Source organism: Maylandia zebra, linkage group LG16 (genome assembly GCF_041146795.1).
Source record: "Maylandia zebra isolate NMK-2024a linkage group LG16, Mzebra_GT3a, whole genome shotgun sequence".
NCBI classification, from domain to species: domain Eukaryota; kingdom Metazoa; phylum Chordata; class Actinopteri; order Cichliformes; family Cichlidae; genus Maylandia; species Maylandia zebra.
Genome location: NC_135182.1, coordinates 11,481,943 through 11,597,683, shown reverse-complemented (window position 1 = coordinate 11,597,683; position 115,741 = coordinate 11,481,943). Strand labels below are relative to the sequence as shown.

Sequence of the window (115,741 nt, the reverse complement as noted above, 5' to 3'; positions counted from 1 at the left end):
GAAGTCACTTGGATGAGTGACGAAACATTTCTCCCACTGAAAACGCTACGTCCAGATGAACAGAATCAACTTTTGGAGATTTACTTACCTGGATTATTGAGCATGCATCAAGACGCTCAGGATGTCAGGTTAAAACAGTCGTTCGTGTCTTTGTAACGTAAACGCTGACCCTCCTCTCAGAGCCTACGCTCTATCTGCTATTCCCGAACAGAGATACACAAGTTTCTCCATGACTGCAGCTGCCAGTCAAAGCTGTTATGATGACATTACACCCCAATTTAACATCGCCACGGTAGGAATTAGAATCAAACTTATCTGTCAGGGTCCTGGGTCTGAGCGACCCAGGATCCCTGAACAGTTATGAATTATATTATTATTATTATTATTATATGTATATTTGGTGTTGCTGCCCTTCTCCTTGTTTGCGTGTGTATGTATTTGTGTTTCGGTGGGCGCCTTCAGGCCTGGTGGGTGTGGCCCTGCTGACGGTCTGGCCACACCCGAAGCCACACACCTGCTGCTGATCAGGCCTCGTCAGGGGAGCTACTTAGGAGAGTCTTGGAGCTCCCACCGACGTGGGATCATTCCATGAGACTCCACGTTAGTCATCCAGTTGAACTGAGTTAGTGTGTATGCCCGCGGTTATATGTGTCCTGACGGCTGCGTCTATAGGGCTTTGGAGTTGACGTCACGCCGCAGTGCATTGTGGGATCATGGCACCATGTCAGAAGGCCACAAATCAAACACACTGTGTTGGAAGCGGGACTGCTAGAACCTTGCTTAAAATCAACGCAAAAGACAAAGGGCTGTATCGCGACCGATTGTGCCCAGACGCCAAGAGATGATACTTGGAAAAAAATAGCGTGCATCGGTAATGTGGACCCGTATGAAATAAGGCAGTGGAGTGGAAACCCAGACAGCCTACCGCCGTTGTCCTATCCCGATATCTTCGCTTACCCTGTCTGTGGAGTCAGCGCATACACGGCGAATCATTTTCGGAATTATAAATTCCTGGAGACACACATCTAGTTCTAGTTGGGTACAAGATTTGGCCGTTTTTAAGCCTCCACGTTGTGAGTACGTTGACCATATGACCAAGATACAGCCAGGTTGCCAGCTGTGCGTTGCCATGTAAATAGTTTGCATTTCATGTGTATGTACTTGCTAAGTACAGGTGAACAGATCTTGAATAAAAAAAATAAACATAATTTTCTTTTCTGTTTCATATTTCATATGCTGGTTTGCCTGCAATAATGTCAAATATTAAGCTACTCCGTCAACATGACGTGATTCTATAGCATCACACATTACGATGTTTTATCTAATTATCTATGACCTCAGCGCATTCGAAATACACTAAAAGCCTATTAAGAGAGATATGAATTTATTTAGAACTCACCGGAAGGAAAATGCTGCGAGCAAACCAACAAAAAATTGGGGATGGCAGAGAACTCGATATCCGCTCATCTGACCGCTGCAATCCAAGCCTGACATCTTCATTTAGTAATATCGGATACATGAAATCCCTCCCGTTGCCTCCAGGAGAGGAAACGATTAAAAGTGAGCCCATTTTCCAGCTTCTTGCCTTCCCTATCGTGTGATCTAACGTTGCAACCGACAACACAGCACGTACGAACCATAGCTGACGCTTCCGTGTACTTTCTTTGGCCTACTGTCATGGCGGGAGGGGGCGTGGCCCAGCTCCCGTGATATCACGCTCCAAAGCCCTATTGTGTCCCCAGGAGAAGTGTGGAGCGCCAGACAGCAGCCAGCACGAGGGGTGCTGAGACACGGGAGCAGAGAGCACTGAGACACGGACTATTCACAGAGAGACACGACACGGGAGTCAGGGAAAGAGCACGGGGGATTTATTGTTGTTTTGTACCATACACTGTAAATAAACGCACTGTTTGTACATAGAGCACCGCGCCTGGGTCCTCCTTCCCCACACCTCCCACGGTTTGCCATGCTAAACCGTGACAAAATCAGTGTGATGAGAACTACTGATAACAAAAGAAAGAGTCTTTGGAAAAAATTTATCTGAGGAGAATTAATTTATTTTAGTCCCATCCGCTAACATGGAGGAGGCGGGGTTTATGACCTATACCACAGCCAGACACCAGGGGGCGATAGAGACGTTTTGGCTTCATTTTTGGGGAGCTGTCGAGTTTTCTACAGTCTTTTGTCGTGTCCAAATTCATGGGCTGCATCCTCCTGAGGCCGCATTTGTAGACCGATTACGTCACAGCGACGCGCCGAAGGCTGTCCAAATTCGTAGACTCCTCCGAATGCAGCCGACAAATGCGTCCTCCTTTTCCCCGAATTTGAAGGATGGGTCGGGTGTGTCCTTCGTGGCCTACCATATCCCAGAATTCATAGCGCGGCCCAGCCAAACTCCAGTTTCCAACAATGGCGGTCGCTACTAAGTTTTAAAATTACTCATACTAATCTTTCTGGGTCACAAAATAAACTTTTAACATATTTTCAGGCGAGAAAGTAGTTGTGTAAACATCAAATATCTGCTCGGTTTATCTAGATATCGCATATTTGCAAAAGTGCTTCGACGTTTTCGGAGGCGTCTGCTACCCACCAGCTCGACAGCTAGCCGGGAGCTCGAGGGTTACTGATGCGGCCGAGAACGGCACAACTCCCGGCACATCATTTTCAGATCACCGCGGAGTTTCGCTGCTCGGGTTAAACGTAATATATAAGTCACTTAGACAACCTAAAAATGTTATTGTTGGGCTTTTTTCAGTGTTTTGTTTGTTCGTGAGTAAATCGGTTTGGCTGAGATTAAAGTTAGTAGATTAGATTAGATAAAATAAAACTTTACTAACCCCCCGGGTGGGTTCCTCCTTGGTTTTTACACAGCTGACTAAACGTCAAACAGAAAACTGATTAAACAGAAGTATGAGACAGTCGAGAATTTACGCCAGTGTCCCGTTATATTTTAGATAGCAAGGAGCAGACGGCTGAGTTTATTAAACTCCACCGAGACAGCGGTGACGCTAATCAGAAGGCTAGACCGTCCAATTTCACGGCCGTTTACTTCCGGCCTACCCGACCTTCTGAGGACCCGGCCCACGTAGACCGCGAAGGCCGGGTCCTGAGGAGGATGCAGCCCATGAATTTGGACACGACCTTTGATGTAAACATGTAGTAATCTCTCTTTCAATGCTTTTCCTGCTGGCTTGAAATAAAATATCTCCCTCTGCTGGTACTGCAGCTTACTGCAACTTCTGCATGCGTCTCTTTCACACACAAAGTGTGAAATGGACACGGTGACCTGGTTGTGGAACATAAAAAAAAGAATAGAATCATAAATGAAACTTAAGTAAATACTGTTAGCACTTTCTTCCATCTCGTCTGGCTTTTATAACAGCCTGAACTCTTTGGGCTATGCTAATTAAAAACGATATTCTCCATCATGCCGGTTCCAACTTTCTGAAATAGAGGTCACAGGAAGGATGCAGTTTTATCATGGATCATTTCCTCCAATTCCAACATAAATGTTCATTTGGACTGAGATCTAGACTGTTTGTGGGCCATTTCATTGAGGCCTTTCCCGAGAAAAGCTTTAGAACTGATGTCTGGCAAAATGCATTATCATCCTAAAAAATGAATGCATCTCCAGTGAGCCTAAATTCTGTCAGTGGGATGACAAAAGTGTCCAAAATCTGTAAGCTGTGCACTTACAGTTGAGGTAATGGCTCCCCTGGGCTTTTCCCTGACATGCAAACCCATATCACAAATGAGTGGGTGAATTCATTCTTTTCTTCCAGTAGTCATGCCTGTTCCACGTGTCACTGGAATGGCACCACACAAAGGTTCCAGCATCATCTCCTTAGCTAATACAGATTTATCAGTGAACATCACTTTGCACCAGTCATCCACAATCCACCACTGCTTCTCTCTGCACCCTTTAACCTTGTTTTCTTCTGTTTAGCTATCAATGCTGGGTTTTCTTGGCTTTTATGGACATAAATCCACCTTCTTCACTTCTGTCACACTGACTGCTGACAGTTATTTTTCATTTATTTTGTTGTGCATTTTTCAGATATCAAAGGCATATTGCAGTGTCCTATCTACTGGTATATTATTATTTTCTTAATCTTCCTGCTTTATTTGTATTTGCACACTCCATGTTGGGTTTACGGCTTAAATTCGTTCTTTAATCTTTTCCACTGTATTAACCGACAGCTCTCTTGCCATGCTTCCTTTCAATCAGCCAGGTGCAATAGCTCTGCAAAATTTCACTTTTTAACTGCAGACTAATTTGCATATTCAGATTTATGTAGGTATTTGTTTTAAAAAGATAATTCCATATTTTTTCATTTACTCGATCTGGGAAAAAATGTCTTTAATCTGAATAATTTTTCTTTTTTATCAAGCAAGAATGTCCAGCTATGTAACATAAAATGGTTTGGGGTCATATCTGTGGTTTGTTTATTTACCACAAAGTAAAAAAGGCTGAATGAACATCCTCCAAGTGTCTAATGTCCCTGGTCCCCATATTTTCCTTTCCTTCCTCCTTTCTTCCTCTCTCCTTTGTTTCTCCTTCTCCCGCTCATTCCTTTGCTGTGAATGTGTGTGAGTGAGCAGGTCTTACTGTCTCTGTGAGGTCCTCCTGGAATCATGTCGTCTTTCCAGTTCTCAATAGATCTCTGTCTGCTGCACCTGCTCTCCTTAAGCTCATTACCCATCTGTGTATATAAGGAAGCCTTCCGCTCTGCACCCGATTATCAGAGGCGTCAATAAGTACACACATTCTGTACTTAAGTAGAAGTATAGATACTAGTGATGTCTGTATTCTACTAGTCTGCAGTTTACTAGTCTAGTAAAAGTTACAGTACTGATTCAACTTCTTTACTCAAGGAAAAGTTAAAAAAAAAAAAATACAGGCTCTGTACTCAAAGTAAGAAAGTAAAAAGCAGCTCTTTGGAATCTGGTTTCTACCAGATATTTAGGGCAAAGCTAACTGGACCTCTTGCTATATTAATGTAATAATAAAATAAAATCAGTAGATGGGAATACAAACTTTATTTTCGTCTAATTTTTAATCCTACTTGTACTGCCAACATTGCAGAGGTTGACTTTTCGTCTAAACAGAGGGATTCAGCAGGTGGTGGGACCCTAAATTCGGTTTTATTGGCTCAATGTGAGGAAAAGAATCACAACTCAGTAATTTCTAATCAGAGCTTCAGTAGATTTTCCATATGTACAGGCTGTGATCAGCTGATCTGGGCTACTGCTGCTCTCTGTGGATGTACACGGCTGAATTCAATAAGATGTCAGCAGATGTTTCATAACGTGTCCTGGCTGATTTCCATCCTCTATACTGACAGTACACATAGAGCTGGGCGTGATTTTTTTCATATCACGATATGTTTTTTTCATTTCAGGCGATAACGATATCTATCACGATATAAGCCAAATAACTATATTTGTAAGATTTAAATGTGCCGTTGCTCACAAGTAAAATGTGAAATAATCAGCAGCTTGTTTTTATTTAAATATTTATTTCCCATAATAAGTTCAACAGGGTAGATGTACTTAAGGAACATGAGACTTTTTCAGATAAATAAAGGCAAATATTGCAAACTACACAAAAGGCAGCCGCTAAAGCGTTTAAGTTTCAAAATAGAACAAATGAAACAGACTAAATTGTCAATTCCACTTAGAAACAAAATATTAATTCTAAAAATAAATCTTAGTTTGTTTTACAGAAGAACAGACAAAACTGACTAACTTTTGTCAATATCAAATAAACTGAGAACTAAAAGGAAATTCTCAATCTCTCCTTGTTGTATAGCTGAGCTTTTCAAACAGTTTTAACAGTTACTTTAGTCTGACAAAAGCCGAATGACGAATTAGCACTTCCAGTCAGAGATTGAGCATGCACCGGTTTATTGTATTTCCAGACTTGCTTTCGGCACAATTTACAGTGCGCACTACTCTGTTTTTTGTCAGACTTGATAAGCGAAATACCTTCACACTACGGAACTTCTATGGCTCTTCCGTTCGACAGTCTCTCCGGCATTGGAACCATCATCTGTTTTCTCTTTGGTAACCTGGTCACCCAAGCTCTCGGTTGATTTTTCTCTAGTCAGCACACTCGTTTCCTCCATTACCCGGGCGGCACGGTGGCTGGCTGCTTCCCAAACAAATACACATGTGAGGCTTGGCTCTTGTGCTGTACGTAACAAGTCACGTGACGTGACGTGTGCGCTGTGATTGGTTCGGCTCTGCGCTACTTTATTTGGATTGGCTGTTCTTTTTTTTTTTAAGAGGACAAGAGCGGTGAGGTCTATCGCAATAGTTTAATTTTTCTATCGAGAAAAAGTTATTTCGCAATACATATCGTTATCGTTATATCGCCCAGCTCTAAGTACACGGTTTGTCCTGTCTGCAGAATCACAATACTTTATTAATCCCTAATAAATATAAATGACTGACATTTGACTCTAACCTGTGAACTTTGTCATTTGCTATTTTACTACAGGGCATGTGCAGAAAGGATGTAACTATTGCAGAGTTTACAGTGTGTTAGATGGAGGAGTTGTGCAGGGAGATGGCCACAGACAGGAATGACTTCCTGTGTCGTTCAATGGTGCTTTTTAATAATCTCAGTCTATCACTGAACGTGCTCCTGTGACTTCTTCACCTGTGACTTCTTCACGCCAGCATGCCATGGAGTGGGTGGGAGGTATTATCCAACATTGTCCGTACCTTGGACGACATCCACCTCCCAGACACCACCCTAAGGGAGTCCAGCTCCATCTTCCACATTACTGGCCTTGCAGATCAGTTTATTGAGTCTGTTGGCATCAACGACCCTCAACCTGTTACCCCAGCATGCAGCAGCAAAGAGGATAGCACTGACCACAACAGACTCACAGAAAATCCTGAGCATTGTCAGATGTTGAAGGACCTCAGTTGCCTCAGAAAGTAGAGACAACTCTGGCCCTTCCTGTAAAGTGCAGTGGTGTTTTTAACCCAGTCCAGTTTATTATCTACATATAATCCGAGGTATTTATGGTCCTCCACAAAATCCACATTGACCCCCTGGGTTGAAACAGGGGTCAAAGTTTTCCTGGTGTTCCTAAAGTCCACAATCCAAACTTTGTTCTGTGCCACGTTGAGCTTCAGATGATTCTGCTCGCACTACATGATTTTCAGACTTTAAATAAGTTTGTTTTGCAGCAGGTTTCATGATATGAAAAAAAAAAAAACATAATGTCACGTGTACAGACCTGATATCTGGTTTCAAACATGAGGACTTACATGTAAGCTTTAAATATACAGTTTATCCAACCCCACTGAGCGGTCCTTTAAATCTAACCTCTCTTCTTCCTCTCCTGTCCTGTCTTTCTCCATGTCACGGCTGCCGAGGCGAGCCGTGTGGATTTAGAAGGAGGACCCAAGATGCAGGCAGTGGATGAGATACCGGTGGTTTTATTTACAGAGGTGTAGTGGCAAACAAACAGTGGGGCATAACAAACAACTAAAGAAACCTAAACTGGGAGAACTAAAAATAACAGACCTGGGAGCATATGACAACGGATGATGAATAGCAGAGAGACGCAGACGAGGAACACAGGGTAACAGACTGACACGGAGGAACACAGACTGACACGGAGGGTAACAGACTGACACGGAGGAACACAGACGAACCGGCAACAGGCAGGAGAACACACAGGGCTTAAATACACACACCAGTAATCAGGGGATGAGAGACAGGAGGGCAACACAGCTGGGAGGAATCTGGGCTGACGGGACAGGGGAAACGTAAACTGATCACACTCACATATGACACGGACCTTCACAATAAAACAGGAAACTCAGATACATGGAACCAGACAAGACATTGAACTAAACAGACAGATTCACAAACAGATGGGGAGACACCATAGACAGACAGATACAGACGCAGACTCAGAGGAAGATCGAAAATAACACAGAACTTAAACAATCATCTAGAAAATGATAACAAACTAAAAGCGCTGGGTCACCGACCCAGGACCATGACAGTACCCCCCCCTCAAGGGCTGGCACCAGACAGCCCAGCAGAAACGAAAAAACGGACCAAAATAAAACAGAAAACAACCCGACCAGGGCGGGCGGAGGGGGCCCAGGACGGAGGGACAGAGTCCAAAAAGGCCCAGATGGTCAAGTTCAGGAGGCAGACCATGCGAATGGCAACGGGGTAGGTCCGGATGCCGGCCACGCAGTAGGCAGTGGCGTGGAAACAGTTCTGGGGGCCGACCGTGTGGACGGCAACGGCGGCGTGGAAACAGTTCTGGGGGCCGACCGTGCGGAGGGCAACGGCGGCGTGGAAACAGTTCTGGGGGCCGACCGTGCGGACGGCAACGGCGGCGTGGAAACAAGTCCGGAGGCCGGCCACGCGGAAGGCAGTGGCGGCGTTCAGGAGGGCGTCCACGGTGGCGGAGATGCCCAACAAGCGGCCTGGCAGATGACCGACGATGTGGAGGTGGTAGTAGGGGACCTGAAGGCTGCGTGGCCCCTGCAGCCCCAGGCGAAGCGGAGGCTGGACCAGACGGGGCGGAAGCGGAGGCTGGACCAGACGAAGCTGATGAGGACGCTGAAGCGGAAGCTGGACCAGATGAAGCTGAAGCAGAAGGGGAGGCCGGACCAGGCGAAGCGGCTGATGAGGAAGCTGAAGCGGAGGCCGGACCAGGCGATGCTGAAGCGGAGGCCGGACCAGGCGATGCTGAAGCAGGAACCGGACCAGGCGATGCTGAAGCAGGAACCGGACCAGGCGAGGCCGAAGACTCTGAGGCCGCAGCAAGCGAGGATGATGAAGCTGCAGCAGGCGAGGGTGATGAAGCTGCAGCAGGCGAGGGTGATGAAGCTGCAGCTGGCGAGGGTGATGAAGCTGCAGCAGGCGAGGGTGATGAAGCTGCAGCAGGCGAGGGTGATGAAGCTGCAGCTGGCGATGAGACTGCAGCTGGCGATGAGACTGCAGCTGGCGATGAGACTGCAGCTGATGGCTGGACGGGCTCCTCGGGCCCCCCAGCTGACGAGGCAGATGGCTGGACGGGCTCCTCAGGCCCCCCAGCAAAAACAGTCTCAGAACCAGTGGGCACTGGAGCCCCTGGCACACACAGAACAGAACCAGCAGGTGCGGAGACATCTGGCAGGAACGCAACAGAACCAGCAGGCACACGGGCCTCTGGCAGGAACGCAACAGAACCAGCAGGCACACGGGCCTCTGGCAAACACATAGCGGCCTGCAGCTGCGCAGAGCATTGACCCTGCTCAGGCTGGCAGACCAATAATACTGTCCTGTCCACTGCTGGGTGCAGTCCTCAGCTGGCTTCTTAAACAATGGCGTGTCCAGCGGGGTGGCCTGGGGGGGCACAGGCCACCCCAGGTGCCACCCCAAAGGCAAAACAATAAAATTCAATCAAATATCAAATGTCCGATTATGTTTTCACGGTGACGCTCAGATATCCGAGTGTAAGTGAATGCAGCATCGCTTCTGCGCTATGCGCATCACGTTAGCAAAGGTAGGAGAGCCAAGCGCGAAAGATGGCACTGCAGGAAACAATTTTTCGGTGAAAGAAAATGAGGACAGAATAAATGTCCCGGTAAGTAATATCAAGTTTGTTGAGTTTAGTAAACTTCGGTGAAATTAGAATACCAAGGAAAAAATTACACTTAAAGAATTATTGCAGCTGTGGAATATTTCAGACAGTATGCTACTGAGGGCAGCTAACAAGAGTTATGAGTTATAAGATATAATCTAAGTCGTAACATTGCTGTATGGAGCTGCAAATTTGGTTGCAGGTTAACATAGCTGGACTGGCCATCGGGCATATCCCCAGTGACTTATTTTTTATGTAATGGCATGAACAATGAGAGGTGGTGGATTATCCAGATGCAGGTCGATGTGTAGAAATAACTCCGTTGTTTGGTGGTGGCTATGACGGGGCTTCCACAGAGGCAGCAGGTGGATGAGGGAAGGGGAGGCAGGAGGAGAGACCCGAAGCAGCCACCAGTCCGAGTGTCAGGTGAACTTAACTTCAGGTAAGAAGTTATGACCTGGGCCCTGTTTCAGGAAGCCGGTTTAGAAAACTCAGAGTGAAAAACGATACGCAGGGTTGAGTAACCCCGAACTGTCCAACTCGGAATATTCGGTTTCAGAAAGGCTGATAACAATTAGTTCAGTCAACGCGGAGTTGCTTTAACCCCAAGTGAAGCGCGCGCACGAGGATACATAAAGCCCTGATAAGCGGAGCACAGATTAAGCGAGTCACCATGGAGACGGAGGGAAAGAAGGCGCGGTCAATGTATTTCACAGCGCTTGAGGCCGAAATTCTGATGGCAGCATATGCCGATAACATGCAAATTCCGCGGAAAAAAGTAACACAGCCACAGCTGCAAAAGAAAGGGAGCATGCATGGCAAAACATAGCCGACAGAGTCAATGCGTGAGTGTTAATATAAACATTGATCTAGGGATTTCCACCCATTTAACACGTTATTTTATCATATGTTATTTTATTTGTTATTTTATACATTTTATTTTGTGATGTGATGTGAGCGCAGGTGCAACCCAACAGGCCCCAAACGTTCCTGGCAGCAAGTAAAAATGAAATATAAAAATATAGTCCAAACAGGTAAGGTGTAATTGTATTATGAGCCATAGTGCTTGGTCTGTTTGTCCGATGTAAATCAATTGCAGTTAGAGGCTACATTAATTTTCTTTCTGTAAGCACTTATTGAAATTATCTGAGCACATTACAAGTACATATTTGCTTACTCTGTATGCTCAAATGTGACCCGTTATAGCCAACAGAAAAAAAGCGGAGGCCTGAAAAACAGGTGGGGGTCCTCCACCACCACCACTCACAGAGGCTGAGCAGTTGGCCCTCAGCCAAAACAGTGGGCGCCCTGTGGCCGAAGGCATCTCTGCGGGGACATCCTCTGAGTCAATAACCCCGCAAGACACAAGTGCCTACATAGGGGGTGAATTCAAAATAATACATGATGTGCATACATCCTTTCTTCACAGTCACCTTCGCAGTGCTGCTCATTCATTTGATAAACTCTTTACCATAATGGATTATTTTGTAGTGAAGTTATTTTCCTACTGATTTTGCCTTCCCTCAGTCTTGGTTGTCTTTGAGAGCATAATGACAATGAAGTGTAAGGTGATTGGTATGTTTGTTAATTGCCATTTGGTCCCTTGTAAGTTATAAGTGACCTGTGTAAACCTCATATTCTATCAGTTGATGGTGGTGGTGTACTGCATCTGGTGCAGCCTCCTGTTGAGCCAGACCAACATGCAGTTGTGAGTAATACTCCACAGATTATATGAGTTTACAGTAGAACAGCAATGTTGTTTATTTCTTTACTACAGGAAAATAATGAAGAAACATTGACAGCTGTTACAGAGGAGGAAGCAACAGAGACACTTTATGAGGTTTACATCTTTTAATACTTTGTGTACAGGAAATACAGGCGACCAATAAAGCCAGTTGAACAAAAAAATCTGTTTATTCTTCTTTCAACATGTTGAGGTGATGGGTCAAAAGAAATGATTGTGACATATGGTGTCTCTGACTGCGCTTCCATCTTGTATGTCCGTGGGAGGGTCAGGATGTTCATGGTTTGGATCACTGCTGATGTTTGGTTCAGAAGGACAGTGTTCTCCTCTAATTGTGGCAATGTTGTGAAGAATCACACATGCCACAATAATGTCACATGCCCTTTCTGGGGTGACCCTGAGTCTTTGCAGGCACTGGAACCGGGCCTTAAGCATTCCGATAGTCATTTCAATTCTGGCTCTTGTCCTGCAATTAGCCAGATTATATCGCTGCTGTGGGCCCGGTTCAGGGTCAGAGTAAGGGGTAAGCAAATAGGGTAAACATGGATACCCCCTATCACCAAGCAAGTAGCCAGTGAACTCTCCTAAGACAGAAGGATACACTTCAGTTCAAATGTCCCTGAAGCAATTGGTCTTTATATATTTTAAAGTATTCTCAACTCACCATGTCCAAATTTTGTGCTCAGTGTACATTCACGGAATATTTGTGAGTCATGGACAGAGCCTGGCCACTTGGCTTCCACATTTGTGATAATGTTGGCAGCATCACATATGATCTTCACAGTGCAGAGAACACAAATTAGCATCCATTACTATAATGAAATAATTTGTTAGTTTGAAATGCTACAGGGAACTATGTACCTGTACATTAATGCTGTGGAAAGACTTCCTGTTCACATAGTCTCCTTCATTTACTGAAGGAGCAATGATTGGAATGTGAGTGCCATCTATACAGCCAATCACGCCTGGGAACCCTGAAAATAAATGTAAAATTTAAGTAGTAGTCCAAGTATCACCACACCATAAATTAAGTTTTGGTCATCCTGATACCTGCAATTTTGTGGCATCCCTCTTTGATAAATCTTGTGGGTCTGTGACCGGGGAACACCACAGACGAGTACAGGAGACGTTTCAGTGCAACTGTAACATTCCTGACTGCCCGACAGACGGTAGCCTTGGAAACGTGCTCAGCGTCACCAATATTATACAGAAAGCTCCCGTTTGCAAAAAACCGAAGTGCGATACAAATAATATGTAATGAACTGAGAGCATGTCCGCGATGTGTCACATGCGTAATATATGGCCTGAGGATGTTATTCAAATAAATTATAGATTGTGCTGAAAAACGGTAACGTTCGCACAGAAAATCATCAGGAAATGATAAAATGTCCAAACGCGCTCTGATCACTCTCTCCCGGCGGAGAGCTCTGCGGAGAATTTGGGCTTCACGATCTACTGGCTCTTCAAGGAAGGGGCACGCCATGTCTGACACTTCCTACTGTCAGGTTTCCGACAAAGAGGCGGAGACAGTCAGGGTTAGTTGTAGTAAACCTGCTAGGGGGCAGGTTAGCTTCACGGAGTGTGTCGTCATAGTGACTCACTCAGGCTGCAGCTGAACTCGCTTTGTGAAACCGAAAACCCAGAGTTTTCGTTAACTCAGGGTATACTTACTCAGTTTTTCCACTAAACCGGCTTCCTGAAACAGGGCCCTGCAGTCTATCTGGGTCAGATATAAACCAAGTTTAGGTGGAGTTTATTTTCATGTTGCTGACTTTTTACTGTCAGTTACAATAACTCATACTGCGTGCTAGCTAGCATGACGGAGTTTCTATACAGCTGGGTGGGTGCTATGATGTTACTGATAGTGAACTTTATTTTATTCATAAGGTTAGTAGAGTTGCCAACGGCTCCTTAAAAAAATGGAATGGTCCCTCATTCAGAGAAAATATTACACGTTTCGTATTGAGCTGAGAAGAGACGCAGTTTGTCCCGAACTTTAGCTAGAATGGAAAAAGACACAAAGCTGGATTTATTCTGTCTTTATGCTGCACAGCTGCCTCTTCTTCTCTCATTCTCTCCCCCTCCCTCTCCTGTTGCTACTTCAATCATGAAACTGATCAATGATCAGCTGATCGGCTTTTCTCTCTTGTTTATTTATCGCCCACTTTGCGCCAGAAAGAGGAAACCAGCAGATATTGCGCTAAACAACAGCAGCACGTTTAAGCTTGATCAGCTGTTGTTAGAATTTATTTAATATTAATTTCTAGTATCAGCTGATGTTTGCTGGAGCCACAGCTGTAAAGCTGCTGGTCATGATGTCGGTTTGGATATGTGGTGAGAGGAAAACATGAAGCTGAAACCAGGAGATGTCCTTACTGAATCATCAGAGCTGAACAGTGATGGAGAAACAGGTTTACCTTTTAGGTGACATGAATGAGTTGAAGTTATGAACTGTTTGTGAGAGACAAATAACACCAGGATCCTTTTTTATGTAGCTGACAGCTGGTAACTGTGCAGGGGCGGGTCTAGCAAAGTTTTGCCAGGGGGCCAGGTAGGGCATTAACAGGGAAAGGTGGGCACAAAGAAATACTTTTCTTTCTTATTCTCATTTAAAATACCTAGTTTTTATTAAATAATTATCTAAATCTTACAACCAAAGTTTTTATCTGACGTAAAATGTATAGAAATCATACATATACCAACAAGACTGTATATCACTGTCACAACAGCATTTGTTTTCATTCAAAGGCTTTACTACCTGGTGGGTCGGTCTGTAGTGAAAATGCCCGATTTTTTTGTCCCAGTCCAGCCCTGCAGGTTAATACTGGCAGTGTCACCATGCCAGCTGACTGTATTTTATCATCAGCCAGTGTTGTTCTTTATCAATATTACCAAAGTTTACCATAAGGCAGCATAGAAAGTATTTACTTGCTTTCAGGTTTTATTCAAATGTTAGTCTTTTCATTTGTTTCCCCACTTTTTTCCTGTTTCAAAATCAAACACCAGTTTGTGAGAAGATTGTCTTCTTTTTTTTAAACAGGCAGATAAAGTTTTGCATTGGCATTGGCTAATTTGTCAATTGTTTGTTACAAATGTTTGTATTTTAATTTTCAAAAATGTTTTTGCCCAAGACATATGTGCACTATATGTCAGTAAAAATACTATGCAAATATTGCTGTCCTTGAATGCTGAGTAAACACTGACAAAGCACTGATTGTATCTCTTGTACTTTATCAACGCAGTATCTAAAAACTTTGCACCGTAGTGGTTAAAATCTCATTCTAATAAGAGTTAAAAGTGCATTTGGTTATTAGGTTTATAGGATTATTGAATTATGGTTAAGGGTTGGTAGAATTTTTTCTTTTTAAACATTATCTGCCAATTAAATCTGCCACCCTTCTCCAAATCTGTGCCCCTACCTGGCCCCCCCAACAAAAATTTTCTAGACACGCCACTGTTCTTAAACTCCAGGGGTCCAGAGTCTGATGGGGGCTGAAACCCAGCCTCTGGGGAGGCCCTGGAGTGCATCTCAGTCTCAGAACTGGCCAGCCTTTGAGGAATGGCGACATTGTTCTTGGGTTTGTCTCTCTGCTTAGAGTACGGAGTTGTTGAACTGTCCGTTATGGGTTGGACTGACATGGCTTGCTGTACAGGAGGAGTAGGTGAAGGTGATGGCTGAACAGGTGGTGGAGCAACTGACACAGGATGCAGGGCTGGTGACTGCTGAACAGGAGGCTGAACTGAGGATAAAGCTAATGATTCTTCTGCTAACCGGGCTACTGACTGGGCCATGGATTGTAACAGGGTTTGTAATAAGTCTGGCTGTGACTAATCGAGCTATGGATTGTGAGGCTGAATGTGGCGGAGGTGGCGACTGGGCTTCTGGCCGGGCGGCTAACTGGGCTTCTGGCCGGGCGGCTAACTGGGCTTCTGGCGATAAACAGTTTTTGTCCTGTGCCGTACAGAACATCACCCCTGAGTAAACGGTCCCACAGTTCAGACCAATAATACTGTCCTGTCCACTCACCACAGCTGGCTGCTCGGAAATCCCCAGGTCCGACTGTGGCGAGGAGCGTCGGCAGCGTGAGCGCCGTTTCCCCCTCGAAGGCTGGGTTGATGGGCCGGGCAGAACATCCTCTGTCGGACTGGGCAGTGAAGCATGAGCTGCAGGGTGGGTGGTAGCAGCCGGGGGGTGAAGACGGAGTCCATTCAGAATGAAATTCTGTGCGAGCGGGTGAAGTGAGCTGAGCAGCCAGGGGAGACCAGAAACCAAGCGCTGTAGCCGATTAGCCACGGCTTGGCGAAATTCTCTCCCCTCGTGCTCCAGCCACGCGTTGATTAATTTGTCCACGGAGTAAACAATGTCCTCCCGGAGCTCCTTGGGCGGGTTGAATGCTGCTGGGTCCATAGTGGCCGGTTCGTACTGTCACGGCTGCCGAGGCGAGCCGTATGGATTTAGAAGGAGGACCCAAGATGCAGGCAGTGGATGAGATACCGGTGGTTTTATTTACAGAGGTGTAGTGGCAAACAAACAGTGGGGCATAACAAACAACTAAAGAAACCTAAACTGGGAGAACTAAAAAATAACAGCCCTGGGAGCATATGACAACGGATGATGAATAGCAGCGACGCAGACAAGGAACACAGGGTAACAGACTGACACGGAGGAACACAGACAAACCAGCAACAGGCAGGAGAACACACAGGGCTTAAATACACACACCAGTAATCAGGGGATGAGAGACAGGAGGGCAACACAGCTGGGAGGAATCTGGGCTGACGGGACAGGGGAAACGTAAACTGATCACACTCACATATGACACGGACCTTCACAATAAAACAGGAAACTCAGATACATGGAACCAGACAAGACATTGAACTAAACAGACAGATTCACAAACAGATGGGGAGACACCATAGACAGACAGATACAGATGCAGACTCAGAGGCAGATCGAAAATAACACAGAACTTAAACAATCATCTAGAAAATGATAACAAACTAAAAGCGCTGGGTCACCGACCCAGGACCATGACACTCCATCTCTGAGTGAAGTTAGCTCTCTGAACCTTGAGCTAGCAACACACTCTGCAACAAACTGAACACAAACAGTTTGTGTGTTGCTGATGTTTGTTGAACTCATAGAAATGCTGCATTTGAAATGACCTGAAACAACATGTTATTCCCTTTAACATGTTGTTTCAGGTCACTTCAAAGCATAAATGCTCACTCGTCTTCTGTACAGCTAGCTAGATGCTGAAGTAGCCTAACCATACATACCTGCAGTCGTTCCAGTGTTGCAGAGACGAGGAATAATAGCTCCCACTTAAACCAAAAGTAATTAAAGTAAGTAAGTAAAAGAAAATTTAAGGAGTAGAAAGTTCAGATACTTGTTTGAAATGTAGGAACTAAAAGTAAAAAGTAGTCAGAAAAAAACTACTCAAGTAAATGAGTGTTTGTACTTTGTTACTTCCCACCTCTGCTGATTAAACAGCTTTGTTAGTGGTAGCACTGATAGTTCCTTTCTTTATTTTAGTTCATGTTTTCTCTTTTGTCACAGCTCTGAAACACCGATGGAAGCCATCACTGTCTGCCTGTTCCATCATCAGCCCAGCTGCCCTTGCTCTGTGAGCCCCATCACCAAACCCTTCACACTTTCTGTAGATAAACCTGTTAAACGTGTCCCAACTCCAAGTTCACTTCTGAGTCAACCAAACTTCTTCTGATCATGGCAATTATTTCTCAGAATGTTAAGGTGATAGTAGGCTAAATGTCAGTCTTTCTGTGACTGGTAAAATTCAGGTTTTCACCCACGTCTACAAGATTTCTGGCTCGGTTAGTGGTCATTCATTTTAGAGTAAACCTGGGAACTGAACTTTAAGCATTCTCTCTGATTCTCAAAAATAACTACTTCAGTTTTATTTAGTAGGAAAAACAGGCCAAAATACAAGGTACACAAAATAGCAGACAAAAGTTAATGACATGCAATAGTGACATGTAAATTCACAAGTTAAAGAAGACTCCAGCAGCTTGACCTTATAGCAGGATAACCACAAGGTTCAGGGTCACCTGATCCAGCCCTAACTATAAAGTTTACTGCCTATTCTTAAAAGTAAAGACAGTGTCTGTCTCCCGAAACCAGGGTGGATCTAGATGAGAGGGGTCTAAAACTTGAAGGCACTGCCTCCCATTATAATGCTAAATACTACAGGAAACACAAGTAAGCTGGCAGTGTGATGGCGAAGCTCTCTACTGGGACTAACGACAAGGTCTTTTAGATCATTTGGGATTAAATTCAATGTTGGATTTAAGAGGGCAGCTAATATGAAGAGAAGCTGAAGGCTTTCATGGGCCTTTTAGAACAACTTGGTAATATCCAGTCTAGACATAACAAATGTATGAACTCATTTTTCAGCATCACGCTGAGACCGAATGTTTTTCTTTAAACAATAATGCACAGACAACAGGAAGCTGTCCTGGACGTCTGCTCATTGTGCAGCCTGTCAGAAGTTAGTAAGGTAATACTTTACACCACCACCAACTGCTTTTATTTACACAAACAGCACTTCCATTCTGAGCATCCCTGTCCATCTGAGGAGATGTTGCTGCACACCTTACACACAAAATTTTCCTTGCTCTGCGTTGTGTTGTACCCTCATACTTGGCTGTGTGTTCTGTCTGCCTGTTAAGCCTTGTCATGATTCCCAGTCTAGTTAGTTTTCTGTTCTTTTTGGCGTCCACCAAATAAAGCTGTTCTGAGTTTAGTTTTGCCATCTTGAGTCCTGCACTTGGGTCCTCCGTTCCTGCCTGCTGCACACAGACCATGACAATATATGATGCATGATGTCTTATGATCTGTCACTTTGTGTTTGATGGCAGGAGTTAGGGCAGGGATTACAAAGGAATAAAAAAGTAGTGTGAAACTAAAGAAATAAAATAAAGAAAACATTTTCTTAAATGATGGTGAGAAGTAAAGTTTATCAAGAATACAGAGAGGCTGTACACCTGCCTCTTCTTCTTCTTCTGAAAAGTTAGGAAGTAAAATAATCAGATAAATATGTAAATAAACAAATAAATATAGCTGAAAAAGCCCACAGAAATACAGAAGTCCACTGGTCTCTAAAATAAGCTAAAGCAACACATGATCAGCAGTTTAAAATGCATATGTGTGTTTTTAACACTAGATGGCGCCATCAACCCAACCATCAGCTCTGAGCGACTCAGCCTCTTCATCTTTAGGGCAATGATACAAAATTCAATTATTTGTACCTTGACAGTATACTTTGTGGCATCTGTTGCTTTACTGTAAATCTCAAGAAACCCTGTTTAAAAAAAAGATTGCAATGAGTTATACGCTAAATATATTTTCATTTTAAGTCTGATAGAATTAAAAAATTTCAAATTAAATGTTTAAAAAAGGCAGCGAAAAGAATTAAAGATACATAGATATGGGGCAGGGGATGCCTCTGAATCTGGAACTGAGTACTTTTACATTAGTACTTTAAGTGCATTTTGATGCTATACCTGTACTGTATCACTGAAGTAAAGAAGCCCGTTTCATAAAATTGTTATTCTATACAAAACCATATTACTAATAAGCCACATAGCATTCATTTGTGTGCTGTTTTTTCACTACATAAAAATAATGTCTGTAGTAATTATGGGATTATTAGGAGGAAGACATTAATGCCATAAACGTTTAATGTACTGCCGTATAAACTGTCTCCTTCCTTCCTGTATTCCAGTCTGTGTTTAGTGGAGGAGGACCCCGGGTTTCCTTCTCAGCACATCCTGACTGGGTGGAGCTCCTGGATGACAGTGGTTTTCCTGCTTGAGGCTCAGACAGGCCTAAACTATTCAGAGTTATTTTAGAAGTTTCATCCCAAATCCCTGTGGGTTTGGTCATCATGTGTCTGGCAGGGTTTTTTCTGTGCTCACATTATTTTCATGTCATTCTGGTACATTTCCCTTTAACGGAGAGGCTGAGGTGGTAGTCATTTGCAAGCTGTTTGTTTTAATTTTGAACATAAAGCCAGGTAACACTGAACTTGACCCCTAATTGAGTCAAGCATTCTAATTAATCAGTATTATGCAGCTCTATGTATGCAGTGCATTGGGTAAAAATGAAAAAAAAAAAAAAAACCCACATGGAGCAAGCGTGACCCAAAAATAAGATCACACAGACAGTTGGAGGACAATTATAACAAACATATTTTTACACACAGTTTATAAATGTCAAATATCTGTGTATATTTGTGATTTCTGCAGCTGTCTTCCTTTCCTCTCATAATGCCCTTCATCCATCAAGCTGCTTCCTTCCTTTGTCTCCTTCCTTTCGTTCCTTCAGACCAAACAATAGTTAACATGAGTGAAAACATCATTAATGAAGCAAAAACAGGCACGATATCAATTCAACCTCCTAGGACCCTGTGTCCACATATGTGGACATCACATTTTGGGTTATTTAGACTAAAATACTCAATTTTGCTCTACATGGGCCTGATATCCACTTACGAGGACATTATACTGCTACTGTTCTATGAAAATTTTAATATCCTCATATGTGGCTCTTATTTTTCTTAAAAACAAAAATATGGTAAAAAAAAAAATCTGGTAATTCTTTGTTTTTACATTCATCGGGCCCCAATATGCCCAAATATCAAAGAGAAATTAAAAATGCATGCTGTGGAAGAGTTCGGGGCTTAGTAGGTTAAATTACACCATAATTATTTTATATATTAATAGGTGCCTGCTAATATAATCTTACTGTGGTCTGTAGTCACTTTAATAAACGTTTTATAGAAAACTAAGATTTCCAAATTATGTCAGTTTGTATTATGGCTGTCTCAAAAAAAAGCATCTCCTACACTGCACAGCCTTTCCACAGTGTCTACTCTTTCATATACATATGGTGAAAACTCTCTTCTAGAGTCCTCTGCATTGATTGTTGCCAATGATACACTTAAGGAGGTACCCGAAATGTAAAACACCTACTTGAGACACAGATAAAAAAATAACACTTTATTCATGTGTTAGAAGATCATATTGCATGGGGTGGTGGGGGTTGGAGAGTTAACTTAGGAACAGAGTTGGGGTCCCAGACTCAGGAGATATAAGTTGGGGTTTTTCTTACAGCTGCGCCAGAGCTCTGAGGAAGTGGCACTAATATGAAAACTATTACCAAGCTTTTAACACAGACTAAAAGGCCAGCTGTCTCACAGTCTGTCTGGCAACAGTTTAGGGTTTCAGTGCACCAAACTCTCAATAATCAGTCAACATTAACAGAGGAAACATCGAGTGAGGGAAATACTCCACATCACCTGCTCTTCACTAATGTATCCAAGACACTGTGTAGTTCCCAGAGCCACACGCACAATCACTGAACAGTTTGTCGCACCTCCGCCTCCCTGTCCCGCTGTCAGCCATCTGCCCATCTGCTTTCACTGACATAGCTGCCAGTGCGTAATTTAATCAGAGCCCTTTTTACCAGCATGCTCGTGTCACACTGTATGGATTCACACTCTTTAAGCTATCTGGAACTGAGAGGCTGACTGCTGTCGCTTCATCTTTGGGTGCTAATTAAAAACATCTGGAGCAGAGCTGGAGGGCAGCAGAACATGTGGCATCAAACCGCAAGACTGAGCCAGTGACCCCTGCACACACCTTCACAATGCTGACCTTAGACCTCTGTCACTCTGTGATTTCCACTGAAGACTATTAGGAGTCAGAACAGCAGGCTGATGCACAGGAGGCGCCCTCATTAGTGACGGAACGACACACATGACATTTTTCCAAAGAACTGCTCCTTAATAATGTGTTCGACAGTTTAAGCTGGGTCACACGTCTCCAACACCTGAATTTCTCTCTGGTTTCCGCTCTACTTGTTATTATTTTTATGACGACAAAAACTTCTAACTCAGACTCTCTTTAGTTATTTTGCTGTCGTTTCATTATTTAGAAAGGATGAGTGTCTTTGAGTACTAAAAGTTACCCAACAATTCTTTTTTTAAGTATCTTTAGTCAATATCTCCGAGTCAGAATAACTATCATAAGGGGCTCAAAATGCTGTAAACATGCTTTCATCGTTATGGCCAAAGGAGGGAGGAAAAACATGTTTCAGTGTAACATTTGTCACTGCAGTGCAACAAGTTATTGTACTGAAGTCAGTAATCACTTTATGGTTACAATTATCTTGTTGCTTGCATCACAAAGGTTGTTGAGTTGTCTACACACCAGCATCGAATGTGTCCTTTTCTTCCTGCTCAGTTGTGCTACAGTCAGCTGATTGTGGTTTGTGTGCAGTGAGGAGGACAGTGGTGGAGCGGTATCTAACTTTTGAGAAGCAGAGATTTGCAGATTTTTATATCAGCAAAGGACAAAGTGCAACGGTAAAGTGCAAAATGCATCAAAGTATTATACTGCTAACACAACATCGACTGTTTGCAAACATCTGCTGAGGGACGAGGAGTCAGGCTTGTAGCATTGTAGACTTCATTTCTACCTTTACATGTCTCTACGGTGGAATCACCGTGGGGACACTGAAGTCTCTTTGGACTGGCTTTAAACCACTTTTTGCTTTATGTTAGCAGCATTGTGTTCAAACTTAAACAATAAAAGAAAGAGTGTATGCGTTGGCGTGGAAGACTGTAATGGTATGTGACTGCACACTTCAGGTTATGTTAGTGAGTAAAACAATCGTGACGTAATGAGTAGTGTAATAAATTACTTTCTTCGGAGAGTAAGAAAGTAATGCATTGCGTGACTTTTAAGAAAAGTAAAGTGTAATGCTTTATATTTTCGACTACGGACCCCAACAGTGAAAACGACAACAAACAGAAAGAAAACCTTCAATAAAAACGTGCAGAACAACACAGAGAGACACATAATGGCCTCCATGAAGCAAACAGACCAAAGTAAACTAAAAAGAGGCTTTAACACCCGCACAGTCTTTGAAAGCAACACAACAGCAAAACAGAAAACACAAGAAAGCAGGAAACATACCCTTTTAGTCATGGTCGTCGGTTCTTGGGTGCTTGGGTCTAGGTTTTTGTTCTGTTTGGTTCTGAGAAGTAATTGGTTCATTTAGTTTTCTCATAATAGTATAGCATATAATAGTAATATTTTGCATTTCCTTGTGCTTTTAAGTTTTGATATTTACTAATGTTATGATCTCAGACGACACATGAGCAACAAGTATAAGTTTTTATGGCAGCTTTTATATTGATACTTTTTATAATTTAAATATTTTATTGTTTTTTTTATTCACCAAAAATGGCGACGGTATGAAAGTGAACCACTTAATAAAGCAAAGCAGTAGTGTTTGTAGAATCCTCAAACCCCAGCGTGCATTCAAATGTAATTGAAATGAGCCGTTTCCTGTTTTTCTTATTTTATTTTGAAATCTTAGCGGAAGTTGTGTTCTTGGTGCCTTTTTGCTAACTTGTTTGTAGAGGGAAACTTTTCTCCAAGGTTCGCGCTCCTCCTCTTCACGCTCCTGACGTGCAGCCACTTCAGCGGCGTACTCTTTAAGCCGCTTTACGAAGTCATCTCTCGGGCTTTTTTCACTTCTTTTCTTAAAACCACCGAGCAAAAGCCTTTCCTGCTATTTTTCAGTGGAAATTCAAAATAAATTCCAAGGAATCAACAGCGTGGACCGAGGCGGGATGGGGCGGTCCAGTTGAAGTTGCGAGCTAAAGACAGGCTGAGTCTCCTCCGGTGCTCCCACCACAGTAACGCCAGTCCCCGCCTTGGAGGCCATGGGCTGCGGCTTGCGAAAACTAGAAGACCCGGAGGATAGCAGCCCCGGGAAAATCTACTCCACCTTGAAGAGACCGCAGGTGGAGACCAAAACAGACACCGTGTACGAGTATGTACTGCTAGACTTCAGCTTGGAAGGTAGGCGTGTGGCATATTTAATCCATCAATCGATTAGCTGACAGAAAATGTCTTGTTTGAAGATGTCCCATCAGTGTTTTAGAGCTGCACATATTTCTTATAACGATGATATTCATCCTCTGTTGCTTCACACTCTGAATACAAACTACAGCAAAGATAAACGGACTGACAGAAAATGACCCACTAACAGTTTCTGATAGTCCGTCGCTTTTTGTGTTGCAACATCATATTCATGAGCACATAGCAGGTTTTCTTTGTCTTATCAGAAATCTATTTGCGTAATCTTATTGTTTATACTGATATTGGAACATGTTTACTGTTTTATACAGCAAATGATTCATGAGAAAAATTTTACATTTAACTTTTAACATTTTCCAAGTGCTTCAAAGTTAAAACGATTAGTTGATTAATCAATTGATTGACAGCAAATGGATGGCAACAGTTTTGGTGGATTCTTAACCTGATGCTCAGAACAAATGAAGCAACTTAAAAACAAACAAAAATATCATTGTATTATTATTGTTTTTTATTATTATTATTATTATTAGTAGTAGTAGTAGTAGTAGTAGTATTAGTGTCTGCTCGGTGATTGACTTTTCCTCCTGTCACCATGTCACAGGCTGGACAGGGCAGAGTCATGTGACAAGATACAATGGGGAAGTATTAACAGAATTTAAAACCAATAACAGCAATCAACACGGGCAGATTATATCGGTTAGAGGATCTGAAGAGGTTAATTTTTAGCTAATCTCCCAGCCTTACAATCAAGTATGCTGTGAGATGTTCTGAGGCAGTGATTTGATTATTCAAAATGTTGATTGAACATTTTTGGTCAGCTGTTGTAGCTGTAGGCTTGTTGTCAGTTTTTCAAATTAAAAGGACTAAACATTTGGCTGTTTTTTGTATTCTCCTCTGTTTTATAAATGTATAAAGTGCATATTTTTGGGGCTGGTGCTTAGATAAGACAAGTCCACCTAATTCAGTTGCAGTTGCATCTCTAGTTTGCTTCTGGTACCTCTTACACTGGCCTCAAAGTAAACCATTGTTGCTAATTTTAATGGACCCTTCAGCTGAACAAATAGTTCAGGTTCTTTCCCATTTCCTCTTAACAAAAGCCTGAAAGTGTTCCTTTTTCTAATTCAAGCATTCCTCTTGTTTATTTGGCCCTAAAATAACCATAAATAGCAAACGTTATGATACTGTAGTTTGTTATTCCCCGGGGAAAAGTGTAATAAAAGCACCTTACAGCCAGACAGGAAGCATCTGATGTCCAGATCACTGTTTTAGAAAAAAAGGAAATGACCTGTTAGTTTACTTTCAAGTGTTTAGCATACATGTAATGAGTTAGCATCTAACTCTTGGTTTCTCCTGGTAACAGGGCTGTTTGCCTAGCCTATCATGAAATAGGTCACCAAAGGTTTTTTGTTTTTGTGCCCTCCTCCCTGCCTTTGCTAGTCACTTGTTACCTCAGCAAACACACGGACACACAGATTGACGTACCTTCTTATGCAGTTAAATGCAGCATCCTTCCAGAGTAAACAACACCACCTGCTCTGATGTGGAGTTTCATTTGAACATATGCGAAGGTTGCTGTTTTTCAAGGCTAATCCCTTCATCTGGTCTCCCGACTGGCTGTTTTCACTGTGACCTATTTGGAAGGAAATGGTGATTAAGTTCTGAATGGGAGCTGAGCACGTTAACGTCAGGCCAGCACAATGATGAATTGGGGGAGAAGTACTGCGGCCAAAGTTAGAGGAGGTCAGGGGAGCAAAGTGCTCCTGTTGTGCTGTCTGCAAGAAGGTAGCAGTAGAAGCTACCATTGTCTGAGCTGTCATTATTGACTGATAAAGCTGCAGATTTCTCTGCACTATTATAGTTACTATTATAATCTTTGTTATTTTTGTAGTAGTAGTAACAGTAGTAGTTTTGGTGAAATGTATTATAAAATTAGTGGCTAAGTATAGGATTTTTTTTGTTTTGTTTTTTGCTAATATGCCACCTTAATGTTTCATTAAGATTTTAACTCCTGCCTTAGATAGTGACAGTTAACCATAATATCTGAACACAGCCTTAAACATCTGCAGCAGTGATATTGATCCGTATAACACTGATTGAACATTTGTTCATCAGAATCATTACTTTTACTTTAACCCTTTAAGACCTACCATAGAACCAAGTCTGCCAGAGCTTATATTATATTTTTACATGCTGTGGAGCCATTTTTGGGATCATTTCAAGTTGCTATACATCAATACAACCATTATAGCCCGAATTTTAATAATATGCATGCATTAAGTGCATAGTAATCACATAAATTGCAAAAAAGTGCAATAAACTACAAAAAAATTTAAAATCGTTTTTGTTTTTTTAACATATATTTCTAGTTAGAGAAATTTAAGAGGCTTATCCCTCAAAACTGTAAATACAAAAAAGTTGCACAAACTAGTTTCCCACCACAGGAAATTTATTTTAAGTGTCTTCATAGTTTTATTTTTGAAATATACCAATTTTCATATACTGCAGGAAAAACGAAAATAAATATTATACTGCAAATTTGCAAAATAACAGCATATGCATCAAAATAAACTATTTCCAGCTGTGCAATATGAGTCCTAAGCATCCCAGAAACGACACAGAAAGTCATAAAGTCAAACATAACTCTTAAAAACACAAGTATAGGCTCATGAGGCCCCGATGGTAAAAAAAAAACTACCGTACATTTCCGCAAAATGACATCACTTCCGGTTTCGGGCAGGTAATGGCGGACATGCGATAGTTCACGCTGATGGACGTAGGAAGTGTTATGAACAGCTGATCGGATCGGCAAAGCGTGTTTCTGGAATATTATGTTTTTGTTGCTGCAAGTGCTTTTTATGCAGTTTTTGCAAAGCTATATGTGGAAGGAAACTGTGACCTAGGACAAGCTGATGGCATAAGATGTAAGTACAACTCCTCCGGTTTCATATGCAAAAAAAATTATTGCGCTAGCTTACGTGGCTGCAGTACTACCGGGATTTAAAAATAGTTACGCAAAATGGAGCGTGTCCGCTCTGACCGGCTTTAAAGGGTTAACTGCACTTTACTAATAATACACAGTCTGACTTGTAGTGAGGTGTTTTCGTAGCATGTTATTGGTACTTGTATTTAAGGAATGGTTCTAAAAAGTAGTTCAGATGGTGATTAACTTTATTAGTATACTTTAGATACTACATAACATATGGGTGAATAAAAGTAACAGGTTCGTTGGATTGTTCTATATGTTCTGTGGAATCTTTAATGTTGCCATGGGAATTTTTCTTGTTGACAGCTCTGTGTATGACCCACCAGCAGTGGGTTCATGACCCACTGTGGAAAATTATTTTAAATATTCTGGTTCTCTGAGCCAGTCATGAGCGGGCAGTCATGGGTTTTGCCCTCAGACACACTTATAAATACAGTATTTTAGACAGAGTGTGTGTGAGTCATAGATCTACTTTAGACAAACTCTGGTTCACACGAGTTACAACAATAATGAGCTTTGTGAGGAGTCCTTGCTTCACAGTGGATTCATTTCTGTAACACAAAATTAATTTGTGCTCAGCAGCAAAGTGATGGATCACACCAGGGCTAGTGGGCTTAAATGACAATAAGAGTATTAATAAACAATCTGAAGTTATCCTGTAAATCTCGGTCACTTATATCTCTATCAAACCTCGACACGAGGCTCAGAAGCGCTGCATGTTTATGACTGTTTGTCTGAAGGGGGCTTCTTTTCTTTTGTGAGTTAAGTGTGAGAATAGCACATTAATGTTCAGGCTTCCTGTATTCTTGGATCCGTGTCATGGAATCTCACTTGAAATGTGCAAATATCTCTTGCTGAGTGTGAAGCTCCATAATTGGCACAGCTAAAGATAAACTGGAATGATTCCAGTCTGTGAAGGTCTAGTACAGACTGTTAATCTCCCCATTTTATGATTTTGTGTATTAAAAAAAAAGGGGGGGGGGGGGGGGGTGTGGGGGGTCTGTAGTGGTTTAGTCAGTTGGATTTTTTCTTGCCAAATGAGCCACGAAAATGATCCTCAAAAAGCCAATCTGTGCCACCAAATGTGCACCACATTTACTGGCTGGTGATCAGATTTCAGTTGGATTGTTTTTAAGGACAGATTTTATGTAGGTTTAATGTTTGAGAGCATGACTAACATTCCTGATGAGCACCTGGCCTGCAGATGTCTTACAGCCACCAGAGGTCAGGTTGAACTGTATGCCTGTGCATATTTATTTATGAAACACATCAAATCAAATCACTTCTATTGTCACATCACATGTGCTGGTACACTGGGACAGCACATGTGAGTGAAATTCTTGTGTGCAAGCTTCACAAGCAACAGAGGTGTGCAAAATACAATAAGAATCTGAGAATTATGAGGATAAATATATGTACAAATATAAGAATGTATGCGCTTTACTGAATATGTATACCAAATATGTATATATATATACGTGTGTGTGTGTGTGTGTGTGTGTGTGTGTGTGTGTGTGTGTGTGTGTGTGTGTGTGTGTGTGTGTGCATATATATAAAATAAAATACACAATATACAGAGGTAAGCAGTTGAATCGCTGGGTATCTTTATGTTTGTTTAATATTTAGGTAGATTTTTGTTAGTACCTCTAAAAATTGTGTTGTTTGTCCAGTATTATGCCAAATGTTGGGAAATGTAATATGCAAACATAGGAAACATCCCACAGTGAAGTGCACTAGTGAGATTGTGGGGCAGTGAGCAAGTCGGCTCTCATCCAGTTATAAAAATATTTAAATGTAACATTTCTCATTTTGCCCAGAATACTGTTTATTCATTTAATTAGTTTGTCAGTAATTTGGCTCATCCTGAATAAGGATGAGTTACACTGGACATTGGTGTCTCACTGGCAAACAGGAAGTGACACATTACAAAGCTGTATGGTGGAGGCGGGTAGTTGGGTCCTTACTATGTAAAATCACCTTGACACAGCTGTTGTCCTGAACTGGTGCTATATAAGTAAAACTGAACTGACTCAACAGTACTCTGAACAACCCAAATGTCACATTTTGGGTTTAAGAGCTTTGCTCGTTGTTGTTAGCTCAGCCTCACTGCTTTCTCACTGAACAGAGCAGAGAGGGTGAGTGTGGTGCCTGTGCTGGGAAAACAAGACCTCATTGTTAAAGGGTCCTGTCCTTGGCTCAGAGGGCCTTTTTGAGGGAAACAAAATCCACTAAATATGTATGAAAATCTTTAGATTATTATTTTTTTAAGTAGGATCACAACTGGATTTCATAAATTCAATTCAATTTAATTTATATAGCGCCAAATCACAACAAAAGTCGCCTCAAGGCGCTTCATAGATACAGAGAAAAACCCAACAATCATATGACCCCCTATGAGCAAGCACTTTGGCGACAGTGGGAAGGAAAAACTCCCTTTTAACAGGAAGAAACCTCCGGCAGAACCAGGCTCAGGGAGGGGCGGGGCCATCTGCTGCGACCGGTTGGGGTGAGAGAAGGAAGACAGGATAAAAGACATGCTGTGGACGAGAGACAGAGGTTAATAACAGATATGATTCAATGCAGAGAGGTCTATTAATACATAGTGAGTGAGAAAGGTGACTGGAAAGGAAAAACTCAATGCATCATGGGAATCCCCCGGCAGCCTACGTCTATTGCAGCATAACTAAGGGAGGATTCAGGGTCACCTGGTCCAGCCCTAACTATATGCTTTAGCAAAAAGGAAAGTTTTAAGCCTGATCTTAAAAGTAGAGATAGTGTCTGTCTCCTGAATCCAAACTGGAAGCTGGTTCCACAGAAGAGGGCCTGAAAACTGAAGGCTCTGCCTCCCATTCTACTTTTAAATACTCTAGGAACAACAAGTAGGCCTGCAGAGCGAGAGCGAAGTGCTCTAATAGGGTGATATGGTACTACAAGGTCATTAAGATAAGATGGGGCCTGATTATTTAACACCTTGTATGTGAGGAGCAGGATTTTGAATTCAATTCTGGACTTAACAGGAAGCCAATGAAGGGAAGCCAAAACAGGAGAAATATGCTCTCTCTTTCTAGTCCCTGTCAGTACTCTTGCTGCAGCATTTTGGATTAGTTGAAGGCTTTTCAGTGAGTTTTTTGGACATCCTGATAATAATGAATTACAGTAGTCCAGCCTGGAAGTAATAAATGCATGAACTAGTTTTTCAGCGTCACTCTGAGACAGGATATTTCTAATTTTAGAGATGTTGCGCAAATGGAAGAAAGCAGTCTTACATATTTGTTTAATATGTGCGTTGAAGGACATGTCCTGGTCAAAAATGACTCCAAGTTTCCTCACAGCGTTACTGGAGGCCAAGGTAATGCCATCCAGATTAAGAATCTGCTTAGATACCATATTTCTAAGATTTTCAGGGCCGAGTACAATAACCTCAGTTTTATCTGAATTAAGAAGCAGAAAGTTAGCGGCCATCCAGGTCTTTATGTCTTTAAGACATTCCTGCAGTTTAACTAATTGGTGTGTGTTAAATAAATAAATGAAATTCTACCCCTTGTTCAAGGACATCATCACCTCTCCTTGAAGCAGTGAAGCATTTCTGGGACACGTAGTGGCGATCACACACTCACACACCCATCATGTATCTCCCAGTGCTCCCAGTCAGCTTGGCCTGATTCCACTTTGAGAGGAGACTGGACTTGGGGCCTGGAGCCCGAGGCAGTACATCAATGGCTAATGCTTCCTGAGGTTATCACTAGCGGAGGGATATATATATATATATCTCATATATGGTATGCATATTCTGTTTCTGTAGGGGAAAGAAAGCATGTCGAGCTGAGTCTTTGTAGTTATTGATCTTTTCATAGCAAACTGCTCACAGTGCATCTTACATCCGAACAGCGCTGAGCATCCTGATCATGTTATGCCAACAAACTTGCAGCATCTCCCGTCTGTTTTTGGTAGCTTTCACACTAAAATGCAGAATTTCCATCTGTAAATGAAACTTTCTACAAACGTTTTAAATGATGGCTAAATCATCTCTAAATGATTCCTCTTTGTTTAGGCATGTGTTTACACTTTGTCCATGGGTCATCTTTCCTTTGCACTGTTTACCTCAGCTGTAGAGATTCTGCGAATCAAGAAGGTGCACAGAAAAATAATAATAATTAAAAATAATAATAATTACAAAATTTATATATAGCTCTTTATTTTAAAAAAATCAACATATTCTTAAGACCTGAGAGCTTGTTTACGACTTCCTGAATGAAGAGAAAATTATTAGTCTTCCAGAAACAGAGCGTCATTAAGCTTAACTCAGCCTGTCACATAAAGTGATGGATGATGTAGCCTGTTGTAATAGTGGACTTAAATGGGCTCATATCAGCTACACGGTAAACGTCCCAACAGATTGCTGGTGTTACCTTGATTGATTGATTGATTGATTGAATCTTTATTTTGAACATGTTGAAAAAGTATAAAAAAAAATAGAATTAAAAGAGACAAATGAACAAAGCAAACAAAAGGAAAACGAGCAACCACAACTCCAAATAACGTCCATGTTCAAAAAGGAGCAGGAAGAAGCATAAGCTTATTTAATCCCACCCCTTTTCCACTATCTAGTATCAATAGACTACAGAAATACCTTCGCTTTTTGAAGCAGTTTTCCGCGCAGTTTGTTTTCTTATGTTTGTTTGTCTCATATAAAAATGCCAGGTAGCTTTATAGGTTCCTGTGTAGCATGCTCCTTCAAACTCCTGTTTGTTCTTGTAACAAGTGAGTTACTCCTGTACAGGCTAGAAGCAGTGTTGACAGAAGAATAGCCTTGTCCTGTATTTCCCTGCTCATGGACTAGCTTTGTGCAACAACTGAACAGGACTGAGGGAAATCAGGGAGTAGATGGTGATGTAAGGTGACGTGAGGACCACATCAATAAACTGGAGGATGGTTGGAGTGATGTTTATTCATGACTGACGGTGATTTCAATCGCCTTCCTCTGAGAGAGGATTGGGTTGTGAAGTGGTTTGACTGACCTCAGCCTTAGATGACTGTCCCAGTTGTGATGAGGCGTTTACTGTTTCTGCCTGCCAGGTCTATTTATTATCTCCAGAGGGTAGCGCAGTTGTCTGTAATCTCAGTCTAATCCTAGTATTTAAAGGTCCACGACAGATCCTTTCAGATTAAAGTTTGTTTTAGGTATTAAATTTGAAGGAGATTTCAAGGACACTGAAAGGTAATGCAGACCTAAAAATGTAACCATGAATGACATGAATAATCTGAAATGATACATATTGAAAGTACATGTGTTGTTGGTGTTTTTTGTTTTTGTTTGTTTGGGGGGGTTGATGTTAGGAAAGCTAACATTAGCATTGAGCACGTTAACAGCCAACAGTCAGCAGTCATGCTTACTGGTCAACTGAGAAACAGAAAGCTGCTTTTCTAGTATTCAGATCTGCCCCTGACTCAAAAAGCTGGAGATGATGACAGGAAACCATCTGTGGGCCTCATTTTATTACATGATGTGTTTGAAGCAGTGGACTGGTCTCTCCAGCGGGAGACATTACATGGTGTAGGAAGCTGACATCAAATGCTCAGCAGTTTGGAGGTATTTGTTTCCTATAATTGATGAAGCGAGTTAACAACTAAAGAGCTCATTCAAGCTGTTTTGGCTTTTCCTCATTTTTATCCAGATCTGATTTTAGGCAAACAGTGATCATGTCAGGACTTGTGCAGCACCCACTGATTTCAGACACGCCCTGGATCGCTTTTTTTCTGGTATGAGGTCTGCTGCAGGAGACTGCAGACACACACACACACACACACACACACACACACACACACACACACACACACACTGTTTGTACCATAATCACAGCTTAGAGGTTTGCATTCACCTCTTGATCCTGCTGATCAGTTACTGTTCCTCACCAGCAGCATTCGTATTTGAAGCAGATGAGCTGATAGTGGCTTTGAAAACTAAAATGTGTCAATTAATATTGTTTGCGTTAATAATTAATTAATAAACATGTAGCGATAGAGACTTCTGTGCATGTGTGTTTTACTATTACTGTTTTGTAATAGCATCCTTTTTTGGGGCCGACATTTCTACACAGATTAATTGTGAGACTACGCTGGTATTAAAAAAAAAAAAAAAAAAAAAGATACGTTAAAGATAATGACTCTATCTACGATCCATTTAAAAGAGGGAATCACCAGACAAGCCAAGATACCATTTGACAATACTTTGCTCACAATATGATATTGTTGTGATTTTTAGTATCTTTCAATAACACGTGCAATTTATCATCTTTAAAAAAAAAAAAAAGGTTAATAATGTCCTGAAAGTTAAACTGTCAGTATCAGTTTTATTCAATAATAAGTTATGACATTTCTTTTTCTTTTTTTTTCTATTTCTTTTTTTTGGGGGGTTCAAAGTGAGATCAATCAATCACACCAACATTGTTACTAAAACCTGCCATAACTTGGAGTCAGTCTGCTATCAGTCTGCAACTGGATGGGGTCAAGTTAACATGCAATCTGTTTTTGGAAATACATCAATTAACTGTGATAAATCATTAAAAATCACACAGCAGTCGTCTGTCTACAAAGAAATTCATGTTAAACTATTATTCAAGTCCAAACCTTCAACAATCTCTCTGAGCGACTGCAGTTAACCTAAAGGTTGCTCTCCTTTCTTCACTTGTGTGAAGTCATGAGGTAGTTTTGTCAGCTAAGTGTGCCCAGTGTTGGCTGGGCTCAGCTCATGATGAGCCCTGAGCATGAGGTGACCCTCTCGTTTGTAGTGCCCCAGAGTATTTTAAGTATTTTGGTATCCCTATTTGCCATATTGTGATGCTATGCTGGGTCTTTTTTATTCCCTCCAACCCTGTTTAATAGAGGACAATAACTTCACATAAGAATAAAGTTCAAAACATACTAGTCCCTGTTCTCCCTGTGTGGTATTTATGTGCCAAAAGCATTAATGTGGTGGTCCTCGGTGTCATTCACTGTCTCCTCTGGGAGTGTCTCAGTCAGACAGACTCCCCACTGACATGGACATCAGACAACGGTCTGAGAAAGAAACTTCATCCACGGGGTGGACGACTCACCGCAGAGGCAGCTGATTTTGTTGAATTGTTGCATACCATTAAATGGGCATTTTAATAAAGGAACAAACTCTTTGTTAATCCCCATCACACGCACACAGTCTTCAAGTGACCTTAATTTGTTGCTTTTACAGTATTATAGATTTCTCTAAAATTAATGCAGAAAGTGTAACTTGCTTTGGCTCTGTAATTCCAGAACCTTAGATTTTCTCCCTGCTGATCGTTTTTATTCCTCGACTACAAACGATACAAGGACTTGAAAAAACAGACGTGTTGAGGTTCGTAGTGTGGATGTCGCTCTTCATTTATTTGCTCCTCGTTGCTAGGCAGCTTTCCCTTTTTCACACCTTCACACATGGGTTTGTGAAATCCGTCTTGTAACCCGCTCCCCCCTCCATCTCCCTTTGGCTTTACCTCCCTTTCTCTCAGCTCTGTCACCCCTCTGTGTGCCCTCCTGTTATTCAACTCCTCTTGAACGGCTTCTACATTTTTACCACGTCCTTTCTAAGCTTCCCTTCTTCATCCCCTCCACCACCTCCTCCTTTTTCTCCCATACCCCACTGAACAGAGGCCTCAGTGTGCGGGTCCATGGGCCAAGTGGCAGCAGAATGGGAGGGGGTGTGAGGATTGAAACGGGGGAGGAGACGAGCAAAAGGCTGTCACAAAAGCCTTGTTTAGAGGTGTATTTGGATGCTAACGCAGACGTCCTGGGAGCACTGAACTCCAGTTGTGGTGGTCTGTTTTTCTGATGTGGCCACTCTATATCACAGGCCTCATTTCATGATACAGTAGCTGCGTCATTAGCCTAAACAAACTATGTAAACCACTATGTTCCGCTACACAAGCTAACATAAGATGTGACATGATCCTAAACAAGCTAAAATTAGCTTAAACAAGACACATTCCTAGCTTAAAATAAAGGCACTAATATAAAGTACTACATTATGTTAAACAAGATAACATTAGCTGCTATGTTAGCCTAAACAATTTAACAGCATGTAAAACAAGTTAATTTTAGCTGATATACTAGCCTAATCCTTTGAACATTAGCTGCTACATTAGCCTAAAGAACCGAAGATAAATTGCTACCTTTAAATAAAAGCATTAACAAAAGCTGCTACAATTTCATATTTGTCTAAAAAAACAAACAAACCACGAGCTAATAAAAACAGTAGTATAGGAAGATAACTGGTGTAGGAGTCATTTTTCTTGTGCCCCTATCTTTATCACCACTAGGGGGTTGTATTTCATTTTATGCACTTGTTATGACAGGCAGGTATGAGGTTATGTAGGGTCAAGGTTAATTCTGTTCAGGTCTTGCTGATGAGACGGGACAAACGGTTTTCTGCTGTGCTCAGTCTGGTTAAATATTGTCTTTGTTTAAATGGAAAGATAAACGGGCATTGCAAAGGAAATAAATAGGGCTGGGTATCGTCACTGATTTCTAGAATCAATTCGATTCCGATCACAAGGTCCCGAATCGATTCGATCCACGATTCAATTCGATTAGATTCGATTCAATTTGATTTAAATCTGGAGAATTTTGCCTCAGACAGTCAGAAATATTATAATTCAGATCAGTACATTAACATATTTTTCTATCTATAAAAAGGAAGCTGACACTCGCAAGACTTTATCAAAGGTGTGAGCGTCACAGCAGATGCCTTTGTGTCAAAGTAGCTGAAGATAAAACACAGAAAAACATGAAGGTGGTTTTCCTGGCCTGGGATTTTATAAAAATATTCTGCAGTACATCAAAAACGAAAGAAAACCATTAATCAACATATGAACATTACCTCTGACGTTACAGCTGTTTTATTAGAGACACAGCTGAGCGTTTTGCATTTTGCATAATTTTAAAAAGTTGACATTTGTTCAGAAGCCTGTTGAACGGCAGAAATTAGGTTTTCTTTTCAGAAGTAAGAAAAAGGAAAAAAAAAAACAGCGGCCGACAGCGCTGTAAACAACGGTAGACTTGTGCGTAACAAGCAAGCGAATAATGTAGAAAACAGATTTTTAGACGGGAAACTGTTCTTGAAGTACAGAGAGAGAGAGAGCTGTGCATGAAGTGTGGTGGAAGCAAAACAGCAAAAGTCGGAGGGAATCCATGACGATGTTTATGTGAAGCGTAGTTTGGATCTTCTTTTGCTGCTGGTTCGGTCAATATTGTTTGGAGAGAGATCAAACTAACAGCTTTAGAATCAGCGCAAAAAGGGCGTAAACACAAAGCGCGGACCTGCCGACAGATCAGAATCAGCGAGCTGTCGGCATTCAGCCCCGACCGTGTCGTGCCATCGGGTGAGAGAAAGGCGACATCTCACTGATTCTGATCCATCGGCGGGTCCACGCTTTGTGTTTACGTCTTTGTGCAGAATCCGTGTTTCTGCTCTCATTTACTGTTTTAGCTGTTTGCTGGTTGTTGAACTGTTGTGAGGTTTAACCTGAGATTCTGGCGTTTCGGGCAAAATAAATTTATATTAAAAAATCGATTCAGGATTTTAATGAATCAATATCACGTTATCCAAGCCAGAATCGATTTTAATTGATAAATCAATTATCAAAACCCACCCCTAGAAATAAATGACTGAATATAAATATCGTGAATATAAATGAAAACAAAGATTTGGCACGGTGAACTGTGACTGAGTGCACGTAAAAGCAACGCCTACTAACAAACAAGTAGCAACCAGTAGCATCAAAATATAGGATTTACTTGCTACAACAGCGATATTTAACTTTTATCATGTACGTCTGATTTTTTTCTTTCTTTTTTTTTATATTTTAAAGTTCAAAAAGTTTTTCAAAAAAAAAAAAGTTCATAAATTCCAGGAAAACTACCACTTTTTATGGGACTTTCTCTGTGTTGAGGTACTTGGATTCACTTCATTTCATGACTGCTGTCCTGTGCACAAGTTCTCTTTAGAGCTGCATCACTGTTTTCCAGCAGCTGCAACATGTGTTAAATTTAAATTCACCTCAAGCATTGAAAGCGGGGTTTAAGCCCACAGGAATGCCTGTAAACTGTTGCAGCAGTCGCCCGACCCTGGTGTTTACTGGTTTTATTGAGGTTCTGGTGGTCTTCATTCTCATGAAGGGAGCCAGCCAGACAGCTCATTCAGAGGCTGCAGTGATGTCAGCTGCATGCTGGTCTCCCAGGTCTCTTGGGTGTTTGTTCACGAGAATGTGGGGTGAATGCTTTTTTTGCCATCTTTTACACACACACACACACACACACACACAGTCTTGTTTTCATCGCTTCACAGGCTGCTGTACAGTCTTTCACTCTGTTCCCTAAATTTAAGTCTTATCCAGAGTTTGTCCCAGTAAGGGAGACGGGAATTCCCCACATTGTTTGTGTAAACTTGTATCTCGCAAGATTAGTAATACTGTTACACACAAGATGAGTTGACATCAGGAGACTGTAACCACATTAATCTTCTACCTAAACATCAGTACCCACCCACAACATGAGTTGTACACAGAATAATGAGAAGAACACACAAAGCTGTGTTGATGCTGACATGCCCTAACCCTCAGTCAAGCTCAATTAGTGGAAGTTTTGTCAGAACAAACAATGAATCTCCACAATGTGACTGTATAAACAGGAGTAAGGCTCTGAAGGCTCTTGCTCTTTATCATTTGTGTCCTTTTTCTTTCCTTGTTTTTAATCATCCTTTGTCCAAAATGTGCAAATTGTTCTTTAAAGTCTTGGAATGGTGTGTGTGTGTGTGTGTGTGTGTGTGTGTGTGTGTGTGTGTGTGTGTGTGTGTGTGTGTGTGCGCGCACAAACGGCGTGTAGCCAAACCCCTCTGAACAGTTGCTCTTTGTGGACACAGGAAGTATGGTGATAGCCGCATGGATTTCCAGCCAGGACTTTAGGAAAAATGGCACAAGACTCCGCCATTCACAAACTCTCCAGCTCTCTCTGCTCACTTCACACCTCTGATGGCTCACAAATGGATAAAATGAAAACAGAAAGGATCTCTTCCCCTTAAGGCTTTAGAGTCGTAAGGGGAAAGCTGTTTATTTGATGGTAGATCATGGAAGGTGATTGATGGAGCCGGTGGTCACATGTCATTTTCAGACGTCATAAAAGTTGGATTGATTTATGAATAATCAATAAATGGTTTGTGTGTCAAAGTCTTCGGATGTGTCATTCAACTCTGAGCGCAGGTTTGAAAACTGAGCAGATGATGTCTGTGTGTGCAGGTAGCCGTCCGACAGTCCAGTATGTGTCCTCGCTGTCTGAGTTGCCTCAGGCCCTACAGCCATACTACACCCAAGGCTACCTCTTGGCTGCACTTCACCCCATCATCCTGTCTGTGGGTCGGACTCGCTCGCTTCCCTTCAGCCTGCTCTACCGCGCCATCCTGGCCCGTCCTAGACCCAGGTACGCCAGTCCTAGTCCAACGTCATCAAATTTATCTTAAAACTGGCCTATTATTGATTTTTTTTTTTCTTGTATGTCATGGTCAAAGAAAGCTTTTGCCATGATGTTGTCTAGTAGGTATATGAAAGATAAATGAAGTCAGCTGCATATTTAATGCAGATTGCTGATAGGAGGTCTGACTTGCGTGCTAGCAGAGAGAGGAGACGGTGTTTTGGTTTGACTACTGTTCAGTTTCTGTTGGCTAAAATTCACCTGACAACAGGGATCTCTCAGCAGCCAATGAGGATGGAGTATGTCTGATCTCTCAAGCCTACTGGGCTCTGCTGAGGGACCCAAGGGGGCGACAAAACCACCACAAAGAGATATAAAACCCACTGCCAGGAAGGTCAAAACCACAATACCCACACAACAGTCGCAAAGGGACCCAGAATCACCATACACAGCTGAAACAACCGCAAACAGAATAAACATGACTTGACTACAAAGAGAAATAAAACCTCCAAGACTAAACACGACTACCATTCGGAAAAAAACTACAAAGAAACTAAACATGAAACCGAGAAACATAAAACAGCCACCAAGGAAGCCAAACTAACCAGAAGAGTCTAAAAATGATTACCAGCAACACAAAACAACCACGAACAGACTAAATACCAGGAGACTAAAATCAACCACAGAGGAAATAAACATGATTATTAGCAACATGACGGTAAAGTTGCACAAATCAACCAATACGAGGCACGAACATTTTCACACTTTTCTCTCTTGTTTAAACACTCTCAAAGTTCAAACCTTCGTAGAAAAATAAGTCCAGTATTATAGAATGAAACCAAAGATCAAACCCTGTTTTCAGGTCCACAACATGGGAATAGAGCAGCTGCCAGAGAATTCAACATTAATGAATCAATGGTACGGAAGTGGAGGAAGCAAGTAGAATGGTAACTTCTACCTTCCTTTGGCATGTCCAGAAGTCCCAGTTTATGTGCAATGGTTAGCATCTTCTTCTGCCTTTTAGGTGCTACCGCAGGAGCCTTTGACGGTGCAAAACGCTTCATCGACATTGTTGTTTGTTGGAGAGAAAACTTAAAAAGTGCAGCACTTCAGAGTCACACTGTAGCGATCTAAGATTTATGTAAATTTGACAAGCTGAACGCATTCTGTACTGTACAGGAGACACAGCACGAGGTTAATTGACAATGGTCTACAGCTGATCGGGACACAGAACACAATGTGCTGTAAAACAAAACAAAACAAAAAACAAAATGCAAAATTGCACCAAAAAAATCTGCGAATCAGTGAGGCCGCAAAAGGTGAACCACATTATAGCGAGGGACCACTGTATTGCCGTGTTTTCCGCACTATAAGACACACTTAAAATCCTTTAATTTTGTCAAAAATTGACAGTGCGCCTTATAATCCGGTGCACCTATGTATGAATTCTGGTTGTGCTTACTGACCTCGAACCGATTTTATGTGGTACACGACGCTCAAAAATCTGTCAAAAATGTTTTAGTCCGTTACTGAAGTTGGGCTAGCTGGTATATAAGGATGTGCTACGTGATCGTAGCGACAAAGCTATGTTAGCATAACATTAGCACAGTGAAGCTGGAGGATGAACGCTAACTTTTTTCCACTCGAGAACAACTGAGATAATCCATCCACAATACGAGGTTAGTCATTAATATACTGCAACAACATGGGAATAGAGCAGCTGGAGAGAATTCAACATTAATGAATCAATGGTACGGAAGTGGAGGAAGCAAGAAGAATGAGTTGAGTAAAGTTTGACTTATCTGACTGCTTTGTTTCACTTAATGTGCCTTATGGTCCGAAAAATACATAGGTTTGTGGAGCGTTGTGTTGTTTTTTTCTGTTAGTTGTGTGGGGGGATTTTTTCCTGCAGACTGTGGTGTTATGCTCGTATCGAGTCGCTGTCTCCTCATACTGATGAGAACAAAGTGAAACGTTTACCTTCATGTTGAAACGGTGCTACAACGGTCTGTGCGTACTCTTATCACTACAGTAGCAGCAGCCTGCTGAGCATGTAAATGATTTATTTGTTTGTGTCTGCAGCTCTGTGACAGCTGGACTCTGCTGAACAAGTCTCCCTGGGGTCTAACACTTATCTTTGTTATGTGATTTCAGTAAGCAGACAGCATCCATGTATCACAGCGTGCCGGTGCTGAGGGTGGAGGAGTGGCCTTTACCTGGAGACTCGCTGACGGCTGACACTGTCAGAGCACTCATCGATAGGGTCAGCCATCTTTACCGGTGCATTAGTCAGATCAAAGTATCAAAGAAGGGATTTTTAGTATATATGTTACGATCAAGACATCCTCAATGGATTCAAGATAAATGAGTGGTCAATGTATGATAAAAGCAATAAATAAATACTTTTAATGGCTGAAAAATGTTTGAAAGCAATGTTGGAAAATGCATTCACCTCATCTAAACTTCTTAATCTGTATTTATCTTTGCTGTAGGTGAACAGCAGTGCACGGGGAGGGGTTCGATTCATTGGCTCCGTCCTCCAGCAGGTGAGTGGGATCACCAATGGCCGGGTGCACAGTCCAAAGAGGGCCTGTCGCTCGCCTCCACGTACACCTCCTGAAACACTGCCTGGAGACAGAGAGCTGGATGACAACACCTACAGTCCCGGTAAGACAAGATATTCATGTGGGGACTTTCTGACTGGTTGTGTGACCTCAGGTTCACATCCATGGTGACAATAATGGTGTTATGTGTTAGACTGTCAAATGGTCGAGAAGATTTCACCCTTGAACCTTGTATTTTATGTTATTTTTTTAAGAAAAATGGTAAAATGAGTCATACTTTTGCTCCTTCTCCTTCCAGATTTGAGGTTGCTGGTCTTCTTCCACTCATGGGCTCCTGGCTGTGCTCCTCTGGACTCTCTGGGATGTCAGTACCACCAGGGGGCACTCTCCATGCGTGTTTCCAGGAAAGGCCACGTGGTCAGTGCTCTGGAGGCTGATTGGTTGGAGCTGACTGCCGCCTACTATCGCAAAGGCTGGTCTCTGGTAGACTCCTTTGTTTACTGGGACACACCTAAAGGTTGGTCTGATGGTGGATGTTAAACAAGCACGGAGCGGTGCATGTATGTTTGTCCTCTGCAGGCTTGAGCACTTAAAAACATTAGTCATGATTCCAAAACTAAAAGACTGAAGAAACCTCAGCTGTCCGGTGACAACAGGTATTGTTCAAACAGTTTGAAAATGGTCTAAAACCCATTCAGATTCAGAACCAACACCAACTTTCAAAGTCATTGCAAAATCTCATCCAGACCAAAGCCAAGTTTGAAACAAGCCAAAAGTCAGGTTCAAAACCAAGTTTCAAACCATTCTACTATGCCCCAAACTAGGGCTGGGCGATATACCGAGTTTTTAAAAAATATCGATATATTTTCATACAAGATATAAGATGTGACAATATCCTTGATATAGTCTATGTTACGTTATAATTATACTTGTGGAGCCACAAGTTTGCCTCTCTTTCGTCCACTTTTGTCTCTACGCAACGTTACTCGGCCTCGCCTCTCCTTCACTGAATACAACTCCCCCTCGCCCATAGCTTCACCTGCAGGCAGCGACCAGATGGACACGGCAAATCTCCGTTAGCGAGTTGTGGGGCTGGACGGCGTCAACGTGTTAGCGAGCTAACCACGCTAACGACATGCAGCCCACAGGGGCTGCACGGCCTAAAATCCTTTCATTTTCTCAAAAATCGACAGCGCACCTTATGTATGAATTCTGGTTGTGCTTACTGACCGCGAACCGATTTTAGGTGACGGCAATCTGTCAAAAATGTTTTACGACTTTGGTAAGCTACGGAGCTGCAGCGCTTGATGGATTGTCGGAGCATTGCGGCTACTGTAGTCTGGAGCCTCGCGGAGTGATACGTACTGTGCTTCGACGTAATATTACCGTATTGTGTGTGTATAAGGGCCATAAATGGCACATGTTCGGAGACATGGTTACAAAGAGGATTTCAAACTCAAGGCTGTCAGTCATGCAGTAGAAGTTGGGAACAGAGCAGCTGTGAAATCTGTCTTTGTTATTATGCTCAGCGTCTGTTAGTTTACATTTTGACTGCACAATTATGAGCTTTTTGTTATGCACAAAAACAACATCGTTTTCTTTTATTTATGGAGCATGATTGTTTAATAAATGCTGATAATTTATTTTTGAGTAATTTCTTCATGTAAATCTATGCTGTATGTAAATAAAAATGCCTGTGTGACATCTGGGACACAGTGTGACTAAGAACTCTTTTTGTTCTTAACTTATGGCTTTAAAAAAATATCGAGATATATATCTTATATCGCCACCCAGCTAAAAAATATCGAGATATGAATTTTGGGTCAAATCGCCCAGCCCTACCCCAAACCAGAGCCACAGCTAGAAGCCAATCCAAGTCTAAACCAAGTCAAAGATTAGGTATAAAAACATTCCACATCCTTGTCCAAAACAAGTGTAGCAATTTGTTTAACATCACAGCCCAATACAAGTTATAAGATGGTCCAAAACCAAGTTCAGACCCAATCTTAAACTTTACACAGCTTTGTGTATGTATACACAATACACACACACGTGTGTGTGTGTGTGTTGTGTACTTATTGTTGTGATTGACATTGCTGTGCTTGAGAGTCACCATCTAACGTAACTTGTATGTGTCTGCGCGTTTGCATGGCCAATAAACACGATTGTGATTCTAACGTCCAGCCCAACAACACTGTAAAATGGGCCCAAAGTCAGAACCTGTTCCAAATGTTTAACTAGTCTGACGTCAGCTTGAAATCCACAAATGAAACCAGAGTTGTCAAAAAAATGTTAAAAAGACTAAAACAAGTTTGAAATGTGTCACACTGATCTAAAGCCACCTGTGTCACGTTGTAAGTGGACTGATTCTTGTATAGAGCTTTTCTGCTCTCCCAGAGTACTCAAAGCTTTCTGTACAACATGCCACAGGCATCCATTCTTCTATGCTTTTAAGTGCTTACTAACCACATTCACACACATTCATACTCCGATGGATGCATCGGAGAGCAACTTGGGGTTATGCAGACTAGGAAGAGCACAGGATCGAACCACCAACCTTCCGATCAGTAGATGACTTGCTCTACCCCCCGTTGTCCAAAACGCTGGAACAACGAGCCTCCCAATAACCTTGAATAAGTCCAAGTGAAGCTGCAGAGCTGTGCTCTGCAGATGAACAGGAAGCGAGGTCGCCAAAGTCGGGAAGACTGCTCCAAATATAGATGCAGTGGGAGAAAGGAGCCAAAACAGGAAGTGACTTTTTTGTGTTTATGTCAGTCTTTGGTTTTTGGGTTTTTTATGAGATAGAAATGGATCGCATATGTTTTTCATGTGTTTCATTTTGGCCACAGTTTATTTTGTGCAAACTCGAGTCATACTTTCTAGTCTTTTATGAATTTATTTTAAGTCGTTTTACTGCGTGCATAGAATCAGATAACTTGGGTTTGTTATCCTTCTTCCTAATGAATCGGGGAGCATTAGGCAGCTCGCTGATGGTGCAGGGTGATGGAGAGGTTTGTACAGACGGACTACAACACGAACCCTCCGCGCTGCTGTCCTCTCACACATGAACACGTGGGAACTCTCAACCTATTTCTAATAACTGGGTCATTATCAACCCAGCGACGCTCTCATTTCCCCAGCAGCTGAAACTTGGCTAGCTGCAGCGGTGTGAATCATGTATGTGCTGCCAGACAAGGTCAAGAATCTGGTAAATGTTTGATTGTTGTTCTGTACGTTTTCATAGCAGCATTTAGTTGTTTGCTCTTTTTAGCTGTGAAACTGCACAGTTAGACCACTTGATTCACAAAGCTGACTTGCGTAATGTCATCCAGCGCCCTCTGAGCAGTTTGAGTTCCACAACTGTGACTTTATCAATAAGAACCATGCCACACAAAAATATGAAGATGAATTTTTCTGTTTTCACCACAAAAACGTGACCGTGTGTCTTCCAAACAGACGTTTGTGTCACTGCCACTGTTTGTGTGTTTCAGGCGAGCCGGTGCCTCGATCGCTGGAGGGATTGTTCGTGTACGAGGAGAGAAGCACGTCTCCTCCTGCCAATGACACAATTGTTGTCGAGCAGTGGACCGTCATCGAGGTCAGTGAGATTTTTGGAGAGATGTTTGTGGAACAGAGATGTTTTATCCACTCTTTAAGAGCAAGCTTAGGTTAAACTGTGAGGCTTAAACAAGACAAAAAAAAGTTCTTTTTGAACATTAGTAGCTTTTAACACAGTTTGAGATAAAAAATGACCCGTATGTGTACGTGTGGTTAACATTGTGAGCACCTGGGACAGAATTAGAAAGTCAAATAGACGGTTTGAAGAGTTTGAAGCTGGTCGGCTGGTGAGGCATCTGGTTTTTTTTATACCTTCATACCTCCTCACATTATACACCATATGACAGTATTTATCTAATCAATAGAAATCATTGTAGTGATGGATTGGCTGACTCGATAATTCCACGTTGTTACTTTTGCTGTCTGTCTTTACAAATATTCGTTTGGTAAACTTATAATGCCATTAATGCACAACTCACCGTGTAGTTACACCAGGGATCGGTTAAGAGCAAAGCACAGAGCCACAAAACATATTTAGGCATGAAAGTGAAGAAAAAGCATCACAGCAAATCCGGTCTGGAAACTGAAATCAACTTTTGTTAAATTCTGTAGTTTCTTCCACTGATTTCATTTTTATTCCATAGGTTAGTAACTGGTTAAATAAAATAGTTTCAGGAGCCACAGGTTTGAGACCTTTGCTGTGCTTATTGGTTGAGGACCCTGACATGACACCTTAGAGCAGAGCTGAGGTCCAGTGTGAAGTGTTATACACTTAGGATGTGACTAGAGGCAAAGAATTGTGCAGCTTCTTCCATGTTTGTTGGCTCTAAAATACTCCCAAACACTCTTTGTTTACTAAGCACAATCCAGTCGTTCTTTCACAGCTCTCTGAGCTCAGCTGTCCACTTTATCAGTGTCTCCATGGAGAGAGAAAACCCCCACAGCATTTCTAAACAATATCATTGCCAGCTTTTCATTCCTCAGTATAGACCAATCATCATAACTACATCGCATTTCCAAGGAACTCCTGAGAGACCAGATCCTGGCCCCCTAAAGCAGGTGTGCTTTGGAGCAACCGGCTCTCAAAGGCTCCCCTTAATGACCTGCTCTAAAATAATCAAATGTTAACATGGAATCAAGCCAGAAGTGGTGTTTACTGAGACTCACGGCTGGCTCTTAGCCAGAGAGGTTGCTTTTTCTGAGCCCTTCTGTTATATCTGGACACGTTGCTCTCCTGCAGGACTCCAATGTGAAAACAGATTACGGGCCACTCCTCCACACTCTGGCTGAGTTTGGCTGGCTGCTCACGTGCGTGCTGCCCACACCCATCATCCGGCACGACAGGTAGAAGAAGATGCTTTGAAGATGTTTTCTCTCCTGAAACATGTTTTTCAGTTTCATTTCTGACCATGCTCCCGTTGATGTGTGCAGTGACGGGAATCTGGCCACAAAGCATGTTGTATTCCTCCAGAGGCCGGTCAGAGGTGAGACAGCCGGACAGCCGAGGAACCAGGTGAGACCTTTTCCACATTCGCTGTGGCCAAGAAACATGATGAGGCAGCTGAACGTTAAGCAAATGTTTAAATGGTCTTTAATCTGCATCTGGCATCAGCGTTCTCTGTTGGATAGACCTACAAAAGCCTTGTGCAGCAGTGAAAGAGGCGAGCTGGTGAACACGTTGGGATGTTAAGCAACTTCAGTTGCTAATAAGTCTCTCAGGTGCAGGTGGAGACCCGAAACAGAGCTAGAATAGACATCACTGCACTCAGCGATGTCAGTGTTGTGCTCCTGCTTTCCCAAAGTCAGTTTGGTTTACAGTGTGTGTGAGGAGGTTGTGAATTCAGACGCCAGCAGGGATGCAAATTTCCCTTTAATTTCCTTACCCATGCCAACATTTCATAATTCCACCTCTCAGCGTAGCTTCCTCACATTAAGCTGAAGAGTTTTTTCTTTGGGATTTTCAAGAAAGCACTTCTAAACATGCTAGTTTTCTTTAGAAAGTATACATTGCTTTTATTTAATGTTGTGACTGGAGAACAGCAGCAGTGTTTAGTGGAAGTAAAGAGCTGACCTGTATTACCAGCATCACCCCGATGAAGATGAATGAAAAATGGCTCTGTTGGATAAGCAGGAATATCCTCTGTGTGGCTAAAGTCCCCCCTGGTGGAGAAAGTCGGTACTACTCGGAGTTCACTGCAGTAGTACTGCAAACTCGTAGGAGGGCAGAAAAACAAAACAGCAGTTACCTGCAAACTATTCCAGGTGTAGTTTTCATGAAGCTGCTTTATTTATTCCAGTCGCCAGTCTGCAGAGCCGCCCTCAAGAAAATCTGTCTTTAGATTTTTATTTTAAATCGTAGTCCATCTGTGTCATTTCATGGTCTGTTATGGGTTCTGACTGGTGTCCCTCTCTGTCTCCAGTCTGTGTCCAGTCACTCTGTGAGTCGGGCAGCCAGCAGCCCCGACCCTCCAGACACCCTTGCTCTGCCTGCGGGAGGCATCGGGGGATTCCCAGTGTTCGGAGGAGGGTACCCCAGCTCCCTATCCCACATGGAGGAAGGTGGCTTTGAGCAGGACGAGGGGAAAGCTGAGGTCACCTGTATGTAAGCAGGTGGAAGTACCCAAGCAAAGAGATATGAACTGTGGAAGGTTCAGACTATTCACCATCTGACAGAGACTTTAATGTAGAGGAGCTCTGCACTTTGAAAATGTTGTTAACGAAGCCATAACGAGAAAACGGTTGGACTTAGATGTGCAGAGTGATGCACGCCTAATAACAGGTGCTCCCAGTATTATAAAGCACAGGAAATATGTTAATGTTATTGTGAGAACTTGAAGGAGCGGGGCTCTGCTTTCTGCTTACAGTCTGGAGTTATGCTCCTTCACAGCTCAGAAACATACTGAAGCAGGAAGAAATCTAGTTTAGTTTATAGTTATTTAGAAAGAGTACAAAAAGTGATGTGGAACTATAACTAAACATAATAGGAAAAAGTCACAGGCAGTTTGGGTTAAAAGGGCCTACTTGTTCTTACTTCAGCCCTCTAAAATCCATGTTTCCTGAGAAAGTTCATGAATGTCAGCTTTAGATTTATATATCAGTGAGACAACATCCTTCAGTCAAGTAATCAGTTGTCAGTAATAAATGTATTCCAGAAACTGTGGAAGGAAAAAGAAAGTAGCACATTCCAGACTTTGACATATGACCAGTGACCTCAGCTTGAAGTGTGTGGATGTAGCTGCTCGGTGCGGCTGCCATCGTCCTGTGTGATCACTGTGTGGTGTCAGTGGCTCTATTAGGTTTAATATCGTACACGATGGAGCTCGATCAGTAAAAATTTGACTTGTTCTTTCATAACTGGTTTAAAGCCCCAGCTGTGTGCGCTTTCTGCTGGCGTGTGTGTATAACTGACTTTCAGTCAGAAAAGCAGCAGAAGTTCAGCGTCTGGACTCGGAGTTCTTTTCTCTCTTTGCTAATGTGCTGCTCATAAAAATCGACGAGGAAGACTCCTGGAGCCTCGAGGAAGATGCCGGGGTGGTGGAGGTGTTGCGCTAAAACGTGGCGATGCAGGGCAGCAGCTCTGACGTGTGAAAGGAGGAGATGGGAGCATTTGGAGTTTAAAGGTGAACTGGAAGTGTCTGTCAGGTGTGTGACGTGAGGAGAGTGAGGGATGTTGGTGTGCGTGACACAGGGCAACTGGAGCACCACTTCAGTGTGTAGCTCTTACGCTGTGATGAAGGCTCTGTGCTGAAAACATACCAGGTATAAATGGTGGGCGTGGCTTCTTTGTCTGAAAAGTGAAGCAGACACACAAGTGCCTTAAACCTGCACTCTTTCTAATGGCCACCAGGGGGTGATACCAAAGGTTGCAGGTCCTATACAAGTCTATGAGGAAACAGCCCCCTGCTTGGACCTCTATAAACACCAGTTCAGTGACGTATTTTGGATCATACTGATGAAAACGCTCCGCTTTGTAAAGTTTGGTCACTCCAAGTGTCAGAGAGGACGACTCATACAGTCGGTGAGCACATGGTCTGAGTCAGAGCTACACCCACAGCTCATTACATCCAAGTTCTGATGATGAGATCATCACACAGTTTACATGTTTTGGAATACATTTATCTGATATTTAGCTCTCCACTGAAGTTTTGTTTCTATTGTCACATATGATGTTTCACAATTGTTTTGTAGTTTCACCAGGTAACCACACAAAAAGAGAAAAGTCACTGAACTACTTGAGCCACCGTACGGATATGTAGTTAACCTATATGCCTCCCCAGTACATGATGAAAGCGAGGTGCCTGAAACAGTATATTTGTATAGAAAAGCCTATTTCTCTGAGATGTTACAGCTTTTTCAGCTATTACTCTGGAAGTCATTCATACAGCTCATCGTGTTTAAAAGTATTATTTTTCCTCCTTCATTTTAAAGGTACTGCTAATATTCCTGCTGCTTTCCAGACATTCAGTGTTACACACATCCTAAATGGATGGAGGGCTCTTTTTCTGCTGTTGTGCATGTGTGTGTATAAGTATATTAGATGATAAGTGTATTTGTCTCATTTATATAAAACATTTCTAAAGCTGAGCTTTGAAATAGAAGCGATCGATGTCGTTTGCAGTCTGTGATGCACAAATACAAGAAATGTGAGTTAAATGCCACAAACATGAATTTCTAACAGGTGCCATGTTGTGTGAATAGTATCAAAATGTTTTTTAAAAAAAGACCCTGGAAACTAATTTTTCGAAGGGAGATTTGAGATTTCAGGATGAGGGAGAGCTTCCATGCCAATTCCTGATTAAACTATTGTTTGTTCTGGGATTTTATAAAGGGAAGTTACTTTATAATAGGACACAATTGGGACAAAAATATGGAGTGACCTTATGAATCAGGAATGACTTTTAAGCGGACCTGTTCTTCTCATTTTCAGATTTGATCTTGGACTGGTTTCAACAGTCACATTGCACTATTCCCAGTGAACCGTTCTTATTAGCGCTGATCTTCAGTTCATCCCGTCTGAAGCCACTTTTAGCTTCCTTTAAGCCAACTTTATTACGATTGGCTGCCCTTCGTTAAGCGTTTACAGGTGGGTGGGGCTTCTGTGTTTGCAGCCTGAGGGGGCTTTATTAGAGCAAACAGAAATGGCCAACGTGTACATACCCTGAACTCATTATGTTAATGTTTGCTTTGTTTAATGAGCTCGATGATCAGAACAGTGCGTCAGGAAATGAGGAAAGCAGAGCAGGTCTCCTTAAAGATCAACTTTCAGGTTAATCTGAGGACTTTTATAAATAAGGTGCTGTTTTAGTTTGAATGGAAATGTATTAAATGGGTGTTCACTGTCAGTATTAATATTCTAGCTTTTCCCTTTTCCGAGAGTTGTACATTTCCCTTCCTTTATCGTGGCTGTTATTTTTTATTAAACAGTATTTCCCATGTCTGACTCACTGATTAACCACACGACCACACACGTCTGAATAATAGTCTTTTTGTTTTTATTAACAGACATGAAAATGTCAACAGTAACAAAAATTTTTTTTAGTCCAATAAAAAAAAAATAAAGTGGGTTGGATCAGGCTCCTCCCACAAAATAACTTAATGAGGGAGAGGGTAAAAGAAGGTTGTGCTCCGACATGTAAATGTGGCCGATGTTCTCTCCTTCCTGGATGACTTATTGAATGCTTAAAGCAGCCAAACGTTGCCCACTGCTGCAGGAGATGAGAACATCAGGCACACTGGACACAGTATTATGAAGTGGGGACATGTCACGATGCAGGATCAGAGTTAGCCAAACAGCCTTCCTATACACGTCAAAGGCCGAAGAGACTATCTGACTGCTAGTACACATACAGAGCTAAGAGATTACGGTTTTCTTTGTTCACTACCACACGAACCGCACACCTACATTGTGTTTTAATAGCATTATTAAGTCAGCAGGCTAATTTAGTGATCCATCTCATGGGACACCCCCAAATCAGACTGGTAGGCAATACAAGCAAAAAGAACAGAAGCAGTCAGGAGAAAAGTGCACAGAAAACATGAGTGAATTTAAACGGGGAGGAGTGGCAGAGGGTTTATATACACAGAAGGAGGGAGAGCTGTCAGTGTGGGCCTTTCTCAACAATACAGGTCACCATAGTTACAGAGGCTTTCTGCAAATCCAGCTGCCTGAGGAAGATTAGCCTGCGATGTCCAGAGCGAGAGGCAGCGTGGTGTCACGGCTCCATCGCTGCTGAGGATGGATGAATACCTGCAAGAACTGCTTCGTGTTCTATGCTCAGTACAAGGTGTTATAACGTAGACAGTCAAAGTGTGTGGGAACTAAAAAGGGCTCCAAACGTTAAAACGTTAGCCAACCATACAAAACACTGACTGCAAGCTTTAAAGCTGCTGCATATTTCCTTCAAATCTGAAGAATGCTCCTCTAATCAGGAACTGCTGGAGGGTAAAACCTTTCACACTGCAGTTCCCCCATCAGTATTTAAGCTTTCATGGTTAATGCTGTTAAAGTTGTCCTTATTTACACGGTATTTATGATTCCTTTATTTCTTATCTAAAATAAGATTATAGGTGCTCATGTGTGCTAAAAAACAAAAAATTTATCCCTTTATTCTAAATATAGTGAAGATAAATCTGAGATGGGCTATACTGGTGGGCGAGTGAAGTAAAGAGGCACAGAGGGTCATTAAATTCAAGTACAGCCACAATTGATCTAAATGAGTGTTTTCATCTGCTGGAAAACTAAATGCCTCCAGCGTGCTGGGAAGCAGCCACGGAGCCGTGAGCACACAAGCTGGATCCTGTGGACATGCGGGATTATGAACAGGGTTTCCCTACAGGAGAAGTGAGAGCAGGGCTGTACCCCCAACCTCTGAGTGGAAATAGAAAAAATAATTGTGTCCTGCAGGCATGACTGAACTCTGCTCCTGGTCATCTTTACCCTTACATCCTTTTAGAGATACAGGTGACTGGGGAGGAGGGACATGGACAGTGTTACTAGACGGGAGCCTCAATACACTGGTGTGTGTGTGTGTGTGTGTGTGTGTGTGTGTGTGTGTGTGTGTGTGTGTGTGTGTGTGTGTGTGTGTGTGTGTGTGTGTGTGTAATGAATGAGTCTCCTCTGTAATGTAGAAATATGTTTACATGTGTCTCCCTTATGGTGGCAGCAGCAGGAGCTGTCTCTTAGGCTTCGCTCTCCCCAGCTGAAGAGGTGTTCTGCACTTCCTCCTCCAGGATGGGAACGATCAGGTTGTCCTTGGACATCAGGTTGTACTTCATCACGAAGCGTGTGAACCGGTGACACAGGAACGTTTCATTCTGCACACAGACATATGTAGCAATGATCACAGTAGCCAGTGTGTTACCAGTTCAGTGTTCTATAAGAGGCTGGAAATAGACCACGAGACGCCACTGCTGGAAATGTTTTATTCTAAAGCTGAACGGTGAGAGGCATTTGTGTGTTTCTACTTTATGGATTCAGAACACACTCCTGTCCTATGATCACATTCCTCTTACTTTCTGAGAAATAAGCATATATGAACCTTAATCCTCATGATGGCAGAGAACAAAGCATGCTGCCATTTAGGGCTGGGCGGTATAAACTGTACACGGTAGAAGTTTGGTCCATTTACAGCATCCTGCCATGCAATTGCATTTGTCCCTAACCATCAGGAACCCTCACGTTAACTTTTATTGAGTGGAAAAAAGTTAGCGTTCATCCTCCAGCTTCACTGTGCTAATGCTATGCTAACATAGCTCTGACGCTACGATCACGTAGCACATCATTATATACCAGCTAGCCCAACTTCAGTAACCCTACAAATGTCACTGCTGTTTAGTTTTCTGTCTTCATTTATGTTGGAAGTGATAGCAGAGCTGTACATTTGAATTTTTTCAGAAATCTCTGTCAGAACATGCCATATCATGTTTAGGTGGAAGCTAGAGAGCTAACTTCCTGATAACTTTTAACTCTACTCTAACTAAATTTAATATATCCTGTTTTCATGGACGTCTGGATGTTAAACTTAATTGTTGCACCTGGTAAAGCAGCAACGCTGATCATTTTATTAAAGATGAAAGAAACAGTTTTTAACTCTCAGTGATGCCGCAGTGTTCGTTTGACTTTGGGACCTGAAGTAGACGTAGTTTTGGACCCAGATTACTCCGAGAGGCTCCTGACTACGGTAGCCGTAATGCTCCACCAATCCATCAAGCTGTGTGGCTTCATAGCTTACCAAAGTCAGACTAAAACATTTTTGACAGATTTCTGCACGCCATGTACCACATAAAATCTGTTTGCGGTCAGTAAGCACAACCAGAATTCATACATAAGGTGCACTGTCGATTTTTGAGGAAATTAAAGGATTTGTAACTGCGCCTTATAGTGTGTAAAATACTTTATACAGAAGACTATATCGCGATATGTTGTTACCACACATGCTTCAAAGTATACCATGATATGGATTTTAGGCCATATCGCCCAGCCCTACTGCCATTGCTGCTGAATTCACTTCAAACACTTCATAAATAAATAAAGAATAATCAAACAGCTTATCACAAGTGATTTCTTTCTCTTTTTCTTTTTTTAACGACACTTGAACCTAACATTAGCTAGCATAATGTTAGCTTATAACCAGCTGTTCAGCTGGCTACAGCAGGGTCTCATGTTTCATCTTCTGACAAAAACTGTAACAATATTGTAATAAATAGACATGTTTATGTACATTTTCTTATGTTGGAGCCGTGACTTGAGTTCAGGAGATAAGGTGGAAATAAGGGAGGACACAGCAGTGGTGGGTGAGGCAGATGAAGTAGGAGGAGAACTGTGATTAAAAAAAGACAAATGTGCAAATCTTAAATCTTCACTTACAGTTTCAGAGTTGTGATTTGGACATGTCGACAAATAATTGAAAAGAAAAACTCAAAATAACCCTCCTTGGATGGGATGCCCTGCTGATGGTAACTAGTTGACACATCATTCAAATTCCTCTTTCCTTAGACATTATGGACTTGTATAAATAGTCTTTTGTTAAGCTATTGTGAACAAACTGCTTATATCCCACGCAGCAGCTAGCTGGCTAACGTTAACGTGCTTGCTCACCAGTGTCACCATTAAAAGGCTAAAAGTTTGATTTGATGCACTGACGTGGAGTCTGTGTGTAGTTTGCTGCCACCGAGCACAGTGGAGGTAAAGCACTGTGATTGTTCGTAAGCATCATTTAGATTTCTGCAGAGAACTGATCCACAGTTTATTGTGTGAAGTCACTCAAAGATGGGGAATGCCTCACTTTTTCTATGTTTTGTTACAATCAATTTAGCAATTGAAATGGAAATGAAATGGGGAAAAATTAACTTGAACAGAGCACATTTACTTAAAACCAATGATGAACACACTAAAAATACAAGAGAGACTATAACAGTCTTTATGACCTCTTCAAGTTTGATTTCTGTAACAGCAAAAAGAAAAAACAAATCCATATACCAGGAAGGAACAAATAAAATCACATTTTAGAATTTCTAGCTTGACAGCAACAACCAGAGAGCGATGGGAAGCAAAGGTTGTAAACGCCTACCTCATACTTGTCAAATATCTGGCGATGATGGAAGTAAGCATGAGAGAATATCCTATAGATGCGACGACAAACAGAGCCCAGCTTGGCCACTGATGACTCCTTGATGCTCACCCTGTAGACACAAACCAGTGGTGATTTAGCTTGTGCACTGGGAGCATCACAGCATGGGTTTCCATAGCTGAGCAGCTGCTGGTGAAATGTATAGGTGCCCCATTACTTTCTCCATACAAATCCAACCTCATCTAAGGCATTGTAATAAATGTGCTTTAGCCTGTCTACAGTGTGCGCACATGAAAGCCACTTTACAACCCACTACCACCCCACCTCCAACACTTTATTCCGTCTCTCATGTAATCAAGTCATGTCTGTGGTGGCTGATGCCTGTCAAACAGCAATTTAAAGTAATACAGTTGTGCATAACTTTTAATAAAATACACACCTGTGGTATGAATTTGAAAAATCCTACATCCCCCCCCTCGTTCTCAAGTTGTCACATTCACAAGGGTTTTTAGAGAACTTGACCTCTGACCTTTAGATCGAGGTCACATTTTTTAAATCATCTGAGATTTTTTAGTAGAAGCACCTATTGGAGTCAATTTGAAGCTTGAAGAGTACTTTTGGAGCTTGGATACTGAAATCGGATGCCTGCTGAAAATGATGCCTCAAGAGTATTAAGAGTGAACAGAAACAGTCTGGTTATTCAGCTTAGCAGCTAAACAATGACCTGAAATTGATTTGATACTATTCTATAAATTATAGCTGCTTAATGGAAAACGACTGACCTGCTGGGGAAGTATTTGTTGCTATTAAGAAGGCAGGCAGCTCCGTCCAGCGTGTGCCTGGTGTAATCGATGGCAGGGCACTGTGGAAGCAGCAGCATCACAAAACAAACACAAACCCATCAATGTGAGAGCAGCTGCTTGAAAAGCTTGAGTGATAGCTGGAAGCTTTGACTCACTTCTTTGGGTGTCTTGTGGGCAGCACATAAAAAGATCCACTGCTCCGTGGCTGTCATCTGGGTGCAGGTGTCTGGATGGCACTCACTCTGCAGGCAGAAACACCAAAATCACTGCAGCTAACAGTCTCTTACTAAACCAACTACTTGATATTCCTGAACCGTTCTGCACTAGAGAGAAATATTCCTGGTTTACAAAGAGTAGCAAGCCTACATGCTGCTGACTTATGTGTCAATGACCATTTTTGCAGACTGCACTATTTTTTTTAAACCTTAAATGAGACCTGATTCGGGATCTATAGAGGATTAAGGCGAATTTCTAGGGGCGAAAGAATGCTCAAACCCCAAAATAACCAAAGGAAGTTTGTGGTGATTTAGTGTACTCACCTGCAGTTTCACAGCTAGCCCGTTGAGCTCCAGGCAGAACTGCCTACAAAAGGATCCAATGAAAGCAGAGTTAAAACAAAATATCCTCTGATCACATGATTTTTTCTTCTGCAGCCAGGTTTTAGCCCAACTGTGAGCACAAGATTTAAGCAAGTAGCGATCGCCTATACTTCACTTTCTTTTTATCTGAAAGCTCCTCATATCTGAACAAAGAACTGGTTCAAAGAATCTCTAGAAACGGCACTGGTCTACATATTCAACTTAATTTAATAATTTCTTCAGAGATGTTACTAAAAACTGATTGCACGCAGTAGAAATAAGCACAGGACTGAACACAGAACTAATGAAGCCTGCAAAACATTTCATGTTTTAGAAACAAAAAGTACAGTATATATTTGCTATACTGTGTAGGAGCTGCCAGAATATAAAAGGACATTTTATAAATGCTTGTCTGCAGCTCTGATCCTGTTTAGAAATATGTGCCCCAAGACTTCTTACCTGAGGTGCTCATACTTCCACACGCCCTCATCCTGACCCTCAGGAGGTTCCAGGATTTTGTCAATATTGGAGCAGTCTGATCGGATGTTCTGCTGAATATACTGACACAGAGAAAACACACACATTAGTACAGACTCTCACTTACAGTCCAGTCTGACTTTCATCACCTGACACATGATGAACACACAGTGAATGTGTTCATACATCACGAAAGGCCAATGACAATGCGAACAGTGCCGCACCAAACCAATAATGTGTTTGGAATAAAGTCAGAGCCGCACCAGGTAGGCTGACACACACAGCAGAGAGCAGCACATGTGTAAATGTTTGGGCTACTGTCAGCCACACCGGTACGTTAGGAGTGAGTCAGATGGAAAAAAAGAAAATAACAACAGAAATGTTGAGAAAAACTTGAGTGACAACATTATTAAAAACAAGATGTCACAACAAGCACAGCTCATAATCCAAAGCTCACAGTGCTAACCCTACTGCTTAAAAGAAGGCACAGAGGAATTTGGAGAGATTTTGGTTACTTAAAGTCAGAAAAAGCAGCAAACACGGCAAACTGTCTCAAAATCATGTTCCGACAAAGGCATGTAAAGACAACACATGATGCCTGCAAGCACAGTCAAAAATGTCAAATTTAACCGGCTGATTAAAGTCACTGACCCTCAGTTCAATGTTTTTCTGTGTCAGGACTTCATCCAGTTTCACCTAGAGAGCTCTTTGGTTAAAAGTTTGGTTTTAAATTCTACTATACATATAAACTCACTTCACTAGGTTGAGTGTGAAATCCCCCCACAGTTTTTTAAACCTTTAACAACATTTACACTGACCGAATATAGAGCTCAGGATTGTGACATCACTAATGTAATGCATAATGGGATTGTTTTTCAAGCAAGTTCGAGTTGATAATGGAATATATAAACGTTTTAAAACATTTAAAACGTTTTAAAATGACAAAACAGCACATGTGACTAGAATGGAAACCCTTTTCCAGACAGGAAGCAGCAACAAGGAGCTTGGCTTGGGTAGCAGTTGGAAGAAGGAAACGTATCACCTTCAACAACATTTTGAAAAATATGTTAGTGTGATCACAGGAATTTCATACCACAAAGTTATAATTACACTATATTTAACTGTTGTGGTTACATGCTGTAGGGCTGTTGCTATGCTACACACCCTAGGTGTGTCAGTTATCTGGGTTGTAGCTACCTGGCAGCATAGCTGGAATCAAAGAAAGTCTTCATGCTTTGATTTTGAAAAACAGATTCTGCGATAGTGTGATCGTGGCCGGGCTACGAAAGTGAACACACAGAAGTCAAGGTGGTATCAATGACTGGTATCAGTGGAGAACAAAAAAAAGCTCCTGCAGCTGGTGCTACACCACAGCACAAAATGTTGCAATGACACGACCTGCCATAATAAAAGCCAAAACTGCTATGCATCTGAATGACTCATTCTTCAGACTCACAGTACAGTTTAGTTAAAGTACGTAGTAAACATAAGGTTATTATTACAGTGCAACATTAAATTCATTAGCCCGTTTTCCTCCCTAATGCCTGCTAGGATCTAACTTTGTTTTGTTTATGTGAACAACATGGTGCCTATCAACATGCTTTGCGATTTCCGAGCTCTATGTAGTCAAATTCTTGTCTAATTTGAGCAACTTTAAGCTCAAGCGATAAGACAGCAGCACCAGACAGTCTAAAATTGAGTGGGGAACACACACACACACACACGAAATGTTAACCCACCTGTTGGACAGCCAGGGTGCTGTCCATCTCCTCAAATGATTCATCTGGCCAGTTGTAGAAATCCTGCACAATGAAGAAGGACAGTATTAGTGTGCACTCAGTGTTTGGAATGTATCGCCAGTTATCCAAAAGCTAGTCTATATAATGTGACTGTCATCTGACGTAAAATGAAAAGAAATTGCCAATCCTGGCAGTTTATAAATCATATATGACACACACGGAGAGGGGGGTAACGGGATGACAAACTGTCGGTGACAGGTGAAGTTTTTCGGAGGGTAAAACGTTAGTACCTAAGTTAACAGCCATAGTTTTCCTACATTACTCTGAGCTCCGAAGGCAGATAGCTAGCTACATAGTTATGTATCGTCTATTGGGATATGACTATTTCCTGCAAAGCTCCGGCGAAATTAACAATTTTTCTCGGACGCGTGGATCGAGGTATGTGTAAAAATGTATCATCAAACTGGCGAAGGAATTATTCAAGCCGAACACTTATTCAGAACAGGGAAAGCAGGACCAAGAGTCGCTAACATTACTCCAGGAACTAGACGGAGCAACCGCTAATCTTAGCTAGCTGGCTATTTCCAGGTCAGGCCCTTCCTATACGCTGTCTGCGACAAAGTTGTCGCGAAAATGAGGACGATAATGCTGTACAGCATCACAGACGCAGCTTCTCCCAGCCGCGGAGAGGGTTCTTGTACTCATGCTGGAGTGGTTCTACAGACCACAACTCACCTTCGCCTTGGTTCCAGGCCGATTCCTCCTGAGAACTGCAGTACCCTCCGCCATGACCATCTCGACAGAATACCCGGATGTTCGTCAGCCGCGGTGTTGTAGCTGCTGAGCGGATACGGTAACACAAAGAGGCTCAAACTTCATTCTTATGTAAGGAGACCCGTATCAGTGATAGGGCACTCTTCTTTAGCCAATATGCAGGGGGTTCGCATACCTGCAAAGTGCCAATGAGAAAGACACAGACCAACCTGACAAACACCAAAAACAGTGTTTAATGTTTTTACAGCTACGCATGAAATCTGGGTGCACTGCCTCAAAGTCTGAATTATAAGGAAACCCAGCTTACTCACTTTGTCTACAAAGAGAGGCGCTGTGATTTAGTTAGGAATCTGTAGTTTTTCGTTTTACTGTATGTTTTTCTGTGTCATGGGTCCCTTAGTTACAGGCTCAAGTGGGATTTGGCTGGTTGGGAAACCTTAAAATCGAATTTAGTAACGCTGAGAAAAGAATTCCTTAGAAATAAATAATTTGTTTTGATCAGCTGATCTGTGCTGCTCCTTCCACATGCACTGCTCGTTGTGGGTTTAGTCATATGCATTTAAGATATAAGCAGGTATTTCAGGGTGCATGTGGCTGATTTCCCAACCCAAACACACTTGAAAGTTAGAATAAAAGTGAGAATTTAGTGGGTGAATCTAATAGATAACCTTAAATATAGATTGATATCTGCTACCCTTGCTATAACCTAGTATTAACCATGAACAACTGGTCTGCTCTGTACCGGTCTAATATATACTTTACTACAAACTAACCAGTTTTGCCTGAAGTTCAAATGAGTCAAAAATGAATATACTTCTGGTTTGCATTATTTTCCACAAAACCACATTCATCAGTACATTATATATAAGTTCGATATTTGATTTAAAAACATTAATTAGAACAGTATGGTTCCACTTTAGCAGATGTAACTTATTGTGCAGTCCTTACTTTTGAACATAATTTCTCATTTCCCTTTCAGCTACGCAAATCTTTCTCCATCTCTCAGCGTCGCACAGTGTTTCGTTTTTGTTTCTTCTCTGCTTTGAAAATACAGAAACTTTACATCATTCCTGGTTCCAGCCCACGTTAACCCTATGGTTACAAATGTTATACTACTAAATGCTGGGGTTTTACTGTGATTTCAAAGGTTTAAAGCAATCACTTGAAGTGCAGCAACACCATCTGAAACTACAACACCCTCTGCCAACCTAAAACTACAGCAAAACCAAAACAGCTAAAAGTTATAGCAGCACCTTTTGTGTTTAGCTTTTTCTGTGCTTGCATTTTTTTCTTTATGTGAACAAAAGCCTATTAAACTTTCCTTCTGCCAAGATTACACAAGTATCACACAGTTTCAGGTGGAGGTGTGTCAAAGGAAAAGCCCAACAATGAGTCTTCACTTTTATTATTGTAACAAAACATGATTAGAATTATTTACAGGAACAAAGAAGAAAAAAAAAAAAAAAGACAGACATGAATGAACTTAATTTCTTCTCTCCGGGGATGTCAGGGACTTTACATGAGGACTGGCGACTCATTCAACATATTTACCGAGGATATCTGCATCACGGAACAGGAAATAGTCCTATGGGAGAAAAGACAAGAAAAAATGTAACTAATTTCAGCACAAAAGTGTGGACGGAGTCTGAGGAAACTGCACCGCACCTTGTCATCCAAAATGACTTTAGTCCCACCGTACTCTGGTAGAAGAACCTTCTCCCCAACCTTAACGCTCACTGGATGGATTTCTCCCTTCTGAAAGAAGGAGAAAAACATGTTAGGCATGAAGTAACACCACAGTTGTTACTGAGTCTTTTATATTTAAAAATCAATAAAAATCTGTATTTTTGTTTCACCCTATAATTTACAAGAAAATACAGTCATGCAGTGGATGGTCACATGACACGTAGCTTCCCTGATCCTAACAGCTTTTTAAAGGGCAGATGGCTGAGGATCTGTGCTTCAGCAGGAGTCCTGTTCACTACTGTGTATTTAGAGATACATTTTTACTGCAGTTTTCAAATGCATCATTGAGAGAAAAATCCTAGGTTAGGTTAGATCAGGTCTGAAGGTCAACCAGACACTGACTATGTTAGCAGTGCTAACCCAATTCTGTAACCAGGGTTCAGGAAATAGTAAAGTCCAGATTTTATTCTCTTAATGCATCATATTTAAAGGTGCAGCACCTTCAGAAAACTAAAACCAGAAATTGTAAAAACTATAACAGACTTTATTTTGAACAGTTTTGCTTTTGCAGGAGCAACTGTGTATACAGAAATAAGAGTCGTGCACATAAAAAGAATTATGCTGCATCAGCCTAACCCTTTAAAGCAGGGGTGGGTTACTCCAGGGCTCAAGGATTGGGGTCCTGCAGGTTTTAGATGCGTCCTTGATCCAACGCAGCTGATTCAAATGGCTAAATGACCTCAACAATTCTCGTACTTCTCCAGAGGCCTGGTAATGAACTAATCATTTGACTCAGGTATGTTGACCCAGGGTGAGATCTAAAACCTGCAGGACACCAGCCCTCGAGGCCTGGAGTTGTCCACCCCTGCTTTAAACCCAATCAGGGACACTGAAGGATAAGCAATAACTATAATATTGGAATCTTTTCAAAGTAAAACCCATCTCAAGCATGATATACTGATTCATAACTGTCTTGTTTTGAAGGGGAATAAAGTTTCTGTTTAAGAGTTCTTAATTAATTATTGTTTTTATTAATGGTATTGTGAATTGTGAGATTTTCATGTAATTTAATACCAACTGCTAAAACAAGCTTTAGTTTATAAAATAAAACAAAAACCATACACTCTTCTTGTAGCAGCTATGCCATGTATGCTTACCTGGGTGACAGAGCCAGGTCCGACTGCCACCACTGTAGCCTGCAGCACTTTGCCTTGAGACTTCTCTGGCAGCATGATGCCCCCCTTTGTTACCGTCTCTGCTGTGAAGCGCTCCACAAGCACCCGGTCAAACAGAGGAAGGAATTTTCTGAAAGCCTGGAGACCACACAAAGACAGGACATATTAGCACGACTATCACACTATGTTTAGGTGAACTGGGCAGCTAATGATTCATCATTAGAAATAAAAGTTGGAGGAAAAGAAAAATCCTACAAATTTGACTCCAAACTTTTAAGTTGGCTCTCTTGTGTAACACGCCCCACTCCCCTGACTTATGTGTTATCTGTACACACACAGATTTGCTGCAAAGGTTTTAAAATGTGAACATTAACTAGATTCAGTGCTTCACATGCTTCACATGCTTACAGTTAAGTCAAGCTGTAAGTTAATACAGAAACGTGCTGGTTATAATGCATGAGTGAATAATAAACTGCTGGGTTTGAGTTAAAGAAAGCGGGTGGAGGTCAGCGACAGAGGCAGCCTTTGTCAATCAGTTTCCGCTAAACTGAAAATTAACTTTTCCTCACTTATCTACTCGAGTCTGAAATCACGAGGGAGGACAGCAGCTGTGCAGCCTTTCAAAGAGACACTGATCAACTTTTTTCTGTCACGACTTTAAGGACAACATTTGTTTAAAAGCAACTGCATGAGTGACCTTCAGTAAAGGTCATTTGTGACTGTGATGGAGGAGGGTGATGGAGTGGGACTGGTCCCAGTTTGATAAGTAGGGAAAGGAGGCGGAGCTTCCACACTATGTCTGAGGGGTCCAGGCCAAGGACTCTTCACCTCTCCACTGATAAAACAAACTAACCAACATCAATCAGCCCTGAGCCTGGATCAAACATCCTCCTGCTCACTGGTACCAGATAAAATCCAAGGCCAGACGAAGCAGTTTTCACAAAGTTCTTAACAAGTTGCATAAGCTCATTATGATTAGCCCCACATTTCTGTCAGATGCACCAACTTTTCTCCTTATACTTTAGCCACTGATAGTGTTTTGATTGGCTTATGACCTGACGAGAAAACCAGATGTATACTAGACATCTACATTTAAATTGAGTATCAAGCTAGTTGAGGATCTAGTTTTGGCAGACATGGTTTCTACTTAAACAAGGGTTCAAAAGAACTACCCACCTAAGTGTCTCATAACATTTCAAGATGGCTGACCAGTGGCAAGACTCAATTCTAGTAGTAACCTGTTCTATACAATGAGTACTTTTGATTTCGTACATTTTTAAATATTAGCATTACCTTTACTTGTGACAATGTTTCTACACAGGGGTGATGCAACTTTTCCAAAGAAAATGTGTACAGACAAGTATAACTCCCTCTACACTGATAAGCCTTTAAAGAGATTTACTGCAGTAAAAAGCACTCAATTTTCCTCAAATGCGGTGGATAAAGTACTTGAGTACCTCATTTGTCCTGAATGCAATCTGAGTGGATGCTGCTGTAAAAACTACTTTCAAGCAAACGAAACTTCCGCTGCTCCTGACTCAGAGGCCATGATGTCAGTAGTAGTTCAGCAGGAACAATGGGACTGCATGTCGCTCCTCACTAAATCTCATGCCTGGAGGTTTGTGACCTTGAGCTTGACGGTAAACGCAAACTTGCTGCACCTTATGTGTGTGTGTGTGTGTGAATGAATGAATGAATAAATGGCTACACTAAGTGCAATTACTTACCTTTTTACTTCAGCTAACAGTGCGCTCATAGCTGTACTTGTATACAGGTCTTATGATCCCTTATCTAGTTTTAGGCTTTGTGGCTTGCCATTAAGACAAACGTGCATTTGTTTAAGCTCATTCTTAGCTCCCTTGCAGCGTGACCTTGTCACTGATGTTCACTTTAGCTAACATGCGGCTAAGAATAACTAAAAGCTGGTCAGTTTATTTAAACCGTCTACTGACTGCGTCACCTATATCAAAGAACTCGGCGGTGATTGACGCTCGTTTTTTGTTCGCCTTTTTTAAATTAACCAGGCACCTTACCATTTCTGGACGTGTGTGAGGTCTGAGAGCCGGCGTGAATCTGCACCCCGAATCCTTGGTGAGCGTGAATATGGTACGCTGAAGGATAGCTCCACGTGAAGAAATATCCAGAATGCGCATGCGCACTAACCTGCCCTGAACTCGTCAGGCGCAAGGGAAAGTTCTAGTACACCCAAGGCCAACATCAAAATATTTTTTAAAAAGCTCACACATTATTTAATAAAAGCAAAACATGTACGGGACATTTTCTAAAACTGCTTTAGTGACTTTTCGGTCTTTGAAACACTCCGAGCTGAGGCAATGTTGCACAATGTCAACTTTGACCCTTTTTTTTTCCGCCAATGGCACGCCAGAAAATTCTGGAACCGTTTGCCCAGGAACGAGCATTAATTTATAATTCTACATATTTCTATCCTAATTAGCCTATTTTACACACTGTTTTGACTTTATTTTATCGAGAACTATAATTCAAGTAATCGTGTGCCCGCACGTCATTATGAATTTTAAAAGAAGAGCACTTTTATTAGGTAGTTATGGTTTATACACAGTCTGGGCGGGCCGGTACATAACCCGGATGTGCTAGGCCATGTGCAGTTCTGTCTCCGTTACTCCACACGACTGTTCTCTCCTCCAGTCGTTATATCATTCCGTCTTGCAGACCGGCTAGCAGCAAGCCTTTACCTCAACTCACAGGTAAGTGTGGACACTGCTGCAAGTGTCTGAAGCTACTCAGTTTACGTTACAGCCCGAATACTCGCGAATAGCGCTAGCTTTTATGTAGAGTACATTCTGCGCATGCTGCTCAGGAGGCTCGAGTTTGATAGCTCCGCGCTAACATATTTCTTCCCCTTCTAACTGCAAGGACACACGAGTGTGACTACAGACTTTAACCGACAGGCTAGCTGTCTCTGTGCTCTCCTCGTAAGTGTATTGTCTCGACTGTTAAATGTGCTTTGCTCGTGTGGAGTAAGAGGAAGATAGCGAGTGATTAAAAGCAGTTAAAACCTCGCAGTGAGACCGTGTATGAGCTGAGCAGGGATGGAGAAAGCACTTCCACACGTGCTTTCACAAATTTGACCTTGTGACGCACGACCTGAAGAGCGCACGCGTGGGGTGGACGTTTCTTAATCCAGTCACGGTCAATGCGCATAGAATTAACAGTCAAGAGACTCAAGCATTTAGAACATCTTTTAGTCAACTATCACATATTTTGAAGTAGTTACACTTAATTGATTTTTTTATATTCATCTGCACTGAATTTACTATGGTTATTGGTCGCTCAGTAGCTTAAATACAGCTTAACCTCAAGTAATTACAACAAGAATGGGGATAAATTCGCGGGGGTGGTGTTGTACACGACTTTTAAAAACATGGATTATCTGGGGTTACAATCCTGTGGTCCTTAGACCTTAATAACAATCCATGGTTGTAAACCCCATTTAAAAATCGCCGATAACCGACAAGGGGCTCTTGCATACTACTGCTGCACAGTTTAAACTCGTAATAGCTTGTTGTTCTTGCAGTACACAATAATTTACAATTTCTACTTTTTGATAATTGATATGTTACTCAATGATTAAAATATGGTCATTATTCGCTAAGCCGGTGTGATCTGGCTGACTGAAGTCACTGACAGGTTTTCCTAACTGGTTTTAACAGGTTGGCTCTGGGGCTACCTTGTCATTTTTACTAACCCCTTAATGAATGTTAAAGAATGTTCCAGGCTCTTTCTTTGGTTTGTTCGTTTGTTACAAGGACATTACACTGCTACTGTTCTATCAAAATTTTAATCGAATATCCTCATGTGGCTGTCATTTTTCTTAGAAACAAAAATCAGGTGTTTAAAAAAAACAAAACTAGTTATTCTTTGTTTTTACATTCATCGGGCCCCAATATGTCCAAATATCAAAGAGAAATTAAAAATGCATGCTGTGGAAGAGTTCAGGTCTTAGGAGGTTAATGAAATATCTTCCAGTTTCAACCACTTAATTGACACATTTTCAGATATTCTGGCTGTCAGATTGTGTTGTTCAACTATTAATAAAATGTATTCAGCTGCACCTCTCTTTACTTTTAATATGTAGGTAGGCAGGCCAAAACCAGTATTGGTAACACTTAAAACCATTAAACTTGCAGATTAATGATAAGTCCAGGGGACTCTGCCCCCTTGTTGTTTAGTACAACTGGAGATGTTCCTTTATTCATTCATTCACAAGTCTCATGTCATGCCGTCTGCGGCCACTAGGGGTGTACGTATTACATATGCGAAGAAATGTAATTAAACTTTGGGATACTTGGAGTCATCATTATGGCCTAACCTGTGTTTTCCTCCCACAGACATGTTTCGTTTAGCCACAGTCATGAGGCAGGTGAGGCCTGTGAGCCGCGCGCTGGCTCCCCACCTCACACGAGCCTACGCCAAGGATGTGAAGTTTGGGGCTGACGCTCGTGCCCTCATGCTGCAGGGAGTGGACCTGCTGGCTGATGCCGTGGCTGTCACCATGGGCCCAAAGGTAACACCCCCTTTGAGAGAGAGAGAGAGAGAGAGATAGATAGATATATAATTTTTTTTTTTTTTTTTTTTTTTTTTTTTTTTTTTTTTTTTCTTGAATATTAGACCAGTTTTCTAGGAGACTGTACAGAAAGATCCTTGATATCTTACACTGAGTGTTGGTGTAGGACAGGGGTCAGCAACCTTAAAGAGCCATTTGGAGCCCGTTTCCACACAAAAGAAAACACTGGGAGCCGCTAATACGTTTTGACATCTAAAATGAAGATAACACTGTATATATTGTTTTTTACCTTGTGCTTTGTGTGAACAACTAAGGTGTGTTGCTTATGAAATCCACGAAGTGCTACAGAGAAAATCACATTTTATTAATGTAATTAACACATTTTGAACTCTTAAAGAAATATAACAAAAGGAAAGACACCCAGCTGAACTAAAATGATCCATGTAGCAAACAAAAACTGTTGTGAGCCACCACCCTTATATTGCCTTTGGGCTGTTGGAGCCTTGACCTGACTTTTAAAATCTAATTGGGGAAAAAAAGCATTATGCTGCTGAAAAATGAAAAATAGATATTTGCAAAATTCTGCCTAAATATGTATTTTACCTGGTTAATGTGTGTGGCGGGGCGTGGTCTGAAACGCCGCTGCAGCGGAGGCAGACGCACCTGAGCTGCACCCGCAATCACACCTTGCCACCTCAACGTCTGTGCTCGCTCTGCTGTTGTGTTGGTGTGTGTCGGGCTGTGAGCTGAAAAGCTACAGCCGGCTGTATGCGTACAGCAACCGTGTGTGAAAAGTGGTCAATAAAGAGATGCTGAAAAGCATGTTCACGGAAACATCGTCGGGTCTGCTGTGGTATGTTTACAATGGGACTTCTGCTCCTGAACCTCTGCGCACAGAGTCTGCAAATCGGGGCTGTACGAAGTCACTTTCATCTTTACGCAGGACTGTAAGCTGTCATCTGTGAGGCATGAGCGGTGTTTGTTTTTAACATAGTTCACGGTGGAGAACAGCTGCCGACATAATGTGGCTCCGAAGATCCGTAATTGGCCTACCTGGGGTTGAAAGTCTCGATAAATGCACAGCGTTTCGGCGGGTATACTGGCTTCCGCGAGTGTGACGCTTATTTTGAGCGATGAAAAAATAATAGAATATAATTTTATTTTTACATTTCAATATTACAATAATCTTCCAATTTAGAACTAAAAGTTAAAAAAAGAACTAACATAAATAAATAATAAATAATACACTTCAGCTAAATACTTCTAATTTATTTTCCCAAACCACGCGGAGCCGCAGTACAAGGACTAAAGAGCCGCAGGTTGCCGACCCCTGGTGTAGGCTTTCAGCTCCTGGTCTTGCATTGGGCCAACTTTACTGAGTGGTTGGCACTAATAAATACAGATATTTGAACAAAAGGTGGGCAGAACTGGGGCTCTTACAGCTAGATATTTGTACACTTTGACTTGATGCCACAAAGGGGTACCCTGCCCTCTACAGGCAGAGAAGGGAAATCACTGAATTTCTTGCCAAAAGCAGGTTTAATTTCAGCAAAGAATTGAGATGTATTTGGACTAATAAAGCAGATATGCTAGCCTAAGTCCTTCATCAGCCAAGTGTTAAACAAAATGCATTAATCATTATGCTAAATGCCTCTTGCAATGCAACAAATGGCATAGACTTAAGAAAATACTGGAGATGAAAGTGATTATTTGTCTTTGTGAAACATATGTGCAGAACTTTTCATCTCACAACTTTCTGGCTCATTTCAGGGTCGCACTGTCATCATCGAGCAGAGCTGGGGCAGTCCAAAGGTCACCAAGGATGGCGTGACGGTGGCAAAGAGCATTGATCTGAAGGACAAGTACAAGAACATTGGTGCCAAGCTGGTGCAGGATGTGGCCAACAACACCAACGAGGAGGCCGGCGACGGCACGACCACCGCCACTGTACTGGCTCGCGCCATCGCCAAGGAAGGTTTCGACAACATCAGCAAAGGTGCGAACCCCGTGGAGATTCGCCGAGGTGTCATGATGGCTGTAGAAACCATCATCAACGAGCTGAAGAACCTTTCAAAGCCCGTCACAACCCCCGAGGAGATCGCACAGGTATGGTAATGTTTCTGCTGTCTCCATGGGGCCTCGGGCATTTGGGATTTGAGTTTTAATTATGAGTCTGCTCTTTCAGGTTGCTACAATCTCAGCCAATGGAGATGTGGAGATTGGCAACATCATTTCTAATGCCATGAAGAAAGTTGGCCGCAAGGGAGTCATCACCGTGAAGGTTGGTTTCAGAGATTTCCTCCTGCTGGAGAAAACCTCATTTACTCGTCCAATGAACATTTACTGTCTGATTTTTGAGGACAGCTTGTAAATGTTTGGTTCAATTTGCCAGGATGGGAAGACTCTGCATGATGAGCTGGAGATCATTGAGGGTATGAAGTTTGACCGTGGGTACATCTCCCCTTACTTCATCAACACTGCCAAAGGTAAGGCTGCTGAACAGGTTTCAGCTGTGCATTACTACTCGCTAAAAGTTTTAACTGATAAACCGGTGCTGTGCACTCATTATAAAATGACCAGTTAGTGTGAAAGGCTTGTAAGAGTCCCACTGTCCTCCTACAGGAGCACAACAAACAAACCGTATCTAAACTATTTATCCTCTTTAGTTGTTGCCATTTATCTCTTTGTAGCTGCCTGACTAGAATGTCCAGCATAACATGTTAGTTTCTTAAATTTTTATTTTATAGGTTTTGTCTGAATCTGTGTTAGACACTTTGTAAATGTGTTATTTCATGTAATATTGGTTTGCACCACCAGGTGGGGCAGTGAGCCCAGACAAGGCATTTGTATTCAGTGGTGACTTGGAAAATAGGCAAAGTCCATTGAGGTAATGGGGTCTAAAGTTCAACAGCAGTGTGCTTCCAAAAACATCTCAACACACTGACTTGTTAAGTGCTGCCCCCTGCTGGAGAAAGTGTATGCTTTGCAGAAGGTATTTGGAAATAACGCATTGATAATCAGGGAAAGGGCAAGCACCCCAGAAGATCATCTGACAGTGTTTTAAACACAAGTCATTATCTGTGACTAGGTATGGGTATCGTTTAGGTTTTATCTGATACCGGTGCCAAACCGGTACTTTTGAAACGGTGCCAGTGCTTAACCGGTGCTTAAAGAATGGAGAACACAAAATTGGTCCAAAAACCTCTCATGTTCAGCTGTTTGTTTTGTTTTTTTTGTAAAAAGATAACAATGTTAGCCTTTTCTGCAGCTATGGGGCATATATGGTATCACTCTTGGCTGGAAGCAGTGCTTAAACAATGGAAAAAAACACAAACTTTGTCCAAAAACCTCTCATGTTTAACTGTTTTCCACAAGAAGACAGCATCATGTAGCTATGATGATGTTTGCTAGTTCACCTTAGATGCATTCATGTAATAACGTGGTTAGCCTACTCAACGCAAATTGCACACGAACAACATTAAGCTACTCACGCAGAGAAGAACGGCTGCTGCCATCATCATCCGTCATCATTTCTGCTACACTGGCAGGGCTAGGGGCCAGGACTCTCCTCTTCGTGTTTTTGGGGGATGTTGCTAACTCCGGGTCCGATAACAGGCACCACACCCGCAGTAGATGCGCTCGGTGTGAGGTCTCACAGCAAGCTATCAAATACGGCGCATTTTTTTGGCTTTTAAAAAAAACCGCTATGCGTTGCCAGGTGTTTCATCGGATTCTTGGTGTTACCTCCTTTGACAGTATCACAGTATCAGCTTAAAGCACTTGTTGCTGCTGAGTTTGCATATTTTGCTGTGAAGTACAGCCAGACTTTTGACCGCTTCAGCTTGGGCATTTTTAATCTGTAGCTCTGCTCTAAAAGAACGTACGTACCTGGCCCCGCCTACTATCCTCGGAAACGTAAAATGATTGGCTAGAATCTAAAGTGTATCACAGCTCAGGAAAATAAAGCACCGAAATGTGCGCTGCTTTTCGGTCTGGTTACTACCGTTTATGTCAGAACGGTACCCATCCCTATCTGTGACAGTGTTGAAATGGTTTGCTTTATTGAATTGTTAGTGTTTTCACTTGCATCAAAATATAATCTTTACAGACAAATTTGAAGTGTAAAAAAAAAAAAAAAAAAGACAGAAGCATGCTTTCAAACTTATCCGTCTAACATCGATACTGTGTGCTGACTGGATTTAACAGTAAAACATGCAGGTTTTGTAACCATTAAACTGTGAATGGTTTTCATGTGCCAAGTCTTGTTTCTTCCTGTTTCTACCAGGCCAGAAGTGTGAGTTCCAGGATGCCTACCTGCTGCTGAGTGAGAAGAAGATCTCCAGTGTCCAGAGCATTGTGCCAGCTCTGGAAATTGCCAACCAGCACCGTAAACCTCTGGTTATCGTGGCAGAGGACGTGGATGGAGAAGCTCTGAGCACCTTGGTTCTCAACAGGTACATTGTTGTTGTGAAGTCGGGGACTGAGATGCATGTTAACTGCTTAAGGAAAAAAGAGAAAACTACACTGAGGGAACTTTGAATGTGTAGTAGCTATTTATTTATTTATTTTCAGGCTGAAGGTTGGGCTTCAGGTGGTAGCAGTTAAAGCCCCAGGCTTTGGCGACAACAGGAAGAACCAGTTGAAGGATATGGCCATCGCCACCGGGGGGACTGTAGGTTCTCATCAGTCTTAAGTGTGGCAACTCTTTATAAATCTGAACTGCCATCTGATGGTATATCGTTCTTTGTGTATCTGTAGGTGTTTGGGGATGAGGCTCTGGGCCTGGCTCTTGAGGACATCCAGGCTCATGACTTCGGCAAGGTCGGCGAGGTGCAGATCACTAAAGACGACACCCTGCTGCTGAGGGGAGGAGGCAGCTCGGCTGAGATTGAGAAACGGGCGGCAGAGATCGCCGAGCAGCTGGAAAGCACCACCAGTGACTACGAGAAGGAGAAGCTCAACGAGAGGCTGGCAAAGCTTTCGGATGGAGTCGCCGTGCTCAAGGTTGGATTCGGCACCATTTGTGGATGAGTGGTTTTTCCTGTGGAGAGGCAAAGCTGTGACACCTTTGCTCTATTTCAGGTGGGAGGAACAAGTGATGTGGAGGTGAATGAGAAGAAGGACCGCGTGACAGATGCTCTGAATGCCACCAGGGCAGCTGTTGAGGAGGGCATTGTTCCTGGAGGAGGTTGTGCCCTGCTGCGCTGCATCCCCGCCCTCGACGCCCTCAAAACTGCCAACTCTGACCAGAAGATCGGTAAGATTGTGCTTTAGCCTCTTCTCGGTAACACCCATACTCCTAGGGTTACATACGAGCTTCGGTTTTAACCAGCGCCTCGATCTAAACAGGTGTGGACATCATCAGACGGGCGCTTCGTATTCCTGCCATGACCATTGCCAAAAACGCAGGCGTGGAGGGTTCACTCGTTGTGGAAAAGATCCTGCTGGGATCCCCTGGGACGGGCTACGATGCCATGCAGGGAGAGTACGTCAATATGGTGGAGAAGGGCATCATTGACCCCACAAAGGTACAGCTCAGCCAATCACATTCACTCGCAAGATGGATGCTATATAGCTTTTTGTTTTGGGTTTTTTTCATGGCAGATTATGGAGGAGCTTTAACTTTTTATTTCCTCCTCTTACAGGTGGTGAGGACAGCACTGATGGATGCTGCAGGAGTAGCATCTCTGCTCTCCACTGCTGAGGCTGTCGTCACAGAGCTCCCCAAGGAGGAGAAGGAAATGCCAGGGGGCATGGGAGGCATGGGCGGTATGGGGGGTGGAATGGGTTTCTGAGCCACTCCTCCTGATCTTTGTGTACAGACTCAATCAGGAGCTTAGTGGAGCTGGAGAACTGCCCCCACTGAGCTCTGCCCACAGTGATGGACGGACTGACGACGAATATGTCAGAGATGCAAATGTTTGGTAAATGCTCAAAAGACTTGAGCCCACGAGTCCACCTGCTACACTAGAGTCCTCCTCAAACCTTTTCCATTAGCACTTAACTCCTCGTCAAATGCTCAACAGACTTAAACTAATACCAGTGAAGAAGGAAATTCAGCAGTGTTCATATTTGAGGATGGTTCCAGTTTATTTCTACCTGATGTATTTCCCGTGTGGGTCTTTAGATCATAAACTTTGTACTCACTACATCTGTTGTAGGGAAACAAGGAGTAAAACTTCTAAACTCCAGAACATCTGGGTCTCCGTCCTCTTGTGTCTCTTCATCGGCTGTCTCTGAGTGAGAGCGGCCTTCTTCACGCCTTTGCTTTCCAGTGACCCAGCTGTACTCAGAAGCACAGCTCTCACCTGCTCATCGGGAGGCTGTGTTTCAGGTTTCATGTTGGGTTCACATGGGATTGCTTTCCATAAATGGAGGGTATGGGTTTTGCACAAGTCCAATGTTCTTTGAAAGGTAGACGGCCTGAATTTTTGCCCAGATTTAGTTTAGTGTTGCAACTCCTTGTTACCCTGAACCTCTACAACACAATCCAAAATGAGTTTGACAATGAGCTACAAAAGGGAAATAAGCAGGGTGGAATAAACTGTAACTATCCTTAAATGGACCACAGAGCCTCAGCATCTGTCCTTCACTCTTGTCTTTTTTCTTTTCTTTTTTTTTTAATTATTTGTATGTGTTGTCTGTGATTGACTTGAATTCATCTGTGATTGAATTAAAGCAGTTTTCGTACATACACGGAGCCTTTCTCCATCTTGTCTTGTTACAACTGGACAAAGAGTGCCTAAGTGACCAGAAGTGGAGCGTCGTCAGGAGCCCGTGTAGTCTGAATGTTTACCGAGTCGCGTTTCTGCATCGGAGTGTACAGCTGATTGTATGTGAGGGGCTCGGGATCCTTTGCTATGGAGTAGATGTGAAATCCTCGTTTCCTCCATCGTGGCACAGCACTCACAGAAAGCAACCGGAGAGTGATCTTTGTCTTGCTACTTTATTCCAAACAGCAGTGATGGTTCCACTACTCTTTCATGTAGATGTTAATTGTGGTTTCTTTTTTAATTTTCATTAATAAACTCTTATTCTGATGTGCAGATTCATGTTTGTTTCTGCTATGTAGTCTCCACAAATCAGTCTGCTTCCTTTAGTAAAGCAGGTTGGGGTTAAGTTTGTCTTCTCAACCAAAGCTCACCTTTTGTTCAACCATCCAGGCAGAAGCTGAAGATGTCTTGCTAGTACAACCATGAAAACGATACAGATGAAACTTGTGCATAAACATTAGCAGATGGAGGATTAAGTACAGATTTCTGCATATACACAGTTTGTCCAGTCGCTCCCACCTGTTTCCAAACCATTCAGGCCTTATTGAATGCGGAGAGGTCACTGTACCCAGAGTGTTTTGCTACAGTAGTTCCTGTCAAAGTTGGCTTTAATGTTTAACCTCAGTAAACGGTTAATAATCGTCACACTAAATCAGGAATGGCTCTATAACTTTGGGACCAAAGTGAGCACACTTTGCCTCTATGAAGCTGTTAGGACCATTTAGAAACCCAGTATGTCCCCATCACCAGGCCAGAGGACCTCAGAATACACTACAGGGCAAAATGACTCCGACCCACCGATGGCATTATGTACAGCAGGGGTGGGGAACTCCAGGCCTTGAGGGCCGGTGTCCTGCAGGTCTTAGATGTGTCCTTGATCCAACACAGCTGATTCAAATTGCTAAATGACCTCCTCAACATGTCTTGAAGTTCTCCAGAGGCCTGGTAATGAACTAATCATTTGATTCAGGTTTGTTGACCCAGGGTGAGATCTAAAACCTGCAGGACACCGGCCCTCGAGGCCTGGAATTGCCCACCCCTGAGGCACAGCTAGACTGGAGCTGTGTCACCCACATGTGATTAAAAGGTGTCCTAGTTCAGCGGCCCCCGGGCCTCGGACCGGTACCGGGGCGCGAGAGTTGAGGCTCAGGTGTGAAATGTATGGTTTTCAGGGTTTTTATCGGTTTTCAGAGTTATTTTGTTATCGTTTTTATCGTTAACTCTGTTTTCCTGGGTCTTTTCACGTGTGTTATGAATAAATCTTATTTTTTTCAGTACCGGTACTAGTTTTATTTTGTTGTATTTACCCGCGACACCTTAAAGGCCGGTCCGTGAAAATATTGTCGGGCATAAACCGGTCCGTGGCGCAAAAAAAGTTGGAGACTGCTGTCCTAGTTTATGGCTGAACCATTTATTGTGTTAAAAACTCAGTTCATTGAATGTATAAGGATGAATATTCTTCCACGCCTATTATTCCTATTTCAGCACCTACTCATTTTGATCCCACAGTCTGCATTCAAATTATTAGAACGCATTACATCCAAATTTATCTGGCAGAATAAACGACCAAGGGTCAGACTCAAAATGTTAATGTCTGGAAAGGAAAAAAACTTCAGAATGTACTACTGGGCAGCTCAATTAAAATCAATGGCTGCCTGGATTATTCATGATTCAGAAATGCAGTGGGTATCTATGGAAGAGTATTCATTACCAGGTATCTCCCTTCGGAGTCTCCCATTTCTCAACCCCCAATCACGGAAAAAGATTAAAATAACCCATGGGTCAAGCACACTGTAAATATTTGGAACCAAGTGTTAAAAATGCTAAAAGGGAATTTGACCATGTCTCGAGCTGTTCCCATAAATGGAAATGTTGAGTTCCTTCCATCGTTGTCAGATCGGAGTTTTGAAAGGTGAGTGGAGAAAGGATTGATTACAGTCAATCAGCTGTTTGAAAAGAATACTCTTAAAAGTTTTGCCCAGCTAAGGGCTAAATATGCTTTATCCCCAGGGACCACTATAGATACTTACAGTTAAGGGACTACATTACAAAGCATAAAGACTGGGACAATATTAGAAGAGAACCAATCGGGTTAGAAAACCATTTTATAAAACTGCTTGAAAAGTCAGGTACATTGAAAAGCCAAGTGTCTTTGATTTACCAGAAGCTGCTGATTGACATGTCTGATAATGCCTATCATATAAAACAACAATGGGAAATGGAGCTCAATATAATGTTGGATGATGTCACATGGGAGAGTGTCTGTTGTGGCTGCCATAGAGGGGTGGGTAGTCAGATGTGGAAGGAATTTGACTGGAAGGTTAAATTAAGATTTTTTAGAACTCCACTGAAAACCTTTCTATCCAAAAGTAGTGTCAGTGATAAGTGTTGGAGAGGGTGTGGGTTTGTGGGGGACCAGACGCATATTTTTTGGGACTCTGTTTACATACAACAGTACTGGATGGATGTCAAGAACATTATACAAAACATATTGTCAGTCAACCTCCCAATGGATCCCCTGATCTTTTTGTTGGATATCTTTCGTGATGGTTTCTCCTATGAGCAGCACTTTCTCCTGCATCTCCTCCTTATGACTGCAAGAAAAATGATAACAATTCACTGGCTCAAACCAGAAACACCCACGGTTGCCCAGTGGCTTCTGAAAACTAGACATGTCTATACGATGGAACAGATAACAGCTCAACTACAACTAAAAGTGCCAACCTTTGAGAAAAAATGGAGACTAATTATAAAATATCTTGAAAGGACACTCAAGCCTTAACATTGTTAAATCTGTGCTTAGGTATTGGTATGTATGTATATGTATATGTGTATATATGTTTTTTCTTTTAAGTTTTTGAATAACCCCCACCATTATATGCAGCAGATTTGGTCTCAGGTCATGTTGTTGATGTGAATTGCCTTGTTATTTTTGGCAATAAAAGTAAAACAAAAACAAAAACAAAACTCAGTTCAATTCAAGCTTTTCTTTATATAACATTTGTATAGCACCAAATCACAACAACAGTTGCCTCAATGTGCTTTATATTGTAAGGTAAAGACCCTACAATAATACAGAGATATTTCCCAACAATTGGATGACTTCCTATGAGTAAGCACATGGCGACAGAGGGAAAGAAAAACTCACATTTAACAGGAAGAAACGTTTGTCAGAACCAGGCTCAGGGAGGGACGTCCGTCTGCCGTGATGGCTGAGAAGACACAAGTTAGGCTTTAAACAATTGCTATGTTTCAATTTAGCATTTTTTGCCTTTAAAACAAAACTACAAACCTAAAGCTATATTACCATCACTTTATTAAGCGAATGAGATGTTTTATTTTTTTTAGAATCTCATCATAGTACAACACTTTGCAAAAGTTTTGAGTTACCCCTCATTTAAGTGATTTACTCGAGTGTGCAAACCTACATGGAAATGCAGTTTCTAAGGCAACAACAATCCTAAAAAGACCATCTCGGTATGGCCACCTTTATTTAGGAATAATCCTCTGGGTTTCTTTCAGGGCCTTCCAAAGTTCTGTAGATGCTGGCTACACACTATTTCAGAAATGGTCTAAGCGAAGCTCTCAATTTACCGGTCAGTCTACGTCCCTACCCTCACCTGTGGTCATGAGCTGTGGGTAGTGACTGAAAGAATGAGATCGTGGATACAAGCAGCAGAAATGGGCTTCCTCCTCCGAGTGGCTGGCCTCTCGCTTAGAGATAGGATAAGATCAGCCATCTGAGAGGGGCTCAGAGTAGAGCCGCTGCCCCTCCACATCGAAAGGAACCAGTTGAAGTGGTTTGGGCATCTGACAAGGATGCATCCTGGGTGAGTCTGGGCATGTCCCACCACTGGAGGAGGCCCCGGGGCAGACCCAGGACATGGGCCTGGGAACACCTTTGTGTTCCCCCAGACAAGTTGGCCGAGGTGGCTGGGGACAGGGAGGTCTGGGCTTATCTGCTTAGATTTAGGCTGCTGCCCCCGTGGCCCTGGATGGGTGGATGGATGGAATGGACTGGTAATTATATAGCACCTGTCTGCTAAAGTTGAGCACTCAAAACACTTCCTCCTACAAGTTCACCCAAACACACACTGAGACTTATTTATTATTCAGTTAATTTATTATTAATTCATTCAGTATCTAAGGATACTTTGACGTGCAGACTGGAGGAGCCACAGATCAGTTCACCAACCTTCCAACTGGTAGATGAGCATGATGTCACGAGAGGGGGCGTGGCCAGGATTTCTGGTTGAGGCGCCATCTTCCTGGGCCAAACTAAGCTCAAGTGAAAGCACCCACATCAGCCATGGTTTGTACTTGCTGTGCGGTCGGTTGTAATGTTAGATCGCACAACAGGTGTTGTGCCAAAAAGTGATTGTCTGCCAAAAACTGATTGTTCGTATTTAAACTGCTATAAGTAAGTTTTGTCCTATAATATGTGAAACATATGTCAAATGCATCCCTTATGGATGACATAAAGTCATCTTGAGCCACAAACAACATTCGTGTAACAAGGTAGAAGCCACAATCAGTTTTTGGCAGAATTGGTGATTGAGTACCAGTGAGTGCTGGTACTCAATCACCTGCCTGACAGCCAACGGTTTGGGGCAAACCAATGTGACAGGTTAGGGGAGTTTCATCAAAGTACTTCTAGTCCAAATGATTAATGAATTATTTCTAGGAAATTGTATGTAAATATTTATTCTGTAGCTATGTCACAGATACTCACCTGGGTCAGACTGTAGTGCATGAAAGGAGCTCCTTTCACTGACATGTGCTTTAATAGGAGTCTTAGTCCAAATAGATGACACGGTGATACAGACGGGGGTCTCTCACTCTGAATGTCCAACAGGGACATTCAGAGTGAGAGACTTCATTTCTAAAAGCACTACTTGTACTATTGTATTACTTTTTGTTAAAGTTCCTGCACTATAAACTGTAGACTCATTAAAAGCCCTCTATCACTTCCCTAGACAGAAAACATTTCATTTCTTAATAATGCTTCTATTATGAAACATCTGCAGGAGCTAGAGCTGGGCGATAGAACGATAACGATATGTATCGCGATATAACTTTTACTCGATAGAGAAATTAAACTATCGCGATAGACCTCGCCGCTCTTGTCCTCTTAAAAAAAAAACAAAAAAAAACAGGTCAGCCAATCCAAATTAAGTAGCGCAGAGCCGAACCAATCACAGCCGCAGCGTCACGTCGCGTGACTTGTTACGTACAGCACAAGTGCCAAGCCGCACGTGTGTTTGTTTGGGAAGCAGCCAGCGGGTAATGGAGGAAATAAGTGTGCCGACTAGAAAAATCAACCGAGCGTGACCGAAGAGAAAACAGATGATGGTTCCAACGCCGGAGAGATTGTCGAACGGAAGAGCCATAGAAGTTCCGTAGTGTGAAGGTATTTCGGCTATTTCAAGTCTGACAAAAAACAGAGTAGCGTGCACTGTAAATTGTGCCGAAAGCAAGTCTGGAAATACAAAAAACTGGAGCATGCGTCACACTGTGCACCACGTTATTGTTTCGGTGAAATGAATTTCTACAATACTGTTACTGTTAATTCTACTCTCTGCAGTGTTTAAATGCTTACATATACACACAGTTACTGTCCCTCCACACATACGACTCTGTTCTGCTTCTATGCCCCAGCTTTGTTTACTTTTTCCCACCGAGGCTTCTAGACTTCTGATTGGCCAACATTTCTGCACGGTTAGGAATCTAGCGCCACCTGCTGCTTTGGCATGTTCATAGCAGCGTTTTCCTTCATTTCTGCCTTTATGTGTGGACGGATTATTTTTTAAAACGAAAACGGAAAATCTCCGTTTTCAAAAATACCCGTGTACGTGTGGACGTAGCCTCAGTCTCTGACTGGAAGCGCTAATTCGTCATTCGGCTTTTGTCAGACTAAAGTAACTGTTAAAACTGTTTGAAAAGCTCAGCTATACAACAAGGAGAGATTGAGAATTTCCTTTTAGTTCTCAGTTTATTTGATATTGACAAAAGTTAGTCAATTTTGTCTGTTCTTCTGTAAAACAAACTAAGATTTATTTTTAGAATTAATATTTTGTTTCTAAGTGGAATTGACAGTTTAGTCTGTTTCGTTTGTTCTATTTTGAAACTTAAACGCTTTAGCGGCTGCCTTTTGTGTAGTTTGCAATATTTGCCTTTATTTATCTGAAAAAGTCTCATGTTCCTTAAGTACATCTACCCTGTTGAACTTATTATGGGAAATAAATATTTAAATAAAAACAAGCTGCTGATTATTTCACATTTTACTTGTGAGCAACGGCACATTTAAATCTTACAAATATAGTTATTTGGCTTATATCGTGATAGATATCGTTATCGCCTGAAATGAAAAAAACATATCGTGATATGAAAAAATCTCATATCGCCCAGCTCTAGCAGGAGCTTATTGTTTATTAGCCAAATAGGGTTTTGTTTTGTTTACCAATTATGCAAAGCAGGAAACAAACACCTTTGGGTGGATCTCTCCTCTTACTGGTTACAAAATCATTATGTAACACAATTAGGGAGACGAAGATGAGGCTGTCCATAACCCTGATGTAACATTTGATTATGTACTCAGTTGCAGCCGGTATTGCAAGTAATCTTGTAACGTTGCACAGCCTTCCACTAAAGCTACAACGCTACTGAGCATGGCTGTGTGGGCATATATGGTGTCCTCAGCACCTATACGTGGCAGAGGCCTCAGCGCATCACTGATTAGCTGCTGCCTGTGACAAAGTGGGTGAGCAGTTAGAAATCTTTAATACTCACCACTTGTCTCAAATATTAACTTTTTACACCAAAGCAGTTTATTCTCTACATGTGCTGTTTTGCCCGTGAATCTCTTCGGGTCAGCTTCTGTTGGTTAAATGTGCTTTAGGCTATAAATAAGACGTGACACACTACACATGAAAAGGTTCAGATATTTTTCACAGTGCATGTTTGAGCTGTTTTGCAAAAAAATAATAATTTTACACAATTCAGTGAGCTACATGCTGAACTTAGGAGATGTGAGCTGTGTGGGGTGTTTTTACGAGTTAATCTGGGGAGTTTTTGGTTTCAGTTTCACATGTCACAGTCATCATTGTGAATGAACTACACACGCTGTCCCCAGTTTTCAAATCTCTAGCTTTTGTTCACGAGGAGCCACCTTTTAAAATGTCCTGTAACTGTACGAGTAGGTCAACTACCAATCAAGTGATGTCACAGTAATAATTGTGAGTCTGCTTTCAGATGTTCCCAGTGATCCGTGTTAGCTTTGAAAGGGCAGAGGGAAATTTCAGATTCTACTTTGGCCTTTGCCTGCAGTGACATTTCCAAAGCTCATGACAGACTGTTCAGACGCTTCACTTGCAGCAGGTCTATTCTCAATGCTCACATGATGACCCTATTTCTGTCTGGTCCCAGCCCAGAGGGAGGAAACACACCAGAGAACCCAGGTTTGTTTTTTAGAAAAAATACTTTATAAATCATGCAGTCGGTCCATGTTTTTCAACACAAACAAAACGTCCTTTCCACATTGCATGAAACAAGCTGACACAAATCCATAATCATACTCTTTAACAGCAGTGTGTAGCTCTAATGTGATCTTAAAACTAGTATTCACACACTTACACTTCACATGAAGCCACCTTAGTTAGCATTCATAAGCAGTAAAGCGGTTATAGTAAGCAGAGAAAAGGCAAATGCAGAGCAGTGTATAAACATGACGATACTGATACAGCAACACTGATGGAGGAGTTCCCCCAGTGCTGTAAAACGACATTGTATTAGGAATACTGCTTCTAAATGCTAACATTGGCTCCCAGAGTGAAGTGCTTGCATTTACACCTAAACTAAGTAATAAATATGATAAAATGAGTCTATTGTTCCTTTACAAATGAAGATAAATATGTTGCCAGCAGGTCTGGAGGCACTCTGTGGGTGCTGTGTGTCGGACAGGTGGAAGGTTTCAGGTCAGCGGACTCATCACGGAAACATCCTGATCTGAGCCCCATTTTATCAAACCGCTACAGGTAACATGCTGGTTGTGTGATGGTAAAAGCCATTTCTGACTGAACAATGAGCTGTTTGCTAATAATAATGATCACAGTGCACTCTCTGAATCAATGTGTTGCATTTAAACATTCAATTTCTCTTCCTTAGGTTAGCATTTATCAGGGTTAGTATCATTTTCTCACGGTTTTGTTTCATGATCAACAGAAAGTCTTGCCGCACAGTTGTATTCCCTTGCAGCCAATTCCCTTTTTATTGATTTGTATTTGCCTACAAAACATATCACCGCTAATTCAGCACAAACTAAGTTACCTTTAAATAATCCTTACATGTACACAAACACGTGATCCTGCAGAACCAGACACCACTGAATAAACTATTAAGAAGTCAAGGCTTCGCTTTTCCAATTGGCTGGTGGGACGCGGTTGACATTCATAATTAACTGAAAGGTGCCAGTGTGAAGCAAAGCAACAGTAGGGGTGACTGAGCCAGCATGTGCAGGGCTACGCCCCTTTACATTCTCCATAGAGCTCGCTTAGCTCTTAGTTTATTTTTACTGGGCTGTGAGGGGTCAACACTGAAGGAGAACCACTCTGACATCAGTCAGAGGTCAAACATGAAGCACATTTATGACCATATATGGAGGCTGCTAATAACATGGTGGGAGATGATGAATGAAGCCAAAGCTGAATTGCCTAACAGTGCATTTTCTGTAGTGGCCACTTAAAGCTGGCCCCAGAAGTGAGCCAATCCTCGTGGACTTCCATGTTAAAAATGCTAAAAACAAACTTTACAGCAGGACAAAAATATGTTTACAGCCTGGTACAAAAAAAGAGACACACTTTAAATGAGTGTATGACTTGTTCACTTAGAGAGTGGCTACTTTGAAAGAAGTTGTGGTCAGTCAGGGTCCACTACATCTCATTGAAAGGGACTTCCTCTTACCAAAACATCAGAGTAGTTTTGATTAGTCACAGAGTGTTACTGAGCACTAATGTAGCTTGCTCACTAAACCAGCTCTTCCTCAAACATGGTAACATCTTGCTCCAAAAACAAATAAACAGAACTGTGACTGAAGATGGAGCCACTTCAGCACGTAATGTAAAGCTTTTCTTTAAATCTAAAAAAAATCCCCAGTTTCAAACTAGCTAATCTGCATACAGCAGGAGTTAAATCAAAAACAACACTACAACCAAAAATAATTCTCATTAGTTTGATAAAATGAGCTCCTGCCTAGCAGCTGCTTTGGGCCCTGACATCAGCAGTGGGTTTTACATGCTTGCTCGGCTGCATTCAGCATGACTACAACACACCGCTGCTATTGCACACTTAAGCCCAAATATCTCCACCCACTGCTGTTGAAATTGAAAAACCATTTAAGTAATGATAGCAGTCCAGTGTCCATCCACACTGAAAATAAAGCAGCTAAATAACAGGAGCTTAGTCTGTCAGCAGTTAGACATCCAGCGAGTGTCTAATCTGCTGGCCATGATACAACATGTTGGTTTGTTTTCAGAATTTCTGTTAAAACAGGGGATTCATAACAGTCTCTGTGCCCCAACATGGGCACATGGCAGGACTCTGCTCTACCTTTGGTACAAAGATATGGGATTTCAGTGGTGTTGGTTCTGACTTCCATTACTCATTATGGAGTTTGCCACAAAAAAAAAAAGAAAAAAGATTTAATATAAATGCCAAAATACCAGGATGTTCTACAGTATCCAGAGGGGGTACGGAGTATGTGTGTGCGCTTTTCTGGCCATTCTGACCTACAATCCCATGCCAGATACAGCGAGAGGGTCAGAGTTCAAGGTGCAATGTTATGGCACAGTATGTCCCAGCTGTGTGCACACTACGTGCAACACTATGTACTTCAGTAAAGTGCATTTTGGAAGGCAGGAAAGCTTTCCGGCATTTGGGCATTATTAGTAACTTTGTGCTTCCCTGAAACTGCGTCACTTTGTTTTGGCGTCACTACATCCTGTATTGTCTCTCACTGGGACCTTTTTTCTTCTTTCTTTATGTCTTTCATTTTTTAAATTTTATACTTTACATGTCATGTTGCTGTACATTCAGTGAATTTCTTCTGCTTTTATTGTGATGTTGGTCTAATGCTCTTTGCCTCTGTGTTTGGAATATAAATTAAGCTGCCTTTCCATTTCCATTGCACTAAAAGAACCATACGGGGTGAGAAATGTTCAAGTGGTGCTCATCAGCAGACTAGGCTAGCCACAATAAATGTTTGCTTTCACAATCCTCAATTTCTGTCAGTAAATACTGAGAAAAGCCCTGCGTGTTTTGACACAGTGCACTGCAATGTCTTCAAATGTGCGACCAACAGTCCAAGACCAAAAAAATCTTCAGTTTCACAATCATTTTGACAAAACACAACACAACACACACTCAAGCAGCTGGAGCCTGTGTTTTTTTTTCTTTCTAAAGCTGCTTTTCCATTCAGTGTCCAGAGTTCCAGGAACTAAACTGTTCCTTCATACAGATTAGCAGCAAATTAGTCCATTTATAAATAGGTGACAGCTGGTTTAGCATTAGACTGTACACAAAAAAAAGTCCAGTAGTTGGTGGTAATTCAGTACTCCAGAGTACGCCACCAATCACACGCCACACTCCCCTCTGACGTTCCTGTACTTTTGAGAAGTGTAAGCAGAAACGTTTTCCTCTGGAACTTAACCTACACTCTGGTCCATCTGATGGAAACACAGCTTACTTAAAAAAAAAAGGTTTAAATTATTCAGCAGCTTCCAGAATAATTTCAGTCATTGTCTGGCTCAAGCTGAACTCTTTGCTTTCCTGTGTCATGTGTGAAACTGAATATCTTCATGTCTTAGGCTGTTAGGTGCAGGTAAATGTAACGTTAGAGAATCTGTGTGCAAAAGTAAATATCTAAAATATCTGAATAAACTCTGCATGTTGCAGCTCATCATTGCTTTGTCTCCGTTTTCAGTTGTGTGCCTGCAGCCCTATAGCTAATGTGTACAGAAGTGATGACGCACTGGCCTGACGCACCGTGGGGCCTCCATTTGACCTGCGGGCTCAGTTTCACCACCAGATCAAGGTCTGATACAGGAACCTGCATTAGCACCAAGGTGAAAATCAGCTGGAGGATCCACACCAGCTTTAAAATCTGACACAGGAAATGGTTTCATTGTTGTGAGAAAGGCACTTTCAGTTGGAACACAGTCTCTTTTCGGGCTCTCTGACGTTGTTTGTGGGTTCGTGTTTGTGCAGCAGAGGGAGGTTGTCGCTACGTGTGGTGGACCTCGTGGAACATGAGCTCGCGCGGGATGGGCGTCTCGGCTCCGTAAACACTGGAGGCACGCCGCTCGAACGCAGAAACCATCTGTTTCACCACCTCATCGAAGAACACGTGAGCGAGCTGGGAGTGGATGAGGGAGCGAAATTCAAAGGAGATCTGAGGAGGAGGAGACGGTAAAGTTAGCAGCTGAGTCTCTAACTTTGTGACTGTATGAAACACATGATCACAGAGCACATTCTCACATAGTGGACATTTTCCAGTATGTTGCCCTGCAACAAGCTGTTTGTACTTACAGCAAAATCCACAGTGCAGGTCCGGGGGTACCCAGGGAGGCCAGGGCTGAAACGCCACATCGTCTCCAAGTGGTTGAACAGTTTACCCTCTGAGCACGATGCCTGAAAAGCAACATGTACAGGTTTTCTGCGGTCAGTCAGCAACAGGAGAGACATTGCATTTGTGAATTGCTTAGAGCAACAACTGTAACTTTACAGCCTCAGAAAACACTGCAAACACCCTCTGAGCAGCCAAACAAAGGAAAAAGAATTTCCAGCTGAACTTTGCACCTAATCCCAGCTTCAAAGACGGCCTGTTTTGACTAGGGTGATATTTACAGTTTACACTCTCATACCCAAAATGTGTGGAGTGCTTCTCACTCCAGCCTGAATGATTTTCAGTCAGTGTGATAGTTCACCAATCAGGGCAGTCTGTTCTATTTACATTTTACAGACATTGAATTTAAGGCTGATAACCCTGCCTTGATCTGCCTGAAAAGAGCAGATAGTGTTGCAAACGTCTCTCGCACCTTTCACACCTCAGAGAGGTGCCGTCTGAGTGTTATCTTCTAATGATAACAGTCTGTCAAGCTAATCAAGTTCGCAGATGACACCACCGTCATTGGGCTCATCTCGGACGGGGACGAGTCTGCCTACAGGAGAGAGGTTGAACGTCTGGTGTCTTGGTGCAGCCACAACAACCTGGTGCTGAATGCCCAGAAGACAGTGGAGATTATTGTGGACTTCAGGAAGCACACAGCCCCACTCCCCCCCATCATCCTGACTGACACCCCCATCACCTCTGTGGACTCATTCCGCTTCCTGGGTACCACCATCATCCAGGACCTGAAGTGGGAGCCCACCATCACCTCCGTCATCAAGAAAGCCCAGCAGAGGATGTACTTCCTGAGGCAGCTGAAGAAATTCAACCTGCCAACACGGACAATGATGCAATTCTACACTGCAATCATCGAGTCCATCCTCACCTCCTCCATCACCGTGTGGTACGCTGGAGCCACTATCAGGGACAAACAGAGACTGCAGCGTGTTGTGCGCTCTGCTGAGAAGGTGATTGGCTGCAGACTCCCATCTCTGCAGGACCTGTACACCTCCAGGACATTGCGGCGTGCAGCTCGGATCTCAGCTGACCCTTCTCACCCTGGACACAGTCTGTTTGACCTGCTCCCCTCAGGCAGGAGGCTCCGGTCCATTCGCACCAGAACCTCTCGCCACAAGAACAGTTTCTTCCCCTCTGCTGTTGGACACATGAACAATAACCACATGATTGTCCCCGCCACTAACATATGACCCTACGCTGTGTCACTGCATCATTTCATGTTTGGCACTGATCACCACCTGCACTCATGTATATATCTTTCTACGTAGCACTCATAATTCTTATTCTCATGTATATATCTCATGTATATCTCATGCACATATCTTTCTTTCTACTTAGCACTTTAATTCTTATTGTCTGCACTGAAGCACCGCAGCAATTTCCTAATGTTGTAAACCTCAACATCTGGCAATAAACCCATTCTGATTCTGATTCTGATATTCACACTCACCTCAGCCTTTGTTTGTTCAGCTTTGCTGAGGTGAGACAGGGGCAGGTATTGTCTCCTCTTTTTTCAATTGTTATTCAGCTATTTGTGCCAGCCTTCACGTCTCTGTGACAGCCAGCTTTTTACACCCCCTTCTTGTGTGGCCAACTTTCCATCACATGTTGTGTAATGACAACAGGGATAAATATACAACGTTGCAGGAAGACGTTAATCAGGACTTAACACAGACAGCCCTTTTCCACTAGTACCCACTTGTCTCGAAACGACAGGGTTTTTAGGATTCTCCATTAGGTGATAGTACCTGGTACAGGGCAGTTTAAGTATCAACTTGGTTGGGCTTTCAAGCAATCTGAGGCGATCCAAAAAGGTGACAATGACAGACTGTGTGCCACGCATTGGCCAGTCAATGGCGTCATTCACTGAATCATTAGAGCACTTCTTTCACAAAAATCAATACCACCATTAATGAGGAAAAACAGCTGCAAAAAAACAAAGCAACACAGTGGTCCCCGAGTCTGACAAAAAGCAATAGATCAAATCAAATTAAATCAAATCACTTTTATTGTCACATCACATGTGCAGGTACATTGGTGCAGCACATGTGAGTGAAATTCTTGTGTGCGAGCTTCACAAGCAACAGAGTTGTGCAAAATACAAGAATGGCTACATCTGAAACTAATAAATATATGTACAATATATAATAGTATATGCATTTCTGGATGTGTATACTAAATATTTTTCTGTGTGTGTGTGTGTGTGTGTGTGTGTGTGTGTGTGTGTGTGTGTGTGATCAACCATCATCCTGTGATGTCAGACTTTCTGCCATGTTTCTATAATGCTCCCATACACATTAGGTGGTACTCCACTGCAATGGAAAACGACGGTAACCTAGTAGAGTCCAGCTGAATAGGCACCAAGAGTGTCTCCCCAGCACAGACCGCGGGCCTGTGTTGACTAGCTGCAGACCTTTTTCTTTTTCTTAACACTTTAAAGCCTGAACCATGAAATAACTGCCAGAAAACTCAAAATATTGTAAAATGGAGTGTTTATTGAATAGGCTGACGACTTCATACAGCTACTATGAAGGTTACTAAATGGGAGCTCATGCTTTGTCGTGCCAATCTTCATTCAAAAACCGTATCCTGACTTTGACTTGAAACCAGCTTAATCTGTGACGTCCATCTAAATGAATTTTTCATTCTTACCGTTTTAGTCTGTTTCTTTTAGATTGAGTGTTTTCCTTTACCTACTCTGTGTTTTCCTAATAATGTCACAGTACTAACATCAACAGTGGATGTTTTTTAACCATGAGCTTGAAGCAGTATCTTACCTTGACCAGGTGAGGGCGTACTGTAGTGACGAGGGAGGTGTAGTTCTCCACTACAGGGGGGAAGCCCACGGTTAATTTAGCCTTGCAGAAGCCGGATCTCTTGAAGACCACCTCGGACTTCTTGCACCAGGGAACAAAGAGGCGGTAGTTTTCCACCTCAGCCACCACTTCATAGATCTCCTGCATGGAATACCTGCAGGGACACGGAAACAGAGAGAGCGAATATGTTAACGCAAGGCTGCACATCACCAAGGAGATGAAGGTCAGCAACTGTGTGACAAGACACCAACCATAATACAACAGCGTTGACCCAGAAAAGGCTCAAATAGGTCAGTAGGGGGATGTTGGAATAAGGGAAAAAGAAGAGCAGTAAAGCACACAAAACAAAAGTTGGAGGTGTTGAATGACAGACACGTACAGACATAACTCCAGACGTCCAGCTGAGGGAAAATAGCTGCCAGTGCCCATGTCTATTTATACAAGCAGATTTAGTGATTATGACCTCTCTGAGGAGCACAGGAGGACATTTAGTGCGTCACACACACACGTAAGGTACAGATACAGAGACCAGACTCCCAACACTCACTGGTACACAGGGCATTTCAGAGCAGCTGAGCGCACCGCATGTTGCTAATACTGGAGATCACTGACATTGGTGCATTATATCATATTTTGGACCTTCAATTTCAGCCCTTGTAGCCGTGTGGTTTGGTTACATTTCATCTCTTCAGCAATGGACATAAAAGCTCAGCAGCAGGACAACCCAGACGTAAAGTCTGATTAGATATCACAGAAAGACACTGAGAAGTAATTATGGATATTGATTAAGATTTTCTCTTTGTTGGTGGCATTATTGATTGTGCTCATAGGTCCAGTTCTTTATCCGTGCCATTACTGATTTCTGATCATTTTGCTGTGTGTGTGTAAACATGTTTTTCAGCTGTTTTTTTATCTGTGAGTCAGAGGACAGGATAGAAATAGAAGTCAAAGGGCTTGCGTGTGACTCAGGCATTCTACAAATCATGACGTCATTGTTTAACAATGTGCTACCGCCAAAAACCGATGCCAGTTATGAGAGGAATTAGAAAGCTTGGAGCCATTCTGATGGATGAATGTTTTTCCATCCTTTTTCAAAAGCTGCCTGTGAAACTATTTTTAAGTTTTCAGGAGGGTCAGAGTATTTCAGTCAAACAAACACAAACAGGAGCTAAAGATATATTTTAAGGACTTTAAGTGGTTAAATACAAGCTGGGGAAAAAAACACTCGCAGGAGAGAGCTGAAAAAACTGTTTCTATACAAAATACAAGTTTTTGCCCGCAGACACTGTCTCCTCCTGAGATAAAAATCCTGTCCAAACGTGTCTTGAGGCAAAAAATAAATTAATTTAAAAATAAAAATGACAAAAACACTGTAAGTGGATCCAGACTAACCCAATGATGCGTCTCTCTGAGTACTCCTTCTTCTTGGAGAAGGAATCTGCGAGGTTGAAGAAGCTGCGTGAAGGCAGTGTAATGGGGCGCCCTGGCACGGCTGCACTCAGCAGTGGGTGCGCACGCATCATCAGGATCCCGCATGATGAAAGGTATCTGATGACCAAACAAAAAAACAACAAGTCACCAACAATGCAATAAGCTCTCAGAAAGAAGAGGAGACCAGGGCGCATCGATCTGTTGTTCTCAGTTTGGAAAGTTTGTGTGATTTGACCCCAGTCTAACAGCAGAGATCAGAGAATGGCCAGCACAAGCAAGTTTTGACACAACATTGACATTTCATTATTCTTTAAATTCCTTTTAACACAACAAACAGGGTGTGACTGTGTTTGGTCTGTGCTTCCTGCAGTGGGAAATACTGGACTGTTAAGTACCCACAGCTCATGCCTCTCACTGTGGGTTCTTCTTCATCTTTACTCTTGCTCAGGCTAAAGCACACAGTGAAGCACATGTCATGCTCCTGCACCAGACTGTGGCCTCCCTCGTAAAACGATATAAAGAATGTTAGGCACCCAGAAACATTAAGAAAAACCTTTCTTTAATTCCCCTCCTGGCCTCAAAAGCCAGACTGAGAGACAACTGTTTCCTCCTCTCCATTTTGTACTGTGAAAAGGTTCCAGTAGCTGCTGTTATGACATCAAGAATGTTTTTAACTCCTTTCTGGATCAACATTCTGCCAGCTACTCAAAAAACTGCAGTTTCTCATCCAAAAAGGTCTAGTTTTTACCCAAACAATCTGAGGCCACAGAAAGCTGCTTAATGACAGCGAGTAGCCTCTGAGTTTTATAAAACACCCCAAATTCTCTTTTTCTGTCAACACCCAGGAAACAGCCATTCTGTTTAAATAACTCAACTGTCAGGGGATAAAGTCTGCAGGAACTCGGTGCTTCCATTCTCATGATGGCCAGTTGACTGACCCGTGCAGTGTCCGAGGTTCTAGTTGAAAGAGAGCTCATTTAAACAGGGAGGGTAGTATATAACTATCACACTGTCTGCAATACAAAAGCTTCCAGGTGGAACTCGCATCCTGGAGTTTCTGTTCCTGGAGGCTTCAGCATAAATAGATCTCTGACAGGAACTGTCTGGGTCACAGGAAGGAGTCAGTTGAAAAGCCGTTTTAATGTTTGTGCCTCCACTCTTGAATGTGTTTTGTCCTCAGGGTGCACAGCTGTAATATTTTTCATAATCAAGCTAAGCGGGACAGGAAGTCCTGATCTATACCAGCATATAACCAGCTGATTATCCTGCAGTACCTGTAAACATAGCCCAGCCCCAGCCTGGGGAGAGGAAACTCGCCACGCCTGCCAAGCATTTGTCACTCAAATAAAACAAGTCACACAAATACAGATGGCAGTAACGTAACAAGGTCAAGGACACTGATTTTACTTTAAGCTTTGGAGGGGAGGGTCTGTGCAGACACCTTTGTGACCAACTATCCATGTAACCCAGGTGGGAGACGGCAAGCAGACTTCAAAGAGATAGAACAGGAATGACTACTCAGCCATTCGATCTCCAGGTCTCTGTGTCTGCATCTTACAATAATCAAGATCTTAGATTAGAATATTTTCTCACTCGTTCAAGATTTCCTCACTGTGAAAGTTAATCTACAACTATTTGAATGAGTGATCTTTAAAGTCTCTTTTGAGACCTAAAAGATTTCTTTGTTTGATTTTTCTGTGGTGGTTTTTTTTTGGTTTGTTTTAGCAGTAAATTAAACATGATTAGCAGTTCTAGGCAGCTGATCACACAAAAAAAAAAAAATCATTAACTAGTAAAATCAGTTAAGTCTTTACATACACTTCCCTCCTTTTCTCATTTCTCAACATTTTTTTCCAGGCTATTTTCTTAGACTGTTAAGACTGTCTTACACCTCACTGACAGAAAGGCTCGACTTGTTCCAACTTGTCATAAATATCTGTGAAACAATTCATGATGTTAACTGAGGAAAAATAAAAAGGGTTGCTATATGGTGATAAGAAAAAAATGTGATAATTAGTTCATACTTAAAGTGGACCTACATTTTCAGCTTCAATTTTTTGTTCTTAAACAACTGAATAGATCACAATTATCCCTGTACATCTTTCACAGGTACAGTTACACATGTAGTTCATCCTCTGTCTCACACAAGCCTTTTAGTTGAGTTGGTTTAGTTTAGCTCTTTTCTTATGATTGGTTGCACCCTCATAAATATTTTAACAGTAAATGTTTTAGAGTGGTCTCTTTTTGTTAAGAGTGAGCACCTGTAAATTAATGACCATATTTAAGATAGATACATAAGATGGAAAATAAAGAAAAAAAAATGCTATGTACCCTTTAAAATAATCGCCCTACATTGTTCGGTGATTCATTACTTGTACGCTATAAAGCTCTTAACATCACATCAGCATTTGTTTCCAGCTTCTACAATGTGATGATTAGGTTATATTTATAATGTTATATTGATATAAGTAAAACATATGTGGACTGTGGACAACCACAATCCACATATATTTTCTACTTTAATCAACTCTACAATTAATCAAGTATGTAATCCTTCCTCAAGGCAACATGTAGCAGTAGCTCCAGAGAAGGGTGGATCAGGTGAAAAGCCCTGCCCCAGCTCTCCCATGACACCATGAATGGGACAACTTAAACTGGCTCATAACCTTCACCACAGCAACTTAACTAGAGATCCTGTTACTCAGGCATAAGCAGCCTGTAGGCGCATTTTCATTGGCCACTCCTTAGGAGTGTGTCTAAGAGGGGTTTTTTTGTCCATTGTGGCTGACTGTAGCTCTGTGTTCCAGAGTACCCCTGCCACAGCATGACGGGAAGCAATTCAATAACACATCGATAATTACAATAAATTTAATGCTTTTTCAAACATTTTGGTGTGACAATATAACAAGTTAAATATGTGACAGCAACAGGCTGTGAAATAAGAAGCATAAAGGCCTGTTTGTGGCACAGGTGTGCAACAAGACTGACTCACAACTGTCAGAAAAAATATGCCAGCAATTATAAGCATTCAGTGAGCTTAGAGGAATACAATTCCCACAGGTATGGAGTTTTGTAACCTGTTCCCAAATGAATCAGGTTTTCCATTCCCATAGTAACTCATCCCCCACTGCATCAAATTCCAATGTACCCACTGCCCTTAAACAGGAGCCTATTCACTCCTGTTTTACTACCTGAAATATGATACACCTGACCTCTAAACGTATCCTGGGTACAGGCTGAGAATGGCCCAGAGCAAAAGGTGAATGAGACACCTCAAACTCCACAAAGGTGCAAAGCAGAATTAAACCCAAACAACAGACGAGCTGGACAATGAGTTCATGGAAGTATACAAATACACTGAGAAACTAATTAAAGTAGCACACTTTGGATTTGTTTAACACTTCTTTAGGAAAATGTAGATAAAAGCATTATCTTGTTTAATTTTAAGGGAGCAGATAATGTGCTCTTGTTTAGGCTAAGGTAACAAGTAATGTTACCTTGTGATGAGTAAATATATAGACCACATACAGTAGCAGATGCTCATACTAAAAATGACCGAATTTTCAAATAATGAGGTCGGTGTATGTATAAGTACACCGTGTGACCGAAAACCTAAGACTTCAGACTGCTCTAAACTTAGAATTTCATATAGCCTTACTATGGTCATCTCAGGCACACAGCTCTGGCTGTGAGCAGAGACACCCCACCCACCCGCTGTTCAATCAGAGGAAAGATGACTTAAAGGAGGGGGGTGGGAGATAAAATGGCTGAGAGAATGGACTGGGGACTGGATTAAGACCAATATAAGAGATAACTAGCTGAAATAGAAAAAGGAACCTAGACTAATCATCTGAAACACTGTCTGCTTAGTGACAATACGGAGTATTAAACATATCTGCATGGTTTATAATATACTCTTTCGCAGTCAGCTTTTGATGTTAAAGAGAGGCTGTTGTATAAACAGATAATGACTGACAAACAGTAAACTTAATATAATATATGCATCACATGTGAGACAATAATTGGTGAAAAGCTGCTACAGGTTCTGGTGATGGTTTCATTTACCAAATGGGACTTAACGGTTTTAGGAATATTTTCAGACTGTACCTGCATGTCGTTTTTACTACACTGTTTTGCAAATCACAGATAATCGATGCTAATCGTTACGATGCTTCTAAATTTTTTATCGTGGGGATTTAAATATGTAAAGTCTTCAACTTGGCTGTGCTATCAGCAGTGGTGGGACGTAAAAGAAAAAAAAACCCACTACGCAGACATAGTAATAATTAATGAGCCTGGTTTATAATCAATACATAAATTATCGCGCATTTTTGTAGTTTACGCTAAGACTGCTGCTCCCCACAGGAGAATGCATATAGTCCAGTAAAAGAAACTGAAATCAGCTTTACTTTTCTATGCGTGAAGGTGAAAGAGCGACAATTTAATGTTTCAGTGAATATAAATTATTATGTAATGTGCTATGCGGCTTATCACTGCAACATCGTGGCTGTACTACATTTGCTATAAGATAGACCAATACTGCTTTTACTCGACCCTCATTTCACTACTTTCTATCATCTACAGAGATGTAGTTAACTAATTCAACGAGATTCTTGACTCAAATAGGGCCGTGAATCGTACACCGCGGCAGTGTTTAGCTACCCCGTACCAGAAGTTTAACTTTGGTATAAATGCTCGTTTTAGAGCTATGTCTTCATATTTTACACCGTCTCGTTTCAGACAACAACTTGAAAAAGTCAAACACTTTACCTAACGTTGCTTCTGTTCTGGATATCCCGGTTGGCTGTGGACGGTAACTGTTTTATGCACTCAGCTACTTTCCTCAAGTTCCGACCGCATCTCGCCATCTTCTCTTCTTCTTTAACGGCTTTGTTCACTCCCTCGCTATCAACCAGTTGACAAGGAGCTCAACGCGCAGTTTGGCCCGACCCTCAACTGGCCTAACCCGCTTGCCATTGGACGACCTGAGGCCACCGAATGTTTTTATTGGGCGGTCCCGCCGTTTGTCACGCCAACGTATTCAGGTCCGTGTGCACGAGCTCGCACGCGCATAGAGTCACGAGTTGTTGGCTCGGGTTGCACTACTGAGAAAACCGGGTGAAACCTGTTTGTCTTTGTATATCAAAACTATCAATAGGTCAACGTATTGACCTGTCGGCTACACTACACCTTCTTTGTTGTCATTTATTCCTGCTCTGTTGGGCAAATTTGTTAGAATACAGTTTCTACTATTTTTGAATAACAAAGTGAAAGAAATATTTAAATTTATTTGCAGTAAGGAAGACATTGAAAGTGAAAGTGAACAGGTTTCTGTCTGTGTGCTTTTTTTTTAAATCTTTTTAAAAATGAAAGGGGAGCTGTTTACTTATACATCAATTCAGGGGTAAATTATGAAAGTTTCTTTGCTTATCATGATACATTATATTTGTTTTACTAACATGTAAGGTGCATTTATTATATATATGAATAAATATTGAAGGAAATGATATATCCTTATCAGCACTGGTGTTCTTATCCAAAATATATGTTATAACATACACTTTAGTAAAGTTCATGAAAGTTTAAAAAAAAAAAAAAAGTTCAGTGTGGTTTCAGGTTAAACACAGAAACTGTCAATTGTATAAACATTTCTCCCCAGTCAGGGTTGTTTGTGGACACTTTGGCGGCATCATTATTATCCAAACTTTGCCTTCTGTGTCAAGTACCTCACAGCTGGTGGTACAAGTTTTTCCTGCAAGGACATGCATCTTCTGGCATCTTTCTGCTGAGCCACCAGGTAAAACTCAACTGTTTTCAATCTAATCAGTCACTTTCCCCACAGCTATATTCCTCATCCTTCTGTCATGTAGCTTCCTTTTCTAATAACCAAAATGCACGGCTGGTTCCTTAAATTTAATTTTCTGTGAAAAGGAAAAAGCTTCACAATTAGCTCCACAAGTATTGTCTGTAGTAGATGGATATAGCTTTTCTACTCTGCTGGAGCACTCAAACTCAAAGCACTTTATACAGCATGTGCCATTCATACAAGCACTTTTTTCTGTTTTCCAACATTCACACAGATTCATACTCCTATGCATCTGAGAGAAACTCTGTGTTCAGTATTTTGCCCAAGGATATTTCATGTAGCCAGGGATCTAGCCACCAGCCTTTGTGGATGACCTGCTATACCTTGTGAGCTACAGCCTCCCATGCAGTGTTTCAGATATAGGTCCTCTAGTCAATAGGAGCACAAGAAAATCTAAGACATAACACCTGGGCATTTATGAGAAAAGGACATAAACTATAATCACAGGTGTTTTGTGCAGACATTTGGGGAAGAAACTTTACCAACCATACATCTCTTTCAAAGAAGCTAGTTTCACGTGAAATACTAGGTAAACACAGATGTTAGTAATGCGAGAGGTTAAATGCCTTAAGTTGAAGTTACAATTCTGAACCAGGTGTTAGAAAAGTCTTATGTTTACCTACTGCTGCATGCCAGAATAGCCCCTGTGAAAAACAAGTCTTCTAATCAACCAAACCTGTCTTATTATCCCTTTCACTTCTGTGGCATACACAGTGAAATTACAGGCTTTTTGGTATACGTTTTTACAAAGTAGACCAATTATTTAATGTAGGCTACTCCAGGAGACAAAGAAGGAGCTGTGCAAGGAGATATTACTCAGGTGATTTCTGTCAGCAGACATTCTCCATTTCAGTTGATAAACGTCTGTCCTTAAAGGATCAGAGTGCTGCTTCTAGCAGTCTTAAAAAACACCTGGGAAATCTGAATAAAATGAGGAAGGACAATTGGAGGGCTGCGTCAATTAAGACTTTTTAATGGGGTTTTAAAAAAAATTAGGCTAGTGGACATTACACATCAAACATGGACGGAAAGTTACATACTAATTGCTTCAATGTATCTACAACTTTTATAAGTATGTCAATATACTACGTCTAATACTTATGCTACTACTAGCAATATAACTACTGAGCGATTGGAAACTGGTCTGAGAACAGCTGGAAAGACACGGAACTCTGAATTAAGTCACATCCGCTTTCAGTCTCGAACAACCGCCACCAAAATGGCGAAGATCGCCAAAACGCACGAAGGTAAATTACTGCTAAAACCTCCATAAATATGTTCTGTTTTACCATGTATTTTACTTTATGGTGTCAGTAAATATTGCGGTGAATTTTCTGGTATTTCTGTTGACGGTAATGCTCCTGTTTATTTGCGAAAAAGGCGATAAGCACCAGGCCTTATACGACGCAACGCGGAGCTTTAGATAATGGCGCTGGTGGTTAGTGCTTAGCTTTCTTGTTAGCTGGAGTGGACTATTTTTCTCAGCTTATTGCACAGTTGCATGCAATAGTAGGCGCCATTTGAGCTTTTTGTCTTGGTCAGATACGCCTTTAAGCTAGTATTACTTGTTGTTGTTACTGTGTAATCCAAGGGATGGTAATTCTTTAACGTCTCAGTGATTCTCGTGGCTAACCGAGTTAGCATTAGCAACCTCTAACAAGCGTTTACCATGCCTACAGCAATTGGTGTTCGGCAGCAGACCCTGATATTAGCTTCAAAGTCGGTGTTCTGTAGCAAGTATTGGTAATAGTTAACCCTTTTCTGTAAAATATTCTAATGCACTTTTTGGACATGACTTGACTGAGAGTTACATGACCCAGTTTTTGTTTGTGAAAGCAGAAATTATGTCAGTAACGTTTATTTTTAAAGCGCTGTTCACAGGCGTGCATTCATAAAGCCCTGTACTGCAAAATAGAATAAAATAAATGCATAAGATTAAAGCAACCTCACAGTAAAGTAAATAAACAGAATGAGCCAAACTTAATTGTAGTGCGGGACTGTTCCTTCATGGTTACATCAAAAACTACAGTCATATACGGTGATATTAACAGGCAGAGTGTAAGGAAGTATTTGAGCTTGATTTAAGGTGTGAAAGTGCAAATAAAGGCCCGTTTGCTAGTCTTTGCCAATCAGTCCAATTCTCTGTGTGGGGTTAAAGCATTTTTTTAACGACTAAATCTCTTTGAGAGCATCGTTTGCAAGTACAATACCCCATCTGTTTTTTCTCTTTGCTAAGAAACACTGGAGATCCTTCTAATTAAATGTACAAAAATTCCACGATGAAGAGCTAAAGGCTTTTTTTTCTTTTTTCCTTTTATGAAGCATTCCTTTGTTTCCCTGTGCCAAGGGATGAACTAAATTAAAAAAATATATATATATATGGGCATGTTATCAAATTTTACAGTACGCTCTATCACACTGGTTTTACATCCTTATCCAGCACAAACTGAAGTCATGCCTCAGATAAATTTCAGTAAATATAATATTTATAGATTCCATTCACCACTGCTGATATCGGGGTGTATGTCAGTCATCCATGCTTACCTATACAGGTAGTTTTTCACCACGTTTCCTTGTGCCCCTACAGATATCGAGGCCCAGATCCTGGAGATCCAGGGGATGAAGGCCTCCCTGCTGGAGGATGGAGAGCAGGGAGTGGGCCTGATCTCCACTGGCGTTTTTGACCCAGAGATCTATGAAGGCAGCGACAGTCGCTTTGCAGGATACGTTACTTCCATTGCTGCCAATGAGCAAGAGGAGGCAAGTATTTGGTTTTTTGTTTTTTTTTTTCCTTTTCCAAATCAAACAAAGTAGCTTCTTCCAAGAATGCTGTTTTGTGAGCCACAGGTTGTCCTTTGTCAGTTTTGTAAGGAGCTTGACTGCTCCCCTCTGCTTGCTTTGGGGATTTGAGGAGAACCTTGCCAGTTTGGCAAAATTTGAATAGACTCATTTATTCTCTTTCTTACCTCAGGACGATGAAGATGATACGTCAACAAGCTTGTTGGGACAAAAGAAGCCAGGGTACCACGCGCCAGTGGCAATACTTAATGCCATTCCACAGTCAGATGAACAGGTATGTTCATTCACTGTTTGGGCTAAATTCCAGTTAAAACGGGATCTAATTTTTTAAATGAAAAAACAGGCTTGTACAAAATCCTATTTTACTAATCATCGCATGTTTTGTGCTTAATCTTTGCAGTACGACCCATTTGCAGAGCATCGTCCACAGAAGATTGCAGAGCGGGAGGATGAATACAAGGCTCGGCGCAGACAGATGATCATCTCTCCTGAGCGTCTCGACCCCTTTGCAGATGGTAAATTTTGTTCTTTTGTGACCTTTTTACATCTTCCCAAGTTCCTTGCCTCCTCCCCCTTTTTTCTTTTTCTTTTTTTCTGTTTTTTGCACCAATAGTTTTTACTGTTCAACCCTTCGACCACAATGCAATAGCTTGCCTCCCAGACTCAATGCCTTCCCTGTGGTCAATCCTTTCCTCATGTACATTTTGTGTCGCTGTTTTTCTCCCACTATAAATTTCCAACTGTTTCCAACAAATGTCAGTGTGGGCTCACAATTCATTTCCATAATTGCAGTTTGGGACAGTGTTGTTGGGATTTTAATTTGGTGCATGCATTAAAGGTATTATAGGGTTACCATGCTTTTCAGGGGGAGAGGTGGTTAGGTGTTTATTGCCTAACAAACATGGGTTGCAGATGGGTTGTGTGTGGGTCGAAGGGTTAACAACCCAATGTGATTTATGATGGGAAAGTGCAGTGTCCGCTTGTCACAGAAGTTGAGGATGAAGGTTAGCTCATTTAGCTGCCCACGTCCTGTGCTTTACCACACTGGGCACAGCTTTATAGGTGAATATAAAATATATAAGGGGAATATCATTAATATGCTCTGGTGGTAGTTGAACCAGAAGCATAATTTTATTTTCTTTAAGAGTTAACAGAGAAACTTGAGAGACTTGTCAAACTGCAAATTGTCTTGGGCCTCAGCGTAAAGCGCTGCCTAACAAGTAGGGCTGTCCCGAATATCATATTTTTGAGCTACAGCAATTCAGAGTTGATCAAACTTTGTGTTTTTCAGATTTTATGAGTGTTAAACATAATCGGTCAGAAATTTGAGTGAAGCGTAGTACAGCAAGAACGTTCATATTCATCCTCCTAAGACACAAACTCTTCCATGGCATGCATTTTTAATTTCTCTTTGCTGTTTGGGCTGATTGGGACCTGACGAATGTAAAAACAAAGAATTACATGGATTTTTTATTTATTTATTTATTTATTTTTACCTGATTTTTGTTTCTGAAAAAAATTAGATCCATATATGAGCACATTGGCTTTAAATTTTGATAGAACAGTGGCAGTATAATGTCCTCGTAAGTGGATATCAGGCCCTTGTAGAGCAAAATTTAGTATTTTGGTCTAGACAACCCAAAATGTGATGTCCACATATGTGGACGCCAGGAGGCTAAAAATGTTAAATGGTATGAATTTGAAATGGTTAAGTAAGCTAAGCAAGATCATCACTGCTGTGAGTGAGAGGGATGTCGGGTAGATGAGCTGAGATGGTACAGTTCTCCCCACATAATAAACATCCAGTGATTGTCTTGAGGAAGGAAGCATGGAGAATCGGCTTATTGTACCCTTCTGCTGCAAAAGACTCATGGGGTATTGTTGTCACCCTACAGGGTGGGTGGGCGGGCAGCGTGGGAACCACGAAGTTTCTGATTGCAATAACCTGAGAATGCAAACATGGGATTTGTACATTTATACCAAAGGTGCATCTACTAGGTGGATGAGAGGTAGCACTGGAAGCTGCCAGTATTTTTATTACTGTGGCAAAGTCAGACAAAATCACCACACGCATGTAAGGATAATGGCTGTGCTGGGATTGTGGTAGTATGTAAAAGGGTCATTGTAATTAAGTCAGAAGTTTAGGCTCCGTGGGTGCAGCTACCACAGGACAGCAAGGTGCTTTGCCATAGAGCAGTACTGTCCATTGACTTTCTGCATGTTGTGGCAGTTGCTTATTTATAACAGTGAGGTGAGATGATCATTGTTGCAGTGTAGATTATTGTCACATTCTTATAAATCCATGTTGGTAAACTGAATACACACACAGTTCATACATTTCCAAATAGTGGAATATTCGGGTACAGCCCTAATGACAAGTTATTCTTTCCAATGTGGCCAGCTTTCCTACACATTTTTCTCATCTTTTAGGCTGAGCCTGTGTAGCTTATCATGACGACTAGTGCTCGGACTGAAAACCAGAAACTGTAGCTGTGAGCCAGCTATCTTACCTCTTTCCATGTTTATTGCATCTTCACTTCCCCTGACACTGTGAGCTTAAATGGCCTGAATGTCTCAGGTTTGGTCTAGGTATATTCAACCTGCATGTAGAGAGGGCTCTTTGTACAAAGTTGTTGTTTCAGTAGAGTTTTATTTTACAACTCTCTCTGTAAAATAGAAATATGTTATCAAGAAAATTGTGTACCAAAATACCACAGGCCCATACTAACTGTCCTTAATTTCTCTCCTACAGCAGTACTGCTTTGCCAGTCCTGTACTGCACTCTGTTAAGGGTGCAGCAACTCATCCTGTGTAGGTTATGGGGAACACTGAGAACGGTGCACTTGTCAGTTTGGTCAGGGTCCATTGGCTGCTTGTTTTGGTGGGAGGCTGTGAGGGGAATCAGATGCAACCCAGCTACAACAAACCTCAGTTCTCCCAGCAGCCTCTTTTGAATTTGGCTTATCGGATTCCAACAAGTTGACATAAAATATTCCCGTAATGGAAGCAGACTGCCCAAATATTTGATTACATAAATTTATCTCTGTCCCAAAAAGGAAGTCAAGATCTTGATGTATGATGTTTAAATAATGAGTCCATGTGACTCTGGTATTATCAATATTTTTTTTCTAGTTTTGAATGCAAACACTCACATTTGATTTTATTGTGCTAATGTCCTTCTTAGGCATAGCCTCAAAGTCTTGACTTCATATTTATCTGCTACTGTAAATACCTGGGAAACTGGACCAAAATATCATGGGATTTTTTTCTAGATTGTGCTAATACCCCAAGAAGATGCTTTATTTTTTTTTGCCTTAAATCAATGCATCACAATGGTATACTGTTGTGTGTGAGTTCAAACCCTTTTCCAAAGTGTTACTAATGGTAAAGAGAAATTTTCTAGGCTTCTTTTCTGCCGGTTGAAGTCTGACTGCAGATGGACCCTTGGCACTGAAAGTGTACGTATTCTGAAGAGCACAGCCCAGGACCCCTGCATCAGTGATGGCTATACTTCTTAATCCACTTAAAGAAAACACCACAACCTCAGCTCTTCTTTCTATGTATCTTCTTGTTTTTCATTAGAATGCTATGACTGTATGTAAGAAAGCCAAATGTACATTTGTATGTAATTTATTAGGACTGTCAGTCAGCTGTTTATCAGAGCAGGAACATAAGTTAAACTGTTGGTAACAAGAGTCAGGGCTAGCTGGCTGTGTTTGTGCTTGCTGTGTTTGGAATAACTCGGGGTTGTGGAGCGTACGCTGATGAGTATCCTATGTTCTTGTTCATGCTCTTTCGCGCAGGGGGCAAAACACCGGATCCCAAGCTGCAGGTTAGGTCGTATGTGGACGTCATGTTGGAGCAGAACCTGTCCAAAGAGGAGGTAAGATGCTGTTTATCTACACATTATTATCATCAGATATCAGAAACGGTCAGATGACAGTCCTTTAAGTCTAATTTAAACCTAAATGAGAAACCGCAAACCAAAACTGAACCTGGAAAAATAAACACTCCTTGTAAATCCTTCTTTCCTGCTTGATGTGTTTATATGGTTGGCAAACCAACACAGTGTCTGTAGAAATATCATATCACTGCCACAAAGATGATCTGGTATAGTGAAGACTCATCTCCACTGTTGTAAACTGCACTTGCAGTGGTCCCTTTTCTTCTCTTGAAGCGCTTCTTCCATTAATACCTACTCTGATCTGATCGGCTCGACTCGTTTTTCAGTATAATCGAGTACCGCATAATGTGTGTGGGGTTGTTATAGCAACGTGGCTGTACGTCCCATGATGTTATTTGTATGCGAAATGAACACCACAACAAAAGTGAACGTCAAGACGACGGCATACCTGCTGCTCGGTCTGTGGCTTTCCATCAGACTCATCATCAGGGACCGCGGTGTTGTTTCTGTGCAGCCGATTCCCTCGTTCCTGGATTTCAAAAATGGCAGGAGACACTCATGACTCATCGAGTGATGCCACTGCAGTGTGACGGCGCCACATTTTAGTACCCGCTCCGATCACTTGGACACCCTGCCAAGCAGGTACTAAAAAATGGTACAGGCACTAAGGTTTAATTGAAAACTGTGGCAAACTGTGACGAGTCGATCCGAGTAGGAACTAATGGAAAAGGGGCTATAACTGCAACCTGCAACAGATGGAGGACTTCATTTACTGCTACCCTCAAACTCAGTACGGCTGCAGAACAAGGACTACTGTTACCAGCTGAAGTTCAGTGAATCCAAAGTTAATCCACAGAATGTGAGACTCCCTGTTGGAGAAGGTGCTTATGTCGCCAAGTTATTAGTCATAAAGTAATTGACAAAAAAATATTTTCAGCTGAGAAAAATTTAAATTAAATTATTTCATCATTAATTTTAACAAAGTGTGTGCCATTCATATCCACACACATGTGCACATGCAAACAACACCGCAGCACAAATCAAATTAAGCTTTTTGAGACTTGCTGTCATCTGTATGAAATGATCCATAGGTGTTCAGTAGAGTTGAGCTCTTGGGTGTGAGGCTGTAACAGGATTCATAGAAATTTCATCATTTTCAAATGAGTTCTTTAAGCCTTTATGCCCTTGGCTGAACTGTCGACCCGTCTCTGTTTAGATAAAATGAACAGACACAGTCACCAGATATCTTTATAGTCTTTCATATCCATGAACTCTGTATTTATCCTGACATTTGTGCATCTGTTCATGTAGAGAGAGATTCGTCAGCAGCTGGCAGAGAAGGCCAAATCAGGGGACCTGAAAGCTGTTAATGGGTCTGCTGCTGCCCAAGCTGTCCCTAAACGTAAGCGTCGCTGGGACCAGACAGCTGACCAAACCCCCTCCAATGCTACACCCAAAAAGATGTCCAGCTGGGACCAAGCTGATGCCAGTGCTGAAGTAAGCTTAAAGAATATCACCCAGTAATAAAACATAAATCTGTCTTGCATATCAGTTTTCTCACTGATGTTTCTGGTCCCTTGCAGACTCCTGGACATACCCCTGCACACACACCTTCAAACAGCCGATGGGATGAAACCCCCGGCCGCCCTAAAGGCAGTGAAACCCCAGGGGCCACTCCCAGTTCCCGAATGTGGGACCCGACTCCTAGCCACACGCCTGCCGGTGCTGCCACACCAGGGAGAGACACGCCTGGCCATGCCACACCTGGTCACGGGGGAGCCACAGGAAGCGTTCGCAAAAATCGCTGGGACGAGACTCCAAAGACTGAGAGGGAGACCCCAGGACATGGGAGCGGCTGGGCTGAGACCCCAAGAACAGATAGAGGAGAAGAGTCAGTGGGCGAAACTCCGACTCCAGGAGCCAGTAAGAGGAAGTCTCGGTGGGATGAAACCCCTGCCAGTCAGATGGGCTCCTCAACACCACTTTTTACCCCAGGAAAAACTCCCATAGGCACACCAGCTATGGAATTGCAAACCCCAACTACAGGTAAACAGCCTTACTCTTTGTTTTTATTATTATTAGTCTTTCTTCTACTTGATTATAAACAATTAATCTTCTGTTTTCTTCAGCACACATGACTCCAGAGCAGCTGCAGGCATGGAGGTGGGAGAGAGAAATTGATGAGAGGAACCGACCTCTAACAGACGAGGAGCTGGATGCCATGTTCCCAGAGGGCTACAAGGTCCACGTCTATTTGATGCATTTCATTTTCCAGCAACAAGCATTAGTGAAGGTCATTTATTAGACTGCAGTGCTGACAGGTGTTTTTCTTCACAGGTGTTGCCGCCTCCTGCAGGCTACGTGCCTATCCGTACCCCGGCCCGTAAGCTGGCAGCCACGCCCACACCTATTGGAGGCATGACGGGCTTCCATATGCAGGCAGAGGATCGCACCACAAAACAGATGAACGACCAGCCCTCAGGAAATCTCCCTTTCCTCAAACCTGATGACATCCAGTACTTTGACAAACTGCTGGTGAGCATCAGCAGGGATAAAATAATGGCACAGTCAGTGTGAGCCAGGTGTTTGTTGTGTCTGAGGTTCATGGTTTTTGTCTTGGTGCTAGGTGGAGGTGGATGAGTCCACTCTGAGCCCCGAGGAGCAGAAAGAAAGGAAGATTATGAAGCTGCTGCTGAAGATTAAAAATGGAACTCCTCCCATGAGAAAGGTTGGGTTTTAATACTTTGATTAATCATTCTTGCTTGTGGCCAAACTTGAGCTTTGGAACAGCATTAAAGTTTCCAGTTACAAGATCAACACCCAGCACCGAGGTTTTGTGGCTACAGGGTGAATATTTGCTCGCTACACAACGTTCTCTCTGAGGAGCTGCTGCTTACAGCAGAGGTCACAGTGTAGACCTTCATGCTCTGCTGTGAGCTGCACACAGAAACCACCCGGTCTCATCTTATCATGACAAGTACCAGGTTCCTCTAGAGTTTTAATCACTGTTCACAGCGGAATAAAACCCCAGCTTCAAATCTGACTTTTAAAAAGGTTTTGCTGATTTTGCCCCAAAATAAGATTTTAAAAAGCTTTTCCTGTCTGCAAGTCTGTCACCATCTTTGTAGAGTTCTCATACAGGTTTTGTTTCAGGTTTCTTTGAGTATGAAGTCTCTCCTGTGTTGTTTAGTAACAGATTTGCCAAATATACTTCAGAATTTGACCATTATCGGACTGGCTGACCTTCTCTTTCCTCTTAGGCTGCTCTGCGTCAGATCACAGATAAAGCTCGCGAATTCGGAGCAGGTCCCCTGTTCAACCAGATCCTGCCCCTGCTCATGTCCCCCACCCTGGAGGATCAGGAGCGCCATCTTTTGGTTAAAGTCATTGACCGCATTCTCTACAAACTGGATGACCTGGTCCGACCATATGTTCACAAGGTGGGCTCAATGTGAACGATCATCTGTGACAGCTCAGTTTAAATGTTCAGTGGTTTCTCAGTGTCTTTGACAATCTAAATGTCCTTTTTCTGCATGCAGATCCTGGTGGTTATTGAGCCGCTGCTCATCGATGAAGACTATTATGCCAGAGTGGAAGGCAGAGAGATCATCTCTAACTTGGCAAAGGTAACATGGAGCACCTTATTCTTTTTGTCTTTTTATCCCATAAACTATATGGACTGTGGTTTGTGCGAACCATTCTCGCCTGTTCAGCCAGTCCGTGGTCAGATCAGGGCTAGTCGTTCGCTAGATTAATACCAGCATGAGAGCTAGCAGACGGGACGTTTATGCCTCGTCTGTTCTCAACCTGCACCCGCTGGTTACAATCCGCCATCATTAGCTGTTTATGTTCTGTCACCATGTCTGCTCAGCATATCTCTGATCTGTAGCAGCATTTAAACTTGGCTCGAGACATGTTTGTGAGGTTAAATGATTGAAAGCTTGGTGTCTTTCCTCTGTGTGTCTCAGGCTGCTGGTTTAGCTACTATGATCTCCACGATGCGACCTGATATTGACAACATGGACGAGTATGTCAGAAACACCACCGCCCGAGCCTTTGCTGTTGTAGCCTCCGCCCTCGGGATCCCCTCTCTCCTCCCTTTCCTGAAAGCTGTGTGTAAAAGCAAGAAGTCCTGGCAAGCTCGGCACACAGGCATCAAGATTGTGCAGCAAATCGCCATCCTCATGGGCTGCGCCATTCTGCCTCACCTTCGCAGTTTGGTCGAGATTATTGAACATGGTAAGTGAACTTAAACTGTTCGTAGCGTTAAATAGTACAGAGTTCAAAGCACTGGCATCCACAGGCTTATTATGTGGATGAGTACGTTCTCAGTTTGTGAATTTGAGCAGAATGCAGGTGTACACCTTTAACTATTCTAACTAGTAAATGCGTAACTGCTAATTTGCCCAATTTTTCATTCACATGACGTGTTTTGTTTTGAGTATACGTGGTTTGCTGTTGTTGTTAAAATGCATTGGAGCTCTGACCATCGACTATTCGACTCTGCAGGGCTTGTGGATGAGCAGCAGAAGGTGAGGACCATCAGTGCCCTGGCTATAGCTGCCCTGGCTGAAGCTGCCACACCATACGGTATCGAGTCCTTTGACTCTGTGCTGAAGCCACTGTGGAAAGGCATCAGGCAACACAGAGGAAAGGTGAGCAGGAAATTTGGAAAAAGCATTCACAGCATTGAGCGCAAGATCAGCACCCAGCACTAAGCCTGCCTGTGGCTGCAGTGTGAATACTTGCTTGCTATAGAGTCTCCTCAAAGGAGCTGCTGCTGTCAGCAGAGGTCTAATGAGAGACCATTAATATGCTGCTGGAAGCGTCGGACATTACCAGTTATTGTAAAGGGAAAATATGTGAAACATGTCTGCGATTGTGTCTTATGTTATCCCCTTTGGTCACCAGGGTCTGGCTGCTTTCCTCAAAGCTATTGGTTACCTCATCCCACTGATGGATGCTGAGTATGCAAACTACTACACCAGAGAGGTGATGCTGATCCTCATCAGAGAGTTTCAGTCCCCTGACGAGGAGATGAAAAAGATTGTGCTCAAGGTAAGGAGACTGTCTGTGAGGAAGCACCTCCAAACTGTCAACTAACTTCCTGTAACTCGTTCTCACCTCTTCAGCCACATAGGTGATGAACATTGTTTGCTACATGAGCACCAGGATTGCCAGAGCAGCTGCTAGCATGTCCCCTCTGCTGTCTTTCTGCACCCATTGGTTACATTAAGGTATCTTTCTGGATGTCACAAGAAACTCATCAGTTTCCCTTCTGTCTTGCCTCATAGGTAGTGAAGCAGTGCTGTGGCACAGATGGTGTCGAGGCCAACTACATCAAGACTGAAATCCTGCCCCCCTTCTTCAAGCATTTCTGGCAGCACAGGATGGCTCTGGACAGACGCAACTACAGACAGGTTCGCGAAACATATTCTTTAGCTTAAAATATATTTGAAAATCTAATATTGTCAAAATAGCTTAGAAAAGGAAATGTGTGGTTGGCTCTTTTTCCTAAAACTGCTGATCTTAGCCCGTTTGTGGGTTTTTTGTGTTTTTGATGTATGAGATTAGGGCTGCCACAAACTATCATTTTGATAGTCGCCTAGTCACTGATTATTTTTGCGTTTAGTCGACTAATCAGATCATGTCCATTGGACATAAAACGTACAGCTTATTGCACCAGCATGCATCTGCTCTTATATAACTATCATTAGCTTACAGCTAGAAGTGTTTAAGGTATGTGCTAACTAAAAATAAAGACAAGATGATAGTTTATTAAAATTTTAATGAAATTTGCAGATTGTTTCGGTGGAGTTTAATAAACTCAGCCGTCTGCTCCTTGCTATCTAAAATATAACAGGACCGGAGTATATTGAGCATCTCACACTTCTGATAATCAGTTGTCTGCTTGATGTTTATTCAGCTGTGTAAAAACTATAACTTTAATCTCAGCCAAACCGATTTACTCAGTAACAAATAAAATACTGAAAAAAGCCAAACAATAACATTTTTAAGTTATCTAAGTCAGCGGTCTCAGACCTTTTTTGTGCCACGGACCGGTTTGTGCCCGACAATATTTTCACGGACCGGCCTTTAAGGTGTCGCGGATAAATACAACAAAATAAAACTAGTACCGGTACCGAAAAAAAGATTTATTCATAACACACGTGAAAAGACCCAGGAAAACCGAGTTAACGGTACAAACGATAACAAAATAACTCTGAAAACCGATTTAAAAACCCTGAAAACCATACATTTCACACCTGAGCTTCAACTCTCGCGGCCTGGTACCAAACGACTCACGGATCTGTACCGGTCCGAGGCCCGGGGGTTGGGACCGCTGATCTAAGTGACTTATGTATCATGTTAACCTGAGTAGGGAAAGACGGCGTTGGGTTTGAAAACGATTTGCTGGGAGTCCGGTGTTCTCACAGGCTCTAGTGAGCCTTGCCCCCAGCTGGTGGGTAACGGATGTCTCCGAAAACGTCAGAGCACTTTTGAAAATATGTGGCGTCTTGATAAACCGAGCAGATATTTGAGGTTTACACAGCTACATTCCCGCCTGAAAATATGTTAAACGTTTATTTTGTGCCCAGAAAGAATAATAAGAGTTATATTAAAACTAACTAGCTGTCGCCATTGTTGGAAACTGAGCAGGTATACACCCGACCCGTCCTTCAAATCTGGGGAAATGAAGGGCGCATTTGTCGGAGTCTTCGAATTTGGGCGGTCTTCGTCGTGTCGCTGTAACGTAATCGGCCTACAAATGCGGGTACTGGAGGATGCGGTTCCTGAATTTGGACACAGCTACGATACCGGGCACAGCTTCTTCTTCGGGGTTTCCTGTATTTGCTTCAATCGACTCTGTCGTCTGCCTGTCATGTGACTCTACTAGTGGAAAATAATGGTGTGCACAAAATAGACCAACAGATCTGATCACACAACTCAAATAGACATTTAGATTATAATCTAGTCGGCAGTTAAACACACCGTGTCCTTAGAGTTGTCTGAAGCTTTGCACACTCGTCTCAAGTTATTATCTCTTTGTCCAGCTGGTGGACACCACAGTGGAGTTGGCTAACAAAGTGGGAGCAGCAGAGATCATCTCACGTATCGTTGATGACCTGAAAGACGAGGCAGAACAGTACAGGAAGATGGTGATGGAGACCATTGAAAAAATCATGGGCAACTTGGGCGCAGCTGACATCGACCACAAGCTGGAGGAGCAGCTGATCGACGGTATTCTGTATGCCTTTCAGGAGCAGACGACAGAGGTGAGAGGGAGTTATAGAGAAGTGGGGGTTTTTTCACAATATTTTGTTTCTTGTTTTGTTTCATACTCCATGCTCTTTGGTCTGCAGGATTCTGTCATGCTGAATGGTTTCGGTACAGTGGTGAATGCTCTTGGGAAGCGCGTGAAACCCTACCTGCCACAGATCTGTGGTACGGTACTGTGGCGTCTCAACAACAAGTCGGCCAAGGTCCGTCAGCAAGCTGCTGACCTGATCTCCCGCACGGCCGTGGTCATGAAGACGTGCCAGGAGGTACATTCAGCCTATACAGCATCCGAGACAAATATGTAACAGAGTCCACACACTGACCTCTTCTGCTTGTCCCTGTCCCTGCAGGAGAAGCTGATGGGTCATTTGGGAGTCGTGCTGTACGAGTATCTGGGAGAGGAGTACCCTGAGGTGCTGGGCAGCATCCTTGGAGCGCTGAAGGCCATTGTGAACGTCATTGGTATGTAACCTTCACCGATCACAGGTGTATTTTATTGATAGGATGTAAATAAACGTCTTCACATTTGGTTTCATCTTGGTTCCTGAACTTCGCAGTTGTTAGTTTTGACTGCTTCCGTCTTCCTTTTGGAGCCAAAAGTGATCATGGTTACACAAGAGGGTGGAGTGCTAAGCTATCAGCTAACACTAGCAAGCAGCATTCATAAAGTGGACAGCTGTCTCACACAGATGCACATACCTGCTAATTTGTATTAGAACACTCACCACAACTGAAACAGGGCTGAAGGCCTAGCAAGCAGTTACAGCCGCGACCCTCCTAATTCTTGTATCTCGGTGGATGAGTTATAAAAAAATAATTTGTAGAGCCCCTAGGCTCTGTACTAGGCTTTGGTACAGAGTTTGACTGTCATTGAAGCTCGATAGCAATCAGTGCACCTTTGAGAGTTTGATAATAAAAATGTAGCAACAGCTACAGTAACATTTTCCCACCTCTTGTTCTGTTCTAAGTAACAAAGTTCACCTGCACCTCAGTCCCATCTCAGGGTGTGGAAAAGGACCCGTGCTGATATCTGACCTCATTTTTAGGCATGCACAAGATGACCCCACCAATCAAAGACCTGCTTCCTCGTTTGACTCCCATCCTGAAGAACAGACATGAGAAAGTCCAGGAGAACTGCATCGACCTGGTGGGCAGGATCGCTGACAGGTCAGTGGTGACAAGCCTCAACCTCAAGGTTTGTGGATATGATTGTGTCCTTTTCTAACTTTTATGTGTATTTTTAGGGGTGCTGAGTACGTGTCTGCCAGGGAGTGGATGAGGATCTGTTTCGAGTTGCTAGAGTTGCTCAAGGCACACAAAAAGGCAATCCGCAGAGCCACCGTCAACACGTTTGGTTATATCGCCAAAGCCATCGGGTGAGTACCTTCTGTCACGTACACACCTTTTACATGTAAGGTTTCATCTTCGTTTTGTCTCGGCTGTACGCATTAAAGTGGATCTAAAATGTTTTTCTCTCTGACCTTCCTCCCTGCAGTCCTCACGATGTCTTGGCCACTCTGCTCAATAACCTTAAAGTCCAGGAGCGACAGAACAGGGTCTGCACGACCGTAGCCATCGCCATCGTTGCTGAGACCTGTTCACCCTTCACGGTGCTGCCGGCCCTAATGAACGAATACCGCGTGCCTGAGCTCAACGTGCAAAACGGTGTACTGAAGTCCCTCTCCTTCCTGTTCGAGTACATTGGAGAGATGGGCAAAGACTACATCTATGCCGTCACGCCGCTGCTGGAGGATGCTCTCATGGACAGGTATCAGCATGGTTTAATTTGACTGATTAGTTTTGATAAAAACTGTGGCAGGGGAAGTATTCATATCTTTTCAAACTCTTTACCCACACGTGAGGGTTAAAGACATCAGTGAATCCTGCACCTTATGTGTTTCTGTGTTCTGCCCCCCCCCCCCCCCCCCCCCCCCCCCCTGCAGAGACCTGGTCCATAGACAGACAGCCAGCGCTGTGGTTCAGCACATGTCCCTCGGTGTCTACGGTTTTGGCTGCGAGGACTCCCTCAACCACTTGTTGAACTACGTGTGGCCCAACGTATTTGAGACGTCACCTCACGTCATCCAGGCTGTGATGGGCGCTTTGGAGGGGCTGAGGGTCGCTCTCGGGCCCTGCCGCATGCTGCAGTACTGCTTACAGGTCAGGACCAGAAATTGGAATTATGAAAAAAAAAAAAGATGTGTCAGGATTTTTGTCTGCACACTAGTGCTGTCAGCTAAAAGATTATTCATACAGAAAAGTCACACAGATTCAAACATGCACATGCTACAACCACAAGAGAGCAGACCGGGACAAGAAATGGAGTTACTCGTACAGCTGCATTTTAATATAAACACGTCTCTTAAGAGCTACACAGTAAAGTTATAGAGGGAGGATATTTGATAGAGCTCTGCTGTGGAAACATGGAGAAGTGTTCTTCTTTTACTCAGCACTATCAGGAGTCAAACATCACAAAGCTTAGCTCCATAAAGACCTTTTCATGAACCTATTCAGCTTTCATACAGCAGTAACACTTCCACATATTTCTACAAACTAACAAAATGCAAGTATTTTCCAATGTTGACAGAAGGGTCGAACCTTCTGTCAACATTGTAGATGCTGTTTACCTCGACCTCTTAATCTGAATTCACACTTTGTGTGTTACTACATGTGGCTAAATCATTTACTGGTTATACTCTACTCATCACCTGCAGTATAGAGTGTGTGAAGTGTAAAGCAATGAGAGCTGCATCTTGTATGCATGACAGAAGATTAGAGCTTCTTTAAGCCCTCAGCAGTGCTGGGATTTACAGCTGTTCCAGTGGAAATCCAGCTTTGCTCTCTGTGCTGCTTTTCACGAGTGAATATTTAATTCTTTCTTTAGAGAGAGATAAACAGAGACAAAGAGTCAGAAGCAGTTTTGACTAAGTTCTGGTCACCTGGGGGTTAAAATGGGCCTAGCTTTAAAAGTTTGAATCATTGTGTTTGTATAAAGCGTAAACTCAAAAACTGTCTGGCGTTCTGCAGGGTCTGTTCCATCCAGCCAGGAAAGTGAGGGACGTCTACTGGAAGATCTACAACTCCATCTACATCGGCTCTCAGGACGCCCTGATTGCTCACTACCCACAGGTCTACAACGACGACAAAAATGTCTACGTCCGCTACGAGCTCGAATACACCTTGTAAATAAAAATTTAAAAAAATTCTCTCCCCCCCCCAAAAAAAGAATACAAAAAAAAAAAAATCACACACTCATACACATACATACTTTTCTCCATCATTTATTTAGCAGCTGTGTTTGTCACATTCAGCTTCTCCTGTTCACTCTGAACTGGACATGAAAAGTAATCTTGTAGAGTCTGTATGTGTGGGGTTTTTGTTGTTGTGTCCCCCCCCCCCCCCCCCCCCTTTCGTTTCTTTCTTCTTTTTTTTTAGTGTGCTGTAAGAAACAGCTGAAGTCAGACAAGCTATGTTTTTTTTTTTTTTAAATGCAGAGCAGTCTTTACAATGTTTTAAATCTGGGTTTGTTTCTCTTTGTGTCTTGATAATTGATAGGACTCAGTACCAGCCACACTTTTTCCATGTTTCACACCACCTCTGTTCTTATTAGATCCATGCTTTATTTAACTGAATAAAATGTTTGTGTATAAAAATCAGTTTCTGCCTTTCAGTGAGATTTTTTCATTTATATAATTTAAATGCAGAATATGGAGATTAATACAGACATGGTCAGCGATAAGCAGCGGTGGTAGTCTGACCATGTTTGACAGCATAACTGAGGTTTCCGGGTCCTGACCTGTAAGCAGTACTGCAGCATGAGTCTCCAGCTCATCGGCTCTCCATATCAATTAGAAGTCTCCCAGCACCTGACGACCTGTCCCATCTTCCTTGCCTCTCTATTATATATCATTAATAAAATCCATTAAAAATAAAAGAGTTGAAAACGTAACCTCCCTGCACACATGCATGAACACTCAGCCTCTCAATTTAAAACACCTCCCCCTCCTTGTAGGTACTCTATTCACTCACTGCTGCTACTCATCCAGACTGTTTGACCCAGATTCCTCCACAAAGAGTGAAGCTCTGCTGAGCTGAGGAGGATGTACTGAGTTCTTATCTGTTCACTGAATTCATCTATTCTGCTTTAGTTTGAATTTTATAATGTATCAAAAGCAAAACATATTTTTTATAAGCAGCATCGTATAAGACATCTGCTCCCGTGTCATAAATGTGGTGCTTTAAAAGTCGAGTACTTGAGGAAATGTACTGGTATGTATGTATGTATGTATGTATATATATATATAGATATATAGATATATATATAGATATATAGATATATATATAGATATATAGATATATATATATAGATATATAAAAACAAAAAAACAAATGCAATGCTCACATTAAAGGTGTTTGAAATAATGAGGCCAGTGTAAATACAAGTAATCCTTGTGAGACAAATTAAAGGCTTCAGACTGCTTTAAACACTGTTTCAGCCAGTGGTTTTCTGCTCTTGCCTCTAGATCAGGGGTAGGTAACTCCAGGCCTCGATTGCTGGTGTCCTGCAGGTTTTAGATGTGTCCTTGATCCAACACAGCCGATTCAAATGGCTAAATTACCTCCTCAACATGTCTTGAAGTTCTCCAGAGGTCTGGGAATGAACTAATGATTTGATTCAGATGTGTTGACACAGGGTGAGATCTAAAACCTGCAGGACACCGGCCCTCGAGGCCTGGAGTTCCCTAACCCTGCTCTAGATGATGCCACTAAGTGTGGATGTCCCTCTTGTGGTAAATAGCCACACACCATCCCACATGTCATCAAAACCAGGGGCTACAGCACCCAATCGGAACAGCTGTGTCAAGACCCAGGGTAAGATAAAAATGATTTTTATCTGTGGATGAAAAGCAACGCTACTGCAGAGCAGAGTAAATCAAGCAAAACTTCTGTTTGTTTTTAAGGAAAACATTGACGAGGTATAGTAAGTGCCAACATGCTGGTAGCATTGCTTGAGTGAAAAGGAGCATCTTAGAGAGGCATCGTTTCTCAGAAGTAACAGTGGACAGATCTTCCCCAATCTGCAAAACACTGCCTATTAATTATGGAACAGTTTCACAGTGATGCTCCTCCTCCTCATGTACAGTACAAAAGAGTCAGAGAATCTGGAGAAATCTCACAACGGTCAAGCCATAAAATCAATATTGGATGCCCATGACCTCCAAGCACTCAGACGGCATGATTATGTTAAGGTAATCACTGCATGGACTCAGGAATCAGGAATCCCGAAACACCTGGGTGAAAGCTTATTGAAAATCCACTAAGGTAAAGCGGAACACTCTTCTGTGTTCAGATAAATGGTAAAAAATGGTAAATGGCCTGTATTTGTATAGCACTTTACTTAGTCCCTAAGGACCCCAAAGCACTTTACACTACATTCAGTCATCCACCCATTCACACACTGGTGATGGCAAGCTACATTGTAGCCACAGCCACCCTGGGGCGCACTGACAGAGGCGAGGCTGCCGGACACTGGCACCACCGGGCCCTCTGACCACCATCAGTAGGCAACGGGTGAAGTGTCTTGCCCAAGGACACAACGACCGAGACTGTCGGAGCCGGGGCTCGAACCGGCAACTTTACAATTACAAGACGAACTGCCAACTCGAGCCACGATCGCCCCACGATAAACTGAACTTTGAAATTCGTTTCTGGAAATCATGAACCGGGCATCCTCCAGACTAAAGAATAGACTGACCACCTGGCTTGTTATCATTGCTCAGTTCCATCTGGAAACTTAGGGGATGTCTGTAATGCTAAAAGGTATATACTGGTTTTAGAGAAAGATATAATCCCATCCATATCACATACTTTTCATTGAAGGCCTCACATATTTCAGAAAGACAATGCTAAACTGCATACTTCAGCTTTTCCAATGACTTGATAGCAGAAGAGTCAGGACTGTTGAGCAGCCACAATCTAATATGAGACAAGAATCGGACTGCTGTTAAACAAAGAGGGGTTGCTACACAGTGATCCCCCCCCGCCCCCCCTCCAATTAAACATCCAACATATCTTCTCTGTTCTTTTGTGAAAAAATATGGTTTTATGAGATTTGCAAATCATTGCTGCATGTATGTAAACTTACATGTTATATTCTACCTAAAAAAATATTACATTTGGCTAAAATTAGAATAATATAGGCTTGATTTTTGTGTTGTCTCATGCAACAGTTATGGAAGTGACTGGTATGATCACATATTTTGCTGTATCAGCTTCTGAATGTCAGGATTTGCTAACACATTTGTTCATAAATTAAAGGTCTCAGTTTGGCTAAATTTTTCATTGGACTACAAAAAGACTTGTGTCGTTATTATTTACCCTACGAGAACCATCCAGAGTCTATTGAGACATTTCTCTGTGAGTAAAAGTTCAAGAGACAGCACAGCACCGTACTTCCTTCAGTTTCCTTCCGTTATAACCTTTAGAACGCACAACTAACAGAAATGCATGAAAACCACACAGACTGTGTACTTGTACTGTGGCTTCTTAACTTCCTTACTGGGACAAAAAAGTCAGTCCCCAAAAGGTAGATGGTTATATTTTAGGGGGAATATTTACCTTAAGTTTAGGTTTGGAAATATTCAGGATAACAATGTAAGTCATAAGTTAAGTATTGCCCTCTAAAACTTCCTTGTAGGGACAAAAAAAAGTCTACATGAGTTAAATCACAATGTTTTAGGGTAAAGATGTGGTTTAAAGTTTAGTCTAACCCAGCCATGGCTGGGCCACAAGCCAGTGTACTCACTGTTCATAAACTATGTTTGTTGCAGACAATGGAAGAAGAAGAAAGGGGAAAGGCATCTTCAGAGACGAGAGAGAAGGAAAGGCAGGAGTTTGGGGTTGAGAGTTGGGTCTTTAAATGTAGGGACTGTGATCGGCAAAGGAAGAGAGCTGGATAACACGATGGAAAGAAGGAAAGATAGATATATGACTTGCACAGACCAGGTGTAAGAGAAGCAAAGCCAGGAGCAGTGGGGGTCAGTGCACTAAAGGTTGGGTTTCAGGTAGAAAAGAAAGGAAATCTGGAGTAAGTTGGATGATCTATAAGAAAGTAGGAAGGTGCACACAGGTGGAGTACTTCTACTACAGAAAGTGCAATCCGAAAAACATATGAGACTGCAAGGTGGTGTCGGGGGAGAATGTAGGCAGGAAGTGAGATGAGTTAGTTACTTAGGGATGCAGACTTGAGACTGGAGCAGCCAGGATCGGACCACCAAGGTCCCTGTACACCAGGAGTGTGTAAAATGTTCACCACAACTGTAGAGCAGAAGAGAGGTGATGAACAGTGAGCAGCAGAATGGCTTTGTGCTAAGAAAGTGCACTACAGATGTGATGTTTGCTTTGAGGGTGTTAATAGAGAAGTGTAGAGGTCGGGAGTTGCACTGTGACTGTCAATTCTTTGTGGATCTTGAGAAAGAGGAACTGTAGAAATGCACGAGGAAGTCAGGACAGCAAGACAGTGGTGAGATGTCTGGAAGGAGTGCCGGAGGTGTTCAAAGTGGGGGTGGGATTACATCAGGGATTGGCTCTGAGCCCCTTCTTGTTCACAGTGGCAATGGACAGGTTGATGATGATGGCAGCCAGGATGTTTGCAGAGTAGGAAGCAGGTGGAGGAGAGTATGGAGAGGTGGAGGTATGCACTGGAGAGAAAAGGAATGAAAGTTAGTAAAAGCAAGACAGAACACATATGTGTGAATGAGAGATAGACCAGTGAAAAGATGAACATGCAAGGACTACAGAGAGTGAAGGTAAATGAGTTTAAATACCCGGGGTCAACCATCAGAAGCACAAAGCACAAAGATCTGGGTCAGGGCAGATAGCTGCCGCTCCCTGTGCCTGGTTCTGCCGGAGCTTTCTTCCTGTTAAAAACTTTTCCTTCCCACTGTCGCCAAGTGCTTCTCAAAGGAGGAATTTGATTGCTGGGGTTTTCTCAGTATTATTGTAG

General features: G+C 42.2%; 6 protein-coding genes across 10 annotated transcripts; 3 read left to right on the top strand and 3 right to left on the bottom strand.

Annotated features, from left to right (window-relative positions):
• The first annotated feature begins 22,800 nt into the window (after nt 1-22,800).
• On the top strand, nt 22,801-49,275 carry rftn2 (raftlin family member 2). Its single transcript, XM_004569838.2, has 9 exons — nt 22,801-23,247; nt 37,549-37,729; nt 39,875-39,983; nt 40,213-40,387; nt 40,583-40,801; nt 43,776-43,882; nt 45,083-45,186; nt 45,274-45,355; nt 46,263-49,275. The coding sequence occupies exons 1-9, from the start codon at nt 23,109-23,111 to the stop codon at nt 46,446-46,448; spliced, it is 1,302 nt and encodes a 433-aa protein (XP_004569895.2). The 5' UTR covers nt 22,801-23,108; the 3' UTR covers nt 46,449-49,275.
• Nucleotides 49,276-49,313: 38 nt separating this feature from the next.
• mob4 (MOB family member 4, phocein) lies at nt 49,314-57,894 on the bottom strand. The gene is made up of 8 exons (XM_004569837.5): nt 57,744-57,894; nt 57,009-57,071; nt 55,252-55,352; nt 54,754-54,796; nt 54,370-54,456; nt 54,194-54,273; nt 53,412-53,523; nt 49,314-51,156 (listed from the first exon to the last, which is right to left on the bottom strand). Exons 1-8 carry the CDS (start codon nt 57,801-57,803, stop codon nt 51,022-51,024), a joined length of 681 nt encoding a protein of 226 aa, XP_004569894.1. The 5' UTR covers nt 57,804-57,894; the 3' UTR covers nt 49,314-51,021.
• A 1,276-nt stretch (nt 57,895-59,170) lies between these two features.
• hspe1 (heat shock 10 protein 1) lies at nt 59,171-62,824 on the bottom strand. The gene is made up of 4 exons (XM_012924305.2): nt 62,677-62,824; nt 60,626-60,781; nt 59,448-59,537; nt 59,171-59,367 (listed from the first exon to the last, which is right to left on the bottom strand). The coding sequence occupies exons 1-4, from the start codon at nt 62,794-62,796 to the stop codon at nt 59,317-59,319; spliced, it is 417 nt and encodes a 138-aa protein (XP_012779759.1). The 5' UTR covers nt 62,797-62,824; the 3' UTR covers nt 59,171-59,316.
• Nucleotides 62,825-63,226: 402 nt separating this feature from the next.
• Nucleotides 63,227-72,235, top strand: hspd1 (heat shock 60 protein 1). The gene is made up of 11 exons (XM_004569835.6): nt 63,227-63,369; nt 65,014-65,189; nt 66,960-67,295; nt 67,375-67,470; nt 67,582-67,675; nt 69,475-69,643; nt 69,762-69,861; nt 69,948-70,193; nt 70,272-70,446; nt 70,539-70,717; nt 70,835-72,235. The coding sequence occupies exons 2-11, from the start codon at nt 65,016-65,018 to the stop codon at nt 70,982-70,984; spliced, it is 1,719 nt and encodes a 572-aa protein (XP_004569892.3). The 5' UTR covers nt 63,227-63,369; nt 65,014-65,015; the 3' UTR covers nt 70,985-72,235.
• Nucleotides 72,236-79,420: 7,185 nt separating this feature from the next.
• coq10b (coenzyme Q10B) lies at nt 79,421-92,813 on the bottom strand. Its single transcript, XM_004569834.6, has 5 exons — nt 92,657-92,813; nt 87,848-88,003; nt 86,417-86,609; nt 83,543-83,644; nt 79,421-83,405 (listed from the first exon to the last, which is right to left on the bottom strand). The coding sequence occupies exons 1-5, from the start codon at nt 92,752-92,754 to the stop codon at nt 83,238-83,240; spliced, it is 717 nt and encodes a 238-aa protein (XP_004569891.1). The 5' UTR covers nt 92,755-92,813; the 3' UTR covers nt 79,421-83,237.
• Nucleotides 92,814-94,843: 2,030 nt separating this feature from the next.
• On the top strand, nt 94,844-111,392 carry sf3b1 (splicing factor 3b, subunit 1). 5 transcript variants are annotated; one of them, XM_004569832.4, is made up of 24 exons: nt 94,845-94,999; nt 96,340-96,512; nt 96,724-96,825; nt 96,952-97,066; nt 100,355-100,434; nt 101,767-101,952; nt 102,039-102,501; nt 102,585-102,697; nt 102,793-102,990; nt 103,082-103,183; nt 103,716-103,895; nt 103,995-104,081; nt 104,424-104,694; nt 104,965-105,110; nt 105,367-105,513; nt 105,750-105,875; nt 107,511-107,732; nt 107,820-108,002; nt 108,087-108,198; nt 108,783-108,903; nt 108,981-109,112; nt 109,232-109,504; nt 109,680-109,896; nt 110,764-111,392. In XM_004569832.4, exons 1-24 carry the CDS (start codon nt 94,972-94,974, stop codon nt 110,920-110,922), a joined length of 3,936 nt encoding a protein of 1,311 aa, XP_004569889.1. In that variant the 5' UTR covers nt 94,845-94,971; the 3' UTR covers nt 110,923-111,392. The 5 variants fall into 5 exon arrangements, 4 of the variants coding, with proteins under 4 accessions (XP_076730779.1, XP_076730778.1, XP_004569889.1 ...); XM_004569833.4 differs by lacking the exons at nt 94,845-94,999; nt 96,340-96,512; nt 96,724-96,825; nt 96,952-97,066 and adding an exon at nt 97,160-100,009; XR_013093401.1 differs by lacking the exons at nt 102,039-102,501; nt 102,585-102,697; nt 102,793-102,990; ... (13 more) ...; nt 109,680-109,896; nt 110,764-111,392 and adding an exon at nt 99,955-100,009 and having other exon boundaries at nt 94,844-94,999; nt 101,767-101,784.
• Nucleotides 111,393-115,741: the final 4,349 nt, after the last annotated feature.

Excerpts from the sequence above, each read along its gene's own strand:
- rftn2 (XM_004569838.2), top strand. The coding sequence starts at position 23,109 with ATGGGCTGCGGCTTGCGAAAACTAGAAGACCCGGAGGATAGCAGCCCC. Across the intron at positions 37,730-39,874 it reads CTGGCCCGTCCTAGACCCAG|TAAGCAGACAGCATCCATGT; the intron begins GTACGCCAGTCC and ends ATGTGATTTCAG. Across the intron at positions 45,356-46,262 it reads CCGGACAGCCGAGGAACCAG|TCTGTGTCCAGTCACTCTGT; the intron begins GTGAGACCTTTT and ends CTCTGTCTCCAG.
- mob4 (XM_004569837.5), bottom strand. The coding sequence starts at position 57,803 with ATGGTCATGGCGGAGGGTACTGCAGTTCTCAGGAGGAATCGGCCTGGA. Across the intron at positions 57,072-57,743 it reads GGCCTGGAACCAAGGCGAAG|GATTTCTACAACTGGCCAGA; the intron begins GTGAGTTGTGGT and ends TTCATTGTGCAG. Across the intron at positions 54,797-55,251 it reads TGGAAGTATGAGCACCTCAG|GCAGTTCTGCCTGGAGCTCA; the intron begins GTAAGAAGTCTT and ends ATCCTTTTGTAG.
- hspe1 (XM_012924305.2), bottom strand. The coding sequence starts at position 62,796 with ATGCGCATTCTGGATATTTCTTCACGTGGAGCTATCCTTCAGCGTACC. Across the intron at positions 60,782-62,676 it reads CTCACACACGTCCAGAAATG|GCTTTCAGAAAATTCCTTCC; the intron begins GTAAGGTGCCTG and ends TGTGGTCTCCAG. Across the intron at positions 59,538-60,625 it reads GACCTGGCTCTGTCACCCAG|AAGGGAGAAATCCATCCAGT; the intron begins GTAAGCATACAT and ends TCCTTCTTTCAG.
- hspd1 (XM_004569835.6), top strand. The coding sequence starts at position 65,016 with ATGTTTCGTTTAGCCACAGTCATGAGGCAGGTGAGGCCTGTGAGCCGC. Across the intron at positions 69,862-69,947 it reads CCATCGCCACCGGGGGGACT|GTGTTTGGGGATGAGGCTCT; the intron begins GTAGGTTCTCAT and ends GTGTATCTGTAG. Across the intron at positions 70,447-70,538 it reads CAACTCTGACCAGAAGATCG|GTGTGGACATCATCAGACGG; the intron begins GTAAGATTGTGC and ends CGATCTAAACAG.
- coq10b (XM_004569834.6), bottom strand. The coding sequence starts at position 92,754 with ATGGCGAGATGCGGTCGGAACTTGAGGAAAGTAGCTGAGTGCATAAAA. Across the intron at positions 86,610-87,847 it reads TCAGAGAGACGCATCATTGG|GTATTCCATGCAGGAGATCT; the intron begins GTTAGTCTGGAT and ends GTGTCCCTGCAG. Across the intron at positions 83,645-86,416 it reads TACGCCCTCACCTGGTCAAG|GCATCGTGCTCAGAGGGTAA; the intron begins GTAAGATACTGC and ends GTTGCTTTTCAG.
- sf3b1 (XM_004569832.4), top strand. The coding sequence starts at position 94,972 with ATGGCGAAGATCGCCAAAACGCACGAAG. Across the intron at positions 101,953-102,038 it reads AAGCTGATGCCAGTGCTGAA|ACTCCTGGACATACCCCTGC; the intron begins GTAAGCTTAAAG and ends GGTCCCTTGCAG. Across the intron at positions 102,991-103,081 it reads AGTACTTTGACAAACTGCTG|GTGGAGGTGGATGAGTCCAC; the intron begins GTGAGCATCAGC and ends TCTTGGTGCTAG.